The following is a 141,532-nucleotide window of genomic DNA, read 5'->3' as shown; positions in this document are numbered from 1 at the left end:
AGCGGAGGGGAGCTACCGACAGCCCCGACTCCTGGTCAGTGCAGAATAATAACCGCGGATCTAGTCCCCAACGGCTTCTATGCCCCAGGCGATCCCATCGATCGCCTTACTTAGGCCCTGTCACAGCTCTGCTTGGTAGGAGTTATTTACCCCGTTTTCAGTGAAGAGACTGAGACCCAGGGAGGTTAAATAATTTGGTCAAAGTCACACAGCTGGAAAAGAACCAAAGCCTGTTGGACTCTACAGCTGTGGTCTTATCACACGGCTCCTCTGCCCCTGCTCACTCACTCCTCTCTGGGAAACCCACGCCAACAGCATTAAATCCCGCCCTGGAGGGCTGGCACTGGGCACTGGGAGTCCTAGACTCGAGGCTGCAAGCTCCACAGCGCTGGCTTGTGACTGCCTTGCTCCCTTCCCAGGGCCCGGCACACAGTGGGTACTCGGTAAGTCTTGGCTGACTGAGAATTCTGTACGGGTTTCAATGACCAGTTCTTCTCACCATCGTCCTTTCCCCTGGAAGTTCCAGAAAGAAGTCCAGAGGAAAAGCGACTGGGGAGAAGGCTCCCCTCCCATGACTGGAAATTGTCTTGTTTTTCTAATTACCACCCAAGCTCGTGACCAGGGATGGGGTCAGGAGAGCAGGCTGTGCCTTTACCAGCCTGACCCTCTTCAACAGATGACATCTAAAAGGATGACAACCGCCAGGGAAATGTCAAGGACAGCCAGCGCTCTGTTGTTCGGGGTGCAGGGCAGGGCCTGTCTTCTTACAAGACTCAAGGAGCCCTCTGCCTCCAAGGCCTGACAGCGTCAGCGGTGGGGAACAGGGCTAGAGTTCTCGGAAACAGGCCAACCATGTTGCCTGTGAAATCGCCTCAGCAATGTTGAGCGTGCTCTTGATGAGGTAATTACTGACACAGGGTCTCTCCATCAGCAAAGCAAGAGACCCTGGCTGTGCTGTGTGTTACTGTGTGAGAGACACAAGGGCTGCAGGAGGGGGCGGGAGTGAGCTGGCAGGGTGCTCCCGGTGGAGGGACTGGCCTGGGCAAATGCATGGAGGCAGGACGGCACGATCCACACCAAGGGAGGCCGCAGCCTGACCTCAGAGGCACCATTTACATAGAACACACTGTGAAGGGGGCCCCTGGAGTTGTGCAATGGGTGGCACTGACTCAAGGAGGCTGGGACAGACTCTCCTGGCTGCAGCAGAGGACAGGGGGGGAAAATAGGAATGTAAGGATCCTCCCCGCTCCCTGCCCCCCCACCCCGGGGAAGGAGTCTTAATTTAGAACAGGATCTGCAACTCAGGCTGATGTAAGGAAATCACACCATCCAGTTTCCCAGGAAGGGCATCTCACCAAGGACTGTACCTGGGTTATTTCTCTGGCATTCTTCTCGGGCTCGTGCAACCTAAAAAGAAAGGAGACAGATAAAAATAGCCTCCTTATCTTAAGTGCTCATGCAAATTGATAAAAATAACATTTAGGTTCCACTTCCTATACGACGTGCACGAGTGATTCACAACAGAAAGACAACCACTTATCAAATGTATGGATAACAGGGTCAACCTCACTAAAAAGGAATTTTAAGCAATGCACTATTTTTATTTTTTAATCTACTTGATTGGCAAGGCTCTTTAGAAATTATAATACTTGGGGCCGGCAAGATGGCACAAGCGATTAAGTGTGTGTGCTCCGCTGCGGCGGCCTGGTGTTTGCCGGTTCCGATCCTGGGCGCACACCGATGCACCGCTTGGCAAGCTATGCTGTGGTGGCATCCCATATAAAGTGGAGGAAGATGGGCATGGATGTTAGCCCAGGCCAGTCTTCCTCAGCAAAAAGAGGAGGATGGGCAGATATTAGCTCAGGGCCGATCTTCCTCACCAAAAAAAAAAAAAAGAAATTATAATCTCGATGCTGGGGAAGGTGTGGGGAAACTGTCCCGTTCACACATCACTGGGAGGGGCACACCGGTACAGCCCTTTTTGCAAAATCAAGAGCTTGGAAGGTGTCCTCATCTTTTGACTCATAACTGCACAGTTTTTGGGCACCTGTCACAGAGCAGGATGGGGGCGGGAGGTTCACATCTTACAGCTCTGCCCATTGGAAGTTAGGATAGATTCATAAAGATTTGAAAGGTTTAGGAGATTTTTTTATTACAAATAATTACATTAAAATGGTAAGTGAAAAAGAAAAAGTCTCTGTGGAATGATCTCAATTATGAAAAATGTGTGGGTAACACTGGCAGGAATCACAGTAAAATGCTCACAGCAGTGGTCTTTGGGTGGTATTTTTTTTCCTCTTTTTAGTTTCCCATATTCTCCAAACGTTCTATATTATACATATCTAGGTGTTATAATTAAAGAAAAAGAAAAGAGAAGGACCACCTATCCTGGTTAATCAAAGAAGCCATTCACGCACTTGATTCTGTAATCGGAGGCCGTAGCGTGGCTTGCTGCAGGGTCACTGTCAAGGTGGCGAGCAAGCCACCCGCAGGAGCTGTGTGAATTCTCAGGCCGGCAACGCCAGGGATGTTAGTCTGGATAATGTCAGAGATGAGCAACCAGGCTTGGCAGCGGGTTATAAATGGATTTGGCATGAGTGCTTGGCTCAGAGAAGTTCTGGGGCATCACAGCCCCACGTGGCCACAGAAACAGCCCTCCAGAGCAGGGCCACCGTCTGGTAAGGGAGATCATGCAGATCTAGCCTCACCCCTCCTGCTTCCAACTCTCTGGGGGTCCCCACTGCCTCTAGGTCAAGTCTAACTTGTTAGCTCCCCTGCCCTCATTTACCCACTTCTTCACCCACCAAATATTTCGACAGGGCTACTTGACGCTACATACTTTACGCGTCAACAATGGCCCTGAGTGACCCCCTCGACCACTTTTTCTCTTGGTTAACTTTTGTGTATCCTTCAAGACATAACTCTGGTGTTGCCTCCCTGGGAAGGCTTCTCTGACAGTGCTGGGCTGGCTGGGCTGCCCCTCTGTGACAACTTCAAACCTCCTTGCATATTTTCCTATCTGGTTTATGTGCCTGTCCGTCTGTCTGCCTGCTATGCTTCCTCACCACTGGGTATAGGAGCTCAAAAGTGACTTGGAATGAATGCCAGTCAGACTGCCCCAGAGCCTTTGCACACTCATTTCTTCTTGCCTCATCTGCTTCACTCCTTCTCTTCCCTCAGATCCTGTTTCAAATAGTCTTTTCTTGGGGAAACCTTCACTGAACCCCCAAACTCCATTCTCAGAACACTCGGTTCCTCTCTTTCAGAGCAGTATTACAGACTGGAAGCAATTAGCCATTTTTTCATGTCTGTCTCTCCCCGGTCTTTCCTCTCTCAGAGAACGGCACTGCTCTCAGGCCTCCCTGAGCTCAGGCTGAGGAAGTGGGAACACACCCCGGTTCTCCTCTCTCCTCCTTCACAACCCACGTCTAATCCACCACAAGGCTGGCTGACTCTGCCTCCAAAATATATATCAAACCCACCCCTTCCGTCATTTCTGCCATCCCGGCTCCCTAGATTCCGAGGAGCCTTCTTCCTGCCGTCCCTGCTCTATTTCTGCCCTTCTGGGCCCCATTCCCCACATGCAAAAGGCATAAGTGACGTCACATCATTCTTCTGCTCAAAACCCTCAGCCCCTTCTCACACGGTGAAATCCATCTCTGTATCCTATGGTGAAGTCGGCATGATCGGCCCCTGCCCGACGCTCTAGTCTTCCACCTCTCTCTCCCTCCCTCACTCTATCTAGCTGCCCTGGCCTCCTCCATGTTCCATGAGCAGTGAGCATGTCCAGCTGCTCCTGCCCCAGCGTCTTGGCACCGGCCGTTCCCTCTGCCAGATATTCCCATGGCTGGAGCCTTCTCATCCTTCAGCTATCTTCTCAATGTCACCTCCTCAGACCAGCCTTCCCTGATCACCTACCACTCTCACCTCCCTGCTCTGCTCTATGCCCGGCTTTCTTTTATTTAGTCAGCACCTGCATTACATCATGTACTAACCTCCCAGTTTGCTTGCTAACCTGCCTCCCAATGGACCCTGAGCTCCATGCGGGCAGGGACCAGGTCCACCTCATTCACCACTGGAGTCCAGACACCTAGTAATGGGCTGGTGCATCGTTAGCATACCATAAGTATTTGTGGAATGAATGAATGAATGAACATCTCTCCCACTGGATCAAAAGTGCCACGAGATCAGGGCTAGGTCTTTGGTGCTTCCCTGTGCAATCCCCCAGCTTAGGCCCGGCACTGAGCAGGGCTCAATCCAGACGAATAAATGAAAGAATCAGGGAAGCCCTAAATATTCCAAGTATAAATGTGGGGAACGTCTGATAAGTGAGCAAATAGCAATCAAATGAACCCCAGTGCCCAGTTAAGGGAGCAAAGACACATTTTTCTCTTGCCTGAGCTGAGAAAGATTATAGACAATGTTCTGCCTGTGTGTTCCTAACCCAGGGAGTTAGAAAGAACCAGTCCCTCCACTGGCTCTGCAACCTGAAGGGCCCTTTGAGCTCAAAGCAGCAGCATCCCACCTTGGCACCCTCCCTGAGGGGCTCGGCTGTTACCCACGCCAACGTCCTCTGAAAAGTGTCTGATCCCAGCCAGCCGAGCTGAAGCCGGCTGCTGCATGGAAACCGCCATTCCCACTCACAAGCTATCACTTTGCTTTAGAGAGGTGAAAGGGAGCAAGTGATCTCACGGCTCCCCTGGTAGGCTCATGCTAGAAAAATACAAAACAGGCGGAAAACGGTTGGCTTCTCTGGGGGAGAAGAAATAGGCAGCAGGAGTCATCGGAGCAATGATGAAGAGCATCGGCTTCAGGGTCAGAGAAATCTGGCATAGAGTCATAATTCCAGCATTTAATGGCTGTGGGACCTCAGGAATGTCACACGACTTCTCTGAGCCTCAGTTTCCTCAACCATACATAAGGACAATAATACCCTTCTACAACAGGGGTTCTCAAAGTCTGGCTCAGGAACAGCAGCATCAGAACCACGCTGAGAACTTGTTAGAAATACAAATTCTGCATCAGAAACTCAGGGAGTAGGGCCCAGAAATCCATGTTTTAACAAGCCCTGCAGGAGACTGCTACACACGCTAGTTTGAGAACTGCTGTTCAATTAAATTGGGATAATAGTAAATCGTAGGGTTTTTGCGATAATTAAAATCACCAATGGGCTAATATAGGTAAAAGCATAGACCCAGGCCGGGAACACCGAGCACGCTCGATAAATGTTAGCTGCTGACACTGTTGTCATTATTATTGACACAGCCCTTTCCAGAAATTTATCGTCTAATTGGGGAGATAAGACAAGCAAAAAATAATGACAACAATAAAAGCAAAACCAAAAAGAGAGAGCCTTCCGTATTCGGGGCCGTGAAGGCACTGAGACAGAGAGTTTAGGGATTCAGAACAGGAAGAGACTGGGGCTGCTGCAGAGGTTTGGGGGCATTCATTCATTCATTCATTCAACAAACCTTTAATGAGCACCTATTCCATTCCAGGCATGGTGACAAGTTTAGCAACTACTAGCAGTGAACATGAGAGAAATGGTCCCTGCCCTGGAGAGGGAAGGGTTATAATATGGGGACAATGCAGAGACACCTTGAACACACCGGGCGTCAATGCAGGGGCACCAGGAGAGCTCACAGGAGGAGCTCCTGTCCCCTGGGGGAACTAATGTCCTGCTAAGCCCAGAAGGAAGAGCAGGAGGTAAGCAGCTGAAAGGAGAGGTGCCCACTCTAGCTCCCAGGTCGCACAACTCCAGGGGGCGCCATGCACTGAGACCAGTGACTGCCACCCCCTGGAGTTGTGGAGACCCTGGGTGGTACATGAACAGGGGTCGGGGGGCACACCTCAGGGAGAGAGGCCAGCGTGCAAGGGCTGGGAGGAGAGCGAGGACGCAGCATTTGGGAAGAAGTGAAGGGGGTGCAGTGTGCCTGAGCCACAGAATGCAAGGACCAGGGCGTGGCCGGAAGCAGAACTGTCCAAGTCAGCAGGGGCCAGACCACGAGGGGCTTGAGGGCCCCAGAAGGGCATCTGGACTATCGTGAGGGCCACGGGGAGCCACTGAGGGTTTTAAGGCAAAGGATGGAAGCCAAGTCTTGCCCTTGGAAAAGAGTGGACTTGGTGTACACACACACAGCCCCTCCACTTCCCCCAACCCTGGGATTGTCCTTGACTCTATGTCCATCATCAGCAAGTCCTCTTGGCTCTCCCTCCAAAATATAGCCAGAATCTGACCATTTCTCAGCCCATCCCACCACGCTGGTCCGGGCCACCATCATCTGCTTGGACCCTTACAGCAGCCTCCTCTGCCTCCACCCTCGCCTCCTAGAGCCTGGTCCCCACAGGGCAGTCAAGGTGATAATTGCAAAACAAAAGTCAGATCATCCCCCTCCTGTGGCTCCTCGTCCCACTGGGAGTGAAATCTGAGTCCACTCCAGATCCTCAGTTCCCGCTCTGCCTTTTACTTATTGGCCTTAGTACGGATGTTCGGATGTTCCTGTGTTTCCACGTAGGTACATTCATGTGATAATTATGGGGATCTGCCTCTACTCCGCTGGGGGTGAATACCAGGGCCCTTCCTAAAAGCTGAAAAAGTCTGGATTAGCAACACATTTGGCTGCATGGGCTTCAGCTGAGAGACAGTGGACTTACATCCTCCTGACATCATCTCCTGCCCTTCCCCTCGTTCCTTCTGCCCAAACCGCATAGGCCTTCTCTAGTCCTCTCGGCACATCCCGCTTCGGGCCTTTGCCACACCTGCCCTCTCGTCCAGCAAGCTCCCTGGCTTCGGGTCCCTGCCCACATCTCCTCTTCAGAGGAGGCCCCTTCCCCGGCCTAAGATAGCTCCCACCATGAATCTCCATCCCCTTGCAGCGTTTGTCACCGCCTGACATGACATTACGTATCATTTCACCCCCACACTTACTGCTCCTCTCACCAGCGTCTCAGCCCCATGAAGGCCTGGCCTGACTCTTGCTCACTGCTGTAACCCCAGCACCCAGCACAGAGCTGACGCATAGTAGGGACTCAGCAAAAATCACTGAAGACACGAACCAACAAACTAATGTACCGTCTGTCATGTCAAGTCACCGCTTAGCCTCTGAGGGCACAGATGCTTTCTGTCCTCCTCACCGGCATTCCCAGGCCACCAGTGCTAGCGGATCAGTAAATATCAGTAAATATTTACTGAACGAAGGAAAGAGCACAGTACACAAGTCGGATCTGGGGGCGGTGTGTGCAGGGCGCGTGGAGGCTTCCGCCACAGTCCAAACGGGACTTGATGAGGTCTGACTGTCTGTGGACAGCAGGCAGGAAATCAGGGCCTCCGTGCACTGAAATCCCCTCACTGGAGACAATAATTAAAGACGGACCTGGTGCGAGGAGCTTACAAAGGAAAGAAACAGAAAGGCTGAGGGCGCAGGAGTGAGGGTCAGTGGGTGGGGTTGTGCTTTGCAGTTTTCAGGGCAGTCAACCAAACCACAACTGCTGCAGCATCCTCGCCCAGCACGCACTTACCTTGTGGAAGAAGTGGAGCCCTTGGCTGAAAGAGAAAAGAAACAAAAGCCAGTCATTTAACCTAGAAACACGCTTTTCTTATGTAACTTTTTTTTTTTGCAAAGGTTTGCCTCCAGGGGCGTTGGGAGGAATTGTTGAAATCATATCCTCCAAACCACAGGAAACCCCCACGCCCACCGCAGTGGGGTGGTCCATTATCTTCCGTGAGGAAGACCAGTGAGCGGGGCCTTCCTGCTTTCCTGCCTCTGGGAGTTGCCAAAGGTCGGATCCAAAAGCAGCCTTCACCCTGGGAGGGGCCAACTGCCCTAACTCTCTCTAGGCCTCACTTCCTTTCACCACACACCTTACCTGAGACCCTCCAGCAAGCCCAGGTCCCAGCCAGGGCCCCTCACTGCCGGAGAACAGATTCCAGCAGGGCTGCGAGTTAGGGGAGCAGGTGTGAATCCCACTTCTGCCACCAACTCACTCACTGTGTGACCCTGGGTGAGTCGTCTTCCCTCTCTGAGCTTAGATTTCAGCTCTTTAACTCACAGGGTTGGGCTAGACATCCATTTATTTTCATGTCACCACTTTCCAAAAAAGGATCTTGAGGCAAAAATGGGGTCCATCTGGTTCAGAGATTTTAAACCTGTGATGTGGGGCAGCCTGCAGAGAAGCCACAAGGGTTCAGGCACCATTGGTTCCCATTTCACTGTAAAATTGTAATTAAAAAGCAACATGCACACCCCAATGTGCTCTGCACCGCATTTTAACAGGCTGGAGGCTGCCACAACGTAAGCATTCTCACGGCCAGGTTAATGCTTGCTGCCTGGGTAGGCACCTGATTATCAGGTGAGCAGGCACAAGCTGGGAAGGCTGCAGCTTAGCATCTAACATCCGGATGGAGGATGACGGGTGGCAAAGTGCTGGGATATGAGTTCTCAGGAAGTCCAACACGGGACACTGATCACCCCCATTTTACACCAAAGAGACTGGGTGAGCCCTTAAAGTCCCACAGCTGGTAAGTGGTGGAGCTGAAATCAGGACATGTCACTGTGAGTACTGAGGTAGAGGATGGGCAGACCTCTTCAGGGACCAATGCAGGGGTGTCTGATTAGGGTGGAGGATGCACAGAATGGTCTCAAATGTGGGCCCTGGAGACCCACTGCCCGGGTTGTAATCCTGGCCCCATCACTTACCAGTTGAGACGCCCCGAGTAAGTTTTATGACTTTCCCATGCCTCAGTTTCCTCATCTGCAAAATGGGTTTAGTAAAACCACTGCAGAGGTCTGTGATGAGAACAGTGCCTGGCATATCAGAAGAGCTCAGTGAGTGCTAATTGTCACTGTCATGGAACCTGGGCTTGAGAGCTGGGCTCTGCACACAAACAGACCTGCCACTCAGGGTCTGGGTGGCCGTCACCAGTGTCTGCAGCTCTCCAAACCCCTATTCCCCCTGTGGACACCCGGTCGCTGATGCCTAAGCCCACGGGAACGAGCTCATGTTCCCAGAGAGCCTGCACCGTGCCCAGGGATGGGCCTCTAAAGGGGTCTGCGGTCTTACTAACCTGGCCGCCATGAATGCCATCCGATGGGCTGGCCTGTCACCCTTGGTGGGCGGGGGACCCTGCCTCCCCAGCCAAGAAGGAGTCCTTGTGAGGCTCTCCAGGAACTTGAGGGAAACCACTGCATAGATATCCTAGTGGAACCTCTTTCCGGATTCCAGAGAGGCGAGGCCTGACTCCAGCCCTCTGGGACTGGAAGCTTGAGGCTTGGCCGGTACTCACAGCTGAGTCCTTCCAGCCAGCCCAGGCAGGAGGGGAACTTGGGGGGCAGAGGAGAGGGGGTGCACAAGGGATGAGTGACTGATGCACAACACGCCCATCCGAGCTCAGCCTGGGGTCTGAGCACAAAAGGCAGCTCAGGGCGGCACGCTACACTGCGCAGGCTGTGGCACACCGTGGGTCACAACCAGCATTTTAAGGAGAATTTAGTATAGAATATGATGAAAAGGAATATATCAGAGTTCTAATTTTATCTATACAGGTTGTGCGTGTTGGGTTGAGACATGAAACGTATGTATTTCTATCACTTGTAGTCAAAAAAGTTTCAGAAACACTGACTTAAAACTGTCTCCTCCAAGAGTGGGAAAGAGAACACGCATGATTTGAGGTTTGAGAACGTGTCAGGGCTGTTATTTCACATGAGCTTATCTGTGTCTCATAACTCTCCTCCCAGGTAGGCATAGCTATATATCCCCAATTTACAGATGAGGAAACTGAGGCCACACTGACTGTTTAGAGCATATAACAAGAGTTTGGAACCCTGGTTTGTTTGACTCCAAAGTCAGAGGCCTTGCCACAGTAGCAACCACACAAACACACACACACACACACACACACACACACGCGTGTGCACACACACAGGCACACAAGCAAGGGAACCATGTCCTGGATTTGACTTTATACCTTCCTGTTGTGGAGTACACGGCTGCACACCTCAGTCACCGTGAGGCGAGCTTTCCAGGGAGAGGGCTCGTGTCTCTGGGCTCACATGCAACACCGATGACAAGAGCTAACATTTCTTGAGCACTTGCTGCATGCCAGGCACTCTCCTAACACTTTACACATAGTCTCCCACGTAATCCTCCCAAGGGCCTTGGAGGTGGGTGGTGGTATTACCCCCACTCCCTTTCTGCCTCCTGCCTAGGGGCTGGGCATGTAACCTGGACAGGCACGAGGAACAGAAGTTTGCCAGGGGAGCTCCTGGGAAACATTACCGCCTCCCTGACACCCTTCTACTTGGCGGCTCCCTGCTTCCCACCTCAATAGTGATCCCGTGAGGATGTGAGGCCTGCAGCAGGGATGGCGATCTTGCACCCACGAGGGGAAGGCTGCGGGAGGGACCCACCCAGATGCCAGCCTGGCGAACGTGCTGCACCAGCCACAGCACTGCTACCTCTGGACGTCTTGTTACTGGAAGGAACTGGACATCCTTCCAGCTTAAGCTACGTGTAGCCCAAAGCACTCTTGTGGCCTCTCCCTCTGGAAGGACAGCCCAGGGGCAAACTCTTGGGGAGGAGGAGGGGAATCCACCCACCTTTCTTCTGTCTGATTCGGAGGAGGTAGAGGGCCGCGATCAGCAGGGCCACCAGCAAGGCGCACACCACGCCCACCACGATAAAGATACCGTTCAGACTGTGAGGCTTCTCTAGGGGTCAGAGGGAACAGAAGGTTCATGGACGCAAATTAAAAACAGTGAAATTTAAAACCCACCGCCCCTTTTCACCACTAGGCAGGCATCACTAACATCTGGCTGGGCCTTCTCAGAAGTTTCAAGCCACACGGGCACGTCATGGGTCTGCACACACTTCCGCAGAGGGGTCACCCACAGGCAGTGTAAAACCATGCCGAAGGGCCAGGAGGGAAAATGCTTGTTGCTGACAGCTATGGAGGAAGCCCAGTTACAGGATGTGGGCAGAAATCTCACTCCCAAAGAATGGAAACATGTTCCTCCTCATCTCAGTGAACCACAGAGCAGCCACCACGGCAGCACAGGTCCATCCAAAACTCTGAATCGCTACTGGGATGTCCCACAGCAGCTATGGGGAAGGGACAGTGAGGAATGGCAGACGTGCAGCTGGCTACAGGACTCTGCAGGGCTCGCAGGGGCTGTCCACTGACCTGTGCCTGGGACCTGGGCCGCTTACGCATCAGCATACGAGCTCTGAACCCACACACTTGAAATGGAGACAGGAACTTGGCTTGCCCCAGGGCACCGGCAGGGGATCCTATACTAGAGCATGCTGGGTAGTCAGGAGCAGGGTTCTGAGCCACAGACACATGGGTTCAAATCAATGCCTCTGGTTGTGTGACCTTAAGCAAGTCATTTAACCCTCCCTCCACACACCGGCTTCCTCTCGTGTTACTGAGCCAATAATCATCTCTACCTCATTGGAGAGCTCTGAGGATTAACTCACTAACTAACCAATCAACCAACTCACTCTTTTATCCTTTCTAGAAGTATTTCTTGAGCGTCTACTATGTGCCAGGTCCTGAAGCTATGGTGCTGAGCATGACAGTCATGGTCTCTAGCAGCTGAGACTCAAAGCTGAGGAGTCACAAGGCTCATCTCTTTCGACACTGCCATGAGCAAGCAGAGGCCCAGAGAGAGGCAACAACTTATCCAAGGCCACCCAGCAAGTCTGTGACAGAGCCAGCGTGGAAATCCTCACAGCCTGTCTCCCAGTGCAGTACTCATTTTATGAAAACCAGGCTTCGGTGACATGAAAGAGACACCTTGACAGGGCCCCAAGGCTTCTTTAGAGCTCCCCATTCCCTTGAAGGATGCATGAAGGAAAAAAAATGGTCTCTATTCTAACCCATTCAAAGAGTCTGCTACGTACAAGGCACAGCCATGCTAATGACAGGTACTGGAACATTCCACAGTGGCATCGAAACACCAACTAGGTACTGCCATTTTGAAGAAAGAAGAGGGACACATCAACAACAGGTTGGAAGGGGGCTGAGAAAATGGTACCCCAACACCCTTTACTCTCCTAGGAGAGTGGCAGTGTTATCATGGTCTTAATGGGCATGCACTTGGCCTAGAAATGCTCTCTGGGAAACTGTTGCACAGAAACAGCTGCACATGGAACTGAAGGTGCTCAAGGACGTTTACTGCAGCAGAGATTATACCTGAGATAAACCGTAAACGTCCTGAAGTCCCCGCCCCCATTCCTAGAGAGACAAGCTTGCAATGCTGGCCAGCGGGGCTAGGCAGAGGTTAGAGAGAGAAAGGAGGAGGGGGGTGGGCTGACGTGGGTGGTGACATAATGATTGTTAGGTGGAGAAAGCAAGAGGCAGGACGCCATGAACAGGATGACCTCCCTCCTTCCCTTCTTCTTTCTTTAATGTGTATTGATGTCAACAGATCTATAAAGATATGTACCAAACTCCTACCAGTGGTGACTCTTTGAGTATGTGATTTGCGGGAGGGGAGCTTACTTTAAAATTCTACTTTATATTCATAGACTTCTGGATTATTTTATAATAAACATAAATTACTACTTTTAACATTCAAAAAAAGATAAAATTTAAAAAGAGCCAGATCGGTAGGAGTGGAGACCTCACCAGGGGCTCCACCTGTGTCCTGCTCCTTCTGGTGGGCAGAGGCCTCCAGGGTCTGGTGTTTGGTGACCGCCGGCTGCCCGTCATGCTCCACCTGGCAGGTGAGCACCACATCCTCCCTGTGGGCAGATGAGTTCACCAGGAGCCAGCTCGTCCAGTTAAAGGTCCCATCCTTGTTCTCTATGAGTGTTGAGGCCGTTTCTGTTCGGGACACGTTTCCATTCTCCAACCAGGTCAGCTTTAGGTGCCGGGGGTAGAACTTGTTCACCTGGCAGGTGAAGTTCACCAGGTTCCCTGCAGTGGGCTGTTGGGAAACCTCCAAGGTGGGCGGAACTGAAACAGCACAGGACAGAGGCTCTGACCTTATGGAACAGACAGATCACAGAGGAGGGCTCCCTAACTTAGCTCCCATCACAGATGGGAATCACCAGGACAATGCTAGGCATGCAGCAGGCACTCAAACGCTGAGGGTGCTCTCTGCATATGAATGATCACAAAGCACAGTGCCAGGCACACAGTAGGTGCTCAGGGACTGGTAGCTCCTATTAGGGTCATAATGAGTGAAATCAAGAAGCACAGCCCCTGGCATACAGTGGGAGCATAATAACTGTAGCAAAATAAATGAAATCACCAAGCACGTAGGGGCTGGGCTTAGAGTAGGTGCTCAGTAACTGGAGCTGCTATTGGTAAAGTGGACGACACGACCCAGCACAGAGCTTGGCACATGGCAGGTGTTCACCTGGCAGCTGCCATTAGAACAGGTGAGTGACCAGCACATCCAGGTGCTTGGTGATTGGGAAGGATGGTCAGGAATTAGATTCCAGGAAATCCAGGCCTGGAGCAAACAGCAGGGGGAGGAGCGGGCTTGGGGGCTTGGGGGCAGGTGTGGGCTTGGGCTGGGGTGAGGGGCATCTACCTCGGATGGTCTCAGACAAGTTGGCCGTCCCACGAAGAGGAGGGCCCCCCTGCAGGGTGACGTGGGCCACCTCGCAGATGACCTGGGAGCGAACATCCCCCGGGGCCAGCACCACCTTGGCTGTGCTGGAGACGTTGTAGGAAACGCCGTCTCCTTCTGGGTCCACGTTGGTCTGGGAGGCTGGGAGCTCATTCCCATTTTTGAACCATTTCAGGGTGATGTTTCTGGGGGAGAAGCCGTGGGACTCGCAGGTGAAGCTCACTGTCTGCTCAGGTGGGGCCCTCGCTGTGGGGCCCGATACCACGGGTGGAGAGGGTTTGGCTACAAAAGGAGCATTTATAAACAATAAACATGATTGTGATTATCATCACTGACCATAAGCATGTGACACTGTTAAGAACATTCACATACATTATTTTTAATCCTTCTAACTGTGGTGGGAGGGCGGGTCATCATCCTCATCTTACAGAGGAGGACACGCAGGTTCCCAGGGGTGAACTCTGAGGAAGGGGCATGGCAGACATGCAATTCCAGGCCTGAGTTCAAAGTCCACCTTCTTTGCTCTGCCAGATGATTTCCCACAAGTCTGAGCACAGGAACAAAATTACTGATGGGTCTCACTCTGTATTAAGTGTTCCTAGCTGGCCTCCTCTGGAAACCCTACCAACTTCAGAGAAAGCGTTTACAGAAGTAAAGGCAGGGGAGCAGTGGCATAGCGGGACCACCAGGAAAGCTGGAGCCAGGCTGGCCAGCCGACGAGAGGTGTGGCCGTGGCACATCCAAGTTCCTCATCTGTGAAATGGGGCAGCAGGCATCTCTCCTTCCTGGGGTTGCAGTGAGGGCTAAATCAGGCAATGGAAGCATTTTTGCTTTGAATAAAACAGAAGATGCTTCAGAGAAATAAACAAACACAGATCTGTCTTTAACCCAGACTTAATTTATATCCAGAGCTCTCCCTGCAGGTATTTATGAATTTACTCCATAGTTTTCTTTCTTTCCACTAATATTCCAGTAGGGTCTAATCTGTGCCATTCCTGAATTTGAAAGGGAGGGGGCAAAAGGATGTTTTTCGGAATCTGAGTTCTTCTTTTGGGTCAGTTTTGGGTTGAAAATAAAGATCGCTGATGCTGAGAAAGCCAAAGGTGGTTAATTTCTTAATCATTATTAAATTAGCAGACACACAGACACAGGCCTTTGAAGTAGGCAGAAGCACCTCCTGTGTCCTGAAAACATAAAGAATAAGTGAATCAAAAGTGAGGGCAGTTTCTCCCCGTAGAAGGGTCCCATAGGGTGTCTCTAAATTGGTTTTTTTTTTTGGTGAGGAAGATCAGCCCTGAGCTAACATCCGTGCTAATCCTCCTCTTTTTGCTGAGGAAGACCGGCTCTGAGCTAACATCTATTGCCAATCTTCCTCCTTTTTTTCTTTCCCAAAGCCCCAGTAGATAGTTGTATGTCATAGTTGCACATCCTTCTAGTTGCTGTATGTGGGATGTGGCCTCAGCATGGCCGGAGAAGCGGTGCGTCGGTGCGCGCCTGGGATCTGAACCCGGGCCACCAGTAGTGGAGCGCACGCACTTAACTGCTAAGCCACCGGGCCGGCCCTCTAAATTGTTAATTATTACACAACGCCTTCTGTAACCATTGGCAGACAGCAAATATTACAAATATTTGTGTTTGTAAATATTTAACTTGCTTCCTAAAGCTCATCAAACATTTTGAGGACAGAGTAAGGAGGTGTCGCTTGAATAAGTCAAGTCAGAAAAACACCAGCAGCCCCAAGGCCCCTATAGGGACTGTGATCAGTCACCATCTATGGAGAACATTACGGGAGCCTGAAGCTGGGCTGATCCCTCCAGGCCCCTCAACTCCTTAGTCCTCCCACCAGCCCTGTGAGCGAGGCCCCGGTGTGGTTCCATTTACAGGATGAGGCTCAGGGAGGAACAGGGCTGGCCAAGGGCACATGGCATTGTAAGGGGCAGAGCTCATCTCCCTGAACACACAACTGATTCATTTTAGCATCTCTGTAACCTTAGCCTCAGTGTCTGTTTCTGTACAAAGTGGATCAAAACACCACCCTGTAGATGGGTGAGGATATGTGTAAACACAGAGCCTGGTATATAGTAGATGCTTAATAAATAACACCTGTTATTATTATCACAAGGCGTGGTCACTCCTCGTTCTGAAACTGTGTATTTGATTTAGGTCAAACGAAAGCTTAGGGGGGCGGCCCCGTGGCTTAGCGGTTAAGCGTGTGCGCTCCGCTACTGGCAGCCCGGGTTTGGATCCGGGTGCGCACAGATGCACCGCTTGTCTGGCCATGCTGAGGCAGCGTCCCACATACAGCAACTAGCAGGATGTGCAACTACGACATACAACTATCCACTGGGGCTTTGGGGAGAAAAAGGGAAAAAAAGGAGGAGGATTGGCAACAGATGTTAGCTCAGGGCTGATCTTCCTCACCAAAAAAAAAAAAAAAAAATCTTAGCAGACACCAAGAAAAGTCTTGAATCCTGCTCGTGCAGGTGCCATGAAAAACCCAGTAGAAACTCCCAAATTATGATTCTCTCCCTCTTTTTTTAATAATCTCCACAGGAAACAAGTTTGGCAAATTGGCTTTCAAAATACACGGGAGATCATGGGCGTTTCCCTGCCGACCCGCTCTTTACAGAAAGCTGACATTCTGAGAGCAGGGAGGACAGGTTTTGTCAGTGACATCTTGGTGTGCTGAGGCACGGAGGGCTCAGGGCTGAGCAGTGAGTGTTTGGGGGGATTCCAGCCTGTTAGTCACACAGGTGTTTAAAGATGGAAGGTTTCCCCAGCAACGAAGCTTGGCTCTGAACAGGGTGTCTGGGCTGCCCGTCTTGGGGTGGAGAGGGCAGGAAGCCACTCTCAGCCCCAGGTGCTCCTGGGAGGGTGTCCTGGACACTCCATTCGGGCTTATATTCTTGGGCTCCAAACAGCTGTCACTGACACCTACTATTCTGAAGCACCTACACCCCCAAAAGCTGTTCTTGCAGCCCCAGCAGCAAGAGGGAGCCACCTTTGTCAGGGAAGAAAATCACCAGGCTCCTGTATTCCTCACCACATCCTGCAGAGGTTGTGTGATCACCCACCTTCTACAGGTGAGGACACTGAGGCCCAGCAAAGGGAACTGGGTCACACCTTGAAGTAACACCTGGATTTGGAGGTGCGACTCTGTGCTGGGTGATTTAGGGAGAGCACCTCAGATCCTTGCAACTCTTGTAATAGGAGTCCGCGATTATCCCCATTTTACAGATGGGGAAATTGGGGCCGACAGAAATGAAGGGACTCTCTCCTCCCCCCACCGTGTCCCAGGGGAACCTCCTGTGGCCCCCAGGCTTTCACGTCCATCACAGAGCAAGTGTCCTCCTCCATGACCCCACTGACCACCACCCTCTCTTCCCTCTGGGATTCCTGACTTCAAGCAATTACAGGAGGAGTCGCCTCTGGAGTGCCCAGGCCTGGGGACCCTGCAGCGATAAAGGGAGGACACGGGCTCCTGACAGCTGGTCTAGAACATGAGCTCTTGCTCACGCAGGGCCCCAGCACTTCTGGGAAATGCCTCCCCCTCCTCCTCCTCAGTCTGCTGAGCCAGGGTCGGGCTGCATGGTGTTGCTGGAGTGCAGCGGCCCCTCTCCGCTCTGTCCACACCACCCTTCCCAGAACTGCTCCCGTGAAGTGCTCAGTGAAGGACAACGTCACAGCAATGGGGGAGACTCCTGAGTGCTGTGACGTGTGCTGAGTCCTGTGTTTTAGGAACAGGTTCCACACGTCATGAGACTTTGCAGGATCTGTCTGATCGGGGGTTGTAAGGGTAGCCCCGCCTCCCCCACAGGACTTTTTTCCTAATGCTTATTGCTGAAGAACAGAACATACAGATTTTGAAGGAGAGCCTTGGTGCTTTCTCCACACTTGGACAAGCACAGAGGGGGCTGCAGAGCAGGGGCTGTGAGTCAGGCTGTTAGGGGTCCAATCTTGGCTCCCCTGCCTGCTCACCAGTCAGGTCCCCTCTCTGAGCCTCAGTGTCCTCATCTGTAAAAGGGTGACAGATGGCCCCTCCCTCACAGCACTGGCTATAGGAGTAAATGCTGTGACGGAGACACAGGTATGGCATGCTGCCGCTCCCTGTCCCCTCCCACCTCCCTCCTTTCTCGTCCAGGGCATTGTGTGGGCAGCAGCCTGGGGAAGAGGAGTGAGCCCTCTACTAGGAGGCAGCAGATCTGAGCGGCAGTGGAGCCACTTACTAGCTGTGATTATCTAGGCAAGGGACCCACCATTGGGACCTTCAAGAATATCTGCAAAATCAGGATAAAGCCACGTTCCCTGCCTATGTCGAGGGGTTGTGACACTTAGTTGCTACCACATCTAGGAGGGAAATCTGGCAATATCCACACAAATTAAAATATACACACCCTCTGACCTAGCAATGCCACCTCCAGTGGCGTCTTCCACATGAGTGGGTGGTGCGTGGACAAGGTTACCCCCTGCAGTGCTGTTTTACTAGCCCAAGGCTGGGATAATAATAACTATATCCATGGAGAGAAGACTGTAAAATGAAGGATGCTCTCCATATGCTGGATTTTATGCAGCTGTGGAAACAGTGGGCAGCTCTAGGTGCTGACATGGAATGCTTGATTGGGGAGAATGTGGCTGAAGGTGGGGAGAAGTTCCCAATCTCATCGGGCCTCAGGGTCTAAACTCGAGGGGCATTCTGAACCTTTGGGAAACCAATGAAAAGCATAAGTCTGGCTTCTTGTTCAATGGTTTGGTGTAAGTTTTTCTTCAGTGCCTGATACGCGACAGGCTCTTCCAGGGAAAGAGTGCTCAACACCAGGGCAGGAAGGAGTCTGCCGGGAATCAGAGCTGGGTTCTCAACTGATCCCCTCACTCACTGGCCATGTGACCGTGGGCAAGACCCCTGTCACCTCTTGGCCTCAGGCTCCCCATCTGTACATGGGGCGTGGGGCTGGATGGGTCTAAAGGTCCATTGTGCACTGATGTTTCAGAATTCAGGATCCTGGGCCTCTGGCAGAAAACCCTAAATGAGCATTTTTGCTATTTCAGCAGGGAACCCCTAAGTCATCCACATGGGGAACCTCTTCCCTGGGTGAGGGACATTCTGAGATGGCCCAGCTCTGTCCAGAGCCTTCAGTGACTGTGTGAGGTGGTCCCTGAATCACATGAGAGTTTTCTGGACACACAGCAAACACGCAACCTGTGTGCGTCTCCTCCAGCCGGGCTGTCAGAGTAAACAGAGAGTCTGGGCCTCTTAGGGATTCCTCTCAGTGTGATGTTTCTGAGGATGAAATGAAGAAACACACGTTCTCCCTCCCTGCCCTGCCTGGATTTCTCCTCACAGGAAGGCAAGAGGACGTGAGCTTCCTGGGAGAAGAGCCTTTGCCTGCTGTGTCCACTGCTGCTTCCACAGCACAGAGCAGAGCCTGGCACACAGTAGGTGCTCAGTTAGTGCTGAGTAAAGGAAGACTCGGCCACATTGAGGGGCACTCTCTGGGGGCAGGGGCGAGGTCTGGCCTTGTGACTGGGCGAGTCACTCAGACTTTCAGTTCCCTCCTCCCTGGAACAAAGGGCTGGACGGGATTGGAAAAGGCAAGGGCTGTGGAGCCAGGCAGATGGGGGTTCAGGCATTTCCCCCCATTTACCAGCTGTGGGGCCTTGAGGAACTAGCACGACCTCTCCAGGCCTCAACTTCCCTGATCTGTGGAAGAGGTGACATCAGATCATGAACATAAGCACCCACTGCCACACCTGATGCTTGCTGTTGCTCAAAGAATGGGGGGCGTTATTATTGACTTGTTGTCACACACCAGGGGACGAAGGAGGCCCACGCTGTACTCACCACTCACAGTGAGCTGGGTGCCTGGTCCAGACTTAAACTCCACGTCATCAGGGCTCCCTTTCTGGAACTTCACACAGTAGTAGATACCAGTGTCTGCTGGGGTGATGTTACTGATGCGGATGGAATAGTCCGTGGTGTTTCTCTTTGTGGTGTCTCCAACATTTTCTACTCGGGGGAAGTGGCCTCCTTTGAAACTGTAGATTAACTCCCGGCCTGGCCCTGTCCCCCTGAACCACTGGACGGGCCCCACGGGGAGCAGGGAGGTCAGGGTGCAGCGCAGAGTGGCCTTCTCTCCGGCTGCAACAGACACTGACTTCTCAGGCTGAATCACCTGCAGCTCCTCACCTGCCACTCCTGGAGGGAAACACAAAGCAGTTGATTTCTTCATCTTTATGTGACCCTGTAGGTTTTCTCAAGTGTTTATCAACAGCTTTCATTGACTGAGTGCACACCTTGAGAGGGCCTTGAGATCAGTACACTGCATGTATCATTACATGTAACCCTCACAACAAGCCTGTAATGTAAGTAAGACTGTAGTATAAATGAGGAAACTGAGGCACAGAGAGGTTAAGTGATGTGGCAGAGAGCGGGTTTGAGCTCCTGAGCCCTCTCTGGGAGTGTCATGTCTGAGCTGGGCTCTGAATTCAACTCTGAATTTACCAGGAAGGAAGGGCACAGTGCTCCTGACAGAAGGAACAGCCTGGGCAAAGGCTCAGAGGTGGGTGGGAGCATGGTGTTGGGGGGGCTGTACAAGGAGTTTAGATTGTGTTTTGGGCCTGGCCCAGGAAGCAGGCCCCAAGGGGGGAGTGGTACTCAGCAGCTGGGTGTGGTCCAGGCTGTGGAGCAGTGAGGTAGAACTTGGCCTTGAGTCCTGGCTCAGGGCTTACTGCCGCGTGACCTTGGCCATCACTCAAGCTATTGAGAAGACCCTAGGCGTGTGCTCGACACTGCCAAGCACCACATGAATGCAAGTGCTGCCCTTACTTTGTGCAGGCCCCTTTACTGCCCTCTGAGCCTTAGTCTCCTCATCTGTCAGTTCTATGACCATTTTGATGGATCTCTGGCAGGACCAAAGCACAAGCCTGGGCCGGGACAGCGTCAAAAAGAAGGTCTGGTCTTTGGAGTGGTCTGACCTGGTTTGAAACCCAGCTCGCTTTTTATTCACATGTGACCTGGCTTATCCATCAGTTGTGAGTCTCACTTTCTTTATCTACAAGATGGGTAGACACCCCTAGCTCTCTGCTTGTTCTGAAAAGAAAACGCGATCGCACGTAGAAATCACTCAGCACCAAGCTGGGCACAGGGAAGCTACTGTCATTACACGACGAATAAAGGAGGGAGGGTCTGTTGCTCAGACTTCACTCCCACCCACCCTTGCTGATGTTCCTGCAGGCCGGCCCGTGCTTGACGCTGGGGAGTCTCAGGAGGTGGACCCAGGTCAGGCCTCAAGGGCTCTGGGCTGGGCAGCTGGAAGGATCCTGGAGGTCAGTGAGTGGAGGGGCCTAAGCCCCCAGTTGGAGAGCACTGGGGCACGTGAGACAGGGCTCCGGGTAGAGGAGATGGGGGAGAAGGGCAGGACACAGCCAGGAAGATGACCAGGCAGGTGACGTTGCCGTGAGATGTGCTGCAGGTGCTCAGAGCAGGGCGCAGCCAGGGTCCTGATTCTGATCAAACTTGGGGGAGAAAGGACAGATCATGACCTTGGAGAAACGCAGAGAGAGAGAGGCAAAGAACCACAGAGACAGGCAGAGGGAGAGGCAGACAGCAGAGACAACAAAGTGAGAGAGTGAGACGGAGTTGGGGAGAAAAGAGAATAAGAAAGACAGAGACACAGAGAGGTGGCAGCCTAGTGTAGGTGCAGACAGGCCATCTGGTCTCTGCCTGGGCGTTCCCCTGACCTGCCATGTGACATTGCCCTGTCCTGACCTAGGCCACCTGTGCCTTGCACATCAGACAGGGTTGCACCCAATGCCCTGAGCAGCCCCCTCCAGCTCGGCTGAGACCTTGTGAATCTGCCCACCAGCCCACGGCCTGGCACCACCCTTCTGGCAGGGGCCGGGCGCCCAAGGGAAGGGACGTCCACGGACTCCAGTCTGCCCTCACTGCGGGCAAGCCCAGAGCCTCAGGACAGGCCTCTCATCCACCTGCTCGTTGTCCCAGCCCTGCCTCCCAGGCCAGGGACCGCCCTCATGGTGCAGGGGAAGGGACCAGAGTCCACAGAGGGCAGGGGCGGGGGTGGAGCTAGTGGCCGGGTGTGTGAGGCACACGGAGTACCCACAGAGGCAGACAGCAACCCAGAGACATCAGAGGCAGCACCAGCAGTGCCAACAGCATCCAGCCAGGAACATTCCCAATGGGTCTGCATTCCAGCATTGGGACTGGACAAACTGGGAAATGCCGCCTGGAGGAAGCACAGGTGCTGGGTGAGAGCACGGGTTCCCCGGTAGCCTGCCCAGCACCCACCCCGCCGGGCCTCATTCCATCTTCCATAAAGGGGGCAGCAGCATCCACCCCTCAAGACAGTCATGAGGACAATGACAGTTGAACGTGAGTCCCTGCCGCACAGGTGCTGGTTAAATTTTAGCTTCTGTTCCCATTATTATTACAGATACATTATTCATATACTAGATTTTCTCTAGATTGTCATAGTCCCCCCAACCAGGATGCAGGATCCACAAAGAGCTGTTCGCAACCCCCTGCTTAGAACACTGTCTGGTACACACCGGGCCTCAGTAAATATATGCTGAATGAACACATTAATGAATGAATGAAGGAGGGAGGGATTTGTCCTGCTCCTGGGCAAATCCCCTCTCTGAGCCTCCTTCCTCATCTGTAGATGGAGCTGCTATAGGCATATCTAGGAGACGGTGCAAACCCGGAGCCTGGGACTGCGCCTGGCCCACAGACGCACGTGACGAATGGCAGTTATCATCATCTTATCAATAACACCACACCGGGCTGTGAGTCAGCGGTCGGCGAGAGGAGCCGCGAGCAGGAGGGGAGGCTGCGGAACCGGCGGGCGGTGTGGGAGCCGGCTATTCTCGGGGTGCAGCCGGAGGCCTGCAATCACACCCTGGGAGGCGAGCAGAAACTCTGGAGTTGTGTAGGGCTGGCTCTCCCCCCCTTTTTTTTAGCTCCTCTTGAGCTGTCTCCACCAACTGCAGCCAGATTTAGGCGGCTTAATTAATTAGCTAGTGTTTATAAAGCGTTTGAAGAATTTTAAAAGTGCGACATCAGTGCCAAATATTATTTTAATCTGTGTATGTGTGTGTTTTTTCAGCAGAGAGTTTTTTCCTCACTTGCTTGCTTTTCTTTTTCTCTGCAGGTTCTGTTCTGGGAACCGGGCTTGTTAAAACTCACTCCTGGGGTTCCGGGCCTGGGGTCACCATGCTGGCATCACTGACAAAACCATTCCCTGTTCTCTCCTGCCCGCCGGGCAGACAGAGCGACTGTCCAGGGGCCTGAACCATCCCCTGGAGAGGAGGGCGGCTAGGCGGGCGTTCCCACACGCTGCTGGTGGGAGTGGACACTGGTACACCCTTGCGGGAAGCAGGTTGGCAGGAGGTCCCACAGGTGTGAAAGCTGTTCACCAGCCTTTGCTGGGCTGTTCCATGAGGACATCACCCCAAATACAGAGTGGGGTTCCCACATCACGATCTTGAAAAACTTGGAAAAAAACCCAAACGGCAAATGATAAGGGATGGTTAAGTGAATTACGGCCTAGATGGAATTAAGGAAGCCCTAAAAAGCCATCACCATGAAAACTGCGGTAATCTGGAAATTTTCACATGGCATAATTTTAAATGACATTGTGATTATGCAAGTAAAATCTGTTCATTGCAAAGCATTGAGAGAAAACAAAAAAGTATAAAAACAAAATAATAATCTCATAGAATACCACCAAAGATAACTTCAATCAACAATTTGATGTAGTTAAAATATGAGTGAATAAAAACAATGTAAAAATCATACTCGGATACCTAAAGATGTGTGCAAACATTCTGCTTCATTCATTTAGGTGTTCTGATAAAAATAAAAAATTGGAAATGTCCTAATGTCCAAGAAAAGATGACTAGTTGATCCCATGATCAACTCACATGACGACCAAGTCTACAGCCATGAAAATGACATATAGAATTATAATTATTGATGCAGAAATATATTATGAGATCAGAGTCAGTTACTGGGTGATAGATTCAGTGTGATCCCAAACTTCTAGTTCTGGAGCAAATGTATATACGATATTAAGGATTAGCAGTGATTAATTGTGAGCTGATTTACAAGCAATTTTGCTTTTACATTTTCTGTTTGCATTACTTGTGCAATAAAAAAAGAACGAAAAACTATGCTTTCAGTATGATCGTGACTTTGTAAAACAAAATAAAACTATATATAAATAAAAACTGCAGGGTATTGAACAAAGCTATAAAACACAACTCTCCTTGGACCATGAATCTAAAACTGATGGGTTTTTCTTTTTTTCTTTCTATTTTGGGTATTTTTCAGATTTTCTAAACTGGATGAACATTAAAGAATATTTACAGTATCTCATTTGGTAATAAGAAAAAGCTATACATGTAACATGTATGTTACATACGTGTTTATCAATTGAATGAACCTTCCCTCCAGGAATTCTGCCTGTTTTGTTCACTGCTAATTTCCCAGCTCCTGACACAGTGCTTGGCACAGAGTGATGCTCGATAGATATTTGCAGATCGACTAACCAATCGAATGTCTAGAGAAAAGGTCTAGAATGATCATGACCATAATGTTGAGGTGTGTTATGTCTGGGAAATGGGACCCAGGGGCGGGGGCAGGCATGGGGGTGGACACGTTTTCTACCTTATGCTAAACAATATATTGAAGTCGCTCTCTCCCTCTCTCTCTCATTTTTTTTTTTGTGAGGAAGATTAGGCCTGAGCTAACATCTGTTGCCAATCCTCCTCTTTTTGCTGAGGAAGACTGGCCCTGGGCTAACATATGTGCCCATCTTCCTCTACTTTATATGGAATGCCGCTACAGCATGGCTTGACAAGCAATGCATAGGTCCATGCCCAGGATCCGAACCCTCGAATCCTGGGCCCCCGAAGCAGAGCACACGAACTTAACCACTACGCCACTGCGCTGGCCCCTCCTTTTTTTTTTTTTTTTTTGCAGTGAACATTTATTGCTTTTTGAAAAATAGTAAAGTAATGAAATAAAACCTGTGAGTAGTTTTCTAATGGGAGAAGTCAGCATAGTGGGTGGAACAGCCCCGTCCATTTGCTGGAAGAGGAACCCAGTGTGCACAGGGGTGGTCAGCCATGGATTACCGGAATCTACCGCGCACCAGGCCCTGAGCTGAGGGCTGCGGGACGGCTGTGTCCCTGGCTTCATGGAGTTTGCACACAAGCGGAGAAGACAGACTTTAAGAATGTAACTCCAATGATTACATTTGGAATGAACCCCAACCCCTCAGACAAGTGACTCCGCAGGCATCTCTGACCCCACCTCCCGCCCCCTCCCAGGGACCCGCTGCTCGCACCACCCCATCTCCTCTGTCTTCCAAGAACAGGCCAAGGAGGGGGAGAGATGCAGTAAGACGGGGCTGAGAACCGACCAACGGGCTTGGAAAAATATATTCAATGTTTTTTTTACAACGTTCACATGTGGCTTTTGAGATTGAGAAAGATGAAAACACTTTTCATCAGAAGTGAAAAAACAAGCATAGATGCTTCTCTAATAGAAAAAAAAATCAACTTAGAACCGAAACTTGCTGGGAGGGAAACAGGCGGCTGTGATCCCCGAGTGTGAATCCTCCAGAAGCCTGCCTCACCGGGGCGCAGAGGCAAAGCTGAAACGCACATTTCCTAAGAGCCGGCCTTGCTCAGACCGGCGCTCACTGCCACTCGCTTGGGGGCCTGCCTGTCCCCTGGAAGCAGCAAGCCACCAGGGCCGGGGCCTTGGGATGGGGTGAAGGCCACCCCTTAGATTTCCACAAACTCAAGGAGCCCAGGGCTGGGAGCCTACGGCTGGAGCTCTGGCCGTGCCCGGGGCTCAGCATCCCAAGACGGCTCGAATGACACCCCGGCTCCCACAGCAGGGGCAGCTCGGCGTGCCCCTCCCAGACCACGATCATTACTGGCCGTCCCCGGGGCTGCTGGTTTATCACCCCACGCACACAGCACCTCCTCAGGGGCCGCCTTTGGCATCTTCTGGGTTACCATTTGATGGCCGTGTGTTAGAGCACGTAGTGCAGGAGTGTGGCTGAAAGAGTACGCACACAGGAATGAAATAGAGCAGATGCGGGAGTGTGTACACACACGCACAAGTGTGCCGAGTGCAAGTATTCACACACACTTATGCAGGGGTGGACCAAGCAGGTGTGTTCGCCTGTGAGCATGTGCAAGAGATGATGCGTGTGTGCAGGAATGTGTGACAGCGCAGCTCAGGAGTGTGTCTGAATGGGGGCCAGGGAACAGGGGCACGAGCGGGTGTGAACTGTGCGCAGCAGAGAATGTGAATCGCGGGCGGCCTGGGTGTGTGCGAGCATGTCGGTGGCATGAGAGGGTGTGTCCGTGCCCGAGGGTGTGAACAGATGTCTGGGAGGGGTGTGAGCATGGAGGTGCATGTGAATGTGTGTGTGGGAAGGGGAGTACAGAAGGGGCAAGCACGTGAGTGGGATGTGTACACGAGTGTGTGTGTGTGAGGAGGGAGAGCACGTGTGTAGAGGGTGTGTGCGCAGGGAGGGCATGTGTGCAATGGGAGCAGTGTATGCATTAGTGTGCATGTGAGGGTGTGTGCCGGCATAAGTGCTGGGGAGCACTGTCTGTGTACCCCCCGTGTGTCCAAGCACCCGTGTCTGTGGGTGTGCCCAGCTGTGAACGTGCCCGGCACAAGGATGGTGAGAGAAGAAGGGGGGGAGAGACACTCCCCTCAAGTCTGCCATCTGCTCCGGGTGGGCACGGCCCCACGTGGCCCCGGCACAGGGCACTGCCCTTGACAGGAGACAACCTTCGCTGAGCACCCTTACTGTGTGCGAGCCCCAGGGCACGGCGGTGGAGGGGCCAGCCCGGAAGCGCCCGCTGGAGCTGACCAGGGCAGGGCGCCCGGGGCTCCCACAGCCACAGGCAGGCACTGATTCTCCTCTGGAGTCAGAATGATTCATTCATGCCCTCTCAAACCTCTCTCTGCTGCCAGGCCCTGTCCTAGATGCCACAGGACACAGAGCTGAGTAAGATGGGTCCCTGCCTTGGTGGGGCAGAGTCTGGGACACAGACAATGACCACATGCAGGGTGATCAGTGAGCAAGAAGAAGTTTGGGGATGGGGTCCTGCAAGAGGGGTGAGATCTGGGAAGACATCCTGGAGGTGGTGGCCCCTGAGCTGGGTCTTGAAGACTGACATAGGCTGGGGAGAAGGGAAGGCATTCTAGGAGGGGGGAACCACATAAGCAAAGGTGCAGAGGGGAGAAAAGGGCTCTGCGTAGTCCAGGGACCAGGGCAGAGTCCCTGGGACATGCTGGTTGGCTGTGAGCAAGCTGGGATAGGGCCAGCCTGGGACTAGGCTAACCTGGCACCTTAAAGGACGGCTTCATTTGCCATCCGAACAGCAGGCTGTCACCAGGAGCTATCTACCGGTACCACCGGATAAACCCATTGGGTGGAGACGCCCCAGGTGCTGCGGTAGAAACCACCATCTGCATTGAAGTGAGCACAAATGGGGACGCATGTGGTCTTGCAAAAAAAAGTGGGGGTGGGCCCAGCAGTCCAGGGTACTCTCCTCTGCCCTCACTCCAGGCAACTCTGAGAACTGGGCACTGGGCCATATCCCTGCAGGGAAAGGGTAGACCCTGGTAGACCCTCCAGGTAGCAGGTAAACTCCTAAAGTGCTTAGACAGCCCAAAGTCGGGCTCTGGGGCCACTTGTCCCTAGTGGGGTGACTAGGCAAAGTCACTTTTCTCCAAGCCTCCACTTTCTCACTGTAACGAGGGGGTACCACTGTCTCTCTCCCAAGGGCAGATGTTCAGAGGTTAGAAGAGCTGGACTGGGAACTGTACATTTCCTCAACTCCCCTCTCCCCATGTCCCACATCCCATCATCAGCATATCCTGCTGGCTCAACTTCCAAGATATGGCTAGACTCCGATCTCTTCCCACCACCTCTACTGCACTGCTGTCCCTCACCTGCATCCTTGTCTCAGCTTCCAAACTGGCCTCCCCGTCTCCACCTCACCTCTCTCCAACACACACTACCCCTGCAGCCAGAGGAGCCTCTAAAACCTAAGCCAGGTAACATCCTTCCGTTTCTCAAAACCCTCCTGCAGCCCCCACTGCACTCAGTGTGAGACTCAGAATCCTTCCAGTGGCCCCCAGGGCCCTACAGCCTTGGTCTCAGTCAGGCCAGATTCTCCACTCACCTCAGGGCCTTTGCACTTGCCATTGCCTCTACCTGGCACTCTCACCCCCCAGATATCCACACTGTGGCTCCCTCCTTAAGGGAGCCTATCTAGACGCTCTCCCTGGCCACATGTATAAACTGCTACCCCCCTCAATGCCCCTGGCTCTGCTTTATTCTACATATCACCCACCACCTGACACATTATGTAGGAATTTGTCAATTTCCTTAGTGTCCATCTCCCTCCCTAGACTTACTTACAAGCCTTTCAGAGCAGGGACTTAGTCTTGTTCCCTGCAGTACCTGCCAGGTTTATACCAGTGCCTGGCATTGGCTGAACCTATGTTCTGGTTTGGATTCTAACTCTGCCGTTCACGAGACCCCAGGAAAAGTCTTAACCCCTCTGGACCTCTGGTTTCTCATCTGTAGAATGCTGACGATGATAATAATAATAACACTAGGGTTGTTACAGGATGACAGGGGCTAATGTGTGTGAAGGGTTCAGCGCAGAGCCTGGGGCACGGCAAGCACTCAGCGCAGGGCAGCCATCACCTGCAGCGGATACGGAAGGATGAGGGGATGACAGCCGATCACAGCCTTAAGCCTGAGAAGCTAAGGATTCTCTGAGGCAGAGCCAGCTCTGCTCCAGCGTATCCAGGAGACCACTCGGAGCCGGACCTGCGAGCAGGCTGAGCACAGTGTTGGCAAGGAGGCCGGGAGGGCCAGAGGCCCTGTGAGTGTTTGCTGGGTGTAGACCGGGCCTGGAAGTGAAGAAGTGTTTGCAAAGTGGGAGGGAAGAACTATCAATATGTGTGTGCTGTAAGCACCCTTCATATTTACCAGGCCTGGGGACCAGATGAGGCTGGGAGAGCACGTAGGGACACTAACATCCACCATCCACTGTGCTTGGTGCCTCAACAACCTAAGAACCTTCTTCCCACCTTCCCATTTTGCAGATGGAGAAACTGAGGCCGGGCAGTGAGGTCTAGAGAGGCTGAGAACCCAGGTGGCGTCCTTCCAACCTCCAGGCACCACCCGTTCCTCTAGGACAGGCCCTCGGCTGCCTGCCATGCTCTCGTGGATACAATGTGTAGACGAAGCCAGATAATGGGAAGCCCTGATTTAACCGTCTCGACAGCCTAGGGAGGCGAGTGCTGTTGTCACCAGCCCCTTCCTACAGGTGAGGCAGCTGAGACCCTGAAGGCAGGGAGGGGACAGAGGCAGGTCTCAAACACAGACTTCTGCCATCGGAGCTCGTATGCGATCACTTCTCTCTGCGACAGGGTCCCCTCCAGCTCAGGCTGCTGGATTGTCAGGCTGCCAAGGATGCGCACACATTTTCCCAGCTGAGATAAAGCCCCCTGAAAAGCAACACGCATTTATTAAACGACATTTGCCAAGGCTTCGGCACACTCTGCTGCCGACAGCAGACAGTCTCCGGATGAGATTTCTCCCCAAGCTGACACTATTCATTGATGCCTGTTATAGCGCTTTTTGCAGCTTGCAAAAGCACGTTCCACAGCTCTTGATTCCCTTAACCCTACGTAGTCCCCGTGGGGGAGGAAACAGGGGTAGCATTTCCATTTTGCAGATGGGGAAACTGAGGCTCAGAGCAGGAAAAGACACTTGCTCTGGAGCACGCAGCCAGCAAGTGGCACAGCCTGGATTCAAACTCAGGAACATGCTCCAAAGCGGGTGCCCCCTCCACCGCCTCCCCTGCGAGAGAGGGGGTCTGGGGTGTCATCAAGACAAACAGTGAGCCGGGCATCCAGGCTGCAGCACCACAGCTGGAAGGGACCCACAGGAGAGCAGTCACGCTGAGCCTCCACTTCGCAGAAGGGGAAACTGAGGCCCAGAGGGGCAGCGTAGGGGGCTTCAGGTCTCCCGGCTGGTAAGCGATGGAGCAGGAACTCCACGTGCTCTTTAGAGCCCAAACGTAAAATGATGACCACACGACAACAGCAGTAATAGTAATGACGGCTAACGAGCATTGAGCACCGACACTACCAGGAGCACGACAGGCCTCACCAAACCTCTGCAGGGACCCAGCAAGACGGGGCTGTCAACACCCCCATTTCAGAGGACGAGACTGAGGCTCAGGGAGGTAGGGCCACTTGGCCAAGGTCACGGGGCTGCGGAGCGGTCTGACTCCACCTGTGTCCTCACCCATCACACCAGACGGCTGTGCAACGAAGGACCCTCTGGGGCAGGCTGACCCCCGAAGCGGGCCCTCCAAACCAAACCCCGGCCAAGACAGTGTAGCATTGTGTTACATTTCAGGGTTTGCTTGCTCATCTCGTTGTCTACACCAGGGCAAGCAGTTTTGTGGAGCCAGAATTTTAAGTATAAATTCCGGGGTGTCTTGGCCGCCTCCCCTACCCAGGCTGGCACTGATGTTTTTGTGCTTCCTGATATTTTAGGGAGCCCTGTGACAGTGCGATGGGCAGGGGTCTGCGGCGTGGTTGTGGCCCTGGTAGTTAGGACACAGCTCTGCTCTGGGCCCAGGGGTAGTGCCTGTGTGAGATCATGGCTCTGAGCCCCCTCCTAAAATGGGGATCTCAGTACCCACCTGCTCCTTCATTCAACCAATACATATCAACCTGACTGCTGTTGCCAGGCCCTGTGCTAAGGCCCCTGGAGGCCCAGCAGTGAATAAGACAGACAGAGTCCCCACTCTCATGTAACTTATATCCTAGTGGGGAAGACAGGGCTGAAATAATGAAGCCAATATAGAAATGGCCGGGAGTGCTGGGAAACAAACAGATTTGGCGCCATGATAGATAACAAGGGGAAATCTCTTTTAGAATGGAGTGGTTGGGAAAGGCATCTCCGAGGAGGTGAGACTGTAGCTGAAACCCGAAGGGAGTAAAGGCTCGGGAAGGTGTTCCAGTAGGAGAGGACAGCAAGTGCAAAGGCCCTGAGGTGGGAAGGAAGCTGGTGCATATGAGTGCCAGAGAGAAGGCCACTGTGGCTGAAGCCCATGGAGGAAGGAGAGTGTGGTGTAAGATGAGGCTGGAGAGAGAGACGTGGTCCAGAAAATGCCATGTATCATGGATCATGGTAAGCAGTCTGATTTTATTCTACAGGGTGTGGGAGCAACTGAGGAGTTTGGAGCAGGATCAAAGAGGACTGGATTCACTCTAGCTGCTATGGGTGAAGAGCCAAAAGGGGCAAGAGGGGGAGCAGTGAGGAGGATGCTGCAGCACTGAGGGGCCTGGGCTCAAATCCTAGCTCTGCATTTACACGCTGTGTGACCTCAGGCAAGTCACTTCACCTCTCTGAGTCTCAGTCTCTTCACCTGTCCAATGGGTATGATAACAGTTCCCATCTCACAGAACTGTGGTGAGAATGAAATGAGATAATGTGCAGAGTAATGATCCTATCACATGGCCCGACATGTTCAATGTCAGGTGCTCAAGGACCAAGATCCTACTTGGTCTGGCCCTGACCTCTCCTAACGCCCCCACCCGTCTCCCTTCACTCCAGCTGCATGGACCTCCTTGCTATTCCCAGAACACAGCAAGCTCATTCCAGCCTCAGGGCCTTTGCACTTGCTATTCCTCAGTGTGGTGTGCTCTTCCCCTGATAGTCCCACAGCTCCTCCCTCAGTTTTATTCAGGCCTCTGCTCCTGGGAGGCCCTCCTCTGTCCCCACTCCACCTTCCATCCCCTCGTCCTGCTTTAGTTTTCTTCACGGCACCTGTCTCCACCTGACGTAACGTTCCCTTGGGTCTGTCCTGTCTTCTCACTAAAGCGTCAGCTCTGTGAGAGCAGGAGTTTTTGTCTGTCTGGTTCACGGTCCTACCCCCAGCACCTAGAGCCACCCCTGGCATAGAGGAGATGCTCAAAAATATCTGTTGAATGAATATTTATAAATGACCATAATAAGGACAGCAAAGTGGTTAAGAGTAAACTGAGGCTTGGATCCGGCTTAACTCTCACTGGCCGTGTGGCCTTGGGAGGACCCAACTTGGCTTTGGGGAGCCTGGTTTCCTCATCCGCAAAATGGGGGTGAAGGACTCCACACTTTCTGGCTCATTAAGGATTAGACAACGGCGCACATCAGGAGATGCACATCAAAGAGTTGACCAATGAAACGATCCCAATGTCCAGCGTTTGCTTTACGATACTCGCCCAGCCCCTGCCCCCAGCAGGGTGAGGGGAAACAACAACGGCAGGTCAGCGCTGAAGCTGGGTTCGCCTGCCACCCCTTCTCATTTTGTGTATGTTTGAAATTTTCCAAAATAAAAAGACAAGGAAGAGACAGCACGGATTCAAGGCTCAGCTAAAGCCCAGCACGCAGTGCACTATTTCCTTCCACCACGGGCTTCCGTTTCTGGAGGACACTGTCAGCTTTGAAGAATGGGGGCAACAGAGCCGGCCTGGCATCGTCACCCCCCCCCCCACTCCGGCGTCCCTCCGGGTTGGAGGCTCCTCGCTCACTCTTTCAGTCTCTCTCCTGATCCGGCACCTGATCTCCCTCAGCTCCTAGCGCTAATCTGCAGCCATCTAACACCCTGCGCCCCCAAATGGATGTGCCAGGAAATCTTACAGACACAAAGAACCAATTTGTATCCTTTCTGACTTCCACCTCGCTGTTTTGCATCTCTCTGGACGGAGGGCCTGGCAAGACACCTGGCAGGGAAGTCCACCCTGCGGAGGGCTCCCGCAGAAGAGCTGTCCCAGGAACGCCCCGAGTTAACAGGAACACAGTTCCAGCTGTGAAAACAGACGCTTCCTTCTCCAGCATGGGACGGAAACACATCTTGGGAACACCCGTCACCTCTGCCACCGGGGAGAATACACTGATTGATGGAAATACGAGAGGAGCACCAAGAGAGAAGGATGCCAGCACTGCTGGGCCTCAGTTTCCCTATCTGCCAAACAAGGCTAACTGATGTCTAGTTAGCATGGGCTCTGCAGTCAGGCTGATCTGGGTCATCATTCTGACTCTGCCACTTATTGTGTGGCCTTGGGCTAGTCGCTCTGCCTCTCTTGTTTTCCCACTGGTCAAATGGATTTGATAATAACTGTGCACATCACCCAGGGTAACTGTGAGTACTACCGGGAGACACACACCAAGTGCTGAGCCCAGTAAGTGGCCGGAAATGATGGTTCCCATTATTATTACTTTAGTATTTTCCCACGGAATGTGGGATCCTGTCAGATTTTTAGCTTTAATGATGGAAACTTACTGTACAGCCCACTTTTTAAAAGCCTTGGCCTGGACGACAGAGGGCTTGGCGTCCCACCCAGGCCTGGCCACGGGTCTGTGTGTGAGCCTGCCAGTCCCTTCCCTTCTCGGGGCTGCAGCTTTCTCCGTGGCACAATGAGGCACTAGACGGATGGCTCTCAGGCCCCCTCGGGCTCTCCGGGGCTGGGAATCACAATTCCAGACCTGTGCATCCGGACAGAGACACCTAGAGGCAGGCTGTGCCCGGGCGCTCAGTCTCGGTAACTGACAATTCAATCACACTCGCTCGGTTTCCACTCAGCCTGTCCATCCCCCATAACAGCCACAGGAGAAACATCAGGCAGGATGACTTTCACTCCCTTAAGAGCTTTCGTTGCTTTGTGAGGACCCACTACGTGCTGTGCAGGGAGCTGTGCTAGGTGCTTTCCAGAAGTCAGTCCCCTTTCATGGGTGAGGAGATCCAAGCAGACAAAGCAAGGATGCTGACAACAGCGGCTGACAGGCACCAAGCATCCACCACAGCCAGGCTGGCTTCACACATTACACACGCACTGACTGACTTCATCCTCCAAACAGAGCTGTTGATGTCATCTCTCTCTTCCAGACAGGGAAACCAAGGCACAGGCTCAGTAAACTGTCCAAGTCTGTAGTGGAGCTGGGATTCGCACCCTGGGGCCTGGCTCCACGCCTGCGACTCAGCACTCGGCTGTCTGTGTCTCCACATGCAGAGGCTACACGATCCCAAGGTTGCAGAATCACCATGCCAACCAGGTGTGAGCGTTGCAGGTGTGTGCATACGGTGACACAACAAGGAGAAAGCAGTAAGCAGCCTCAGCAGGGCAGATAAAATCCTGAGGGCAGGGTTCAGAGGAGGAAGAGACCCCTTGGAATATGAGGCAGCACAAACTGGACCATGAAGGACGAGTAGCATTTGGACATACGAAGACAAGGAGATACAGGGAAGGGCCTCTCTGATGGCAGGAACAGCATAGGCAAAGGTACAGAGATGAGAGAGTTTAGCTGAGGGCATGGGCTTGTACAAACGCATTTCCCAAACTGGGTTAGGCCGCGTGTTAATGGGTATTATATAAACGAAACGCCTCTCGTTCATGTTTGGGGAACCTGGAGTAAAATAGGTTCCAACTTGGGATTCTAAACTGCGGGACTTCTCAGGGTCTTTTAGGTGCTAATGGGCTCGAGCAGCCGGGAAAGCTTCGGCCTGTAAGGAGCAAGCCTGGTGATCTTGCAGCGTCTCAACAGGTCAGCTCTTCAGAGAACACGTGGCTGAGAAATAAGGCCTGTCAGGGAGGAAGCCCAGGCCCTGCTGCAGTTTGGCGTTTTTTTAAAAGAACACTTGGACCCACTCAACAGTTTTGAGCAGGGAGGTGACATGATCTGAGCTGTGTTGACAGGCCAGAAATCTGAGCACATTTCAAACGAGAGGGGGGGACCTGCCTGCAGTCCAAGACGACAAATAAGAAAATAACCTGTCGCACGGAGCCATTGGAAGCCGCGAGCGAGCGCGTGTGGGATCCGCACAACAGTTTTAGACTCCTTCCTCTCACACGCCCCCTCTCCATCTGTCGCAAAGGGCACCAGGAAGATGCAAGGAGGAACATTCCAGCTCTGGGGGCTCCAGAGCTCGGCAGCCCAGATGGGGGGCTCTGACGGGAGCCACGTCGCTCCCATGAGCTGTCACTTGTGAGGGCCAACGGGCTGTCAGGGTTTCCACCCTCAGCGCCCTCTCAGAGACACAACTGTGACTCAGTCAAAAACTTCTGCCCCGGAAGGTGTCCTTCCACACACCTCCACCTGAGCCCAGAGGGCGCGCCTCCTGCTCCCTCCAGCTTGGCTTACCGAATTCTGATTAAGTCAGTGAAACTTGTTCCTCAGGCTACGCAGCCAGGAGGCCGGGATTCCAAATCCAGGCTCCCTACCACTTACTCCTTGGACAAGTGACTTCCTCCGTTTTGGACTCCATTATCCTCGTCTGCAAAATGGGGAAATAACAGCCAACCCATGCTTTGCTTGGCTGACTAATGAGATCACACAGGCAGACGCTCAGCACACAGCCTGGAACACGGCCAACACTCAACCATCACTGGTTCTCCCCACTTCTCGCAACACGTGGTTCACATCAGGACGTCATACGTGCTGAATGACTGCAAGTAAGGGAATGAGTCAGGTCCACGGGGCTGGGAAAGGAAAAGTTAATGGCCAGAAAATATCCAGAGTACACCAGGGCTTTACAGGACCTTCTAACAGCCCAAGCCCATTGGGGCCAAAGCCCTCCTCCCCCTTCCTCTTCTTGTGAAAGAGGAAGCGAGATTAACTTCGCCACTCAGCAAAGTACAGAGAAGCCACCAGCATCCACCCGCTACCAAAGGGTCAGGCCCACCAGAGGGCCCAGCTATCCCCCGAAGCCTGAAACCCAACGTGGCCTGGCCTTCTCCAGGCCGAGCAAGGAGTGAACGGGAGCTCATCTGAGGTCTGCCCAGCAGGTGACCCCCAGGTCCCAAGACCTAGGTGGGGCCAAGCCAGAAGCCCACAGGGTCAGTGGCAGGCGCTGCTGTTGCAGAATCAGGGTGCCCAGGTGTCCCCAAGCCCCAGATCCTTGCCTTTCTCCTAGTCTCAGAATCTCCCTCAGCAAAGCTGTTTTAGGAAACAGACCTCTCGTTGGCTCCAAGAACACAGGTTGGTGACTTCACGTGCATCTTTTTAGAATTTCCCTTTGGCAGCATTTGTGCTGAAAGGAATCTTTAGAAACTTCTTCCCCTGCCTCCCCAACCAAGATAATTTACATGACTAGCCCCTCCAGATCCCGATCATGTGAAGCCACAGCGATCATGTGACACCTCCCAGGCTGACAGTTCTGCCTGAGACACTAGTAGTCATTCAATCCTAGCTGCCTTCTGAAGCCTGACATTTGAGTTTCTCACTCGAACAAATTCATTTTCTTACAAAATTGGACAACTGACTCCTTCTACCTCCCTGCCCTTCTGTCCTGACTCTCTTCTGCTTTGTCATAAATTTCATGCCTGGAGCAATTGAGGGAGGGGCCTGAAGCCCCATCCTTCAGCCAAACCAGTGAACTCCATGCCAGGGCCCAGAGTGTGACCAGAACCCCGTAGAACGAGAGCGAAGGATGCTGGGAGATTTGAGCTATGACGGTGACACCCCATCCCTTCCCCACCACCCTCAACCAAGAAATTTATTCTCACCTTCTAAGATTTATTTATTTCAAAGTTAATCTTGGCCCCTCTGCTGCTCCCACTTTTTCAGGCTATTGATGCTGAATGGATTGGAACGGAAGTTTTATGGCCTAATCTTTACCATTTTATAGATTGTTTTTATAGGTAAAAGGGGGAGATTTGCTCACAAGAAGGGTGTTGGTGTTCCCAGCCAGTGCCCAGGAGAGGCAGGCTGCCCATCTGAACACTTGTTAATCAGCGTCACAGCTCATTTGCCAGGGACTGAACCACAGGGTCCTGGGTGGAGAAGGGTCTGGAATAGACATTTAGAAATTAACTTGGGCCCAGTTCCCCGCTTCAGGAAAATTAAGCACTTCTGCGAGACGCTCGTGCGTTTGCAGGCCAGGAGGATGGCAGGGCAGGAACCGGGCTTTGCAGGGTGTAAATGGCCGGCTCAGGCAGGAAGCAGCAGATCAGAGATGCCACTCACCAGAGAGACATGAAATATATCAGTGTTTACCTCCACCCAGCCCAGCAAGAACCCAACTGGCACTGAAAGCCCCGGGGGGTGGGGGGGATGCCTACATGGATTCCCGAGGTTCGGGGGAAACTGCAGGGCAGAGAGAAGCTGCTGTCCACCCCCACTTCTCCCTCCACCCACTCTTTGCTAGCTCTCCCTTTCTCGGTGCTATCAGATGGTTACCAGTCTCTAGGCAAATGCAGAAGGGGGGAGGATACTGAGCTCATCTTTACCTCCCTCCTCGAGGGAGGTGCAGAGACCCCTCTGCTGGCAACACAGCTTCAAAAAATAAGATCCCCATTCTTCTTCTCCACCCCAACTCTTGAACAACGTTTCTCTGCCCCCCACGCCCTCCCAGGAGACCGTGGTTTTGCAAAACCCCTTTAAGAAGCAGTACTCCTGAACGGTGACCTCACCCCTTGGCGAACACATACGGTAGCCTTCAGAGCCCGCCTGCTGGAGACAGCCAGGTGTTTGATGTAGGCCAACGAAAAGCCACGTTCAGAGCCACAGGTAACAGCCCCACAGAGCACCTGAACTGCAGGGAGCTGCCAGGGAAGGCAGGAGGAAGTGGGGGGGCCAGGAGAGCCACAAGAAGCAAGACCATCCAGCCAGAGGCTTTGGTAACCACAGGGACAATCCACTGTGTTTTCACATCAGGATCTGCTGCTTGCAGCAGCTCACCCCAGGGTTACCGGGCCTCCCTTCCTCGCTTTCTCCTCTATACACAGGCTAACACTGTTTTACTCTGCGCACCAGAGAGAGAGAGCTCACTCCTCCCTAATTGCAACAGCCTGTTTCTGTTCCATCCCAGGCAGAGCCAGAGGACCTCTGCCCCACTCCCTGTCTCTGACCCTGAAGTCAAACGTGTGGAAAACACAGGTCCAGAGAAAGAGCTTCTAGAGAAGCCAGGGCTCCTGGCTCTGAAAGCAGCTGACAGCCTGCCTCTCCCATCAGATTGGGCAGGGGCCGGGTGAATCAACTCATCTGGGTATGTCCCAGTGCGTGGCACAGTGCCGTACAGTCAGAGTCCAGAGAGACTGGGTTTTATCCTTGGCTGTGTGACCTTGGGCAAGTCGCTGGCCCTCTCTGGGCCTCAGTTTCCGCATCTGTAACCCTGATCACAGGCATTTTCCCCCCTATTACTGCTCTACATAGCCGAGCGGCTCCCAGTGGCGGTCTGAGAGGCCTGAGCCCGCAGTTTGGGGATGGCAGCGGTGGGGGTGGGGGGTGCTTACCTGTCCGGGCGCAGGACGCGGCGAGCAGCAGGCAGAGCAGCGGCCCGAGGCGGCCGGGGGCCGGGCCGGCGGGCTCCATGGGCCGCGGCTGCGGAGCGAGGAGGGAGAGCGGCCGTGAGTGCGCGCTCGGGCGGGCGCAGGCTGGAGCGGGGAAATGACTAAGACACCCCCCCCGCTCCCCCCCCCCACCCCTCCCGGCCGGGCTTCCCCCTCCCCGGAACGGGCGCCTGGAGCGGCTTAGGAGCTGCCGTCACCGCCGCGATTTTCGGAGACCCCCCTCCCCGGGAGAGATCGAGAGACAGAGAGGGGGAGAGACCCCGAGCGCGCGAGAAATAAAGCCAGAGAGAGGCGGCAGGAGAGAGAAACAGACCCAAGGGAGCCAGGCAGAGAGCCAGAGACACGGAGAGGCGCGAGGGGGAGAGAGGGAGAGAAAGGAGCGCGCGGCGGCGCGCCGAGCGAGACCGCCAGCGCGGGAGAGGAGGACCGCCGGAGGGCGAGGGGCAGCACGGCCCCGTCCGGCGCGAGCCGCCCCCGCCGCTGCCCACCTGCCCCGCCCGGGCTCCTCGCGGCGCCGGCGCTCGGCTCGCTCCCGGCCCGCGGTCCCGGCCGCGGCCCCCGCCCTCCCGGCAGCCCGGCCCCCTCCCGCCCCCCTCCCTCCGCCCCCCGCGCGCCCGGGGGCTGCGGGGCTCGGCCGCCGGCAGCTTCTCGGCTTGCGCCCGCCAGCAGCGCCCCCTCGCCCGCGCCGCGGCCCCGGCACCCCGGGAGGCGGCCCCGCGAGCCCCCCGCCGGCGCAGCCGCTCGGGCTCGGGACTGGACGAGCCCCCGGCGCCAACAGCGTGCCAGTGCAGAAGCCCGCGCCGCTGCCCCCGGCCCCGCGCCGTCCCCTCTCCTCCCCCTCCCACTGCCGGCCGGGCTCGGACCTGCGCCGCCTGCGAGGGCTGGAAGGCTGTGGAAGCGCCGCCGCGGGCTGCCCAGAGGCCGGGCCCCCCGCTCCACTGAGCGCAAACTTGTTTTCCTAAGGTCAGCGCCGCGAGCTGGCGACACCGTCCTCTTAAGGTGGACTGGGGAAGTTGCGGCCGACCTGCCCTCGCCTCCGGACTCCGGCCGGGGTTTGTCCCTGCGTCCCGCTGGGGAGAGGCGGGGAGGGAGTGGGGGAGTGGAGGGGGACACGGGGTGGGGTCTGCCTTTGGCCCCTCGCCAAGCGGCCCTGCCCCTGTGCCCCAAAGCTGAAGGGCCCTCTTGGGGGTGGGCGCCGGCCAGAGGGGCCCAATTCTTTCAGAGCTCGGCCCGAGGTGAAGGAAAAGCAGGAAGTAAGTGAATGTAGGGGGAAGGGGGAGAGGAAGGAGAGAGTGATGGTACAAAAATAGCGTGTGTGTAGGAAGGACTTCAGCACCGCCTGGAAAAGAGGCGCAGGGAGGAGAGGGAGCGAGAAGGGGGGCTGCGGCCTGGAAACCAGAGGGGAAGGGTCTGGGTCCGGGCCTCGCTGGGGAGGTGGGCGCTCTCCCCCAGTTGCCTCTCTGTCAGGCATGGCCCATTCAGGGGGTGCGGAAGGCTCAGGCAGGGTTGGGGGCGGGGAGAAGGGGGCTTGACTTGAAGGCCTGGGCTCCAGGAAAATGACAGGCAGTGAGGAAGACGAGGGGAAGAGGAGAGCAGGGGCCTGGAGAGGGGCGATAGCCTAGGTGAAAGAAGCCCATGCTCCTTTCTCTCCCTCTCTTTTTCCGTGAGGAAAGGCTGTGTTCCCAGGAGCAGCCAGGTCAGGGATAGGGAGTGAGCATGCTGGTCATCTGGCAAAAGAAGGCTCTGGGCTGTGGGAGGGAAAGGAATCCAAGACCCTGTGCTAACTGGAGGGTTTGGGGCTCGGAAGTAAGCAATACCCAATTTTGCTTCACAAGGCCATTAAGAGGATATGAATGAAGCAGGGTGGGAGAAGGGCCAGCCTTGTACATCTAGAGGGTGTCTGGGCCCAGAGAGGGAGTGGACTTGCCTAAGGCCACGCAGCAAGGCCTAGGATAGAAACAAGACTTGATTCCTGATTTCTAGGCTAAAAACCTTTGCAAAGTCACACCCCATCCCTAGCCCTGCCTCCCTGTCAAATGCCTGCTTCTGGTGTTGGGCTAAGACAGGGAGGCAGGCAGGGTGCAGCTGTTGAGAGTGTGGAGCAGACTCCCTGGGTTCAGATCCTGCCAGCCACCTCTTATGAGCTGTGTCGACTTGAGAAAAGAACTTATTTCGGTGCCTCAGCTTTCGCATCTGAAATGAGGCCAATGTGAATATCAACCTAAAAAGGCTGGTGTGAGAATTAGATGACTTAATATTTGTACAACATTTTAAAAAGTGCCTAGCATGTCCCAGGGGCTACGTAAGCATTTGATAAATAAGGAAAGTGTTCAGCAACAGTCCTCGGAACCCATAGAGTTCTGGGCAGTGTTTGAAGGGCGAGGGGATTTTCTTTTCTTTGGGCGTGGGAGACACAGCAGTGACCCACACAAGGCCCCGTCCACGAGGAATTTATATTCTAGTGGGGAGACAGATAAGTACAGTAGTAGAAATAATTAATGAGCAACAGAAGATTGAGCTTAGAGAGTGAGAAGGGTACGCTGATTTAAATAAGGGTAAGGCCTCCCTGGGAAGCTGAGAACTGAATCACAAGAAGGGGCAGCAAGGTGAGGATGTGGGGATTTGCTGTTCCCAGAAAAAGGGAGCAGCACGTATAAAGGCCCTGGGGCCAGCTTGGCTGGAGAGGAATGAGCGAAGGATTGGGGAGAGTGGTCAGGCTGGGTGGCCTTGCAGACCTTGGTAAAGAGCCTGTGTTTATTCTGCAGACAGGAAATCACTGGAGGGTTTAAGCAGGGGAGCCCCATGGTCTGATTGGTGTGTTTAAAAGGCCACTGTGGCTGAGAGTAGAGGGGAGCATGGAATCAGGGTACCAGTGAGGAGTTTGTTCTGGGGTCCTCCTAGTATCTCAGGTTGGGGGAGGGAGTCTCCAACTCTTCAGGCCACATCTGGCTGAGACCGTGAAGGTGACCAGCTGAGGCTCCTGGGAAAATCCATCACACGAATCCATCTGGGGTGGGAGTGGGGGCAGGGGCTACTGATGACCACCAGAGATGAGGTAGACTCCTGGCCTGGGCTTCCAGAAAGCTCTGCCATTCGCTGTTCCCCAGGACACGCGCACGTGCACGCACACACACACACACACACACCCTGCCTGGGATTAGGAAGCTGCAGATTAGGCCAGGATAATAATCGCACCACCTGCTATGTATATACAGCACCTTTGGCAAAGGCGCCCAGGACGGCTGCCCAGCACAGGGACCATTTTCATCCTCACCTCTGCCCCAGGAGGCGGCCTGGGCCCTTTCCTCCTGATCCAGCCTCCACATAAAAATCACCCTTGGCCGACCGTCAGGGCTGGGAGCTCATTGAGACCAATGGGCAGCTGAGCATCTGAGGTCGGGAGACCTGAGGTCACAGAGAGATTATGGCAGGTAGTTGAGGTGAATCAGCCACCTCCCTAGGAGTCGTCCTGGGCTCCCCTGGATTAAAACTGATCTGCCTTCGTACATGTACCATCCATTCATGCACTCACTCAGCAATATTTATTAAGCATCTACTATGTGCCAGCCTCTGTGCTAGGCACCGGGGATGCAGGAGGTGGGAAAAAACAGACAAAAACTCCTGCCCCCAAGGAGCTGACACTCTAGTGGGGCAAACAAACAAACGGTATGTGAAATATTTAGTCTCTGTGATGGGGATAAGGCTACAGGGGGAGAGAAAGCAGGAAGGCACCCAGGGCCAACAAGGGGGGCGGGTCAGGGAGGCCTCAGAGGAGGTGATATTTGAGCAAAGACCTGCGAGATGGAGATGGGAAGCACGGGCGGCGGCTCCATCCCTGCATTGCTCCTGACACTTCTCTGTCACTCCCCCCCTGCAGCCTGTCCCCTGGGCTCCACCTTCTCATCACATGCAAGACCAAACCACTTCCCGGTGCCTGCTCTGCTGCTTCCACCCTGTCTGCGCCTCCACCATCTCCCACCGGCACCCTCTTTCCACCCTTGTCCTCCTCTTCCCCCATCCATTCTCCACTCAGCAGCCAGAGGGATCCCTTGATAGAGGTCAGATCATGTCCCTCCCCTGCTGTCCAGGGTCCGCTGCAGAGAAGACTTGAATGAGCGCAAAGGGCTTCCAAGCCAAGACTCTGCACAATTTGACTTGTGCGATTTGGGGAAAATTGATTTTATGAGCCTCAGTCTCTCCATCTGTGCAATAGGAATAAGCAGGTCCACCTCGAGACGAGGGGTCGGTGGTGGCACAGATGGGAAAGCCACCACGGGGGAGCATACCTGGAGTTAGCCTCTGCAGGTGGGTGGTGGCGCCCCTGTGTGTGCCAGGCCCTTCCACATGGATAGCCTCCTTGAAGGTGGTCCCGGAGGTGAGGAAACAAGCCAGGGACAGAAAGCGACTGGGCCAGGGTCACTGTGCCTGGGCCTGCAGGAACCCACGGGGACCCAGCTCTGCCTGGCGCCAGCCCGGCCGGGCTCCCTCCTCGCTTCCCATAACCCTGGGCTGGCGTCAGCCCGCAGGCCCGCCGGGCCGCCTTTGTGTGGGGCCTGTCAGGACTGGAGCTGCCAACGACCTATTTTTCTGGGCAAGAGGAGCCTTTTGGAGTTAGAGGCCTCAGCTGTGGAGCCAGAACAATAAAAATAAAAACAGCAGGGATTCCTGGACCAGGGAACCAACTGCCCCAGAGAGGGGCTGCTGACAGCCTGTTGAGAGGGCGGTGGGGGGCAGGAGCTGGGAGCGCCCTTAAGGCGCCCCTGCTCTCTTCTCTGACCTGTACTGGGCTGTCCCCAAGGCTCACGGCAGCCATTTTATAGCCGCGGAAACTGAAGTTCAGAGGGACGGAGTGACTTGCCCGGGACACACAGCTGGTGAGTGGCGGAGCCAGTGAGGATTCAAACTCGGTTCTCCAAATAATGATAAGTTCCCGTTTGTTCAGCATCTGCTATGCTTTACAGGCATGTTCTTGTGACATTCACACCACACCTGGGAGACGGTGCTGGTGATTCCTTCACTTTACAGACAGGAAAGCTGCCTTAGGGAGGTCTCTGCTCACAGGTCACCTCCTCCTCCGAGAGGCCTTGCCACCCCGTTAAAATAGTCACCTCCCCCCACCCCGATGCGCTCTCCTCCTCTCCCTACTTTATCATGTCTTCATAGCACGCATCACGGCCTGCCAGTGTTGTGTGTCTTTATGGCGTTTTGTGCATCTTAACTAGCCACAGCTCAGTCCAGCCCAGTGGCCCAGTGCCTGGCTCTTGAAACACATCCTCTGTCTCAAACCCCAGTGCTGCCTCAGACTGGCCGTGGGGCAAGTTACTTTGCCCATCTGTGCCTCACTTGCCCAGATTCGGGGACTGATGGAACCATACCTTAAAAGTTTTCTCGTAAGGGTTAAATGAGTTAATATAGGAAAAGATGTTGGCTATTGCCGTTGTTTTCTTGCAGCACTGTTTCTTGAAGGCCTGCAAGGAAACAAGAAAGCATTGTTTTCTTGCAGGCCTTCGACAATAAACAGCAGGTTGTCAATAAATATGTATTCAATTAAAGAAGTACCTGCCCAAGATCACACGGTGAGGAATCGGGAGAGCCTGGATTTGAAGGCAGGTCTCTGCGCCTGTGCTCTCCACTCCACCCCACCCCACTGTCTGATCACCTCTCCACAGCCCGCCACCTTTCCCCCACAGCTGCACAGCAGTCAGAGCTGTGGTTCTCCAGCTGAGCAGGCATCAGCATCACCTGGAAGGACTGTTAAACACGGATCCCACGGGCCCAAGCCCAGAGTGTCTGATTCAGTGGGTCTCAGGGGAGGTCTGAGAATTTGCATGTCTCACAAGGTCCCAGGTGATGCTGAGCTGCTGGTCGGGGACCACATTTTGAGAGCCACTGAATAGACGGGTGGGAATGTTTCGTGAGCCCAGTCCCAGCTTTCCTGTTGGTCTGTCTGTGTTCCGTCTGTCCCTCTGTTTCGTGTCCTCCCCACCCAGGAGAAAGCACAGGGGCAATAGCGGTGGCTCACAGACTGCAGCCAGGGCCCGGAAGCTGAGAGACTGTGACAGATCACGGAGCCAGGGCCTGGGGGAGCCGTGCTGTAATTAGAGCTTTCCAGGGGAAGTCAGCGACTAAGCAACTTGGCAGGCAGGCAGGCAGCTCGCCTGAGCGCGTCAGGGGTGAGACCCACTGTCAGGCCCTAAACACAGTTCTCGGGCTCTGGGAATCTGGCTCTGCCTGAGCAGAGCCCAGCTGTGTGGAGCCGAGCCTCCTCCCACAGCTCTGGGTAGGGGTCTCCTGCAGGCTGGTGATGCAAGGGCTGGCGGCGGGACAGAGAGCTGACTGCCTCAGCATACACTGCAGACTTGAGTCCAAGTGCTGATTCTGCCCCATATTAACACTAATCACGGCTAAGATGTCGGAGCGCTCACTAAGCCCAGGCACGCAGGATTTCAGCGGATCCCCTCCTGCTCCTCACTCCCTCTCTTACATGGACACAGTTCTTATCCCCATTTCACAGATGAGAAAACTGAGGCACAGAGAGGTTAAGGGGCTTGTGCAAAAGCACACAGCTTGTGAGCTGTAGAGTTAGGCTCTGAATCCAGCAGTTCTCCTTCCCCAGCCCTTGCTCCCAACCTCTGCATATTCTGACTTCCACTCTGCTATGAGCCTGGTGGCCCCGCAGTGCCCTCTCTGGGTCTCCCTCACCACCAAGGGGCTGGCTTGAGGATTCCCAGGCCCTCTGTGGTGCCCAGCACCGGGCCTGTTTTGCGATGTAGGCAGGCAGGTGTCTGGTGAATGACTAACGAACGAACACGGGAGTCTCTCTGCCCAGTTGTGACGGGACAGTACGGCTCAGCCGCCAAGAGACGTGCGGTCATCTCCAGGCTCTGCCCCTCACCAGCTGGGTGATCTTGGGGGAGTCTCAGCCTCAAAGTCCTCATCTGAAAACAGGTTGAGGGCAGGACTGATGGATAGAAAGGACGGGCAGGGAGAGAGAGACAGACAGACAGATGGACAGCATCTGCCAGTAGCAGCTGAGACCATGTCCGGCATCTGCCTCTGTCCGCTCTTCTCCATCTCGGTTCCACTCTTGTGCAGTTGCTCAGACAAAATACCTTGGTGCCCTCCTTGAGCCCTCGCTTTCTCTTCCTCCCCACTCACAGTCCTGCTGGCCAATCCTCTTGGGTGTACCTTCAAAACACACCCAGAATCTGACCACTGCTCACCCCTGTGTCACCCTCTGGCCCCACCCACCTCCATCTCTGGCCTGGATGAGTGCAGTCACCTCCTCACTGGTTTCCTGCTTCCACACTGGACTCCCATCTTGTCCCTCCTTCAGTCAAAACCTCCCAATAGCCTTCCCTCTCATCTCTTGGAATAAAACCCCAGGTTCTCAATGTGGCGCACAAGGCCCCATGTGATCCCAGCCATTATCTCTCCGTCTGGATCCCTCCACTCCAGCCATACTCATCTTCTCTGAATTCCCTGAACATGCCCAGCAGGCACCAACCTCAGGCCCTTTGCACTTGCTGCTCCCTGTGCCCAGAACCCTTTCTCCTCAGCTAGCTGCCTGGCTTGCTCTGTCTCTTCCTTTGGTTCTCTGTTCAAATGTCCTGTCCTTGGAGAAGTCTGTCCCCACCACCCTATCTAAAAGTGTCCCATCATTTCTTCTCCCCCCCTCCCTTTATTTTCTTGATAGCATGTAAACATTATATACTTCTTGGTTGCTGTGGCTCTTCCCCACTCAAATTCGAGCCCCACACGGGGTCTTGGTGTTCCTTCTCCATCACCGGGAGCTGCGCCTGCAGAGCGAGGGCCTCAGTAGACAGCTGCTGACAGACCGAAAGGAGCCGAGCAGCTCTGTCCGTGAGGCGCTGGCAGCTCAGCTGAGGGGTGCAGGCTCCCCTGCCCCACTGGCCCAGCTTGGCCTGGGTTTCCTCGAGGAACAGATGTCCTGGTTGAACTCGGGTTTCCTTCCCAGGCAGAGAGGCCAGGAGTCCAGTTGGCCTCATTCCTGTTCCAGAGAGGAAGTATCCGTCCCCGGGCAGGAACCAGCTGGCTCCCAGGGAAAGCTGAGGCAACATACGCCACTTTCTCTGCTCCCAGCTTCTGACGGGCCAGAACTGTGGCCTTGGGGCAACGGATGGCCACTGCCACTGGAGCAAGGAGGAAGATGGGACGGGAACCCCCCCAGAGCCCATTTCCAGAGCTCTTTGGCCTGTTGTCTCATGGGAGGCTCGCAGCCATGCTGTGTGAGGCCAGGCGTGGAGGTCAGCCTCGCCTGGCTGGAGTTGTTCCACTCACTCCTACGCATTTGTACAGATGAGCAATGAGAGGGTCCGTGAGAGGCAGAGACTGCCTGGGTCAGTGGCAAACGAGGTCTTGTGATACCAAATCCCTCACTCAGCATCCTTATCCCCAATTTTCCCTCCTCCCTGTCCCCCCACATGCCTGGGCACTGGTTGGCTCATCCCTGAAATTCCACCACTAGAGTTTCCTCTCTCCCTGTCTCATTCCCTGTCCAGAAAGAAAGTAGTGACTGTCCTGGGGAACAGAGAAGAAGACTGAGGCACAGAGAGGGAAATGGGGGCCCAAAGTGGGGATTTTGGCAGAAGGGTGCCCATAGTAAGGCCCTCTTGGTTTTTAGTAAAGTCTAAAACCAAGAATTCCTGGAGGCTGGAGGAGAGGAGAACGTGACAGAGAAGCTGAGGGTCCCAGACTGGTGCGGGTCGCTGCCCTCCCCCAGCGGGACTGGGTGGCGGGGGCAAGGCCTCAGGGGCAGGCCTCCTGCTAGCCCCAGAGAGCCAGACCTGTTCCAAGGCCTCTGCATCACCACAGCCCCGCAGCCTCACAGTGCTGCTGAACCAGCCGGCTCCCGTGGGGCGTGGGACAAGGGGCACGGCCTTCACTCAGTCAACAGATATTGATTGACCACCTGCTGTGGGCCAGGGGCTGTGCTGGTGCTGGGGGCATTCACATTCTAGAGGGAGAGATGGAAAAATGAACACATGAGATATGAAATACACTGTATACTAGGTAGGCAGTGACAGCTGGTGACAAAAAGGAAGCAGGGTGAGGGACGGAGATTGATGGTGGTCAAGGGGCACTGCTAGTCTATGCAGGGTGGCAGTGAGGGTCTGGCTCAGGAAACGGAGTTTCCTGAAGGAAGTGAGAGGGAGAGCCGCAGGAATACAGGCGAAAGGAACAGCCAGTGCCAAGGCCCTGGGGTGGTGTGTTCAAGGTCATGGGGGCAGCTGGGAGACTAGAGCAGAGTGAGTGAGAGAAGTGTCAGGCGACAAGGTTGAGAGGAAGCGGGGCCCAGTCCTCACAGCCTCACAGGCCAAGGCAAGGCCTTTGGCTTTTACTTAGAGCAAGATGGGGCCCAGGAGCTACAGGGAAAGCAGTGTAGACAGATTCCTGGAAGACACCTCAGATTTTCCGGGACTCTCTAAGACTCTGGAACTGAGCCAACTGTGGAGAGGAAGGAGCCCCAGAATGAACAAGGTTGGGCTTGCTTCCCGTCATCCGGATGGGATAGGATCACAGAGCAGATGAGTTGAACGTAATCCAGGGCTTCTCAAACTGTAACCTTGTTTAACGCAGATTCTGACTCAGGAGGTCCGGGGTGGGGCCTGAGATTCTGCATTTCTAACAAACTCCCAGCTGAAACTGAAGCTGCTGGTCCACGGACCACACTTTGAGTAGCAGGGTGCCGTGTCCTGCCTGCTGCTCAGTTTCAAGCCTAAATCCTTGGGAGTGTCAGCAGAGGCTCTTGACAAATTTTGCAGCCCCTCCCACTCAGCTGAGGGCCTGAACCTTGCAACTGTTGCCTACAAGACCAGAGTGGGTCTTTTTCCCCTCCCCCACCCCCTCCATGCAAGCCCCCCTTTCCCTGCATGTCGTGGGAGCATCGGGGCGGAGCAATGGGCTCAGAGCCAGCCTGCTACAGGTGGCGTGACTTTGGGTAAGACTTTGCCCTCCACCTCGGTCAGTTTCTCATTTGTAAAAAGGAAAAAATATGATAGCCTTTTACAGGGCTATTTTGAAGATTCAAAGAAATAATATGTATCAAAAGTCTGGCACACAGGAGGTACTCAATAAATGTTACATCACTCTCCCTCCAATCTCGCTTGTCCTTTAAGGTAGCGATCTATGTATTTCTGTATTTCTATCTCATTATTTCAAGTTTTTCTATTTTTCTGTATGTTCTATGAAGTACATTAGTCCAAAAAACACATAATACATTTGTAAATAAACAAATAAACATACATTGGGAGTGCATGTTTAAAATGTTTTTGCTGATAGGAAATATGATAAAAAATTTTTGAAGACCACTGTTTTGAAGTCCAGTGGAATTAATAGAAATGGATGGAGACTATTAGAGCTGGAAGGGATTTGAAAGGCCTTCAGTTCCCCCTGCACTCCTCCCATCTGATATACAAACTTCTCTGTTATACTTGATTGCCTCTAGCAATGGGGAGCTCACTACGTTTCTGGGCAATCTATTTTGTACAGCTCTGGGAAGTTTCCAGAACTCAATGCTTACATGTGTTCCAGCTGTTTCTGAGCTTTCCTGGCTTAACTGAACTGCTCCCTCCCACTCCACTGTCACAGCTCTGGGATCTCCCAAGGGCCCAAAGCCAGGCTGTGTGCATAGCAGGCCTCTAATAATGTCCCATGAATGAGTGGGGGTGGGAGAGGGATGAGATGGGCATGGCAAGGGTGACTTTCCCACCAATTTTCACCTGGAGGGTGGGGTGCAGTAACAACTCGGTGCTGTGGCCCCCTGGGAGCGTGTCGAGTGTAGTTAATATACATCTGTTTGTCTGGCTTTGTTTGCATGTGTGCGTGCACTTCTCTGTGCAGCTTTGTCTCTATGGATGCGTGTGTGTGTGTGTGTTTGTGTGTGTGTGTTGTACTGCAAATATCCATGTGTGTGTGCATGCCTTTCTCTGTGTCTTTGTGTGTCTGCGTGTCTGGGGCATGTCACTGTGGGGTTGTGTGTCTGCCTCTATGTGTTTGCTTGCATGTGTGTAAGTGCATGCTGTCTGCAGATATCCACGTGTGCTATGCATGTCTCTCCCTGTGTCTTTGTGTATCAGTGTGCCTGGGGCCTCTCTTTGTGTGTTTCACTGTGTGCATGTGTATGAGCTTGTGTGTGTGAGTGTCCTCTCCCCTGCTCAGCCCCAGCTCAGAGACCGGGGGTGGCTACCTGCAGGCTGGTGGACTTACGGGCGGCTGACTGGCAGGCAGCGAGGGTTTCACACCCCCCTTCTCCCGCTCGGCTGTGCTAATCACTGGGTTACATGCAGATGGCAAATGTGCGGCTGCCAGGCTCGGAGGAGGGACCGTGGAGGGGTGTGCCGATGAGCAGACACCGAGGAACAAGAAGACAATTTAAAGGCAGAAAGGGGAAAACCAGCCTGCTTGGTTTTGGTGTTGGGGGTGTGGGGTTTTCTCTCGAGGCATGAATTTTATTAAGAGCACGTGATGGCTGTGATGTTTTCCTTCCTCTGATCGAGCTAGAGTCTTAGAATCACGGGATTCTAGAATCTTAGACTTTTACATCTATAGAATTCTAGAATCTCAGCCTTGTGCAACTCTAGACTCTTAGAACCGTATTCAAGGATTCTAATCTTCCTGGGATCGGAGCATCTTCAAACTCAGTTCTTCTCTTCCTCTGCCTTCTCTTGCCTTTCTTTGCATAGAATCATGGCCAGGGAATGACCTTGAAAGTTCATTCAGCCCACCCCCCTGGCTCCAGTGGGCAGGGCAGTGGAGGGACACACCCAGTCAGCTGGGACATTCTTGGGGATGTGGAACTGGCCTCTTCCCTTGCCGAGGACGTGTCTCCTGAGTGGTCTGGGCTCTCCTGTTACCTCCGTCGCCTTCTGCCTGCCCGCACTGCGTTCCCCTCAAAGACAAAGGCGCCTATGTTCCCAGGACGTGTTTGCAGCCCTTCAGGAGCTGGTTTAACAGGCTGCAGGTGTGAGGAGAGCCAAGGGGCGGGGCTCCTCTGAGCTTAGCGGTGGAGGCTCAGGAACCCAGCTGGGGTGGGGCAGTGGCTAACCAGGCAGCCACATTCCCCAGGACATCCACTGGGGTGTCTCCTGCCCTTCATTGCTTCTCAGGATGGCAGCTTAAAAGGCCAGACTAGGTCTTATCCCAGGGATGCTGGGAGCCATGGACTGTCCCTGAGGGAGGTCGCTCCACTATACTTTGAATTCCTCTAGGACTCACCCAAACTCTTCAGCGTGGCAGCTTTTCAGGCCCTTATACTAGCCATTCCATCCCTCCCTCCCACATGTGTCCAGCCACACTGAACTCCCCACTCACCTTGAATCTCTTTTACTTCTTCATGCCTCTAAATCTTTGTGTGGGTTCTTTCCTCTCTCCTTCTACTTCATGGAGCAAACTCATTCATCCACGGAGTGCAAGCTCCTGCAATTATAAATGCCGTGAAAGAAAGAGTCTGACTTAATTAATGTTTTAATGTAGATTCCCAGAATCTACAACAATGTTCGGCACATAGCAGGTATTCAATACATGTTTGTTGAATGACTAACTGATTGAATGTATCCTTCAAAATCAGCTCATTTCTTCTCTGGACCCTCTATGACAAGTGTTTCCCTGGGGCCTGCACCAGCCCTAGGATCACCTGCAGCCCAGAACTTACCATACTAGGCTGTGAATCTTTGCTTACTTTGTCTTCTTTACTGGGTGGGGAACTCCTTGAAGCTGGGACCATGTTTGGTCAATCTTTCTACCTGCAGCATCCAGTTCAGAGCCTGGCACCCAGTAGGTGCCCTGTAAATGCAGAGCAGTTGCCAGAAGTCCAGCTTGGCAACTTGAAATCCCCTGTTGGTCCCAACTGCCAGCGCTGGTCCAAGCTGTTGGCAGCATCTGCTTCAAAGTCTCATTTGCAATTACACGTTCCCAAGCTCTTGCCACTTAATATTTAATAACCAGGCGGCTGGCTTTCTCTGGCAGCCACTTAAGCCCCTGATTGCCTCTTGTCTGAACTTGGCCCTGGGTGAGGCAAGGACCACACTGGGGTGAAGTATAAAGCCCATATTCTGAGCCTGGGGCCAGCATAAGGCTGGAGCCTCAGGGACAGGAGGAAGGAGTGCCCGCTGGCTTGAGGCTCCTGGAGGACCTTACCAGACAAGGTGGGCTGGGTGTTGGCTCCAGCTGGCTCCACGTCTCCTCCCTGCCACGTAAGGCTGTGCCTATTCATGCCCTTGTGGGCTGCGGAGGAGGAGAGAGGAAAGATGTCAATGGAATCTTCCTTGACTCACATCCGAGCTAGGAGAGGAGGGAGAAAGGGGGATTCCGCCTCAGCCGTGTCCCGGCAGGAAAGGTGGGTCTATCCCGTGTGGCTCGGCCCCCAGGAGCCTGGGCCAGTTCACGTGGGAGCCCATGGTGCCACGGAATGTGTGCTGGCAGCCACGCCGGCCTCTTCTGGCTTAGAGCTGGGGAGTACTTCCAAGTTGACTATGGAAGGAGATGAGGCAATTGTGGTGACCTGACCCTCGGGTTGCCCCAGCTGCTACCCGGCTCTGGGAAATCCCAGGGTGGGGTCTAGGTACATTCTACAGGCCAACCTCTGCAGGATCGCCAGGGTGAGAGGGTGAGGGGCAGTCATGGGAAGGTTCAGGAAGAGGGAACAGCAAGGGGAAAGACTCTGAGTTTGGACTGTCGGCACTGCTGAAGCCTCAGAGACCAGGGAAGGGTCAGGAAATGGCAGTCAGAGGCAATTTCTCAGCGGATGCTGGGGAAGGTGCTGATGGAATTCACGCCTGAGGATTGTAGACCTGTCAGATCCCAGAGGGAATTTCCCAGGGTCAGAGACTTCTTTTCCGGGTCTCGCTCTGCCCGTAACAAGCCCAGTGACATCAGGCAAGTCGCTGCCCGGCGTTCATGCTGTCACTGCTCACATTGGACAGGGTGACTCTGTGACCCCTTCCAGCATGGAGAGTCCTCCATTCTCCCGTGAGAGGTCATCTGGATCAACCCAGGAGACTGAGAGCAGAAACACCACTTGTGTGATCTGTAGGGCGGGGCCCTTTAGAAGGCTGGGGTATTTATCCAGCACTTCCTATGTGCAAGGTGTGTGCTAAATAAGCCCTTCACCCACATACCTAATCACATTTAATCTCTGCCATCTCTGTCCCCTCTCCTTCCCTTCCATCTTTATCCATTCGTGGAGCCTGTTGACGGGACCTTTAAAACCCAGTTCCAGTCATTTGCTCCTTTCCACCTCCCCCAGTGCCGTCCTCACCGACCACCATCTGCTCCCACCTGACGGCTGCACCAGCCTCCTCTCAGCTCTCCTGCTCCCACCCTGGCCCCTGCAGTCCATCCCCAACTGGCAGCCAGGAGCCCTTTGAACAGTATACATCGGGTCATGGCCCTTCCCTGCTGTTGAACCTCCAGGGGCTGCCATGCTGTTTAAAATCAAACCCAAATCCTACAGCCAAAGCTGCTTTAGATGCCTGGTCCTTCCGTCCTCTCCATCCTGAGGTTGTACCATCCTTGCTGCCCACTCTGCTTCAGCCACACTAGCCTCCTTCCCATCCTCGACGTGCTGGTCAAGTCTAACCCGGGCCTCTGTGCCGGCTGTTCCCTCTTCCTGAGACCTTCCCACGACTGCTGGCCCCAGAGGCGTCAGGGATGTGCTTCTTGATTCTGACCCCAGGGTCTCCTGCCTTGAGGCTGGGGGCTAAGAGTCTAGGATGAAGCCCACCTTCACCCACACCCCTCTGCCCAAAGGCCACCCCCTGCAGCTCCTGTCTGGGCTGCTGAGCCCCCTGGAAGCCCCCAGTCTGGTTGCTGGTCAGCGATCTCAGTCCCCGCCCACCCTGTGGGTTTCCAGTGCTCCTTCCCTCTGCCGCAGTGGCAGTCGCCAGGCGTTGCTACACAAGTTAATGGAATAACAAGACGCTTTACCCATTATCTGATGCAAATATCTTTTGTTGCCAGCGCCAGCTTTACAGCTCTGATCTCCTGCGACCTAGCCCACGGGCCTCCTGCTCCTGGCTCCAGCCAGGCCAGGGGGCATCCCCTAGAAGTCCCTGCAGTGCTCGGGCCCAGCAAGGAGGGGGCCGGGAGGCACCAGCCCTTGTTCCAGCTACCTTACGGCGAAGCCTGCTGTGCGCAGGCCTTTCGCTTAATCTTCACATAATTACCTGCAATTCTGACCCGCATTGTGCAGACTTGGAGATAGAAGTCTGGTTGCTCTCAAACGCGGGTCGGTCCAGCTAGGGTTTGGGCATGCACCCCAGGGCTTGACCCCATCCCCCACTCATTCCTTAGGACTTTATCCCTGTGATCCCTTAAACCCTATTTCTCTCTTAGTCACATGTTAGCATCTCTCTTTACAGATGAGGAGGAGGAGGTGACGGGCTCACAGCCGCACTGTTGGTAAGGGGGACTCTATGCTCTTGCTGGGGAGCCCAGGAAGGTGGATGTGTGAGTGTGAGGGTATCGTGGGGGATAGGAGAGCTCCCAAAGCTTTCCCCTTGGAAGCTTCCATCTGTGACCCCACTCTGCCCAAACCCGCCTGGCCTAGTTCACATTAAGTGCCTCCAGCATGGACAGGACAGCTGGAAGTTGCTAGGGTCACCCAGACAGAAGATGGATCTTCTCCAAAAGATTGTGTGAACCTCAGAGGATGGACAGCAGGACAAATAGCACTTGCCCTTCCCCACCCATCTCCCCTCCCACCGTTCTCCCCCTCCCCTCCCCAGTTCAGGATGTGGGGAGGAGAGACTGATGTGACAGTATTATGGAGAGAGGTCTGGTCAGGAGGTGGGACACCTGGTGTGGGCAAAGTCTGGGAGGCTAGAACTTGAGGGGCCTCCCCTCTTGCTGTGCCTCTCGGTGGGTGACCTCACCTGTCCTCAGCCTTGAAGCTGTGCCCACTCTCATGATTCCCACCCCGTATCTCCAGCTTCTTCCTGGATACCCCTGCTGGCTGCCCACAGGCCCTCAGACTCAAAGCGCCTGTAGAGAAACTCAGCATCTCCCCCACTTGCTCTCTTCCTCCTGGGTGCCTTTGCCCTCCCAGTTTCCAGAATTTTCTCACACCCCTTTGCCTGCCTCCCTCTCCCTCCGTCTCCAGAGACCCCCTGCCCCAGTCCTGTCTGGTCTGTCTCACAGGCCTTTCTCCTGTCAGTCCCGTCTACCACGCTCACTGTTGCTGCCCCAGCTCAGCCCCAGCTGCCCCGTGAACCATGGATCTTCCTGCCTCCAGTCTCTCCGCCTTCAATCCAGCCTTCCATGCCACAGGCCTGGCTTTCTGAGTGCTAAGACTGTGTCCTCCACCCTTCAGTGGCACCTCTGCTATCCTCAGGGTGCTGTCCAACTCCTTAGCCAGGACCTCAAGGCCTTCCTAAGCCACATGGCGTTCTTTGAATATGCCTCCAGGTGTCTGTACAAGAGCACTGTTCTCGCCAGTCTGCTCAGCAAACTCCTGCCCATCTGTCAAAGCCCATCTCTCAAGCGCCTGCTCTGAGACGGCTTTTCCAACAAGCTCTCGCTCTGGGTGAGGGGTCCCTTTCCTGTGCTCCCCCAGCCCATGCATGCCCTTCCCCTAATGAATGTCCCCATGAAGTTGGTGACCTGTGCATGCTTCTTCCTTTCCTGCTAGACTGTGGGCTCCAGGATGGGGCTGCGGTGGGTGCAGTGGGCAGTTGGAGACAGGACACTGACGTTAGCTTAGCAGTAAGAGGGCAGGCTCCGGAGCCTCCACCTGAGTGGTCCTGGGTTTCAGTCCTGGCTCTGCCACTCTCTAGCTGTGCAACCCTGTACAAGGGAACTTAAGCTCCCCGTGCCTCAGTTTCCCCATCTGTAAAATGGGCAAAACATTCCTATTACCTCCTCTGTGGGGTTGTTTTGAGGATGAGACGAGCACGAAGCACGTGGAAGAGGACCTAGCACATAGCGGATGCTCAATAAACAGTCGTTCTTACTCTCACCTCCAGATCCCACAAAGGCAGCTCTTCTGAAGGTCTAGTCACCCAACAAGTAAACAGCTGGTTCTGTCTGTCAGAATTGTCTCTACGCCAGTGGTTCTCAAACTCAGGTAAGCATCAGAATTAACCAAGATCATGTGAAAAGGTCTGGGGTGGCCTGGGAATGAGCTTTCTAGCCAAGCTCCCTGCATCCCATTCTGATGCAGGTGATCCAAGGCCGGAATCAGACCCTTTGCTCTGGGAGACAGTGAAGCAGGGCTTTGCCATGGACACGTGACTCCAGTGACCAGCCCCCTGCCCCCCATCTGCTGTCCTAGCGAGGAAGGTTTAGGATGTGGCAAAGCAGTCAAGGCCCTGCATCTAGGGCCAGGAGGCCTGGGTTCACTCCTGGCTCCCCTCTTCTGGGCACATGGCCTCCCCTCTCTGTGCCCCATTCCCCTCCTGAGAAGTGGGATCCTGTAAATTCCCACCTCCCTGTTGTGAGGGTTGGAGGTGCCCCCAGAGTGAGACCCAGTGGGCGCTCAGCAAGCAAGGGTGCTGATACCTTCCCCCGCCCTGCAGCCGTTTGTCTTCTGAGCCCTGCTCTCTCCGAGTGTTTTATTTCTGGTGATGGATTCCAGCTCATGTTCGGGGCCTGCACCTGCATACAAATGCCGAGAGGACGGGCAGCCCTGGGATCTGTCCTCGCCTGCTCTCTGCCAAGCACCAGGCTGTGAGTTCCCAGCAGGCCCGGAAGTCCCGGGGCCTCCTGGGAGCCCGGGACCACCATGCCCCATCGCAGCCGGAAGCAGCCAGGCTGCCTACCCCTTTGAGAACGGCTGTCTCTGTGAGACGGTGACTGCTGGGAGGTCTTCAGGGGACTTGGGAGCTGCTGGGACAATCGGTCGCTGTTCGGGGGAGTGAGGTTGGCAGGGCCTTGCCCCTCGGCACTGAGCCCCTTCCAAGCCCCTGCCAAGCCCAGGCTCGGCTTTCCACTGCCTGCCAGTTCCCGGGCACTCGGGGAGGGGCTGAGAGGGAGGCACTGCCCCAGTCTCCAGTCTTAGCTGTGGTCGAGGAGGAGGCCTGAGCAGGTCTGTGGAGCAGTGGACATGCTCTGCCCAGGCCTTGCTGTCTGCCAGACTGAGGGCAGAATGCTCAGAACCAGCCCCCACGGGCTGCCAGGGGTCTGCACAGGCCACAAGGATGCAGAAAGCCTGTGTGCTTGTGTTGCCCTAGTCACGTGCCTTGGCTGGGGAAACAGCAGTGAACAGAACAAAGTCTCTGCTCTTGTGCAACCTACGTTCTCGTGCAGGGAGATGGCATCAAAGCTGGGGACAGTGCAGGGCAGAAAAATAAAGCAGCACGAGGGAACACAGGGTGATGGTGCAGGAGATATTTTTGCCAGGATGATGGTTTCTCTGAAAAGGTGATATTTGAGCCAAGACCTGAAGGGTGCAGGAATGAGAGAGACACGTGGATAGCTGGAGGAAAAGTGTTCAGGCAGAGGGAACAGCATACGCAAAGCTGGCAAGCAGGGAGAGGACCTGGCGTGTTTGAGAAGAGGCTGGAGGCCAGTGCGGTGAGAGTGGAGGATGGAGAGGGAGGGGTAAGTGACGAGGCCAGAGGGGTGAAACTCCTCACAACCACCTGGGCAGTGGTCCCACCACCATCTCCCTCTTACAGACCAGGAGACTGAGCTCAGAAAGGTTAGACAACTTGCCTGAGGCCACACAGCTGGTAAACAGAGGCACCTGGACAGACACCCACTCATTCTGATGCAGAGCCTCTTATCGCCGTGTTATAAGATGCTCAGTTATGAGGTACAGGGGGCACCTTGTAAACAGTAACCCTGGGCTCCCTGGGTGCTGGTTTGTTTTCCCTTTCGCATTCAGCAGGGCTGCGTGCTGGGTGTCCAGGAGCTGGGCCGTCTCTAAGGACCTTCCTGGAGACCTGGAGTCTGACAGGCCTGCTCTGCACTCACCAGTCCCTGGGCTTTCCTGGGCCTTGGCTTGCTCATCTGTAGACTGGGGCTAATTCCCCGTCCCTCAGAGGGCGGATGAGCTCAGGCCCTGGTGGGTGATTAGAAAACATTGACACCTCAGCCCTCCAGCCTCTAAAGCTGTGCTCCTCACCTCTGTGCAGCCTTCCCTGGGCCCGTGTTCAGGAGGAAGCACCCCACCCTGGGATGCTGAGTCTGCAGGCCTGGAGGCTTAAACGGGCTTGCCAGGGGATTCTGAAGCAGGGGCCTGGAGGACCACCCTGGGGCAAAGCTGCTGTAAACCCTTGCACAAATGGGAGACATGGCGGCCCCCTCCTGTCCCCTCCCAGGGCTCCCTCTGCTTTCCCTTTGTGGCATCCATCATGCTTGTAATTACTTGTTTAGCATCTGTCTGCCTCTCTGGGCTGCGTGCTCATTCTCGGCTGGCCTCGCTCATGGCTGGGTCCCCAGCACGAGCAGCCTGCCTGGGGCGTAATAATTGTTGGGAAAACAAACAAACAGACGCGCGGCTGCTGAATGAGTGCACGGACGGTCTCCGGAGCAGCTGGACTCAGTGTCCTCCCGAGGCCTGGCTTCTCACCCAGGCTCTGTAGCCACACTCTCCTCGTGTGTTCTTGGGCCAGTTACAGTGTCCTCTGGAAAGTTAGACTGGTTAGTGAGGAGGGGCAGGGCGCAGAGGATCCTGGAGGAACACGTGGGAGCGGATTCTAGGGAGGGGGAACTGCGTGAGCAAAGACAAAGGGGCGTAAAGTACACGGCCTGTTCAGGGGACGCCGGATGCCCATGGACCAGTGCTGTCCTACAGTGTGGTGTGCGGGTGTGCTACTGTGTGTGTGAGTGCTGTGTATCTCTGTGCGTGTGAATGTGTGTCTGGGAATGTACATGAGTGTGGTGTATGTCTCAGTGTGTGAGGGAGGCACAGGGAGGGGACAGCCCCCGCCTGATGCCCCTCAGGAGGAGGGTGGCAGGCAGTTCCCACCCACTTCTGGGGACCAAATGGAGGGGGCCATGCTGTGGAGCAGAGGCACAGGGCAGGCCTCTTTGGGGAGCCTTTCGGGCGGTGCTGGGGGCCTCGAAGGTCAGGCTGATGAGCCCAGACTTCGTTCCGGAGGCCCGAGGAGCCCAGCAAGGCCTCAAGGAGGGGAAACGCACCATCAGAGAGGCAGAGAAGTTCCTCGGCTGCAGGCGCTGTGGTGGCAGCTGCAGAGCGCTGGGCGCTGCAGATGGAGTAATCGCCCAGCCCTCACGCTCACTTCTCCTTCCCTACCTCGGAGAGGAACCCCAGCGCCAGTGTTTCTCAACTGGGTCAGGGGGCTGTGGGGCAGCCTAGCTAGCTGGCTGGTTGTGTGTGGGCGTGTGCGCAGGCGTGCCTTTGAGGGTGACAGAGAGGACCCCGCGCCTCTGCCAGAGGGGATTCTATCATGGAAATCGTTTGGTGGCCCTCGGGTGGCACGGGGTCGCACGGCAAGCTGGCACTAGAATATTTTGAGCTTGCGGTAATAAAAGCAAATGGCAATTTGGCGTGTCTTCAGGCTTGAAAGCTGCAGCGCGACGTTCAGTCATTGGCGGCCGTTATTACCCGCTGCTAATGGGGCTGCTGCTCCCAGGCCAGGGAGGGACAGAGGGCTCAGAGAGGTTAAGTGACTTGCCCAGCGTCACAGGGCGGTAATGGGAGGGCAAAGTGCAAAGCGCAGAGTTTGGCCTCTCCCCCTCCCCCAAGGCCGGGCTGCTCCCCGGAATGGATCATCTCTGAGCGGTTCCTAAGCGCTGGTTTCCATGGCAGCAGGGCCATTCCTGCACAGTGGAGCTCCCCATCTTCCCTGGGCTCTGCTGCTGTGGGGCTGCAGGGGCGGGAGATGCTCCGGCTTGGGGGACAGCGGGTGTGAGGTGGCGAGGAGCGGGACAGGCCATCGGGACGGTCCTGGGGCCTCCAGCCCTCAGAGAAGGGGCACTCTGTTTCAATTCTCCCATTTTGGCTCTGGTGTTGGGTTCACTTCCAGGCAGAGGGTGGGGAAGGAGCTGGGAGAAAGAAATATGAAAACACCAGAAACAGAAATTACACGAAAGGAAATTATACCAGAAAATAAATTATTACAAAAACCAAGACAGAAGAAAAAATGAAGAAGCACACACTATTTTCCAGACAGATTTCATTTCATCCTTACAACCTCGGGAGGTGGGATCTGTTTACTCCCATTTTACAGATGAGGAAACCGAGGGCAAATACAGTGTTTCTCAAAGTGCTTCCCAAGAGCCAGCCTGTCTCCCCTGGGAGGCGGGGGGCAAGGTGCTGGTTAAAATGCAGGTTCCCTGACCCGACCCTGCACCTACAGAATCAGAATCTCTGGGTTGGAGCCCGGAATCTGCATTTGTGAGCTCCCCAGGAGAATTTTCTAGAGAGTAAAGTTTGAGAGTGTCCACTGTTGGGATGGCCGTCCTGCGTTCTGTTTAAGTTTATGCAGCATGTAAACGCAGAGCCAGGATTTAGGACCCAGAAGCCGAGCGAGAAAGAGGGAAAGTGACAAAGAGAAGCTTTGCAAAGCAAGACAGATATGCCTCAGAAGAGAAGGCTTAAAGTGAGAGAGAGAAACGGGCAGAAAGAGACACATGGGGAGAAGTCCGCAGAACTAAGGGAAGGAGCAATTTGGTAGCACCAGAGCGAGCTTTGTTGGCTGTGGGCTGTCTGCCTCTCTAAACACAGCCCCCACTTGATCCTCACAATAGGCTGATGAGGTAGACCCTATCACTCCCATTTCCTGGATGTGGAAACTGAGGCATGAGCCAGGCTTTGAACCCCGGTCGTGGCTTTGGAAGAGATCATGGCTCTAACCACCAGGCTAGGCTGCCTCTTAAGTGGAAAGCTATTATGAAGAGAGGAGAAGCCAGGCGGAGAGTCTGGCTTCAGCTCTGAGGGGCAGCGGAGCTCACCGCCATCCCCAGAGTGGACCCTGACAGCCCCAAGATGGGGTCTGGGCCAGCTGTGAGCGGGCTGAGGCCCAGGCCGCTGGAAGCTGCAGGCTGGTGGCCTTCCTGCTTCCACTCCCCCACTAGGTGGACCAAGCAGAGGCTCAGAACTGGGCTCAAAGCTGGGCTCCACTGCTTATTCCCTGTGTGACCCTGGGCAAGCTACTGGGCCTTTCTGTGCCTCGGTTTCCTCATCCGCAAATTGGAGATACCAGATTCTAGTAAGACCCATCTCTGCCTGGACTGGGACAAGGGACAGGGAGAGGCTCCCAGCGAGTCCTGTTCATCTCTGAGCCCAGGGAAAACCTACCGAACACAGAATCCTTGGTGGAGCAGAAACAATGACTCCATGCCCGCCCCGCCTGCTGCTACAGGCCCCCAGCCCTGTGAGCCTCGCCAGGTCTTATCGGGAGCCCCCAACCCGCCACGGCTCTGACGGGCATCCCAGTGCCCACTGGGCCCCTGCCGGGTATCTTCTGGGATCCTTGGGGAGGGACCTAGCTGGGGCCTGGGAGCCCGGGGATGCCCCACTCACTCGGCGGGGGGAATGAGTCCTCCCATTTTACAGATGAGGAAACTGAGGCTCAGAGAAGTAATGCGGCTTGCCCCAGGCCACACACCTGGGAAATGGTACAAGCAGGATACACACCCGTCTCTAGCTGTGCTCTGGTTGCCTCCAATGAGCATTTATTGAGCCACTGCTGTATACCAGGCATGGGTGATACGTGTGGGCGTGGTCATTCCCTGCATCCCTCTCACAGGCTGGGGACAAGCAGAAGAGGAAGGAGGCCTCTCCCCTGGTGTGACAGGTGCTGCAGCAGGTGACACTTACCAAACACGCCAGGCACACGCCCAAACATGCCACGTGTGGACTCATTCCCCTCTCCACAGGCGGGGAGCATAACTTGGGTGGAGATGAGCAGCCATTCTTGGTCCAGCCTCTGTTCTGAAATGTGGATGGTCTTGGGTCAGTGGGAATGGGGTGGAGAGGTTAGGAAATGAACCTTGTGACCACTGGGGCTTTCTCTGGTGGTGGCTGGCGGTGTTTTATGTCAGCGCAGACCCACTGAAATCTCCCAAGTTCATTACCCTGTGATTGCACTCTGCTGCATTTTACATAGTGGATCTTTGCGATGCCGCTTGCTACATCCCAGCAGCTGGGCAGTGAGTCCTTCCCTCCCCTGGGGGAGCTGGGTACCCACCACGCCCACTTACTTGCTGTGTGGACTTGAGTAAGTCCTTTACCTTCTCTGAGCCTCAATTTCCTCATTGGCAAAATAGAGTAAATGTGGAGGGATGATGATGACGATGAAATGAGATCACTGTTGCTATTTGTATTCGTTCAACAGTTGCTTTTACTGAGCACCTACTATGGGCCAGGCAGTGTGGTAGGCTCGGCATATGGTGAAGAAAACAGACAAGACTCCAGTGCTGATGGAGCTGACGTCATCACAGGGGCTGCCAGGCACTAAGCAAATAAGTAAAATACACAGCCTACCGGATGGTGATAAGAGCTCAGAAAGAGTAATAATTAAACCAAGAAACGGGAATAGGGAGCGAGGTGGGGAGGGTGCAATTTTAAACAGGAAGCTCAGGGAAGGCCTCTCTAGAAAAGGATTTGGCAAGGTGATGGGGCGACGTGGATACCTTAGAGAAGAGCGTTGCAGGAGGAAGGGCCACGAGCGTGTTCCACGAAGGCGTGGCTGGAACCGCGTGAGCAAGGGGTGCCCTGCTGGGGGTGAGGTCAGAGGGTAGCAGGGGGCAGCAGGGCAGGGCCTTGCAGGCCACTGCAAGGACTTTGGCTTTTCTCTGCACACAATGGGGAGCAACAGAAGTGCTCTGAGCAGAGGAGGGCGTGACCTCACTTCATTTGATTAACGGAGCGTAACCTGGGTGACAAGACGGGATTGCAGCCACTGCCGCCTCCTCCGCTCTGCGCGAGAACATGTGGAGGGGCTCCCAGGCTCTCCGCTCACTCTGCCCTCCAGCCCTACTGGGCCCACCGGCCATATCTTACTCCTCCAGGAAGCCAATCGGGAAGCAGGATCAGGGGACAGGTCTTCACACCGAAGTTCCAGAAGCAAATCCTCCCTGCTGAGAATCCCTGTACCTCAGTGTTCTTCATCTGTAAAATGGGGGTAATGATAGCAGACCATTAAAAACCCACCCTCATGTAGTAAGTGGAATCCCAAAGATCCACTATGTAAAATGCAGCAGAGTAATGAACATGGGAGCTCTCAGTGGGTCTGTGCTGACATGAAACACTGCCCACCACTGGAGGAAGGCCCAGTGGTCACAGGGTGTCATGTCCCTGACTTGTATGAACTCATTTAATCGTCCCAACACCCTCTAGTGTGGTTACTATTATTATCCTCCCACTTTATAGATGAGAACACTGAGGCTCAGATGATAAGCTAAGTAGCCCAAAGTAGCTAATACGTAGCCAGAGCTGGGATTTGAACCCAGGTGCTCTGGTTACAGAGCTCTGGTTATTAACTACTACTTACGCCGCTTGGACAGCCCGCTCCAGCCCCAGCCCAGGTGCCGTGCGGACGTTATCCTAGGAGTCTTGGGCTAACTTCCTGGAGTCTGTCTCCAGCAGGCAGGACGGGTGCAGGAGGTGACCCTTCCTGAGACAAGACTTCACGCTGCGAGAGGGAAGCTGTACCCCAGAAGCATATTGGGCATCCCGCACTCACCTCCACACTGAGTGAGGAGTCTGCCCGCACAGCAGAAGCCTTCAGAATGCTCTTCCCTGGTGTTGGCTCACCCCTCCCGTGGCCCACACCCACTGGGCTGGGGATCCCTGAGAGAAGCAGTCAGTCACCTCCCCTGCCCTGCTCTGCCCAGGCTCCGCCTCCCACATGGAGTCTGGGGCTGCGAGGGGCCGGAGAGAGCTGACTCGGGGGGGTGTGTGTAGGACACGTCCTGGCTAACGTCTGCCCTCCCTCTGGAAGCCTTCCCCAACCCACAGCTGTCTTTATTTAGCTCCTTTTCACTTGGTGGGTATTGGCTGAGGACCTACTGTGCACCATGTGGTGTCACAATCAGAACCTCACTTAAGCCTCACAACGATTTTGCGCATCTGGTCATTTTGCAAAGTCAATCAATCAATATTTATTGAGCACTTACTATGTGTCTGGCACTAAACTAGTAGCAGGCACACAGTGGAGAGGAAGAGGACAGATAAGGACTCGGCTGTTAACTCCCCTAACTCGGGGAGCTTAGGGTCCAGGGGGAGCAGACAGACAGATGAGGACAGAGGCAATTGTGGGCGGAGAAGGACAGAGAGAAACGCAGGGGGCCATGCAAGCAGGGAATAGGAGCTCAACAAATATTTGTGGTTGAATGAAAGGCTCTGAGACTCTCACAGAATCACGGCTCTCGAGTGGCTCCCCAAAGTGCCACCCCACTATATTAATCAAGGTAGGACAGCTGCTGTAACAGACACCCCCCAAATCTCAGTGGTTCAGCACAAGAATGTTTATTTCTCCCTCAAGTCACAGTCCTCTGTGGGTCAACTCCTCAGTCATTCAGAGAGCCAGGCCCTTCCAGCCAGTGGCTCTGACATCCTTTGGGGCCTGGGATTCTTTTCTGGATCTCCTGCATCCCCCAGCGGAGGATAAGAAAGGGTAGGGCATGGAGGACTGTGTGGGAGGTTTTCTGGGCAGCTTAGAAGGGACTCCTGGCCCACTCCCCTGGTCTATTTGGGGATCCAGGTGGTGACCTAGGAGCGCAGGAGGGAGGGTGTCAGCACCCAGAAATTCCTCTAGGTATTTTCAGTGGGGGAGAGAGAGTTTTCCTGAACAATGAGGATGCTTGGGAAGGGGGCATGAGTTTGAGTAGCCATAGACTTCTAACCAAGTGGTGTCCACTCCAGTTTGCTAGTCAGGATCCTTTCAGTTTCAATTGACAAAAACCCGACTCAAACTCACTTAAGAGAAAAAGAGAATATCTGGGTTCTGGCCAGGGAAGGCAGTTTTGGGGGTGGCTGGACAGAGGGACTCAACAAAGGCATGTTTTCTGCTTCGCTTCACCCTATCAGCGGGCTCTCAGCATGTGGTGGGGAAATGGCCGCCAACAGCTAGGCCCAGACTCACGTGCCCCAGGATCAGCAACCCGGCAGGAGAGAGGGTTTCTGTCTCCTGTATGTCATATAGCCCATATATGTGGGTGTCCATACACCAATCCCGGAAAATCACTTTGGTCTTGCCTGGGACCCTGACCACCCTTGTTTGGGTGGTCTTGATGGAAGCCTGTGAAGCCCATACAGTGTGGGGGAGGAGCCATTTTCCCAAAAAGGGACCCAGACAGATAATACCAGGAAGTCCACTACAGGGAACCTGACTAGAACTTTCCAAGAATGTTGGGCCTATCACACAGTCCTAGATTGGTGTGGCTAATAGATATCTTTATTAATAGCCAATTTCTGGGAGCTGGGTGTGGACGATATAATTTTGTGGTATCAACATAACTTTTCTTTCTCCCCCGCTTAAGTTCAAAAGACCAAGGACTCAAGAGATGACGAACAAATGTTGGTTTATGGATAACGCCGTTTAGAGTACAAGGCTTGGGTGTGCAGGCAGATGGACTGCTAGCATGGACCCTCAGCCTGGACAGCCTTCCCTCTCCAGGCACAGGCAGATGGACGAGCACCGACCACTGTCCTCAGACCCCTGGGGCAGAGCATGTCTTCACAGGCGGGCTGACGGGGAGCTCAGCGCTTCCTCTCTACTCATGTCAGTCAGCCCAGGACTGTTGCTCTGATGGTGGAGGCCCCCATCCCTTCCCAGCAGTGCACTGAGGGTTGCAGGGGGGTGGTGGGGGGCAATGAGGTCAGGCCTGAGACCCTGGGAGGACCAGCCAGTGTCCCTGGATTAGGGGAGCTCCTGCTTCCTGAGGAAGCAGATGAAATTTGTGAGGAGCAGGGAGTCAGAAAAAGAGGCACGTCTGTTTTCCTTTCTTTTGGGAAAATGGCTATTCATATGATACAATCCACTGTGAAATTTTAAAAGAAAAAAACAAAGCAGAGAAGAATTATAAAAATGCAAGCCACCTTCAATTCCACCATCAAGTGTTAACTATTGTTACATGTCGGTGTCTATCCCTCGGGCCTTTGTGAGTATGTGTGTTTAAACAAAATTAGAATCATGCTTTCTGCATAATTTCCTATCCTGCTTTCTTTAGCATTCTATATAAAGCCTTTCAGCATGTCCACGAGGCCGTAGGCAGCATGAGGGCAGGGGCGGGAACTGTGTCTGCTTGTTGACTTCCGTGTCCCCGGGGCCTAGCAAGTGTGCCATGCTCAAAAGATATTGTCGAAAATAACAATAATAAGCAGTAATATTTATTAGGTGACTTCTGGGCATTACGATGCATCATCTAATTGGGTCCTCACAATGGGCCTATGCAGTGGGTGCTTCTACGAACCACATCTTATTACAGATGAGGAAACTGAGGCCGGGGAGGGGGAAGTCACTCTCCAAGGTCACACGTCCTTGCTGCGTCTCTGCGTGAACATCCCTGCACGTGCATTTTCCCCGCTCGACGCATTTTCTTGCCACGTTCCACTTCTACCCAGAGACCGAGGAGGCAGCTCTGGACCCTCCATTTGGAAAGAAGTTCTGGCCCACCCCGGGCGGGGCCCTGAGGGCTGCGCTGGGCCTTGCTGCCCAGCATTTGGTCAGTGCCCACTTGTCCAGCCTTAGCCTCCCTGGATCCAGGATGGCCTCGAGTGCGTCCTTCCTTGGGGCATGTTGTCCTGCCCCTGTCCCAGGCTGCACGTGCCAGCGCGTCTGCCCGCCCTCCTAGACATCAGGGTCTTCCGTTACGTCCACTTATATCTTTAGAACTTCATTAGGCAGGTGTTGTTGAGGTCCCGCCCACGTCCCTTTGGCTTTTCTTTCCTATTTCGGGGCACTGGCGCTGCATCCAGCAGCCAGCCCCTGAGTCTGTGGTCTGTGTGTGGGGCGCTGGAGCCTGCTCTGCTCCGGAGCCGGCCTGGCAGATCAGAAGTGCAGGGAACCGATGCTGCTGGGAGCAGGTCTCAGCTCATTGATATAGGATTTAGTACATGACTCAGCACTGACACACTGCAGCTCCCTCGCCCTCAGGGGGCACCGGTTCCCAGACCTCCCCAGCAGGGCACAGCCCTGGTAGCTTGATAATGAGCGCTCACTGGCTTCCTTCCCTCCTTGTCTCACTTCCCAGCTCCCATCAGTGCTTCCCGGGATGCCTCCCACAGAATCCTTGGCTCAGGGTCTGCTTCTCAGGGATCCCAAACTAAGACTTCTACCCGCCTCCTCTTCCCTGTAGCCACCACCCTCTTCAGGCCTCTCCCACCTGCATTGCCCACAGGCTCTCTCCCCTCCAATCATTCCCCACAATTGTGCCCAAAGTCACCTTTTTAAAATATGTTTTGTCCACCCCCACTACTGTGCTGATTTCCCCTTGTCTCCAAGCGAGGTCCTCAGCACGGCACTCCAGGCTCTGTGTGTTTCTACTCCATCAACCTTTCCAGCCGCCTCTGGCATCACAGCCTCGCCCCGTGCTTGAGCCCTACTAACCTGTCTCTCATGTCTCTGCCTTTGCACCTGCTGTTCCGCCTGCCTGGCATGCCATTTCCTATCTTGCTCACTCAGAAAACTTCTACTCATCCAGCAAGACGCATCTCAGAAGTCACTTCCTCTCCGAAGCCTTCCTAGACCTCCCTGGCTGCTGACCACCCCTCTCTTCTTCCGCGCCCCCTTTGTGCATTACTCACCCCTTTTATCCCAGACTTGTCTCACCTTGTTGTAATTATCTGTTTGTATGTCTGTCTCCCCCACAGGACTGTGGACTCCTTGAAGGCAGGCCCAGGCCTCCTCGCCCCAGTGCCCAGCACTGTCCCTGGGACAAATCAGGCCTCCAACGAATACAGGTCTCCTTCGCTAGCCAAGCTATTGCTCCTATCTACTCAAAGCTTAGGAACCAAATAGGCATCATGGCATCCCTCGCGATTCTGAACCCATTGTCCACCATCCTGCAACCTGAACTTAGGAGTGGTGTGGATTTGTGTGGCAAGAGGTACTTGTGTATGAATGAATTAATTACTTGATGCGTTAAGAGAGTCCAAAGCTGAGAACGCTCATCCACTCTGGGCACAGACCTGCGTGAAGTTGGTGGAGAGGAGGGAAGGAGGGAACACAGAGATGCCAAGCCAGAGCCAAGAAAGTTGTTTTGCTTTGGAATATATTATTTTTGTAGGTTGCTATAGTTACCGCTGTGAAATTAAAAATTAAAACCTTGTGAAAGAGAGAGGGTTGACTGAGATGAGGCAGTTCCTTGACAGGCTGAGTTATTTATCTTTTCCCCATGTAACATCTGGTTATGTGCTTGCAAATTTATTTTTAATTCAGAACTCTAAAAAGGATTTCGAGGTGGTGCGAGGTGCCCGGATGAATGGTTTAGGAGGGGATGGTGAAGCAAGTAGTATCCCCGGGTTGCTGGTGACCCCCTGCTTGTACCCTGGCCCTTGTTCCTGCTTTGCACACAACCTCCAGGAACCAGGGGGTGGTTCGAAGGCGTTCCAGACCCCTGCCAATCAAAAGGCAGCTGTAACCATGGTTCCCAGATGCAGAGCCAGGATGGGGGCCGCTCTCTCTGTGTTCCTGTGGTTCTCTGAGCACGAGGACCAGCACGGCTGGGGGTGGAGGGAGACTTTGAATTTCTCTTTCTCCGGCCTGTCTCTGAACCTCTGTGACCCTGTGTGTCTCCCGGGATCTTCCTGGACCCCTTCATCTGACACCCAGAAAAGCAATGCCTGGTTTCATGGAGACAACACCAGCTGGAGTTAGGAGATATGGTACCGGGGTCCAGCCCAGCCATTGCTGGCTGTGTGGCCTTGGGAAACTCCTTTCCCTCTCTGGTGCCTGTTCTCCCAATTCTTCAGGGAGGGGTGGGAGTCTCGGATAACCCTCAGGCCCCTATTCTAGGAGTCTGAGTGAGTCTCGGGAGTTGTCAGGCATCGTTGGTGCCTATGCTTGTGCTTCTGCCTGACTGTCGCTGATGCAGGTTGGGAACCCGGGGCGGGCTGTCCTGTGGGCTCCCTTTCCTTCCCAACCGTTTTCCTGCCTCAGACTTTTGCACCTACTGTGCCCTCTGCCTGGAGCTCTCTATCGCCAGAAGTTCACAAGGCTCCCTTCCCCACCCCACCCAGGTCTCTGCTCAGATGTCATCTCCTCAGCAAGGCCCTCCCTCACCAGCCGATCCGAAGTGTCCCTGCTGCCCCACTCTTTTCCTGCACCCATCACGCCCTGGGGTAGAGTGTACTTTTTGTTTGTCTGTCTGTTGTCTGTCTTACCTTCCAGGATGTAGACTCCACGAGGGCAGGGACTTCATCTGTCTTGGTCACAGTGGGCCTGGCACAGGGTAGGACCAGATGAATGAATGAATGAGTGAGTGGGTGAAGAAAATATTTATTGGTCCCTACTAAATGCCAGACTAGGTTAGGGCCAATTAGGAGATGTTAGGACTCAGGGGAAATGAACAAGACAAAAAACCCACAGGCTAGGAAAAATGAATGTCAAAGTTAACTTTGAAGGAGGAAATTCCCTCAAAATGGTTGGCATGTGTGTATGCATCTGCATGCGTGTGTGTATGTGTGTGTGTGTGTGTGCGCGCATGGCACAGGGGAATTCTTTTCTGCTATGGTAAAAATGATCATACAGGGTGGGTGATAGAAAATAATTGTATATATAAAGCCTAAGTTCTCTTATAATAACAAAAGTACTAATAACGACCATAAATTGAGCCCTTATTACTAGGAACACAATGCTTTAGATATATGAACTCTGATCCTTACAGAAGCCCCCCTGTCAGAGCAGAGACCTGTCCATTGTCTTCACTGCTGTATCCCAGGGCCCGGCACATGTTAGGGGTCCAATACACATTCATGGAATGAATGAATCTCCGTTTTGTATTCTAGGTGCCTGATCAGAAAGGGTGAGTGACTTGTCCAAGGATACACAGCTAGCAAGTGACAGAGCTACAATTTAAGCCAGGTCTGTTTGGCTCTGTCCATATTGAAAAAGGAAATCTTCCTATCTGGAGGCTTCTTTGAGTCACTGCCTCCCACCCATCCCCCTGAAGAAACGAATCCCCCCTCACCCCTCACTGACCCTCACAACTTGTGTAATACCCTGCTTAGCTCAAAGTCAGAGCTAAGTAGAAATCAGGCCAAAAGGTATTAGCCATTAAGATTGCAAACCCCGGCTGGCCCTGGTGTCTTTGAAGCATCCTGGCTCAATGTCATCCTCCACCGTGCCTGATGGGGCTGGAGTGGGAGGACCAGGGAACATTTTGTGGGCAGACAGATTCCAAACTTCTTGACAGGTCTGGACTCATTACCCAGGCTCCCCCCGTGGGTGAGCTCCAAAAGCATGGCTGAAGCCCTGGGCCCGCGTGTTCAGCAGGGATGAATAATTAAAGAACCATCAGGCGCCAACAGCTTGACGAGGGGGTTGTTGTGTAGCTGGCAAAACTGTGCCCCAGCCTATTCTGTTTTTGGGTTGAGGCCGTTGTTTTCTGACGGCTGTTTCAGTGGCGCCAGGAGCAGCAGATCCAGAAGGCAGAGGGGCCTGATTGGATTGCTCTAGTGGACGGAGGGCGCACCTGGTTTGCAGCCAGACCAACCTAGGTGCAAACCCTTGTTGCCTCCTGGACATGGCAGGGTGACCTGGCAGGGGAATCTCGTCTTAGGTCCCATTTGGTGCCTTTGTTTCTTCTGTAAGATGGGAAAATGGCCTCTACTTTGCAGGGTCATTGAGCAGATGGAGTTACGTAGTGTAAACTGTAAAGTGCCTTGTACAGGCGAGGGTGGTGCCAAGAAGAATACATCTGCTCGCCTGCTTATTGTCTGCGTCCTCCGCTAGGATGTGAGCTCCGAGGCAGGGATTCTGCTGGCTTCGCTCACCTGTGAGCACCTGGAGCTCAGCATGCCCTCAATAAATATTTGTTTAATAGTTGAATGAATGATGGGTGCACGTGGTCACTGTGCCAAATCACACGTGGTGCCTGGAGGCTCGATTCGGAACCTGGAATTTTCACAGTAGGTGGGTTCAGGGCAAGACCCCCCACTCCATTCCTCACAATTCTCAGGTGGGTTCACATCACTTGGGCTGGTGGCTGGTGACACTGAGGCCTGAGGGGCAACTGCTCAGGGGACTTTTCTGAGCCCTGATCCAGGCAGAGGCCTAATGCAGTGCGTTTTGGGAGAGACAGGAGGGGAGAAAGTGTGACCCCTGGGAGGCAGTATGATTCCACAGAGGGAGCACGGGCTGGGGTCCCATCTTGTCTCCACCATTAGGAAAGTTAGGAATGTACTCGGCTGCATATAACAGAAACCCTGCTCTTGAGGCATACCTGGTTGGTGCTTATTGTCCTATATGGCAAGAAGTCCAGGGTAGTTCAATGGGACCAATATGGCTCCCACTGATGCCACTGGGGATCCAAGCTCTGCTTGCCAATGTCTTTGACATCTTTAGCTGGTAGCCCCTAGTCTTCATTACTGGTGCCTCATGGTTGCAAGATGACTGCCAAGTCTCAGGCATTGCCTTTTTGTTCCATATAGGAAGAAGGGGAAGGGATAAGTGCAAAGGAAAGGGCTTGCTAACTGTGCAGAAATTCTGTCTCTCGAACTTCTAACTAAATCTCATTAGCCAGATCAGTGTCACATGCTACTCCTAGCCAAAGAGGAAGCTGGGAAAATTAGTTTTCTGGTTTTTTTGTAGCTAGTATGAGTGTAGAAGGCAGCTGCCCACACACAGTTTCAACAGCCTTAGGACGGTTCCCCAAGCCCTGAAGTTCCCTTCCCTCATGCTCACTGATGCTTGAACTTCTTGAAGGTGAGTCCTCTCCCCCGTGACGGAGTAACGATCAAGATGTGGTGTAACCAGACTACTGGGCCCTAATCCTTGCTCCCCCACGTACCAACTGTGTGGTCTCAGGCAGGTTCTGGTAACCTTGATGTGCCTCAGTTTCCTCTTCTTTAAAGTGGAGATCATGGACCTTCCCCATGGGCCTGTTTTAGGCGGATGAAATTAGTTCATTCCTGTGAAGGACTTAGAATTGTGCCTGCTCTATAGTGGGCATGCAAACAAAGGTAGCTCTTACATTATTGTTGTTATTATTTTTATCACTGTGGTTCCTAGGATCAGGCTTTGATGCCAGTGAAAACAATAAGGCCCCAAATGTCTGAGAGGTGGTCCCAGCTCTGCCCCGACCAGCTGTGTAACTTTGGATAAGCCGCTGCCCCTCTCTGGGCTGCTGTCCCCTCGGTACATGAGGGTTTGGAACCCGATGGTCTGTACAGGCCTCCCCTGCTGGGCCTCAGACAGAATCCTAGCTGACGTCACCGCTCAGCAGCTTGTGATCACGGCTTCACTGAGGTGGGTCTTACTATGGAGGGCAGCTGGTCCTGGGGAGGGAAATGTTGGCAAATTTGGGGTCTCTCCTAGGTTTGCTGATTCCAGGCCCCTCCCTCCCAGGTGTGGTGTGTGGTGCTGGGCAGTGGCTGGCGGGGCCTCCCTCTGTCTCTGGGAGGCCTGAGCTACCCTCCCTGACCCACCCCCAACCTCAAACTTCTCTCCTCTTGCCACACTCGCTCTTGGCTCCTGCTGCTCTCCTTTCCTTCTCTAAATAGTACTTCCTCTTGCTGACTTCCCAGCAGTCAACAACTGTCCTCTGAAGCCAACTCCCTGCACGGGGAGGCCCTGCATTGGGGACGGGGCTCTGAGGAGGTTCCCCGGGCCCCTCCGGGACCTGGTGTGTGTTTTTTTCTGGGAAGGGGGCTGAGAAGCACCTCTGCTCTCCCGAGGGAATTGGTCCCTCTACTGGCTGGTGACCTCAGCGAGCTCCTACTCCTCTCCAGGCCTCAGTTTCCCCATCTGTGAAATGTGGCAGCTGAATGTCATAGCTTTGAGAGGCCTGAGCAGACTGGATTTTGAGGGCAGGGAGCATTTCTGAGCCTCTGAGGTGGAGGGCCCGCAGTGGCATCGGCTGCAGTCAGTACATCGGTCCCACAGACTCTTGATGTGGTGTTGAGACTATTGTGGGATGGCGTCAGACTTGACAAGGCCCCGGTGCCCCCAGCCCCCACCTCCTTGGGCAGGCAGCTTCTCTTTGACCTATTTCTTGTATTGGCATCTACTGAAGTTTTGATTGGAAGATAGGACTCCAAAGTTAAAATTAAAAGTTTGAAAGTAATTGCTAACACTTTATAGACTTACCACGTGCTGGGCACTCTGCTAAATGTTTCATATGCATTAATTTGTGTAGTCTCACAGCAGTACAATGAGATAGGTCCTATTACTAGCTCTGTTTTAAAGGCAAGGACATGGAGCAAAGAGAAGTTTAGTACCTTGCCCAAGGTCACACAGCAAGTGGGATTTGAACACAGGCTGCCTGGCTCTTCACTACCGTTTTCTCCCAGAAAGCCACTGGCGTAGCTAATCCCATCTGCCTCCTCATCTGGTGTCAGAATCCCTGCTACAACATTCCCCCAAATTCATTGCCTGACCTCTGCTTGCATACCTGCAGGGATGGGGAGCTCACTCTCTCCCTGGGGATCTGCGGTCACCTGTACCAGTTTGAAAACTCTTCCCCAAGTTTGTGAACTCCTTAATGAGTCCTCAGGGCTCCAAATGGTTTCCTGGGAAACAGAGCAGCTTGCTCAGCCTCCAGGGACCTGGTGTGGTCTGGATTACAGATGGAGAAATTTAGAAGGAGCCAACAAGCCTCATGTTTTGGGACCATGGGAGAGGATGCAGGGTGGATATCACAGTGGTGGCTCAGAACATGCGCTCTGGAATAATTTCCCTCCCTGAGCCTTAATCTCATCTCTGTGAAACGGCACTTACAATACCCCCTTCTTCATAGGGTTGGCGTGAGGATTAAACAAGACAATCTACAACATAAGTGTCTGGTGCATAGGTAGCGTTAAAACAATGTTAGCGAGTGTCTCAGCAATCATCACCACCTGCGAAGTCCATCTTCTCGGTCATCTTTAGGAATGACTTGATCAGTGGCTCGATCATAGAAGTAATGAGATCAGAAACTTGACTCTTGGGTCCAAACAGTCCTCTTTGGTGTATAGAAGAAATTGTGTCCCAGGGAAGGGGAGGGTCTTGCTTAAAGCTCGAGGCTAGTCAGTGGCAGAAAAAACAGAGTTCCATGGTGCTCTCATCGTTCCTAAGTGAGAGGTGATTGGTCAGGCCCACTTGACTCTCTTGGAAATGTGAGGTCAAAGGTCAGAAGCAGGCCCGTGGGAGACTGGAGCTGGCTTACGGGCACTTGGCTCTGGGAGGAGCAGGGAGTGACCTCTAGGAACACAGCATAGGTGGGACGGCCAGATGTTCAATCCAGGCACCTGGATGTGTTGTCTGACTAGGGGTTTCTATGCTGTGTCTGGGTGTGAGACACAGTTTGGAGGGGTGTGGCCTAGGCTGGGCAGTAATTGGAGACTTTCTGGACTGTTTTTAGGTGGTTTGGGGACACAAGAGGCAGGACGCCTGAGTGATCCAGTGGAGAAAGCAAAGACTCAGGAAGCACACGTTGGCTTGAATCCCAGCTACTCCACCAACTTGCTGTGCGAGTGACCACTCTGAGCCTCAGTTTCTTCATCTAGAAGATGGAAATGGGGTTATTGAAAGGATTAAATGTGACAATGGCAGCTGAGTAGCTAGAAAAGCTGCCAACCCAGAATTTGTCTTAGCCATATTTAAAAATGAGGAGATTTGACATCTGAATCCAGTTTGCCTCTATCTCTCAAAAAATCAGAAAGATCTAGCCACCTTGAACTGCTTTCTCAAGAGGCCAAGCTGAGCGTCTCTGATCCCCTAGAACTAGGAGGAGGAGCGTGTGCTCTCTGATCTGTCAATCCACCCCATGCCCATAAGGTCAGCTGGTCCTGCCCTAGCAAACCTGCCCCAGGCAGCGGAGGCGACTGCCCCACTCCAGGAGGAGGGATCCCTGGGGGAGAACTCCCCACCCCGGGAAGTGTTTGCTCCTGGCTGCTACAGGAGGAATATTTCCTTTCATAATGTGGCTAATCATTTTCCCCTCCAGGCAGGAGCGGAGGCTCTCCCAAGCTCCCGTAGCTGCGGTGCCCTGTGGGCTCTTAATCAATGATACATGGTAATTAATAATAGATCCTCCTGCTCCAGCTCCGTCACTCTCAGCTCCCCACTCCCTCTGACAAGCTGGCGTCTTCTGGGCCAGATGAGGCAGAAATCAAAGGCCTGAAATTGGAGCTGAAAACTTTTCCTCCAATCGCGTGTGGGAGGGAATCCAGAGAGCTTAAATCCCTGTTGGTCCAGCGCTGGGTGAGGTTCTCATTTTACCTTCACTATGACTCCACTGAGTGATGGGTCCTGCTTTAGGGATGGAGCAACAGGTCGGGGGCATCCTTCATCCTCGTGGTTCTCACGCTGTAGTCAGGCATTGCTGTGATCTAGTAGGTCTGCAGTGGGACCTGAGAATCAACATTTCTAACACATTCCCAGTGATGCTGCTGTGGCTGGTCCAGGGACTACACTTTAGGAACTATTGATTTATTGAACTAATACTCATGCAGGGCAAGTTTCTTGGTGCCAGGCACGGGGAGTACAGGATGAATAATGCAGATGCGGCACCTGTGTTCTCACAGGTGGGTAGAATCCACCTGGAGCATCACGTGGTGGGTAGGGAAGTAGGTTCTTGAATCAGACAGACTTGATTCAAGACCTAGCTCTGTTGGTTACACTCTCTGATTCTGAGCAACTTACCTGGCTTTTTGGAGCCTCAGTCTCTGCAGCTGTCGAATGGGAATAATTATGTTTCCTGCCTCAGGTGGTTGGTGTGAGGGTTAAATGAGGAAAGGAACGTAAAAATATGTGCTCAGAAATGTTGGTTATAATAACAAGCTACCATTAATAATTATGTTGTTATTATTGTTGTTGGGTCATTGTCCAAGGTTGCGTTACTAGATCCTGAGGAAGTTGAGATTCATTGATTTATTCATTAATTCATTCAATACTTGTGTCTTGAACACCAAGTATGTACCAGATGTTGGAAACAGAGGGGACCCAAAGGCAAGTGCCCTCCTCTCACGGAGTGCACTTTCTTGCATAAGCAAATACTTATATCAAAGTCAGAGAGGTGAAAGTGTCATGAAGAGAAACCAAGTGGGGCGGGGGAGAGATGTTGGGTTGGGAGATATGGACAGGTGGTGCTCTTTTGGGTATAGTGGTCAGCTGAGGCCCCTCTGAAAAGGTGACCTTGGAGCAGAAGCTGACTGGGGAGTTACAGCAAGTTGATGGATGTCTACAGGGAGGGTGTCCCAGGTAGAGGACACAGCATGTATAAAGGCCAAGTGAGGACCAAGGTCTGCTCATGAACACCACTGGGAAATCTCATAGCATGGAGTCCAGAACTTCTGGATCTTTGTGCTTTGTTGGCCCCTAGCAGCCTACATCTGCCTTCCCTTCATCCTCTACCTCCCCACCACAGATGCCATGCTCTTATACCCTAGGCTATGCACTTAGACCCTAGGCTGCATAGCCTACTCACAAGCATCACTGTGCTTTGGAGTTGGCTGGTCTCCTTATGACGTTGCACAGGTCATTTCTTTTTCCAGTTTCTACCTGACTTGCAACGTGGGGCCAACCATCTTACCTACACCTCTGGGTAAGGTGAGGTTCAGAAGGGCTCCCGGCTGTGAAAATGCTTTGCAAGCTGGACGCTTAGTAGGTGTTCCATGAACGGGGGTCATCATTATTCCCTCCTCTCCCCTCTCCCTTCCCTACTTAGCTCAGGAGACCCAGGAATCCAGGGGGGGAGCTCCGACCCAGAATTCTCCCTTAGCCAGGGAGTGTCTCATTTGCATAGATTTGCATAAGGCCTGGAATGGCGTGTACCTTTTCTTGCCTTTAGTTCCTGTGAGCTCATGTCACCATTTAAAAATAGGGTGTTGATCTTCCTCTTTTCCAACCACTTCCTTCGCCTGTTGCAAGAATTTCAAGCTATTAATCAAATATGCCAGGTTTGGAAACTGTTTTTATTTTGGCCCAGTGCAGAAGGGGGTCCCCGGCTCTAGAAAGCCCTTGATTATCTGCTTTGCTGGAGAGGAGACAACAGCAATGATCTCACACAGTGGAGGGTCCTGGAAGCTTTAAAAAGAAAAGTCAATTTTATTCTTTCTGCTTACAAAAGTAGAACATATAGGCAAAATGGGAAAATATAGAACAGTAGGAAAAATTTCCCGAAAAAGTACCCATAATAACCCCAACCAGGGACAATTGCTAACATATCAGTATATTTCTTCCTTGGTTTATTTTTTGCCCTGCAATTTTTATATAATTGAGATCATACCACATATATAAATGTTGTAGCTGGCTTTCTCATTAACGAATATCATGAATATTTCCCTTTGCTGTTACAAACTTTGTAAACAAAATTTTTCATGTCCATGTAATATTGCATCAGACAGTTTCTTAATCCCTCCCCTGGTGTAGGACATTTAGATTTGCCTAGTGTTTTGGCTATTGGATATGTGGCTGTGATGAAAATGCTCACGTTCTTGGCTTTTTCTCCTCTTATTTTGGGTTATTTTCTCAAAAGAGATCCCAGAAGGGAGATGACTGGGATGGAAGGGGGTGATAAGTTTAAGACTCCGGATAGATTTTGCTGAACCCCAATGGTATCTGGATTCAAGAATGTTCTTTTGTGTTGGCGTTGCCCAAGGCCTCTGAAATCAGCTCCAAAGCAACCCCAGGACGCCCTGTGATGGGAGTAGATGAGGCGGTGGCTGCCTTCCTCAGCCTGCTGCTCCGCGGCTCCTGGCGCCCCACTCAAAGCAGGGAACACTCGGCCCTTTGCTGGAGTAGATGCAAAGGCTTGGCTGATCCGCTTTCTCACAAACATCCCTGGGGCAGAATGTGTTTGAGAGAGTATGTGGGATTCAACGAAGCTTGAGCTGTGTCTCCAAGGCTGTGTCTCTATGCTCTCGCAAGTGCTAGTTGGCAAAAAATGACTTGGCTTTGGGTCACTTAGGAATGCCTTTGGCTTAAACAAATGTGAACTTCTAATTTTTTACTTAAGCTAGCAGTCCCAGCTATGCACAGTTGCCCAAGGATGCTGTCTAGGCTTCAGGCTTCATCTTTCTGTTCTGCTGTCTTTGGCACGGTGGCATTTGTTTTCACAGTTGTTGTCTCATGGCTCCAAGATGGCTGCCACACCTCTGGGTATCAAATCCTTATTCTAGGTTTGAAGAAGAAGAAATGGTAATGGGGCAAAGGGACATGCCAGCCAGGTCTGTTCTTGATATCAGAAAAGCAAAACTTTCCTAGAAGCCCCTCCAGCAGATTTGTTGCTTGCATCTCATTAGCCAGAACCAAGTCATACAGCCACTCCGGAACCAATTGTTAGTGAAGAGGAATAAAGTTACATGGTCTTTGGACCAATCAAGATTTACCCCCAGGGCTCAGGTAGGGGCCTACCCTCCTTAAGATCAGTGGATCATCAGTGCCATAGGGACAAATCAAAGTTTTCTTAGCAGGGAAAAATGGGGTGGGGGTTACTAGGGAGAGGACATTGCCACAGGCTTTGTGGAACACATTATGATTTCATTCCTGGGGTGGGCTCTCTTTGGCCGATGCTCATTCCTCTTGCCCAGTGATTGGCTCAGGGTTGAGTACTTGGGCTAAATAGGGCCAGGATATCCAGTCCATAATGGGGAGAACAGAAGGCTCCTCTTCCTCTGCGCAGTGAGCTACTCAGATGTGATGCCCAGATCTGCTGCAACCATTTTGTTGCCATGAGGGAACCCAGACTGAGGATGAAGCTGACAAATGCATAGAGGAGGGAATAGAGACCCAAGGAGGATTCCCAAGAAATGGAGCCAAGGCCTTGATCTCATTATACCTGAGGCCTGCATGACTTCTAGACTTCTCAGTCACAAAAACTAACGTACTCTCCTTCTTATATAAACTAGCTCGACTGAGGTTTCTGATGCAACTAAAAGAACTGTAACTGATAGAGATGCAAACCGGAACTTTGAAAAAAAAAAAGGGCTGCATGGTTAATAAGTTTGAAGAACCGATTAAGCAAAGTCTGACAAACTCTTTTTTGCTTGGGTAGATTCTTTTATAAGCTAATATGTAATGTGAAGCTTCAACAGGGAGACCTCATGTTGCATTTCCAGAACATATTGTCCCCAGAATCCTTTTATCATGGGACATGGGACATCATTGGGAAATGCTGTTGAGCCTCACCCCTACCCTCTAAACTTTGGCTTTTAACCTGAGATGGGCCATAACAGTTAATGTGGACAGAGTTGGGAGGAGAGTCGAGAGAGGGTAGAGTTTCGGTTCCCCAAATTTTTCCCCCGAATGGTCTGTGAGTTTCCTCCTGTGAGAGGCCCAACGTCCAACAGTCCAGACACAAAAGCTGATTGAAATTTGGTGCAAAGGAAATTCTGAGAAGTGTATGTAGCCTAGAGAGCCTCAGCTGGGCAGGAGAGGTGGAGGTGACGGGGTTATTCTTGTCCTGGGTGGCGCTGCATGTCTCTCCCAGTAGCTTTGGGTGGACGCCTTCTCTCCAGACCACAGGTGTCTCCTCTGAATTGTGGGGGTGGGGCCGGGTCATCAGGGATGTTCTCTCAGGGCTAGGTGTAGGATAAGCCTTTGTGAGCACTTCCCCAGTGCCAAGCCCTCTGTGTGTCCTGGAGAAAGACAGATGAATAAGACACCTCACCCTGCCCTCCAGGAAGCCGTGTGTATGTGCGTGCGCGTGTGCACGCGAGCGCCAGGGAGGCAGCCTGTCGGGGGTGGGGGGGGGTGGGGGGGGGTGGGGGGGGAGGGATTGCATATAATTAACAGGCAATTGAGGATGAAAAAAGAGGTTTTAACCTGTCTGTTCACCTCTTTCCAATCACTGTTAGTCCCAGAATGCTGATATCCTGAGCCGTGTCCAGGCTCAGTGGGAAAGCACGCCCTGATCGTTTAGTGATGTTTGCCATGAACAGTGGTGGGCGGCACACCTCAGTATTTGTCTGGTCCTTGTAATACAATGTGCATGGAATAAGGAGGAGTGAGCACAGGGGGCTGTGGGAGCCAGAAGGAGACCCAGCCTGGGGGTGGTTAAGGAAGGCCTTCTGGATAAGAGGCCGTTGACATTGGAGGTGATGGATGAACGGGACTTTGCCAGGTAGAGAAAGGTGGGAAGGGAATTCCACGCTATTGTTATCTTTTCCTGCTCTGAGTGGGGTGGATGGAAGAGGGTGGGCTGGATGCAGAGGCACCAGCAAGAAGCCCATCACAGCCAGTTGGGAGGAGGGCGGGGGCCAGACTGGCCAGGGCTGTGGAGAAGGAGAGGGAGGGCTGGGGATAGAGCATGAGTCGGGCTGTCTTGGGGAGGTTGCCTCCTTCTCCAGGAGGGTTCAGGGGAGAGGTGGGGCCACCTGGCGCTGAAGGACCAGCTTCTCCAATGAGTCTGCTGCTGACCTGTGCTAATTCTGAGTAAACAAACAACTCAGGCTTGCAGCTGTGGAGCTGGGGCTGGGTGGAGCAGACCTGAGCCTGCTGCCCCTGCCACCCCAGGCTGCCTGGGGGGCCAGGAGCCCGCCCTGCCCAGCTCCGGGGACGGTCCTAGGCAACTGGCCGCCCAACAAGATCAGTGAGACTCCCCTGGCAGGAGGGGCCAGGTGGGCAGCTACGCCCCTGCTTGTCTGGGTTGAGATCCCTGAAGAAGCCAGGGAGCTGATCAGCCCTAGCAACAGCAACGATGACAACTCCAACCCTCCAGGCATCAGCCCGCCTTCAAAATGCACCCTGAACCCAAAACCTCGCATTGTCCCCACTGCCATCACCTGCATTCCAGGTGCCACAAGCTCTCCTGGATCATCACAGTAGATTCCCCACTGGCCTCCCTGCGTCCACCTGGCCCCTCCAGTCCGCTCTCCACACAGTAGCCAGAGGACCCTGTAAAGACAGAAGTCAGTTCCCGTCACTCCCCTGATCCACATCCTCCAGTGGATCCCATTTCATTCACAGTTGAAGTAAAAATCCCTGCATGATCATCTGCTTCCCTCCCAGTAGCCCCCACCTCCCATTTACCTCTCTGACCTTATTTCCCATGGTTCTCCATCACTGGGCTCTGGCCACCCTGGCCTTCTGGCTTTTCCACTAACTGGCTGTGAGCACTCATGCCCCAGGACCTTTGTACCAGCTGTCCATTCTGCCTGGAATGCTCTACCAGAAAATCACCAGCTGCCCTCCGTTACCTCCTTTAGCTCTTTGCTCAAATGTCCCCTTCTCATTGAGGCCTCCCTGACCACGCTATCTAAAATCGCCTCTCCCATCCCCTACTCTTCCTGACCCCCTCCTGTTGGGGAGTGCTTTTTATCCACAGGACACATCACCACCTAACACGCTATATGTCTTACTTATTTATTTGTCTGACTCTCTCCTCAGGTGTGTGCTCCTAAGGGCAGGAACCTCTGTCCTTTTGATCATTGCTGAGGTCCCAGTACCAAGAACGCTGTCTGGTGCATGTTAGGGGCTCAATGTATATTTGTTAAATGAGTGATGGAATGATACCACTGAGCATCGTGTGTCTGGACTGGGCTTCACCTTAGCAGATCTAGGAAGCCTGCGCTATAAATTTTTATTCTCATTTTCTCTTTTCAGTTTGGAGAATTTCTCTTGACCCATCATCGAGTTCACTTTCCTCTCCTGGGTCCAGTCTGCTGATAATCTCATCCAAAGAATTCTTCCTCTCTGATCATATTTTTCTTTCTAGCATGGTTCTGACAATTCCAGTCAGCTGTATTTTTTTTATATATATATAATTTCCTTCTCACTTCCTAAATTCCCTATCTGTTTATGCATGTTCTCCACCTTTTCCACTAGATCCTTTAATTGATTTATTATCATTATTTGCAAGTCCTTGTTTGCTCATAGGTGATCGTTTACTGAGTACTATATGTTGGGCATGGGGCTGATGACTTTTATCTTTTCTGCAAGTTGATTCAGATGAGAAACCTGAGGCTCAATAACAGGAGGTGACTTGCCCCACGGTCCCCTGGCCAGGAAGCAAGGGCACTGGGGTGCCAACCCGACTGGCTGCAGGGTTTTGTTCTAACCAACTCTGTTAGTCCACCTTCAGCTGTGAGCTCTCCCGGAGACCTGGACTCAGCTCACCAATTTATCCACAAAGCAGGATCCAGGTGGCCTGTCCCCAGGGCACCTCAGTGTGGCCAGGTCTCTGAAGAGTGGAGCCAGTTCAGATCAGGCCCCTCTGCTTGGCCTCCAGACCCCCACCATCTGGCCCCGTCTACCTTCCCCTCCCATCCCCAGGGCTTCCCAGCAGGGTGCCCAGCTGGTCCCCTCCTCTGCCAGAATCACTCACCACCCTTTTCTCAGGCTCCTCCCTCCACCCGGAACCTCGTTCTTCTGTCTCTCTCATTCATTGATTCACTCATTTAACATTCATTTAATCAGTAAATTTAATTCAGTATATTGAACTCAGTAAAAGAGACATGACAGAAGGTTGCAGCTTCTGGAGCCTGACAACCAGGTTTGAATTCTGATCTTTCTACTTACCAGCTGTGTGATTTCAGCCATTCATCTCTCTGTGCCTCGGTTTCCCCATCTGTAAAGTGGGGATAATGGGAGGACCTGTCTCAGAAAACCAATGTGAGGACTCAGCGAGTTGGGCCATGTCTGAGTGCAGACCAGGGCTGACACTCAGCCAGCTCTCAGTAAGTGTCAGCTGTCACTAAGAGTGAATGCTGTGACGTGGGGAAACAGAGGTGGCTCAGACATGGCTCTACCCTCTGAGATCTCCCAATCCCGAGGGGCATCCTGTAAACCCGCTCCCTGTGGCCGGGGCTGAGATGGTGACAGGACAGGCCCCAGGCAGCCCAGAGGAGGCATCCCCTCTTTGCTTGCATGCCCAGCCGCTTGGCCACTCAGAGGGACAGAGTCACTGGGCTGTGAAAAGTCCAGCTGGCCAGGCTGTGGCGGGAGCCCCCTCCTGCCAGTCCTTCCCCGGCCCCCATCCCAGCCAGCACGTTTGCTCTCATTGGCCAGAGAGGAGACTAAGCTCTGCACAGATACTCGGACAGGACACGCACTCAGACAGACACACACACACAGCAGAGCCCTAATGTGACAGCTCACACGTCGCTCTCAGCAGGCGCCAGGTACTGTTCCAAGCATTCCACACATATTAATTTATTTGATCCTCACAACAACCTTATGAGGTACGTCTTACTAACATCCCCATTTTACCAATGGGGAAAGTGAGGCAGGGAGGGGTTAGGTCATTTGCCCAAGGTCATACCAAGTAAGTGGCAGAAGCTAGATTCCAAGCCAGGGGGTCACACTACAGAGGCAGACCTCTGAGCCATTGCACATACCTGGACATACACATGCAGTGACACACTCTCATTTTCAGATGTGCAGACGCAGATCTGTGCCCCCTCACAGACAGGGAGCCCTTCAGGATGCACGCCCACTCACAAGGACCAGACAAGCGTGTCCACACTCAGATGTGGAGCACTGAGTAAACCACCGTTTAACTCGAGACGCCCCACCCAGCCGCGCAGGAGCATGTGCACTCATGCAGACACACTCGGAGGAACATGCGTGCTGTGCGCACATGTGCCCCCCTCAACACACGCAGAAACGGGAACAACCATCACCTGGGTTCTTGTAGAAATCTGCCTCTCAGCTGACTTCTACAGGCTCCTCTGCTCTCTCCACGGGAGCTGCAGCCCTGGGGGGTGGTGGGGCTTCACCCCGTGATTCCCCAGCCTGGTGCAGTGCCTGGCGCCTAACACGTGCTCAGCACCTACGGCTTCCTTCCCTACGATGAGTGTCAGGCCCTCTGGGGTTAAGAGCCCTGGCTTTACAGTCAGCTAGGCCCAAAAGATTGCTCTCAGCTGCTCTCCTACTTGTGCGGCAAGTGCCTTCACTTTTCTGAGCCTCCCTCCCCCTAGAGCAGGGGCCCTAGCCACAGTGGCCTCCTGGCGAGTGCTTTAGCACACCCAGGACGCTCCCGCCTCAGGGCCTTTGCACCTGCCTTGCCTGCATGGATCCACATAGCTTGCTCCCTCACTCACCTCCTTCAGGTCGTTCATAAATGTCACCGTCCCAGGGAGGGTTTGGTTTCTCTCCTTCAATTGCAACCCCTCCTCCACTCGCATCCCCTTCTCTCCCTGCTCCTGCCCGTCCCTCTTTTACATTTATCCATAGCGTTCTTCCCCCACAGACAAATTATTTACTTGTTAATTGCTTCTCTCCCCAACTAAAGTGCCAGGTCCAGGACAGTGGGACAGTTTCTCCTGAGCCCAGCACAGCGCCTGGTGGAGAGCAGCAGCTCAGTGGCTCTCTGGGGAGTGGAGGAGGAGACTCACTGTGAAACGGGGTGGTTGTAACAATCTCCCCAGGGGTTGTGGGGAGGGTTGGTGAAAAAATCACGCGTGGACACTTCCTACCTGGGACACAGCATCGCTATCTCTGAGCTCTTTGTGAAAATCATGTAGGTACCACGTGACTGTTCTCCACTGGAGGTCTCAGGCACACCTAGTGTGTCAGGTAAACCATGAAGGGTCTTTGCCAGCCATGCCCGCAGCCCATCTGCCCTCTCTCCTTCTCGGTTCATGCTGTGTGCCCTGTGGGCATCCTTCTAGGCCTTTCCTGTATACTCACGTCTATGTGGATATAACCAAACGTGGGTGTCACAGGCATGTATGGTGCATCAACGGGGTCATCCTCCATCCGTTCAGCGACTGCTTTTGAGCACCTGCCGGCTGCCAGGTATTGTCTGGGGCCTCCGAACGTGAGGTTCCTGCCCTCTGCAGTCGACATGCTGATAGACTAGACAGCAGACAAGTATAAAGGATTATTTCAGGTGGTGATCGATGCTGCGAAGAGACGTAAATTCAGGGAAAGGGGTAAAGAATGATAGGAGTGGAGCTGGGGGCTCCCAGTCTGGGTGGTCAGGGAGCACCTCTGAGGAGGGGACATTTGACCTGAGAGTGGAGGATGAGCGGAACAAGCCCTGTAGAAATCTGGGGCAGAGGCTTCCTGGCGGAGGAGACAGCAGGTGCCAAGGACCTGTGGCTGGCATGAAATTAGTGGGATGGAAAAAGAGCAAGGAGGCCGTTGGGGCTGGAGGGAGAGGAGGGGTGGGATATGGGTCAGAGAGGTCCGGGGGTGCAGAGTGCGTGGGGCAGAGGGGGCTGCAGTGAGCGGGTCCTGTCGTGGGAGCCACGGGAAGATGTTGAGCGGAAGAGAGGCTTGATCTACCGTGGATTTTGTGTGTGGTATGTGCAATTGTTTTATTGTGATAAAATACACATAACATAAAATTTATCATTTTAACTATTTTTCTCCTTGTTTTAAAAATCCAGTTTTACTGAAGCAGAATTTGGTGGGTTGGTGCCCTGAAGTCTGAATTTTTAACTAGTATCCAAATGATTCATAAGTATAATAAGATTTTAAGAACCTAGAGCGTAACCAAAAGATTGGACCACTCTCTTTTTCCTCGTGTTCTTTTTTTTCCCTTGGCATCGATAATTGTTCTTGTTTTTTTTAAGTTTATTTTTTATTGAGGTGACATTGGTGTATAACATTATACAAACTGCAGGTGTATAAGATTTTGATATTATATTTTGATTTCTGTGTAGATTGTATCACATTCACCACCCAACGACTAATTACGATCCATCGCTATACTCATTTTAACCATTTTTAAGTGTAAGGTTGGTGGCTTTAAATACATTCACATGGTTGTGCAACCATCGCCACCATCCATCTCCATAACTCTATTCATCTTGAAAACCTGAAACTGCACCCATTAAACAATAACTCTCCATTCTTCCATCCCCCAGCCCCTGGCAACCACCATTCTACTTTCTGTTACTGTGGATTTGACGACTCTAGATAGCTCATATAAGTGGAATCAGACAGTAATTGTCTTTTTGTGACTACGTTATCACTTAGCACAATGTCCTCAGGGTTCATCCATGTGGTAACATGCGTCAGAATTTCCTTCCTTTTCAAGGGTGAATAATATTCCACGGTGTGTATCTGTTCATCCATCAGTGGCCTCTTGGGTTGCTTCTATCGCTCGGCTGTTGTGAATAATGCTGCAATGAACATGGTTTACAAACGTCTGTCCAAGTCCCTGCTTTCAGTTCTTTTGGATTTATACCCAGAAGTGGAATTGCCGGCTCCTACGGTCACTCTTGGACCTGGCGTTTTACGTAACAGAATCCCGGGGCTGCTGGGGGAGAGGGGCCCCAGGGAAGGGGAGAAGCAGGGAGAGCAGCAGGCGGGGGGGCTGCCACACAGCACTTTGCCTCACTCACACTGTCCTACGGGGGATCCCTCTGGGGTGGCACACAGCGGCCCACGTGTCTCTAATGATTCAGGGCCCTGTTGCGTCCATCCTTTAAGTCGCCTCTCCCCAGCTCGGGGAGTCAGGTGGGACAAGGCTTATGATCCCCGCTGGACAGACGAGGGTGAGGCTCAGAGAAGGAGGGCTTCTCAGCCAGCTGCCCTGAACCCGGGGCCTGCCTGGGTCTGACGTGGGGGGGGCACCACAGCACTGCGAGCCCCCCCTCCAGTTCCCCGCTCCTGTCAGGCAGGGCTGGGCAGCCGGAGAGCTCATAGACAGAGGGGCTCTGCCCATATGTGCCAAGACACTGACGAATCTGAAATCCGACCCAGGGCGTCCCGGGACCGGAGAACGATGGGAGGCAGACCCTGATTAGCCGCCTGCCGGCCAGGAAATCCATTCTGCTCACGCGCAGCTTAGGTGGCTTACCGCTGGGGACCCCCTGCTGCCCTGCATCAAGGCTGGGGTGTCTCTGGGCAAGGTCAGCAGCCCTGAGACCAGTCACTGATGGCAATGCACGCCTTCCTGTGCCTTCTGAGGCCCCATCAGCCCAGACCATGGGAGGGCACACCCCCAGCCACAGTCCACCTTACGATATCTGCTCAGGAAGATGAATGAGGGCAGCCAGCATCCATGGAGCTCCTGGGTCAGGTCCTCTATGCACACCTCCCACTCCATCCTGACACCCCAGGGAGGAGGGTACCAGCAAATGCGCTGCAGGTGACTTGCCCAGGTCTCGCTGAGAGAAAGTGCTAGAGGTAGGCTCCCCGCAGGTCGCCTGACTCTAAGCTCTGGTTGTCCCCACACCCACCACGACCTCCCCTTTGCTTCCTTAGGGCAGTGGGAGTTCTGACAGAGCCCCTGGAAGAAGTCCCTTCTGACCCGGGCCGGAGTCTGTCCTGAGTGAGGGCACGGTCTCAGTGGCCTTCCTTTCCTGGGGACATGTTTCCCTCCTCTCCTATTTTTTTACTTTTTGGCATTTTTACTTTTTTGAAGGTTTAGGGGATGAAAGGAGGAGATTCTGCTTCCATGGGCCAGGGCTCCCTGGGCAAATGGAGACAGGGGCCAGGCCTGACCTGGAGCTCTCGCCCTCCCCCTCTGGCTTCCCTCCCTCCTCTAGGTATCTGGGTCCCTTGATTTCTCTAACCATTTGGCCCCTCCCTCCATTTTTCCTCCTACCCTTTCCTCCCTCTGTGCCTCCCTCCTTCTCTTCCTCCCTTTCCTCTCCCTCCTTCCTTCCATCACTCCCTTCTTCTCTCTCCCTCTCCCTCTCTCTCTTTCCTAGTGGTCTTCCTTCCCTCCCTCACATCTTACTTCACCATAGTCACATGGACTTCCTTGCTTTCCTCAAACACACCAGGTATGATCCTGCCTCAGGGCCTTTGCACTTGCTGTTCCCTATGCATAGAACTCTCTGCCCTGGTTTCATTCCTGCACCTCCTTAAGATTTTTGCTCAAATGTCACCTTTTCAGTGAAGACTTTCCTGACACTCTGGTTAAAACTGCAAACCAGCTCCACCTCTCCCTGGCCTCCCCACCCCCTCCCTTCCCTGCTTTGTTGTTCTCCACAGCACTCAGGAGCACTAATCACCTGCTGACCATTCTGTTATAATTTATTTGCTCATTTACCTTTCTCTTCCCTCTAGATCATACACCTCATGAGGGCAGGCATTTCTGTGTTTTGTTTGCTGCTGTGTCTCCAGTACCTGGAACAGCGCCTGGCACAGTGTAAGAGCTCACCAAAGATGCACTGAGTACACGAATTCATGGACCATCTTTCTCCACCACTGCTCCCACCACTCTGGTCCAGCCTGCAGTCACCTCTCCCCTGGATGCTGCCACAGCCCCCACTCTGGTCTCCCCATGTCCAGTGTTGCCCCATCCAGGCAGTTTCCTCCCAGCAGTGAGCTTATTAAAATGCAGTTCTGACCAGGTCATCTCCTGATGGAAACCCTTCAGCGGGTCCCATCTCATATGTAATGAAACCCACAGTCCATAACTTGGCTTGCAGGGCCCTGCCTGATCTCACCCTGTCCCTCTCCTGTCCCTCTTCCTCTGCTGCAGCCACACTGTCCTCCTTAGTGCTCCTTGGACACATGGAGCCCTGCTCCGACCTCAGGGCCTTTGCACCCACTGTTCCTGCTGGCTGGAATGCTCTTCTCTATACCCTTCCATGGCTGCCTCCAACACACTCATCTCGGGCTAATATTGCCTCCTCAGAGAAGCCTTCCCTGACTACCCTAACCCATTTCTCTACCAAGTCACTCTTATTTTGTTTTATTGTCTCCACGGCAAGTCTCATAATTCAAAATTGTTTTGTTTGTGTTTGTTTATTTTCTCCCCAACTAGACTGTGAACTTCCTGAAAGCAAGTCCTCACTAGCTCGCTCCTTGCAGCTCAAAGGGGATACCTGGCACACAGTAGGCGCTCAATGCTTGAGTGGATGAATGAAGACCTCAAAGCACTTGTAGGCATTTCCCCCGTGACTCCTCCCCTGTCCTCATAAGCTGGGGATTGTGATGCCCATTTGACAGATGACAAGACTGAGTCTCAGAGAGGTCGGGCAATGTGCCTGGGTCACACAGCTGGTGAAGAGTGCCTGTCTGTATGTCCCTTTGTGTGTCTGTGTGTGCATCTGCTTGTGTCTCTGGATGTCTGCATGTGTCTCGGCGCTCGAGCGTCCCTCTGGATCTCCGTGTGTCTGTGTCTGTCTGTGTGTGTCTGTGTGTTCTTGAGCCCATGTGTCCACCCCTCCAGCTCTGTCGGCTCTCCATGCCCCCACTTGGTGGCCCATCTCACTTCCCAGTGGGTCCCGGGCCCCTTCAGGGTGCCGGCAGCTCTGCAGTCTCCCAGCTTTGATTTCCGTGATCCCCTTGGCACCTGGGAGCTGGAGCAGAGCAGAGGGACAGGCAGTCACCATGCATCCTCGGGGCCTCATGGACCCCAACCCTTGGACCCCCACCGCCCCCTAGGATTGGCTCCCGACTTAAAATTGCCAATCCCAGATTGAGCTGCCAGGAGCTCGCAAAGCGCTGGTTCCCATGGCAACGTGGAAGCCAGGCCGTGCTCATAAAACAGGTCATAAAGCAGAGGGAATGGGAGGAGGAGTGGGGGCTGCAGGGCTGCGGGAGGGGTCCACTCCCCGGGGTGGGTGCTGGGGCCTCTTCCCTCAGAGACCTCGCCCTCTACCTGGTGGGCGAGCAGACCCAGGTCCTGTCTCTGCCCCCATGTTGAGCAGCCTTGGGAGAGCTCCTTTGTCTCCTGAGCCTCAGTTTCCTTCTCCACGAATGGGAGTTACGGCCCTACAGCACTGTCCCCAGGCACCGTGTTGCCTGGATTCAGGCCCAGTAAGACTTTGAGCCCTGATTGAGCTCTCTGAGCCTCAGTTTCCCCATCAGTAAACAGCGAGCTAAGGGGAAACAGCATGACAAGTGGAAAGAACCCAGCTTGAGAGAGCACTGGGTTCAAACCCAGCTCCATCTGCAAGCTCTGTGACCTTGGGCAAGTGGCTTAAGTCTCTGAGCCAAACTTGTTCACCTCTAAAATGGAGACAAAAATGTCGTAGGGTTTTTGTGAGAATTAAATCAAAGTTTGTAAAACACTTAGCATGGTGCCTGGTCCAGACTGGCTGTGGCTGTTAGTAATAACAGTGGTTATTCTGTGCCAACTACTTGTCTGAATGCTTGGTGCATAGTAATTTATTTCATCCTTACAAGTTATAATTGTTCTCATTTTACAGATGAGGACACCGAGGCACGAGAGGTTAAGTGACTCACCTCAAGTCACAGGGCTCCCAGAAATAGAACTCCAGTTTAGATCTGGAATTTGGGCACTTTCAGCCACAATTCGATATTGCCCCTCACCCCAGTCAGGGCTCCTCTCGGCCCTCGCTGCAGAGCCAATGAGGATGGTGGGAAAAGGCAGCGTGCAGCTGAGCCAGACTGCTCAGCCCGGGGACCTCCACGGTGTGGACCACGCAGAGGGCTTGGTGAGCATGGGTGTGGCCCTCCGGAAGGACATGGGGAGCCAAGCTGCCAGAAATGTGGAAGACTATCTCCTTCAACACCCCTACTCCCATTGCTCAGATGGAGAAATGGAGGCCCAGCGAGGGCTAGTGACTTGTGCAAGGTCACATAGCAAGACGGCAGCTGCTAGGATTCAAACTCAGGTCCCCTTTCCCTGAAGCCAGTGATATTCTTAATAAACCCTCTTGCTGCTCGAACACCCCAGGCCATTGGGTATTTGGGCAGAAGAAAGCGAAACAATAGCAATGGTTGCAATAGTAGTTCCGGGGTGTTGAGTCTTAGGGGTACCAGGGGTAGTGCTAAGCCCTCCACACGCACCCTATTCCATCCTTGCAGCAGCCCTGTAAGACATAAGCTACACATTATTAGCGTCACCCCCAGTTTAGGGAAGAGGAAATAAAGGATCAGAGAGGTGCTGCGATTTGCCCCAGGTCTCAGGGCTGGACATGGGGAGAGCAGAGATGTGACCCAGCCCTGCCGATTCCAGAGTGTGTCCCGGAGCCCACGCCCTCGGTCCTGGGATCCTCCTGGAGTGTGAGTCTCGGGGGCGCCCACTGGGGTGGCCTTGTGCTGGCCACAGCCAGGGCCCCGGGCGGAGTCGTTGACAGTAGGAGCAGGGAGGACAACCAGCATTTACCTGCTTGTTGTTTTTTAAAAAATTCCCTTATTTATTCATTCGTTCACTTGACTGATATTTGTTAAGGGCCTATTCTGTGCAGGCAAGGTTCTAGGCGTCGGGGATGCGGCTGTGAACACAACAGGCCGTCCCTGGCCTCACAGACCTCGTGTCCGAGCGGCGAGAGGCAGACAATAAACAGAGAGACAGTGAAGCTGTGTGTCAGGTGGCGATAAGTGCTGTGGAGAAAAACAAATCGGGAGCGGGGACGGCGCACGACGGCGAGGTCAGAGAAGGCTTCCCCGAGGTGGTGACATTTGAAAGGCCATCTGAAGGAGGTGAGGGTACCACCCGAGTGGGGAAATCCAGAGCAGTGTTTCTGGCAGAGGAAACAGCCGGAGCCACGGCCTTGCCGGGTGGGAACGTGTCTGGCATGCTGGAGGAACAGAGGGCAGGCCCGTGCGGCTGGAACAGCCAAGCGAGGGGCGGTGTTGGCCGGGAGGAGGTGGCGAGGTCAGTGGGAGTCGGGACCTAGTGGGGCCCAGTAGGATTTCCTTTGGAGTGAGATGGGAATCGTTGGAGGTTCTGAGCGGAGGAGCGGAATAATCTGATTGAGTTTTTAAGAGGATCCTTCTGGCTGCTGGGGTGAGGAGGTGCTGCGGGGAGCAAGGGCGGCAACAGACTAGAAAGTTACTGTGGAATGTGGCTGTCAGGCGACGGGGCTGGGGCCGCGGAGTGGAGGACGGGCTGAGGAAGGGGCACCTTTGGACACATGTTAAAGGTTCAGCCACAGGCTCGGGGTGGGAGAGCCCGGATCCCGGCTGACTCGGGGCCGTCTGGCTTGAGCAAGAATGCAGCTGTCATTCTCAGAGGTGGGGGCGGCTGCGGGAAACGCAGTCCTTGCACAGGCTCTGCACATCTCAGTTCATCAAGCCTCACTTTAACCAGAGGTTGTCACAGTTGAGAGAGCACCAGAGTCTCCTGAGAGACTTCTTAAAACCGGAATGCTGGGCCCCAAGGCCAGAGTTTCCCTTCAGCGGATGTGGGGCTGCCCGAGAATTTGCATTTCTAATCAGTTCCCTGGCAACACTGCTGCTGCCTGTCCCAGGACCTCACCTTAGAAACACATGATGACGTGATGGCTACAGCTGAGAAAATGGAGGCTCAGGGAGGTGAGGTGACCGCCCAGTCCACACGGCTGCAAGGCGACTGGTCGGAAAGCTAGCAACTGAGCCGCGGCCTCTTGGGTCCTTGGCCAGCTTCTGGTCCCCGATGGGGAGAGAAGGGAGCCCCTGAGAGTCTGGGCCCAAGACCCCCCCCCCCGAAACACACACATTCAAGGCCGAGGCCTAAGGAAAGGACCCAGGGATCCTCTGGTCTAGAGATTGTTGAGAACTTTCTGTTAAGATGCCAGAATACGGGGTGGGGAGCAAGGCTGGGGTGCCATGTCCGTTCTCTCCGGTTCCTCGCCCCTGGGTATGTCCTGCCTGGCTTCGCTGAGCCCCGAGCCGGGTAGGAATCTGGTGAGATTCGCTGCACAGCACGGCGTCCTCCTTCCTTTGTCTCGCCGTCCTTCACCCTTTCACATCCTGCAGTCGTCAGGAGTGCTGTCCAGTGTCTATTTCTGCTTCTCCTCACGTGAGGCCCACGGAGGGATTGTACTTTCCTGACCCTTGACGTCCCTGACCCATGGGACTTGATAGAGCCAAAGATCTGTGTGCAAAAGGAAGGCAGGCCTCTTCCCGGTGGAAGCCTTGAGAGCTGCCGAGCACTTGCCATCTCCCCCCTGCTGGAGAGACTGGTGGGTTCTTTACTGGGGGGCTCGCCAGCCTGGGTGCCTGAGTGAGGACGACATGGAGCGGAGGCCCAGCCAACTGGGAGGGACATGCAACACGAGTAAGAAACAAAGCTTTGTCTTTTTAAGCCAGGGGTTGACAAACTTTCTCAGCCAGATAATGAATATTTCAGGCTCGTGGTGGCCACTCAATTCGGCCTGTGCAGCAAGGAGGCAGCCAGGGACAACGTGTCAGCAAATGCTCGTGGCTGTGTTCCGAGGAAGGTTTATTTACAAAAGCAAGTGGCCAGCTTGTAGGCCCTAAATTTTCTACCCCATTTGAAACCTTGAGAATTGGGGGTTGTTTGTTTCTGCATCATGACCCAGCCATACTGACTACCGCACATTCATTAGTGACCTTGCAACAGAACCCGCCATGCCTATGTGAGTGTAGGGTGGTAAACAGGGGAGGTGCACCTGATTTTGGCTGGGGATCTTGTGGTCTTCCTCCAGGATCCTCTTCCCACCCTTCTCCCTGCTCTCTGTCCTGGGAGGTTGGCCTGCAGGGACCGTGTCAATGACCTCCTTTGTCCTCTGGCCTCCAGTTGGATCTGGCCTGTAGGGAGCCCTGGCCAGACCTGGGAGGGAGGATGGTGAGATTGGGGTATTTATTCCCCAGCTCCCTCCCTGCAGGGTCATCTCAGACGGGCTGTGTCCCCCAACTGAAGGCCACAGCTGCTGTTGGAGGTTTTCTGTCTTCTGATGACAGCAGCTTCTCTCTCCTCTCACCCTTCTGGCTGATAATAGCTCCACTCGCACCAGCCCTGGGGTGCTGCCTTATCCTTTGTGGGTTCCTCTACCCTGCCCATCGCTTTGTAAATAATCCCTCTATTAAACTTGAATCAAATGACCCAACTGGACAGTGCCATCTGCTCCTGCTGGGACCCCCACTGGACCACTTTGAGGCACACATGTCTGGGCTCCAGTTCTGATGAGGTCACTGCCTTGGGTGAATCATTTCATCTCTCTGAGCCCTCTGGGTTTTCTCTTCCGCAAAATGGAGCAAAAATAACCTTCAGAAGAGGAGGAGGGGTTTCATAAACTGTGATGTCTGTGCAGTGTCAGGAGGCATCACAATTAGTGTTAGGAAAGAGGGGAGGGAGGAGGAATCCTCACAACAGCTTGCAGAGAGCGGGGCTATCAGCCTGTTATCCATTTGGGAACCCAGGCCAAGGCTGGGTGGGGTGGCGTGCTCGGGGGCTGTGAAAGGGTCTGCGCTCTGGACAGAGGCCAGTGCAGCCATCTCTGGTTCAGTCCCTTCTGGGGATATTGCGGGAAAAGCGTCCCTCAAAGCAGAGGACAAGGCCTCAGCTAGGCCCAAGCTCAACTGTGGGCTTGGCCACTCCTTGCTGTGTGACCTTGGGCAAATGACACCATTTCTCTGCTCCTCAGCTAAAAATGGGGATAAAAATACCTACCTCATGTGGGGATTAGAACATAAGCTCTAGGAAGAAAGGCTTCCCTCCTCTCTTTCTGATGGCTGTACGCCTGGTCTGACACAGAGTAGATGCTAGTGTTTAGTGGATGAGTGAGTGAGAGAATGAATGCCTTTACGTAGGGCACTTGGCACCTGCCATCGTAAGTGCCTGGGAATGGTCGCTTCAAGTCAACAATCATTATTACCTGAGTTTTGTCTTTGCCGGCTTCACAAGAGGCAGGGTGCTGGTGGGTGACGGCGTGGGCCCCGGAGCCGGCCTGCCTGCGCTCAGGTCCTGCTTCCACGGCTTTCAGCTCTGCGGCCTTTGGCGCCTCGTTGAACCTTCCTCACGGAGAAGATGGGATTCGAAGTGATACCTGCCTCCTAGCATTGCTGAGGACCGCGTGAATCGTGACGTGCACCTGGCTCAGGGTCAGTGCTAATGAGTGGTAGCCGTCACTCTTCACTCTTCTGTGGGGGCCAGGTTCTGTGAGCACAAGTTTGCTGGAATTACCCCTGGCTTGGGGACAGGAGACCTGGGCAGCTTGCTGGGTCACACTGGATTGTCACTGCCCTCCCAGAGCCGCGGCTCTCCCGTCTGTGACGTGGGAGGTGGGGGCTGAGGTGTGGGTCTCTGAGGTCCCCTGTGGCTTGTGGCTGCACCTAAGCCACTGTCTTGGGCAGGGCTATGTGCACCATGCCCTCCGCAGGGCCCAGGAGAGGGGCGTCTGGATGTGAATGTCCCCCGGGCAGGGCAGGGATCAGAGCCCTTCTGACACACCTGGGCCAGCAGTGAGAGTAATGATTTCTCAAACAATACTACTCGTGGTATCCCTGTCCTTGTTATTATCATTGCAAAGCTGCGAGGTTGGAGGAAGGCCTCACTCGAGTGGGGGTCCCTGCCCTTTCCGGGCCCCTCATCCTCTGTGCCCCACACCCCCACCTCCGCCCGGTACTGGAGCCCGGCTGCTGGGTGCAGAGGGAGGCGACAGCCCCTTGGCACCAGAAGCTGGAGAGGCGTTCCTCACAAGTGCCACCGAGGCTTCTTTTTTTAACTACCACAAGCTGACTAATGCCCCAGAGTGTCAGTCCCTCCTGCTCTGGGTGGCAGTGCAGGTGCCCTGGAGAACAGGGATGTGAGGTGGGGGACCGTGGGGGGAGAGCTGCCAGGATGCCTGGGACCCCTCTAAATCCCCGGAGCCTGAACCCAGCCACTGGACATGCATCCCCGAGCCCCTGTCCCTCTGTCTGGGCTCCTGTCTTCCGAGCCCCACGCCCCTCTGACTCTCCACCCCCTTTTGAGTTCTCAGACCCCTCTCTGAATGTCAGCCTCCCTGCTGAGTCTCCACATCCTTTTCTGGATAGCATCCTGTCTGCTCTCGGGGCATCTGCCCCCTCTCTGCCCTCCTCCCCCCTCCCCACAGCAGACCCTCGGTATGTACCGGCAGGGTTGGCCGCAGGAGACTCAGCCCTACCCTGGGAGCCAGGAACCCTGGCTCAAGACTCCGTTCGGCGGCCCGTAACTCTTAGGGGATTGTGCAGCTCTTGTCCCCATTCGGGTCTCAGTTTGCCCATCTGTGCAATGACAGGGCTGGACCAGAGGAGAGAAAAGGCCCCTTCCCACAACGAGCGGGGAAGTTCCTTAGAAATCCCAGACCCTCCCGCTGGGTGGGATTCGAGCACCCAGCAGCCTTTCCTCTGTGGTGGTGGCACCCTCACCAGAGTTCATTTCCCCTGAGGAGCAAGGGCTCTCAGCAGCTGTCTCCTTGGTATATTTTTGGATTTGCTTTACTATTGCAAGAGTAGTTCTAACTTCCCCTTCCCAAAATCAGCAGGGCCTGGTTCTTGTCACATTTCCCACTTGCACAATCTACAGCTTGTGCAGGGCATGTGTCTCTTGACACTGGCCAAGCCCCCTCCCCATTGTCCCCCTAGCCAGGGGACTTATCACACTGAGGGCACACCTTGCTACGTGAACTCATTTTGATGGGCTGGTGCAGGGTTTGGGGACTCTCTGGCTCCAGGACCAAGTCTGGTTTTCGTGGCAGCCCTGAAGATGTCCCACTCAGATCTCCTGCTGCAGGGAGCATGTTTGACTGACAGACCCAGTGCTGCCCCTTGGGACACACACCACCTTGTTCATGCTGAGCGCCTGCTTCCCGGGGGCTGCTCTCAGCCAATGGCTGTGCACCATGGAGTATAACACAGGCTCGTTCTGGAGAGACGCAGAACTCCTCCAATGAGTGACTTTGGCTCAAGGACTCCCCATGGGCATGGCTGAACCTTTCTTGGAGCCGTACTGCAGTCCAAGACTCTTCCCGCCCAATGTGCCTTCTCTCCCCCACGCATCCTCAACTGTCACACCCGCATCATTACCGTCTGCAGACGCTCCCTGTCTTCTCCAGCTCCCTCTCTCCAAACCTCTTACCTGTCGAATCCAATCTTGGCTTCCGGGTCTCGTGGACCACGCTAACACGGTTACCACCTGGTGGGCTGTTGAAGTTATGTTACTCACAGCAAATGATAACAGTAACAACTCATATTTAATGAGCCCATATTGTGGGCCAGGCAATATTTTATCTAATCCTTACTGCAACCTCGTGAGGGAGGAATTCTAGCCATCCCGTTTTACGAGGAAACTGAAGCTCAGAGAAGGAAGTAACTGACTCGAAGGCACAGCTAGAAAATGACTGTAGAATCTCCAAAATTTTTTGTTAACATCTGTCTCCCCCTCTATACTATGTAAGCCAGTGACTACAGATACTAAGCCACTTTTTGTTCATTGTGGTTTTCCCCTCCTCAGAGCCTCACATAGTCCTGGCATATAGAAGGTTCTCAATAAATATTTGCTGCAAGTGCAAATGAATAAATGAGCAGCAAAAGAGCTGTGAACAATGGCCGAGTGGCTTATCGACATTGCAAAAGGGCTGTCCTCAGGCTATAAAAAGAAGCAGCTTTTGTTTGAAAGTCTTCAGCCCCAGTTAAACATGGGAGTGTGAGTTTGAGTTTCTATATTTATTAAAACATATTTAGCTTCTCTTTCTTTCTCTTTCATTCCCATTCTCTCCATACTTAGGAGACAGAGCAGAGCAATGCATCTGGTAGGACCCATGGCTCTGCCACTCATAGCTTTCTGGGCCTTGGTTTCCTCATCAATAAAATGGGCGCAGTCATGTCTACCTCATCAAGGGCCTAGCAGAGAGAAGATGGAGTGGGCGCACAGTAGGTCCTGTTCTCCTGTTAGCCCACAGAGGGGACGCCCAGCCCTGGTGCCAAGCCTGAGCTGAGTGGGAAGGTGTGGTGGCTGCCGTGGCTGGAACATCAGTTCCCAGAGGGGCTCAGGAAGTACCGTGCCGGCAGCTGGCTCCCTTCCCTGGCTGTGTGGTGGCATCCCGCCAGCCTTTGCGAGCCTGTGGGCGCGTCTCAGGGCCCTGGCTGTCCCAGTTTCTGCTGACAGCACAGGGACCAAGCGTGAGTCACTGCATCAACACCAGGTTTCCACAGCTGCCCTTGGGCCAACAAAGCCCCACTGGATTAGTAACTGGATCACAGGCGCCGCCCCTGAGAGTGTCAGGGGCTCAGGAACTCAGGCTGGCGTCCCTGCTGCAGAGACCTTGGTGCCAGCTCTTCCCGCCTCCTTGGGCCTTGCTTCATAGATGGGGAAACTGAGGCCCCAGGCCGGGAGGGGATTTGCCCAGCGTCACTGGAACTTGGTGGCAGAATAGGGACTAGAACCTACATTTCCTAGCTCCCACCTCCAGAGTTCGTTCATTCATTCAATCATTCATTCGTATTCTGTGTCCTACCACTAAAAATGCTCTCTCAATTCTGCCCACTCGTCCCCCTACCACTGTCACCCCCGGTGGCCGAGCCACTGATAGCTCTCACCTGGATGGCTGCAGCAGCATCTATCGAGTCATTTTTCACACAGAAGCCAGGAGGGGCTTTTTAAAAATGAAAATTGGATCATGTTACCCCCCTGTGTACTCCTATAGCTTCCCAGCTCACTCAGAATAAAAATCCAAGGGCACAACCATGGAGACACCAGGCCTACGGATCTGGCTTCTGCCCCTCTGGATCCTTCCTCTTACCCGACTTCCTCTCATGTATGTGGTTCTAATCACCTCGGTGTCATCAGTGTATCTGGAAGATTCTGTGTCGGTCCCACCTCTGGGCCTTCCTGTGTGCTGTTCCCTCTGACCGGAACACTTGTTCCCCAGGTCCCCATGGCTTGTTCCTTCTATCCTTCCTGTCTCATCACAAATAGCCCTCCTCATGGAGCCTGGCCAAAACAGCTCTTCCTCCCCTCTGCACTCTGCCCGTCACCCTGCCTTGTCTCCCACAGCACGTAGTCCATCACAATTATTGCGTCAGTTCACTTGTTTACTCGTTTATCGGCCGTAGCCCCCGCGAAAGTGGATGCTTCCTGAAGGTAGGGGTCTTATTCTCCACTGTGGCCCCAGCGCCTAAGAGTCTCTGACACAGAGTAGGTGCTCAACAAATATTTCTTGAACGGATGAATGGATGAATGAATGAATGAATGAATGAAAAGGAAGACTGAGTAATGGGGTTGGTGGATGGGGAAAGAGAAGAACTGATCTTGGGGAAAAATTACCAAAGAAAAAGTCTATTTATATTTCCTCACTCCCTTAATCCCATTTTATCTGTGAGTAGTACCCTCCTCTTTTCTTGCAGGCCTCCTTCTGGACTCCTAGTGGCCCCCTTTCTGCTGCTTGCTCTCTCTTGCTACTGTCCCACCCCTATTCTCAGGAAAATTAATTCACACTCAGGTGTGATAACAGAGCACTCTCATTCAAAGGAAGTTTTTATTTTAGCTGCCATAAAAGGTTGAAGCCAAAGAAATGAATCGCTAATGGTGGAATCTCTGTCACTAGTGAGAGTGGGGGACTGTCCTGACTGCCTGAGATCATATTCAGTATGCAGCTATCTGTCTGTCTCAGGTAAGGGCTGGGCACTCACCCCCAAGTCAGGATAGACTAAACAGCCTTCTGGATTTTGCTGGTCTCTGTCACCTCTCTTCCCTCCCTTGCCCACCACTTTCCCAAGATAAATCAACCAGGTCAGTCAACACGTTTTGATAAAAAAGAAACAAGTTAGTCTTTTGACTCGACAAAGTGGGCCTTTCTCAAGGCAGAGGGGCTGGGGCAGTCAGGAGCATGTGGAATAAGCGCTGCTGTGCCAAGACAAGGCCTCTTTTGTATTCAGGGACAAAGATAGAATGTCCTGGCAAGATGGGGCCAGGGCCTTTCCAACGCCAGCTCCAGCAGCCCGGATTGGCTGGCGGTCAGACAAGTCCACCCCGTGACCGGGCAGCCAGGCTCCTAGCCACCAGCCACCTCCACCCCTCCCTTCGGCAAACAATTGTGGGGGGGGGGGGAATGAGATAAATCATGAAACCAGACTGTCTGCCCTGTCCTGGCCACCTGGTACTTGCGGAGCTGGGAATTCTCAAATCCTACAGACCTGAAACTTGCGGGGTCGAGAGGCCTGGAGGCTTCCATAGCCTCTGGAGATGAACAGACTGCTTGGATTTGGTTCCTTGGACAAGTCACCTCACCTTTCTGAGCCTCTGTTTCCCCATCTGCAAAGTGGGACAATAGTAGTTCACCTCCAGCTGTTCTGTAGGGTCAGAGATGGCATCTCTGAAGAACAAGGCACATGCCTGGCACAGAGAGGGCATTAGGATGCACAGCACTTTGTAGTTTATATATCACTTTACATCTATTGTCTCATCGTATTCTCAGAACACCACCTGCATCCAGGAGGCAGAATAATCATCCCCATTGACTGAAGAGGAAACTGAGGCTTGAAGGAAATTTGGAGAATCTGAGCTACTGGGGAGCTGAGGCATTCTGGAAGGGCACCAGCAAGATTCTGAGTAGCACAGGTAGATCCTGAGACAGTAAAAGAATCTCTAAGGCAGAAATATTGAGAGAGCCAGAGACTAATGCTGAGTCATACCTCGGGGCCTTTGTACGTGCTGTGCCCTCCACTTTCCTTCTTTTTTTTTTGTTGAGATAATGCTGCCTTGTCTTTTTAGACTCAACTCAGGCTAGGGAAGGAGGAAATTCACTTTTCATTGGGAAACCTTTTGTACTGTTTAAAATTTTTGCTATGTGGAAAAAATTTTAAATGGAAACATTTTGTTGAATGTGTTTATTCATTCAATAAATATTTATTGAGCACCTACCATTCATCAGACATCATTAAACAAGACAGAAGAGATCCTGGCCCCGGGGGCTGACATTCTAGCTCAGGGGCTCTCAGTCTTGGCTGCACATTGAAATCACTTGGGGAGCTTTAAAAATTCCTGATCCCTGTTCCCCACCCCAGTGACCCTGATTCACCTGGTCTGTAGTGGGGGACTGGGATTTTAAACAGCTCCCCAGGTGACTCCAGTGCGCAGGGGTGGTTGGAGAACCCCAAGTTTGGGGGGGGAGACGAATGAACCAATCTCTAAAATGGGTATCAGGCAGTAGTACGTACTGTGACTATGAGCTTCGCAGGGAAGAGGGCCCAGCGTGATGGGGGTGCTATTGAAGACAGCTTGGTCGGAGTGGGCTGCTCAGAGAGGTGACACTGGATCTGCAGGAGGGACCCAAAGGAAGTGAGGGAATGAATCATGGGAAAGCTGGGGGTGTGGGTGGGAGTGGGGAGGGGAGCGGCCAGGGTAAGATTCTAGATGAACTGATGATCCTTGGCCAAGAGAAGTTCTGAAACTATTGCTCGCACGGGTCCTTAAGCTCCAGCAGCCTGGTTCCCCCTGGCCTGAAGGAGTTAATGCTGCTTCAAGGTCCTGACTCTCTTCCTCCTTCCTGCTCTATCTTCCTGGCAGATCCTCTTACTCCTGGCCCTAGTAACCCGAGTAGAAGGTGGCAAGAAAGGCCTGATCCAAACGTTGGGATTGTCTTCAGCTGTCCCAGTGTGCTCAAAATGGGATCAGAACTCAGAACCAGCCTCTTCCTCCTCCTCCCTCATCACTCCCCACCCCACCCCAGCTCATAGAAGCTTGAGGCTTGGGGGAGAAGGGGAGGGAGAGGTAGCCACCAGGGATCAAGGAGCCCCACCCCGGGCCTCAGGGAAGATGTACCCCCTATGAGGCTGGGCAGCTGGGTCCGTCTGACCTAGGTCCCGGGGGGACCCCCAGAGCTGGGGTGTGCTCTGGCCTCCCAGATCAGAAGCAGGCTGGGCATGGCCAGATGTGGGGGGAGGTGGCCTGGTCTGTAACTAGGCCATGAGCACCTGTCAGCATGACTGGGCTCTCAGCGTGCTTGTCCAGCGAAATTTACAGGCTTAGAATCTCAGATCCCTCGGTATTAGGGTAATAACTTAGAAATTTACATCAGAGTGTTGCGTTAGAATTGTGTTCAAATAATACAGAAATGTCATATGGTCTTAGCAGCTTAGATTAGAATGTTGTGTTACAATGTCTTATAATATTGCAGCAGGACGTTATGTAACGTTATGTGTTAGAATAGCATGTTGCTTTAGAGTGTTAGAATGTGGGTTAGAACTGTGCTAAAATGTTGAATTAGAATATTAATTATAACGCTCTGTGTCAGAATGGAGTACTTATTCAAACACTGTGTTATAATAGTATATTAGAGCGTTACATTAAAATATTGAGTTGGAATGTTTTGTTAGCATGTTTTCTTGGGATGGCATGTTGAATCTTAGAATCAAAAGCCAGCTCATGGGGGCTGGCCCAGTGGCGTAGTGGTTAAGTTCGTGTGCTCCACTTCGGCAGCCTGGGGTTCACAGGTTCGGATCCCGGGTGTGCACCGACGCACCGCTTGTCAGGCCGTGCTGTGGTGGCATCCCATATAAAGTAGAGGAAGATGGGCATGGATGTTAGCCCAGGGCCAATCTTCCTCAGCAAACAGAGGAGGATTGGCATTGGATGTGAGCTCAGGGCTGATCTTCCTCTCTCTCTCTCTCACACACACACACACACACACACACACACACACAAAGCCAGCTCCTGGAATTGTGGGGAGCTTCAATATGGTGCAGAACGACTCCTGGCCTGTGAATCTCGGGAGGGCTGGATTTGGGTTCAGCTCTTACACTGACTCTTTCCCCAACTCTTCCCTCTTGGGGCCTCAGTTTCCTCATTTAAGGCAAGGGCTGTTGGACAGGGTGGTCTTGAGAGCCTCTCTCACATGGCTCTGAGTACACATGGCTCTGAGTGCTGGACTGTCACCCTTTGCCTCCTCCCAGGCAGGAAGTGAGAATTTTCGCTAACAATGGGGTTGATCTTATCGGGAATGAATGACTTTCTGGGAGTAAACAGCTTCCTCGCTGACAGGAAAAGTAAGTGAATCAAGTGACTGACCGGAGTGAGAGAAACTCCAGCGGCCAAAACACGGGGCCTCCAGACAACTGCTCATTGCCTCTCTAAAGGCACAACGGCCCCTTCCCCAAACTGGGGATGAACCAGGGTCTCCTGTCTTCCCCCAGGAATACTCCTTACTCCTCCATATCCTCCCAGCCCTCTCCAGCCTCCATGGCTGCGCACAGTCCTGGGATCCCCACCATTGACTGAAGGGAGGAACTGACGAGTTCTGAGCCCTCCTCCCCACCACTGGGCCTTGGTCAGACCCCCATCATCTCACAGTTCTGCTCTCGTCCCCATGTGGGTCAAGGCCCTTCAGATGTAGGCCTCGAAAAGGTGGTTTGAGCAAAAGTATCCCAGGCCTCCTGAACCGCAACCCTCACTGCTCCGTACACCCCAGAAGAAAAAACAAGTGATGCCAAGGTGACCTGGGAAAATCCACATGCTCACATGGGCTCTGATTGTTCCACACATCTTCAGGGTTTTCATGCACCCTCACCCATAGACCCCAGTGGTCCGTGATCTAAGACAGTGAAGGGGTCATGAGCACGGTCCTGCAGACCAGCTAATGACCACGAGTACTCTTGTGCAAGCCACTTCCCCCTCTGATCCTGTGCCCTCAACTGCAGAGTGGGATGAGGTTTTGACCTTATCTGGCATGGTGGGCATAAACTTGAGATAACATCTGCACAGCATTTAGCTCAGCACCTATCAAGTGTCAGGTGCACTGTGCTGGTCGAGGTTGTGGTTGTACAGACTTGGGCGCACACCATACCCTGCTCTGGGCCCCCGCACCCCTGCATGCTCCAGTTTGGAGAGTAACGTCCAAACCCCATGGTCTTCCTGAGGTGAAAGGGGAAATCGATAGGAGAAAGGGAGCCAGGACTCTTTGTGCTTGGAAGAAGGCTTCCCCAGGAAGCTGGCGGTGAGCATGATAGTGTTTGCTGAAACAAGTCTCTTAATACCTGCAAGGGCATCTGATAGGGCGGACAAGGCCTTAAAACCTGGAGTCAAGAGGCTGGGTAAGGCTCTAGCCCCACATTGCTTCACCGGCTGACCTCTTCCCACGTCAGGGCTTCTGTTATCTTATCTGTCAAATGCTGCTTAAGAAGGCGCTTCTTCCACAGGGCCATTGTGAGAGGCAAATGAGATAATAGAACTCAAAAGGGCTTGTGTGGTGAGGGGATGGAAAGCAAAAAGCATCATGCAGAAACAGAAAGGAAAGGAAAAAGTGAAAGAGAAAGGGGAGAGGGGGTGATAACTCAGAGGAATTGCATGTGGTAGGCAGTCCCTGGGCAGTCCTCAGGGCAACTTACAGAAATAGCGTGTGATGTGCAGTCAGCAGACTTGAGCCTGAATGCCAGCTCTGCCATTAACTTGCTGTATGACCTTTGGTGGACCCTGCCCTCTCTGGGCCTCCGTGTCCACATAGGTAACACCGGCCAGTCAGACTAGGTGACCTCCAATGGTGCACCTCCCTTGGGCCCTTGGATTCCCTGATGTGCAGCCACAAGCCCTTGGCTCCTGGAAGTGCTTGGCTGGGGAGACTTGAGTTGCCCACAGTTCCTAAGCACCTTCATTTCCATCCACATGATTGACTCAAGGATGGCAAAGGAAGGATCCCAAACTCCTGGAGAGGGGCAGCTGGGAAAGCTAAGGACAGTCAGTGGCCAGTTCCCCTGCCTGAGGCTTTGTGACAATACCCAGATCCTATTTGTCTATTTTCCCTGTGGTCACCTGCTGAGGACAGTGGGAACTGAGCAAATGTGTGGTGGGCACAGTGCCTGGCACTGGGGCAAAGCAGTGAGCAATACAGATCCAGTTCTCGCTCCCATGGAACTAACATTCAAGGGAGTAGGATGGACAATATGTTAGAGCTCTGCTGTTTGGGGCATATATGTTTATTATTGTTATATTTTCTTATTAATTGACACTGTCATCAATATATAAGGCCCTCTTTGTCTCTTGTAACAGTGTTTGGTTTAAAGTCTATTTTGTCTGATATTAGTACAGCCACCCCGGCACTCTTTTGGTTACTATTTGCATAGAATATATTTTTCCATCCTTTCACTTTCAACCTATTTGTGTCTCTGGATCTAAAGTGAGTCTTTTGTAGACAGCATATAGTTTGGTATAGTTTTTTTAATCCATTCTGTCAATTTCTGCTTTTTGATTGGATAGTTTAGTCCATTTACATTTAAACAAATTACTGATAAGGAATAACTTACTTTTGCCATTTTATTTGTTTTCTGTATGTCTTATAGTTTTTTTGTGTGTGTGTGTGAGATAGACTGGCCATGGGCTAACATCCATTGCCAATCCTCCTGTTTTTTGCTGAGGAAGATTAGCTCTGAGCTAACATCTGTGCTCATCTTCCTCTATTTTGTATATGGGACGCTGCCACAGCATGGCTTGATGAGCGGTGTGTAAGTCTGCACCCGGGATTCGAACCTGTGAACCCTGGGCTGCTGAAGCGGAGTGCACAAACTTAACCACTATGCCACCGAGCTGGCTGCTGTCTTATATTTTTTTTTTTGTTCCTCATTTCCTCCATTACTGCCTTCTTTTATGTTTAGTTGATTTTTTGTAGTGACATGTTTTGATTCCCCTCTCATTTTCTTTCGTGTATATTCTATAGACATTTAGGATATCTATAGAAATATGTTCTATATATAATTAAAATTCTTATAAAATATAGATTTTTAATGGTTATCACAGTGATTACATATAACATCCTAAAGTTATAACAATCCATTTTGAATTGAATTAAATTCATTTTAATTTTATACAAAAATTCTATTCCTACACAGCTCTACCCCTCCTCTTACTTTATGTTATTGATGTCACAAATTACATCTTTATACATTGTGTACCTACTGGCATAGATTTATAACTATTTTTCATTCTTTGTCTTTTAAATCTTGTAAACAATAAAAAGAAGAATTACAAACCAAAATTACAATATTTGCTTTTATATTTGCCCATGTATTTACTTGTTCCAGAAATCTTTATTTCTTCATATAGCTTTGAGTTATCGTCTAGCATCTTTTTATTTCAACCTGAAGGACTCCCTGTAGCATTTCTCATAGGGCAGGTCTAGTGGTAATGCACTCCCTTAGCTTTTGTTTATCTTTAAATGTCTTAATTTCTCCCTCACTTTTGAAGGATAGTTTTTATGGATAGAGAATTTTTGACTGAAAGTTCTTTTTTCTTTCTTGGCTAATAATCATATTGAGGATCCTTTGTATGTGATGAGTCACTTCTCTCTTGCTGCTTTCAAGATTCTCTCTTTGGCTTTTGATAGATTGATTATAATGCAACTCAGTGTGGGTCAGTTTGAGTTTATCTTGCTTGGAATTCATCCAGCTTCTTAGATTTGTAAACATGTGTATTTCATCAAATTTGGGAAGTTTTAGCTATTATTTCTTCAAATACTCTCTTTGCCCTTTTCTCTCTCTCCTCTCCTTCTGGGACTCCCATAATATGTATGGGGCTCCTTTTGATACTGCCCCACAAGTCCTTTAGGCTGTTCACTTTTCTTTTTTCTTTCTGCTCTTCAGACCCGATAATTTCAATTATCCTATCTTCATGTTCACTGATTCTTTTTTCAGCCTGCTCTAATCTGTGGTTGAGCCCCTCTAGTGAATTTTTCACTTCAGTTATTCTATTTTTTTTTAGTTCCAGAATTTTGGTTTGGTTCCTTTTTATAATTTCTACCTCTTTGTTGATATTCTCATTTTGTTTCTGTATCATTTCCCTAGTTTCCTTTAGTTCTTTGTCTGTGTTTTCCTTTAGCTCTTTGAGCATATTTCAGACAGTTGTTGTAAAGTTTTTGTGCAGTGAGTCCAATGTCTGGCCTTCCCCAAGGATCATTTCTATCAATTCATTTTGTTCCTTTGAATGAGCCATGTTTTGTTTTTCTTTCTTATGATTTATTTGTTGAAAATTGGACCTTTGAATAAACAGCCATCCTCCCCCATCTTTGTAGCCTGGCTTTGTGTTGGAGTAGTCCTCCCAAGGTGAGAGCTTAAGGTCTTCTCTGAGCACACGTCTTGCTTGAGCCTGTGTGTGACTTTCTCAATTCCCCCATATACACAGCTGCTTTGAATGTCTTAATTTCCTGAAGAGTCTCACCTCAGCACCCCAGATTCTTTTTGGGGCCACAGTCAGTCTATTGTATGTGTCCACCCATACCATTTTGCCCCACGCATCTGGGGGTCTACAGTCTCCCTGTAGCTTTCATGAGCAGTGCCTGATGCTTGTCCCCACCTGAGATCCAACTTAGGTGGAACAGGGAGCAGTCCTCCAGGCAGCCCTCAGATAGATTAGAGTGTTGCAAACAAGGTTTGCTATGCAACCTCTAATTTGAGGTAGGGACCTGGCAACCGGCTGCTGCCTCCTCCAGACCAAGACTGCTGTGCCAGGGACAGGATGGGACGAGGGCCAGTAAAATTGCCACAGAACTTTTTCTGCTGTTTTGAAGGTTGCCTTTTCTTGACTGGATGCTCACTTGGTTGCTGTAGACCCTTGACTTTTCCAAAGCTCCTAAAATAGTTCAGCCCAGTTCCTAGGGTTTTGGGGTTTTGGGTTTTTTTTGTTGGTTTTTTGATGCTTCTGTGGGAGGGACGAGAGCTTGGAGCTTCCTAGTCTGCCATTTTGCTGCCTCTGATGGACAATACGTTAGAAACACTCAGATATCTAACTGCACAGTACAGGGAAATGAACAGCATCACTGATGTGAATGAATGCAGGTCAGAAGCTACTGTGGATAATTGGGATCAGGAAAGGCCTTGGGAAAGGGATGATTTTTGAACTGAAGGAGCAGAAGGAAGAAGCCAGTAAAGGAAACGAGAAAAGGGCAAGAACAAAGACCCCGAGGTGGAAAAGAACCTGGTCTGTCCTGGGCCTTTTTGGAAAGCTGATGTGGCTAGAGCCTGGGGAGGCCTGGGGACCAGAGCAAACAGGACCTGGAGGCCAGGATGAGCAGTTTGGGCTTTAGTCTAGCTGTGGTGAGAACCCATGGAGGGTTTGAAGAACTAAAGAGAACTTGTGATTTTTGTTTGACATGACAAGGCTGCTGTGCAGATAAGGCCTAGAGCGGAGACCACTGAGGAGGCTGGTACAGATGCCCTGGTGAGAGAAGAAGTCAGACTCTGGGAATTAGAGGCTAATTGGCAGGAGTCACAGGAGGCTGAAAGTTGTGCGGGAACAGCCTGGCAGCCTCCCTGAAGGCTTTCAGAGGTGGACCAGGGAACAGCCCTGGCCAAGTCAAGCCAAGTCAAGCCAAGTCTAGGGCAGGGGCAAAGGGTCACTGCTTTTGCCCCCGTGGACTTCTTTTGAAGTTCTGTGCTCTGTCTCTCCCAGCTGTGCCTTTCTCCAGGGAGAAGAAGACAAGCTGTGCCCCTAGGGTTTGCAAAACCGGCGTCTGAAAGGTCCGTGTTTTTCAAAAGGGAACTACACCATCGAGAAGATGGGGAAGCTGGAGCCCAAGAGAGGGGACGTGACTGCAGCCTCACAGTGAGTCGGCCCCCTTCAGTGGGAATGAGTCAGGGAGTGCGTAGCTCAGTTCCTGCTGATGTGGAGGTGTCAGCATTCTCAGAGTGTCTGAGGTTAGACACGAAGATTCCAGAGTCGGGCTGGCCTGGCCAGAGTCCTGACCCTCTGACTCACAGTGTGACCCTGTGCAGGCTGCTGCCTCTCTCTGAGCCGCAGTTTCCCCAGCTGTACCACTGTGGTGATAATAGTCCCCACAGCATTGGGTTATCGTGAACTATGTGAGATAACGTGTGCAAAGCACTTAGCGGGTGCCCAGCTCATAGTAAGTGTTCAATAATTGGTCTTTGCAATGGCATTGCTAATTACTGTGATAACTGTAATGATTAGTGAGGGATCCTGCCAACAGTTTTAGGCACCCAGCAGAACCACAGAATCTAGCTTGGTTCAGTTTGGGAGAACGTCAGAGGGAGTGGTCCCTTCTTCTTGTTTCCTCTGTCTTGGCCACAGAGCTCACCTGCTCTCAGGCTCTGCAGCCCATCTCCTGTTCAAAGTGAAATGTCATGGGTCAAAGGGAAGGAAAGAGAACCTGCAGAGGGAAGGATGATGAGCAATTACGTCTGTGCCTCACAGACGGGAGGCATTTGAGCTGGACCTTGAGGTGGGGTTGGAGCTGTGCATGCCAAAATGACAGGGTGGCATTCCAGGGGAAGGGAGGAGCCTCGGCCAAAGTTTAGAGGTAGAAAAATGTTTTCCATTCCTTTTGGGGAGGCAGTGAAGAGAATGGCTCATTTTGGTCATAGTGGAGAGTTTGTGATGTGCGGGCAAATACAAGGAAACACAGTTGCTAGATCATGGGTGCTGGGGTAGAGGAATTTGGTCTTCACCTGGAAGTGATGGGGAGCTGCGACTCTTTCTGAGGAAGGGAGGACCATCTTTAGAGCTGGGCTTTGTTGGCCAGAGGCCAGAGGTCCTGATCCCTGTCTGGAGCCATTACAGTGGTCTAGGCCAGCAATGCTGAGGCCCAACCTTGGGCAATGGGAGTGTGGATGGAGGGAGATTCCAGATGAGGTGGTAGAATCTACTAGAAGTGGCAGGGGTGAGAGAGGACCCAAGGCTGACTCCCAGATTGCCAGCTCGTGCAACTTGATGGTTGAGATGAAGGCAAAGGACGGAAGAGGTTTGGGGAGGAAGATGGTGGCAGCAGCTCTGACACCCCTTGTGAGGAGCCTGGGGGCCCTCTGCATGGGCAGCTGGCTCTATAGGTCTGGACTCAGAGGTCTCAGGATTGGGGACGGGTATTTGACAATGGTTATGCCCTGAGTTTGGCTGGTTTGTTGAGGGACCCAGGCAGGGGAGAGGAGGGTCGAGCAGGGACGCTGGCCTCTGCCGTCCCCTTGGCCCAGGTGTGGCCCAGCCTGGCCCTGGCACAGGCTTGTCTCTTTTCTCTGTTGCCATCCGCCCCTTCTCCTCTTACACTTCCTTTCCGGCCCTCACTTAGCTGCATCATTTCAGGGAACTTGGAAACCAGGCCTTGTGTCTTTAACTTACAAAATTATACACTCCAATGAGCTGGAAAGGGGCTTTTGGAATAATTCTATTGAAAATATGTGGGTTTTCGCCTTGAAATGATCTTCCTGAAATTATCCCCTTTCTCTCTTTATAAATATTAAAATGAAGGAATTAGAGCTTAGTGCTTTAAATCCCTATTCAGGGACTTTCTCATCTGCCTCCCAGGAAAGCGACCAGTCACTTCTGAGGAAGAGGAGGAGGAGGCTGGCTCGGTTCTCTGTAACATGACACCCTCGTCCTCCTGCCAATCCGCCTTCTGGAGCACCCCTGACCTGTCCCTCCTGGCCCCTCTACAGCTAAGCTGAGATTTGCTGGAATATTATGTGTCAGTGTGAGGGTGTGAGAGAGAAGGGGCAGGCTCAGGAGGGGTGGGGAGAGGGAAGGTGAGGAAGGCTGGAGAGACAGAGACAGAGAGAGAGAGAGAGAGAGAGAAGAAGGAAGAGGGAGAGACAGTGAGAGCGAGAGAGACAGAAAGAGAGTGTGAGAGAGAGAAAGCAGAGAGGGAGAGAAGAGAGACAGAGTGAGAACAAGAGAGAAACAGCTCTGGGGGGAAAGAGAGAGACGTATAAAAACACAGAGATGGGCTGGGGAAAAAGAGAGACACAGCTAGAGCCCAAGGATAAAGGCGACATAGAACACAGAGAGAGAAGGCAGCACACAGATGCAGAGAGGAAGGGGAGACAGGAAGGGAGAAACTGGGAGGGTTAGAGGAGACCACAGGGATCCAGAGGCAGAAAACCGTGCAGATGACACAGACTGACAGGTGGGGTAGCAAAGAGCCATAGGAAAGAGACACAGAGAGACAGCGACACACGGGGTGACCGGAGGAGCCCCTGCCACCCTCAGGCTGAAGGCCGACTTGTGCTGGGGACGAACGCGTGACTCCTGTGCAGGATGGCGTCCGAGGGAGGGAAGCTCCTCACTCCCAGCCTGGCCCCACTGGCGCCTGCCCCAGTCCCATGACTCAGGTTAAGCACTGCCGACCTTTGATACACAGGGGACAAGTCGGGGCAGAGGGGAGAGGTTAATGGGAGACTGGCTTAGGAGGCAGATGGACCCGAGTTCAAGCATCAGCTCTGCCAATCACTGCTGTGTCATCTTAGACACGTTATCCAGTCTTTGGAGTCTTGGTTTTCTCATCTGAAAAATGGGGATAATGATTCCTACATAGTAGAGTTGTTGTGCTGCTGGCATGAGGTAGCACCTGTGAGGGGCTTGGCACGGCACCTGGTGATGGGATGCACTCCACCTCACATGAGTCGGTTAATGTCACCCATCCTGGAGTCCGGGGCTCAACTCCAACCCTTATGTGACCTCAGAACTGACCAATGCTGACTCTGGAGACCTGGGGGTAAAACCCATAGCCCACAGGCACCTCAAAACGGGAAATTCGAGGGAGGAAGGGAACAGGAAATTATCGTGGCTGGGAGAGTTCCCGAGAAGGCTTTCCCAGGCAGCTGTGGTGGGTGCAAGAGGTGAGGGGGGTTGGGTGCACTTAATGGGTCTCCACTCCAGGAGTAAGGGGACCTGGTCAGGAGGGAAGTGCACTGTCCCGTGGCTCCCTGAGTGCCCTTGAGCCCTCCAGGGCTTCTGCCTGCCCGTCTGATGGAGAGGGTATGAGACTTCAGGTTCTATTAGGGCCTTTGAGGCCCTAACATCCAGGAGTTCTCGAAGTCTATGATTGTAAGCAGCCTGACTTGGGGTTGGGGTGGGGAGGGTGTCCCCTGTCCCCCGCCCCCCCCCCCCCGGCCCCAAACCTCCGCAGGAACAGAGGCCGCTGCCTTCTGAGAGATCTGTCACAAAGCGCGGTGGTCGGTTACCGGTTTCCACACAAGCCAAGCCCTTGATCTGCCGTGTTTGAGGAAACCCTTTGTTCCTTTCAAGTCTCTATTCTCTCAGCCGGGGCTGGTGCAGAGACTGCAGCACTGAGTTTTCTCTTTCTTCCTTTCCTTTTTGGATTTTTAAAAATAACTGGTTTGTGCGTTCAGGCAGTGTTCCAGAATTGGGTTCCCAGGCTGGGGTTCAGGGCCAGGGAGTCCAGCAGCCTCTTACTCCTGGGAAGGCCTGGGAGGAGGGAAAGCCGAAAGGCTGGGGGTGGGGGAGGACATTAAACCTGTGCCCAAGGGAGAGACTCAGGCTCAGGAGCCAGTGCTGTGAGTTGGGGCTGGAGAGCAGAGACATGAGATGGAGGGTCCTAATCCTGGCTGCAGCACCCCTAAGCTGCAGACCCTGGTGAACTCCCCTCCCCTTCTGGACCTCAGTTTTGTTAAGTGTAAGAGTAGAGGCCAGAGCAGAAATTCCTGCCTCTCTCGTTGCTGGGTCCATGCCAGACATTGCTAATTGATCGCCCTTCCCCCACAGAGCTTGGATGAGCCCAGAGAATCCTTCCCAGCACAGCCTCTGGGTGCCTACTATCAACCAGATTTGCAGTGCAAAATGAGACCTACCAACCATCCTCAGACAAGATCATCTCCAAGGGGCCAGCGTGAAGTGGGGACTCAATAAATATTTTGGATGAATGGACTTTTTTTTTTAGTCTTTACTACATGCCAGGCATTGTTCTAAGTACTTTCTAAGCAGTGAACAAAACAGAGGTGCTGACCTCAATTTAACGTGTGGGGGAGGCAGGGAATAAGCAAATAAGCAAAGAAAGATATCAGATGTTAGGTGGTGATCAGCGCTACCAAACAAATGAACCAGAATAAAACAGTAGAGAGTGGCAGCGTTTGGGCGTGGGTGTGGGGTACATTGTGGATAAGGTCATCCATCAGAGAAGGTTTTCTGAGGAGATGATCCTGGAGCAGAGAACTCAACCAAGTGAGAGAATCTCTTAAGACCCCATCAGTCTACGACTTTGAGTCTAAACTCATTTGACACTAAGATTCTATTTTCTGTTGTGTAAGATTCTAGAATCCCATGAATCTAGGAACCAATAACAAAAATTACGGATTTTTACTGCTCTCACATTCCATGATAATGATTCTAGAATTCTGTAACTCTGAAATTCTAGGATTCACTGAAGCATCTTTTTACTTGAATAGACCAGGATTCATTGCCCACCCTCTGCTTGCTACCCCTAGGAAATGGAGCTGAAAATAGAAACTGTCAAAACAACAAGCCATTCCAGCTCTAAGTGCCGTAGTAAACAAATGGTCCAATGTTGCTCTGATGGTTTAATTGCAGCAGTTCCAGACAAGCCCATTCATGAAGGATCTTTGGTTGATGGAGACGAGTGAGCCCCCAGGGGAAGGGGTGGCTTGTGGCTAGCCCTGGGGAGAGATCCTTACCAGGTGAGGCTGATGATCTGGGGGGCCGGCTGGATTTCAGCAGCCAAAGCCCTAGTTGGCTGGACCAGACTCCCTTTGCCTTTGGGGATCAAGATGGTAGATATTTTAACTTGAAGGGTAAAGAAAGGGGCCTCTCTGAGGAGGTGGCATTAGAACTGGACCTGAAGACTAAGAAGATGCCAGGTTTACAGACAGCCAAGGGAAGCAAGTCCCAGTCAGAGGGAACAGAAGATTCAAAGGTCCTGAGGTGAGAAAGAGAGCTTGGCTGGTTCCCAAAGCAGTTGGAGTGTAGGAAAATGAGATAAGAAGGGCAGGAAGGGGCTGGATCCTATAGGGGTTTGTAGGCTAGGGTTAGGAATCTGGAACCTACTGGAAGGTTTTAAACAGAGGAGTGATATAATGTAATTCCATATTTAAAAGATCCCTGAGTGCTCTGAGTAGAATGGACTATTGTGGGCAAGAGTGGAAGCTGGAAGACCAGTAAGAGACTGTGGTATTTGTCCCAACGAGAAATGATGGGGGCTTGGAGTTAGACAGTGGCAATACATCTGTTTGTTCATTTATCCCTTCTTTCTTCTCTCCCTCTTCCCTCCATCCATCCATCCATCCATCCATTTATTAACCAACTTATGTGTCTATCGGGAGTCCAGCACAACGCTGGGATTACAAGGATGAATTAAACATGGTAACCAACTATAAGGAGCTCACGAAATGGCAGGGTACATGGCATTGCAAGATAATGGTCTGAATGCTCTGGTGAAGGAATGCACAACGTGCTGCGACAGCTCATGGGAGGTAATTCACTGAGCCGGCAGAGTTGGAGAAGGCCTCCTGGAGGAGATGTTGGTGTTTGAGTTGGGCCTTTTGAAGGACATGGAGGAGCTAGACAGGCAGGAGGAGAGTGTTCTTGGCAGGGGGACAGCTTGAGTAAAGGCAAGGAGGTAGCATGAACGAGCGTGGCATGTCTCAGAAAGGTGTAGATGTCGGGGTTGGCGGGATCAACAGGTGTGTGGAGGGCCACTGTGGGAGAGGAGGTGGGTCAACTTGGGGAGAGGTGGAATATATGCTTGTGACTGGGCCCGCCCCTTCCTTCTCAGCTCTGCCTGCCCCAACCAGAGCTGAGCAATTCAATTAAGTACCAGCTCTTAAACTAGATGCAGCTGTTTAGCAGATGTTGCCTTCCACCCCAGATGGAGGTGCATCTTGGCGACGGGCACAGCATTTCCAGGGCGTCTAATTTGTGAGGCTATGGAGGGGAAAGAAATGCAAGATGCTGCCATTATTATTTAATGACCATCATTCCTTACACCCTCTCTCCCCCTAGTGCCACTACCACATGTCAAACACGCCTGTTGGCTTCAGACTGGAGACAGAAAGGGTGGGCTGGCAGGTGGGCTGGGGAGTTTGACTCGCTGGTTCTCACTCAGAAAACAAGAAAGGCGAATGAAAAAGTTGTCAATCTGCAGAACCCTCAAGAAGTTTAATGACAGTGGAAAATGACTTATGCCCCCATTTTTCATGAAAGGGGCACAGATAGTAATTGCTATCTGTTGAGCCAGGTGCCATGCCAGGTGCATCCCATACTTTGTCTCTGGTTCTCTAATCCTCCCACCAGCCATGCATGGGCTGACCTCAGGGCCTTTGCTCTTGCTTTCTCCTCTGGCTGGAAATGCTCTTCCTCCAGATGCCCGCAGGGCTAACACCCCAGGTCCTTCAGGCCTCCCATTGTGTCACCTCTTCAGAGAGGCCTCCAGTTACCACCCAACATAAAATAGCATGCTTCTCCATCATTCTCTACCCCTCACCTTGCTTTATTTTCCTTCATCCTCCAATATGTGTATATTTGTTCAGTGTCTATTTCTCTCCTCCAGAGTTCAGGCTCCCAAGGGCAAGAATTTTAGTCTGTTTATTCATTGTGGCCTCCCCAGCACTCAAAAGAATGCTTGACACAAGACAGAACTCTGTAAATATTTGTTCAATGGGTGGATGAATGATCAATGGATCTCATTGAATGTATGAGGAGAGTGTTGGGGAGATAAAATCACTTTCCCCAGGGTTACCCAGCGGCGAGGGGTGAGCTGGGATTTGAATTAGGGTCTGTCTGATTATAAAGATCTGCCCCTTTCATTAAGCACCTCTCTTCTTTTCCTTCTCCACAGCACTCATCACCATTTACTGACTATGCCTGTTTGTGTGTTTGGTGTCTGTCTCCCCCACCAGAATGGCAGCTCCACTGAGAGCAGATTTCATCTGTTTTGCTCACTGCTGAATCCCCAGCACCCAAACAGTGCACGGCACCCAGGAAGCACTTCATAAGTATGTGCTGAGTGAAGGGGGGAAGCGCTGGGAGATGGGAGCCTGGGATTCTGGTGGGAGGGTGGGGAGCTCCTGACCCCTCCCACATACATACTTCTTTAACCTTGGAAGCAACTCTGCAAGGTAGGTTTTTTCCATGCCATTTTACAGATGGGGAAATTGAGGCTCAACCAGACAAAGGATTTGCCTTGCCAAGGTCACCTGGCTGGTGAGTAGAGAGCTTGAGTTTGAACCCAGGCCTCCAGAGCTCATTTGTCATGTAAAAGAGACCCCCATTTAACACCTGCTGTCTCGGTCCCCCCGGAAGGCACCAGCTGCCTGGCCAGAAGCTCCGCTCACAACCTTCCAGGGCCTGGGATTCCCCCTCAAGGTCAGCAGTGTCAGGGCCAATGGGAAACTCACCTTTCACTGACAACTCCCCAGTTTCATCCATTTAAGTGATAACTTTAATGTTATTTTAACCTAAATCCCCCGTTGACTTCAATGAAAGCTTTGAATCCACGAGGAAGGTCAGACAGCGTTTTTAGAGGTAGCACAGGCACCCAATGGAAATCACATTAGCATACTCATTATCATCAGGGCCCTTTGAATGTATCTTTTAGCTGTTCCCTTAAAGTGATGCTGGGACAATGGATCCTTTCTGTTCATGAATTCCTGGGCCTGGGCCTGAAGTGGGGCTATGGTCAGCTCCTGTGAGCTTCTCTGCACCTTCTAAATGGTGACAGCGAACCCATGTGTCATAGGATAGCGGAAAGAGTATCATCCACCAGGCACCCTGTGGTGAATGGAGCACATCGTCTGGGTTTGGAAGAAGTAACTCTTCAAGTCCCTTAGGCGGTTGCTGTGGGACCCCAGGGATGGGCTCAGGTGACAAAAGGTGGTGTCAACCTGCCTTCCAAGGAGGCCCTATTAATAGGAGGCCTCTTGGTGCCGCAAAGAATCAAGGATGGTTCTGGGTTGACAAGATGGTTGCTCAACTCTGGAAAGTGCCAGAGTTACCTAGGGAGCGTTTATCAACACTCAGTGCGCAGCACCCCTACACCAGACCATTTGGTTCCAAATCTTGGGGAGTGGGGGGCCAACTGGCATCAAAGGTTTTTAAATGTCCCCAGACGACTCCAGAGCATCAAGAGGCAGCTGGTAAGCAGAACTGAACTGCTCCCTCCTCAAACCAGAAGGAGGGGAAAAGAGAAGTTGTGGGGTGGGTGATGGTGGGAGGGCATGAGGAAGTCCTCTGGGGATGTGCGGGGGAGAAGGAACCTCAGAGAAAACACTTCTTTTTTCTTTTAAAGGAAATTTTCAAAACACAGAAAAATGGAGAGAATAGTACAATGACCCATTATCTGTCACTAGCCTCACCAGTTATCTACACTGAGTCCTTCCTGGGGGGGGCGGGGGGGGTTGTAAGGTGTGTGCCCAGTGAGGTGACGCACCCCAGCTTCCCGGAACCGCCTGTAAAGCCAGCCCTGCTCACAGTGATCCTGCGACAGCGGATCCTTGGCGGGAACACAGAGTCCAGCACCAAGCTCTCAGGGTGGGGTGGGCTTTGTCAGAAGAGCCAACAGCCGAGACACAAAGACTTTTGTGTTAAGGGAAAAAAAGTTATGTTTAAAAAGAAATCCCCGCCTGTTTGGACTAATTCCTCCTTGGTTCTCATGTTTGGGGACAGGGCCTTGGGGCTGACCCCTAAAAGGATCAAGGAAGCAAGGGGACAGGCGTGGGAACACCCCAAGGGTGGCAGCTGGGCCGGGATGTCTCGGGAAGTCCTCTTATGTGTGCTTCTTTGCCCATCTGGCAGAGATTCACTGGGCACCTTCTCCATGCCGGACGCTGTGTTCTAGGCCGTGGGGACACAGAGGTAACACCATGGCTGAAGATGCTTCCCCACGTGAGTTGAACTCCAGAGCAGGGGCCGGACAATAAACAGTAAGATACATAGCATGTCAGAGCGAGTCACGTGCTACAGAGGAAAATAAAGCAGGGGAAGGAGACTGGGGTGGGCGGCAATTGTTAATAAGGTGCCCAGGGAACGCCCTTCTGCCTAGGTGACCCAAAGAAGGTGAGGGAGGAGCCATGCGGGAGGAGCACTCCAGGCCGAGGGAACAGCACACGCAGAGGCCCCAGGGTAGGAGCGCTCCCTCCAGGAACAGCGAGCATCTTGTGTGGCTGGAGTGGAGGAGAGTGGGGCACAGGGCTGGCAGGTGAGATCAGGGAGGCGGGTCTGTTGGGAAAACTGGTGAGGCTAGGCGTGCAAGACATGAAGCCCTTTGTAAAGACCTTTGCTTTTCCTGAGTGAGAAGGGGAGCGATTGGTGAGTTTTTAACAAGAAGAGTGAAAGATCTGGCTTTTGTTTTAACGGGATCTCTCTGGCTGCTGAGTGGGGAACAAGCGTAGAAGGCAAGGACAGAACAGGGGGTGGTGCAGTCATCCCAGGGGACAGAGGATGGCAGCTCAGACCAGGGTGGTCCCGCCGGGTATGGTCAGGAGTGGCCAGTTTATGGATGCGTTTGGAAGGTAGAGCCAAGAGGATTTGTTGACAAAGGAATGTTGGAGCATGAGACGAGGAGAGCTGTCAGGGATGACACCTGTTTGATCTCAGCAACTAGAATTGCGTGGTTGGCACTTCCTGGAATGGAAATCCGGCAGGAGCGGTGGGTTTTGGAGGGATGGTTGGGAGCTCTGTTTTGGACAGATCTGAGATGCCTGGACAACACAAAATGCAGATGTGGAGTCATCTGCTGGACACATGAGTCTGGGTGCAGAGCATAAGAGCATGATCGTAGATGGAGATGTGGACCAAGGACTGGCCTGGGGTCCCCGTGTAGCAGGAACTGGGCCGGGCTGTTTCTCTGGGCCTTGGGCCAGTGTCAGGCCTGGGGGTCATGGGGGGATGTTCTATATTCCTCCTCTCCATTTGCCTCTTCCAATTCTTAGCATTTACCTGAAGGTTAAAGGTGAAGGCTGAGCTAGCCTGATTTTAGTTGAAAAGAGCAGAAACTCTCAGGTTAACTTCAGCCATTGAGTTGGGAGTTGTTGTAAAGATACATGCGGGGATTAGAGGGCAGGAATTGTGACCACGCCTCACAAAATGTGGTTTAGCCACTGGGAACTCATTCAGGACCCAGTGCTCCAGGGACTGAGTTAGTTCGTGACCCCTCCACAGCAAGGGTCTGCTGGTCTTCACCACCTCTTCCTCTCTGCTCCCTTTCTCTCTCCCAGGGTTTTGGCTTACTCATTGCCCCTGTACCATCACATTGTCTTTGCATTATCTGATCTTGTTGGGTCTTTTAGCTTTTATGCATTGTCCCAACTCTCTGCAATTCAGATCCAAATGGGAGCCAGGATTGGTGCTGATTGATTTAGTTAATTGCACTCAGCCCTGCTGGGTGGAGCTTTTGCATCAGGCTATATCATTGGCTGTTGGCTAGCCTATAGTTTGGCAGCCTTTGGGTCAGGTGACTTCTGCTCCAATCAGCTGTTGTGGTAGTTGCGGAGACGCTATGGGTACAGAATATAAGGTCCACAATAGTAACGGCAACAGTAATTATAACATCACTGGCACATGGATTAAGGTGGAGTCTGGGTCAGACAGCCTGGGTTTGGGTTTAAACCCGGCCTCCTCCACTTACTGTGACCTTGGGCTGCTCATTCAACCTAACTGTACCTCCACCTCTCCATCTACAAGTGGAGAATAATAATGTCAACTACATCTTCGGGTTGTGCTGAGGAGTATATAATCTGATCAATGAAACACTTACAGTACAGTATTTAATTAGAGCTCAAGAAAAGTTAATTATTGTTGTCATTATTACCGGTTGGACAGTATCTGCACTAAGTGAGGTGCTTTAAAGGCATGTTCTCATTCAATTCTCCACGAAATCCCAATGAGATAGGCTCCCTTTCCGGTCCCACCTTATACATGTGAAAATGGAGGTACAGAGAAGTCATGTGACTTGTCCAAGGGCCCCTCAAACACACCTCTGTCTGGCTCCAGAACCGTTGCCCTGAGTCACTGTACCCCGTGACAGGCACCTATGTGTAAATGCCCACTCTGGGCCACTTCTCTGTGAGGTCGTGGGCAGGAACTCCCCGGCAGGTGCAGCACTCTCCCTGCCCCTGCCCCCCCAGCTCTCCCTGCCCTCCAAGGGGACGAATGTCTAGTCCCCTAAATGCAGTGGGCTGAAGTGGGTTCTGCGTGCCTCACCAGCTCTGGTCTGCAAAGACCATTCCTATCCCTCATCCTGTGTGGTCCTCAGCACCTGGGTAAGTTAGCAGAGCAGGGGTTATTGCTCCCATTTGACAGATGCAGGAACTGAGACTCACCAAAGGGATGGAACCAGGATGTGAATCCAGGTTTGCTGTCCCATAACCTCCTCCACTCCCCCGCAGGGTAAAACTGAACCCGAGGGGATCTGGGAGCCACCCAATGTTCTCAAGCGGGGTGAAGTCAAGGCAAGAAGAACCTGGGGTCAGAACACAGAACCTCAGAGCTGGAAGGCGCCTCATTTAACTGGGCCCAGAGAAGCCGGGCGGTCACTGGGCCTGTCCCCTGACCACTGTTTAGCAGCACAGCCAGTTCTGCAAAGTCTCCTACTCAGGGGCTGGGCTTCCTTCAGGGTGTAAGGGAAATGGAATGCATGAAGTCCTGGTGCCAGTTTAATTTCATGAAATATGCTGGGGCTTGGTGCAGGCTTCTGGACCAGAGGATGGCAGGGAGGAGGGGCACCTACAGGCTCATGTTTGCCTCTTCTAACACCCACGTGCCAAGCATGGCCCTTGCCCATGCTCCAGGGTGGTTACCAGTCAGTGGTCCCCGGGCTTCACATGTGTGGGGGCTTCAGCACATCCCTGGAATCTGACAGACAAGGATCTGAATCTCCAACCTGCACCTACTCATGTGTGGCCTGGGGAAAGTCACTTAACCTCACTGGGCTTCTGTTTCCTCTATGTGATCCTCTCTTATCGGGTTACTGTGAAGATCGAGTAAGATACGTTCATATCGTGCTTGTGCCTGGTGTGTGGCAGATGCTATTACTGTTGTTTCAGGCCTTACAAATCCCATGGCCCTCACACAAAAAACTTCAGCCACTTGCCGTTGGCATGGGAATGATGAAAAGATTTACCTTTTACGAACATAAAACATAATTAAAAAGGAAAGATTATTTTGGTGACAATGTGGGGGATGCACTAGGAGGGAAAAGATTGGAAATGAAACATGTCCATTAGGAATGTGTTTGGCTGTTGGTACAAAAAATCCAACGGTGGAACAGATTTCTAGTTGTTCCTCAATATCCACTCTCCCCTTCTTCCTTAGTCAATAGAATCCCTAATTTTCGGCTGGGCACATGACAGCCTGGGATGAAGACTACAGTTCCCTGCTTCCCTTCCATATCCTAGGTATGGCCATGTGAGTTCTTGCCAATGAGAAACGTTTTGTGTGACTTCTAGAAAATGTCTTAAAAGAGAAAGTATATATGTCATTCCTCTCTTCTTTGCCAGCTGGAATTTGAAATATGATGACTGGAGCTCAAGCAGCCATCTTGGACCATGTGGTGAATTAAAGATAGCTGCTGATTCTTTGACTGTCCTTCCTTCGAGAGGAAGAGTCTATTTGGAAGAGTTTGTTATCCCTCCACTTGCATCTGGGCTGGCCTGTGACTTCTTGGGTCAACAGAGTATAGTGGAAATGATGCTCTGCCAATTCTAGGCCTAGCCCTTAAGAGCACTGGCAGCTTCTGCTATGGCCTCTTGGATTCATGAACTGCCATGGAAAAATGTCAAACCACTCCGCTGGAGAGACCACCCGGAGAGGCCCTGAGGCTCCATGGAAGGGGAGAGGGACCCAGCTGAGCTAAGTGTTTCAGTCATCCCCACCAAAGCCCTAGGCACCCCAGTAAAACCATCTTGACCCTCCAGATGAGCCCAACCATCAGCTGAATACGACTGAGCGACTGGTTGACACCCATGGATCAGAAAGATCGATCAGCTGAGCCCTGCCCAAATTTCTGACCTACAAAACTGTAGAAAATAATAAAATGGAGGTTGTTTTGGGGTAGTTTGTTAAGTAGCAATAAATAACCTGAACAGACCGTAAGGAGGAAGCTGTTTGCTGAGGATGATGCAACAATTACAGCAGCCCTGGTCTGGCCACCTCCAGATTTCTTGTTACACAAGAAAAGTAAACCCTATCTGTTTAAGCCTTGATGATACCTTAGGCTATGGCTCAGGGCCTCAGTTTCCCCACCTTGTTAAGTGGAGCATTAGCTTCTGTCCTATTAGCTTCTAAAGTGCCTGAGAGGATAAAGTAAGAATCAAGAAGAGAAGGCCATTTTCATGTAATATAAACAGTGCTTTAGACCTACAAGTGACATGCTCAAACAGTTATAATATATTTAATGTGTTCATAATGGGTGTGAACTTGTCATGAACCAATTGCAGTGGATTTTGGAATCAGACACGGCGTCAGACGTGTTAGGGCTGGAGGCTCAGTTCTGCTACTTTCTAACATGATGAATTGGGCCAGTCACGAAATCTCTCCGAGCCTTAGTTTCCTCATCAATAAAACGCAGACGATGCTATTTCCCTTGTACAGCCTGTGTGAGGATTAAATTAAATGAGATTAATCCATCTATTTGATAAATATTGACTATCTTTGGTGCGCTAGGCTAGACCCGCTCCTGATATTGGTGGAGCCTGGGCCCCACTCACCCCCAAAATCTAAATATTTAAACGTTATAAATCAAGCTAATACACTGTTTTTAAAATGTCCTATCCTTCTCCGCCATGAATGTCACTTCGTAACAACCTGGAAGGCCAGGTTGCATTTGGAAACCTCAGACTCCTCAGACGTCTGCACTGAAACGTAGAGTGGAGGGGGGAGAGCTGGCCCCCATCCCCTGGCCTCTAGTCTGCCCCCTTCCCTTTTCATCCCCAGCTCCACCCTGCACCGTGCAGACCCACATGCATGTGTGTAGACACCCCAGGCTGCCTGTCCACGCTCCCTTCACCCCCATGCTCCACACTGCCCTTTGGCTAAACCCTGGGCCTAGGGTTCTGCCTCCAGAGAACAAACTGGAAAGAGGCCTGCACAGGCCCTGGAAGCAGGCTTGGGACCTTTGGGCAGGGAACTCAGGGATTCTGGAAAAACGGAGTATGTCTACAAAGGGGGCGCAGGCTTGGGTGGGTATGTTGCCTTGGCCCCATGGGGACATATGCAGCTGGAGGATGGCCAGAGAGAGGCCTTTTAAAACATGAGGACCAGGGTAGGGTCCCTCTTGCCTGGGTCTAAGGGGGGCATACATCAGTGAATGAAGCAGACACCTTCCCTGACCTTAGAATGGTGGGGACGCATTCCTTCAGTCTGGGCCTCAGCCTCACTCCTATTTGTAAGATGAGGGCTTAGCTGATCTGATGTCTCCAAGTTTGTGCTGGAGACCAAGGTCTAGGGACTTGGTGAATGTCAACATGAATCTCCTAGAGGCCAGGAGATCAGGTGGGAGGGGGCATGTTTAAGACCTGAGTGAGCCAGCCCTGAAGGCCTAGTGGTTAGGTTTGGTGCTCTCACCGCTTCAGCGGCCTGGGTTTGTTTCCCAGTTGCAGAATCACACTACCCACCTGTCAGTTGCCATGCTGTGGTAGTGGCTCACAAAGAAGAACTAGAACGACTTATAACCAGGATACAGCCACATACTGGGGCTTTAGGGAGGAAAAAAAAAAGGGGCAGGGGAAAGATTGGCAACAGATGTTAGCTCAGGGAGACTCTCTCCCTGCAAAAAAAAAAAAAAAGAAAAAGGCCTGAGTGATCAACTTCCTCCTCCAGCCCAAGCCTGGCAGAGCAGGAAGGGCCTCTGCCACCTAGTCCAACCCGTTCATCCATACAACACCTCCTGCAGCCATCACAGCAACATGATTTCCCGTCACACCTGGAATAAGATCCCAGCTCCTTGCCAAGACCTGCAAAGCCTGCTCCGCCTGGCGGCTGGCCATCTGCAATCTCCTCTCCCACCTCTTGCTGTTGCTTACTCAGCTCCAGACCCCTGGACCTTCCTTACATTTCTGAAATATACCAAGTCCATTCCTCTCCCCGCAAAGCCTTTGCCCTTGCTGTTCCCTCTGCCCGGAGCACCCAGCTCTTTGCATGGCTGGTTCCTCTCATCATTCAGGCAGCTTAGATGGCCCCATGACACAGAGACGTTCCCTGACACCCTTTTGAGAATAGCTCTCCTCTAGCCCCAGCGCTCTCTTGATAATGCCACATTTTAGGTCCTACCTAGCACAGCGGGAAGTGGTAGAATGGAATGATTAACGGGCCAACTGTCTGCGTCCAAATCTGGTTTCCACTATCTACCGGACACTTGAGTAAATTGTTCAACCCGTTTTCCCATGAATATATTATTCAACTTCTCATTTTCCTTGAATTGATGATTCAACCTCCGTTTTCCCATTTGTGAAAGGGATAGATAATTTATCTATCTCATAGGTTTGTTGTGAGATTAGACGAGGTAACACACATATTTACAGCATTTAGAACAGAGCCTGGCATAAGCAGTATATTTGTGCTTGCTATTATATTAACACTCGTTGTTATTTGAAATTATCTTGTCTGTTTATTTCTTTACTCGTTTATTGTCTTCCTTCTCTCTCTGAAACGCTAACTCCCCACTGCAGTCTCCTTGCCTGCCCTGCTCCCCGCCGCCTCCCACAGGGCCTGGATAAACAAATTCCAACAAGGACCTGGCACTGGGCTGAGCTCTTAGATACAACACTCCCTGTGCAGATGGGGAAACTGAGGCAGGGGTGGAGTAGCTCGGAGCGGAGCGAGGGCCTGCGGGGACCAGCCCTCCGTGGTGCAGAGTGCTCTCCCAGACCGGCCCAGAGACGCGCTCGGAGCGCTGCTCCCGCCGGTTTCCGCGGCGCCGGCGTTTTTGTCCCCAGCGCGTTTGTCTTTCAAGGCCCCACAGAAGCGACGGCGGAAAAGCGGCCCGCAGCCCGCGTCAGCTGCGGCTCCGTCGTCTCGGTCCCCGGGGGGCGAACAAAGGCAATAGCATGAAAACAGGAACTCCGTTTGCTGGAAGGACCCGTTTGGGGGTGTCCGGTGCGCTCCAGCGCCCCACAGCTGTGCGCCCCTCCTCGCGCGGGGACGGGAGCGGGTTGGGCGGACGGCGGGTGGGTAGAGGGCGCTGCCCACCGAGGGCCCGCAGACCGACCCTTCCCCGGCCGGCGGAAACCGCCGTCTGGACGGCGCGCGCTTCTGCCGACTCATCTGGGCTGTTCGCGGAGGCGTGGGAGCAGGGCGACGCCGCCGGGCACCCCGCGCCTCGGACACCGGCCCCGCGGCGCGGGAGCAGCGCAGCGGAGTGGAAGGAGCCGGGCAGCGGCGGCTCCAGGTCTCGGCCCCCAGCCCGCTCCTCCGCAGGGCGGGCCTCGGTCTCCTCACCTGTCCGACCCTGGCGCGAGAATGTCACAAGGCCATCTCCAGGGGACAGCAGCTTCCCTGAGGTGTGCGCGCCTGGCACGCAGAAGGGGCTCAGAGAATATGGGCTCCGTTGCCCCTTTCCAACGCTTTTTCTCAGCCACCCTCTCTTTTGAAATCACCCCACCCCCCACGCCCCATCAGCCCTTGGAGGCAGGATAAGTTAAGCGTTGAGAGCAGGGGCTCAGGAGCCAGGGAAACCTGGATTCAAAACCTGCTCCACTACTTGCCAGTTGTGTTGCTGAGATCAAGTTACTCTGTTTCTTAAGGCCTCAGCTTTCTCATCTGTAAAATGGGACTGAAACAGTCTATAAGGTGCTTAGTTCAATCAACGTCACAAATCAGGTGCTTAATTCATTCTTATGATCATCACTTCCAGTTTACAGATGCAGAACATGTTCAAAGTAGGAAGGAGATTTTTCAAGGTCGCACAGGGGGTCAGTGGCAGACCCCCCGGGTCTCCTGAGTATAAAGATTGTTAGTCTTCATCAGCCTGAAGGGGGAGTTCCCCAAATGGTTTTATAGAGGCGGGTAGAGGTGAGGGGCAAGGAGCTTCGCGTCATCTCTCTGTTCTTCCCCTCACCCCGCCCCGCGGAAGATGCACTGGCTGGCCCTGGGAAGGGAAAAGGTATGGCCGGCTGCTCCAGTGCCTGGAATGGGGTTCTGGGATGAATTTTATTATTATTATTATTTTTACTTATTTATTTATTTTTAAATACGGAAAGCCAGAGCCCTTTCTGTAGGAGCCAGCCTGCTCTTCAGGGCCAACCGTGATCTCTCCGCAGTTCCCAGCCGAGAAGGAGGCCTCACGCTGCCCTCCAGTGGCGGGCGAGGTTGTGCCGCTCCCGTGAAGCTGACAAACAAGTGAACCAGAGAAACAAGCTTCGCTTGGCACGTGGTGGAGGCTGTCTGGAAGAGGGAGGGAGAAAATGCAGCCTGGTTCCCCCACAGCTATTTGTGGTCAGGATAGATCTCGGGAATCTTGGGAATAGAGAATAATAGACTGAATTTGAAAGGCACAGGAGTGTTTTTCATTCTTCTGCTTATTTTTGAATAGATAACACATTTACATGATTCAAAAGAAAAGAATAGAGTGAAAAGAAGTCTCTCTTCCACTCTGTTCCCCAGCCACCCAGTTCCCCTTCCTAGAGGCAGCCATTGTCATATGCTTCTTGTGTATCCTCCATCAGAAAGTCTATGCAAATACAAATATTTTACAGGATCAGTAGCTTTCTCTATATACTCTTCTGCATCTTGCTGCTTCACTTAAAAATGTGTCATGGAATTTGTTCCATATTGATTCACACATGGCTGCCTCATGCTTTTGAACAGCTGCATAATATTCCACTGTATGGATCTCTTGTAATTATTTGATCAGTCTTCTATTGATGAGCCATTAACATTGTAACATTGTAATTGTAATCACCATGTTACAACAAATAACCTTGTACATATGCTGGGGTTTGAGTGAATCACTTAGCTATTGCTGTAAGACAAACAAAAAGCTTTAAACAAAAAGCTTTTGTTATTGCTCATGTGGATCACTGGTGGCCCTGCTGATCTGGGCCAGGCTGGGCTAATTTTGCCTTGGATCCTTGTGTCTGGGATCAGAGGGCGAGTCTGCTGGGGGCTGGCTTGTCTAGGAAGAATGGGCTCAACCACGCGTCTGGCAGTTGGCTGGCTATCAGCTGGCTAAGAAGGGGCCCTGGGCCATGTGTCTCTCATCATCCCGCAACATGCAAGACCTCTGGAGTCTCTATGAGCGGCATCACGTTCCATCACATTCTATTGGTCCAAGAAAATCACAGGCTAGCACAGATTCAAGAGGTGGGGAGATGGAAACCAGCCCTCCAAAGGAGGAATGGCAAAGTCACATTGCAAAGGGTATGACACAGGGGATATAGACTATTGTGGTCATGAAAAAATGTATTTAAATAATGTTTTTATTTTATAATAGTTAGATTTACAGAAAAGTTGCAAAGATAGTACAGAGAGTTTCTGTGGACCCCACACCCAGTTTCCCCTCTTGTTAGCATCTTGTATTACTGTGGTGAATTTGTCACAACTAAAGAACCCATAGTGATACATACTATTAGCTAAACTCCATACTTTGTTCAGATATCATTCGTTTATCTTAACAACTTTTTTCTGTTCCTGGATCCCATCCAGAATCCCATATTACATTTAAACATCATACCTCCTTAGGCTCCTCTGGGCTGTGACAGTTTCTCACTTTCCTTGTTTTTGATGACCTTGACAGATGACCAGCACTCCTCAAATGGTCAGGTTTTTTGTGGAATGTCCCCCAATTTGAATTCGCTGGGTGTTTTTCCCATGATTAGACTGTTTTTCTCATGAGAGTGACTGTGACATTTTGCATCGCATTATATCAAATGAACATGCCATCAACATCACTTAACATTAATGATCTTAACCTTATCACCTAACTGAGGCACGGTTTGCCAGGCTTCTCCACTAGAATATTACTCTTTTCTTCTCCCTTTCCATATTGTTCTCTGTAAAACGAAGTCACTATGCGTTGCCCACACTTAGAGTTATTCTCCACCTCCTTGAGGGGGCATATGTTATTTGGAATTCTTCTGTTATTTGCTTATTCCACCATTTATTATATCGATATAGACTCATGGATATATTTATTTTATATTGTGCATCATCATCTAATACTATGTTATGTATTTTGTTGCTCAAATTGTTTCAGGTTTGGCTATGGAGACAAATGTTGGCTCCTGTGTCCCTTTGATGTACCCTCATCATTTTCTTTTTTTTGAGCACTTCCTTGCTTTCTGGCTCTATAAGAGCCTCCAAGCTCATCTAGTATATTTTCTGCTCCAGCCCTAGAATCAAACAGAGACTGGATCCTTTATGGGAGAATAGTATTAGAAACCAAGATCTGTGCTTGTTGCTACTGGGTGCCACTCTCAGTGGGCAGAGATAGGAAATATATGTATGTATACTAGCCTGTGTATACACATAACTGTAATTATTTCTATATCTATCCATTAGCATCTATATTAAGCTAAACACAAGTTCATGCTAATATCTCCAACTTGAATCCATTCACATTGTTCATTCTATCCTTTTCTCCTGGCTTATCTATAACCCCTCGCTTGAATGGTGAGAAATCTGCCTCCCACCATCTGCCATCCATTTACTTAATTATTCAATTCTAGTGCACATGTTACGGGAGTTTCAGAATTGTCAACCCATATGCCCATGCGATGTAACTTTACCAACTAGAGTACAGTGCTCATGGACAGTTCTTTTGGTTTTTAGTCTTATTATTTCCAGCTATTTCTAAACTTATTTAGGTCAGCACATGTATTCCCCACACCCTTAAGTGAGACTGTGTTATACATTTGTAATATAGTTAGATTCTTTTATAAAATTTGCATTTAGTAAGAGTCACTCTTTGGCTGTAAAGTTCTATGAGTTTTGACAAATGGATAGTCATGGATCCACTACCACAATGCCATGCAGAATAGTTTCATGGCTCTAAAATATCCGCTGTGCTTCACCTGGGCAACCTTCTCCCTCTCTCCAAACCCCTGGCAGCCACTGATCTGTTTTTCATCTCTATAGTTTTACCTTTTTCTAAGTCATATAAATGGAATCAAACAATATGTAACCTTTGAGACTGGCTTCTTTCGCTTAGCAATACGCATTTAAGATTCATCCATACTGTTGTGTGGATTAACAGCTTGGTCCTTTTGATCACTGAATAGTATCCTATAGTATGGATATACCACTGTTTATCCACTCACCTACTGAAGGACATCTTAGCTGCTTCCAGCTTTATTAGGAATATAAAGCTGCTATAAATATTTGTGTGCAGGCTTTTGTGTGAACATATTTCTAACCAATTGGATAAATACCTAGGAACACAATTGCTGAGTCATATGATAAATCTATGATCAGCTTTGTAAGAAACTGCCAAACTGTCTTCCAAAGTAACCGTACCATTTTTCATTCCCACCAGCAATGAATAAGAGTTCCTGTTCTTCTGCAACTTCATCAGCACTTGGTAGTGCCAGTTTTTTGAAATTTGGCCATTTTAATAGGTATGTAGTAGTGTTTTAATTTGCATTTTATTTTAATTTGTGTTTCCCTAATGACAAATGGTGCTGAGAATCTTTTCATATACTTATTTACCATCTGGATATCTTCTTTGGTGAGGTGTCTGTTCATACCTTCTGACCATTTTTAAATTGGGTTGTTTTGTTATTGTTGAGTTTTAGAAAAGTTTTTTGCATATTCGGGATATGATCTTTTATCAGATGTGTGATTTGCAAATACTTACTCCCATTCTGTGGCCTTTTTTTTCATCCTCTTAACACTGTCTTTTACAGAGCAAAAATTTAATAAAGTCCAACTTATCAATTTTTTCTTTCATGGATTGCATTTTTGGTATTGTATCTAAAAACTCATCACCAAACCCAAAGTCAAGGAGATTTTTCTAGAGTTTTATTGTTTTGTGCTTTACATTTAGGTCTATGATCTATTTTGAGTTCATTTTAGTTACTTTTCATGTAAGGTGTGAGGTCTATGTCTAGGATCTTTTCTTTTTCTTTTTTGCATATGGACATCTAATTGTTCTAGCACTAGTTGTTAAAAGACTGCTTTTTCCTCTATGTAATTTCAATCTTTTAAAATTTATTAAGACCTGTTTTGTGTCCTAATATATAGTATCCTGGAGAATGTTTTTCCATTAGAATCTTTAACATATTAGTTATAGTTATTATAAATTCTCTGTCTGATAATTCCAACATCAGGGTTATATCTGAATCTGCCTCTGATGATTGTATTGTCTCTTCAGTCTATATATTTTTTTTGGCGTTTGGCTGAATAATGGACCTTGAGATGAGAAGATCATCCTGGATTGTCCAGGTGGGCTCTAAATACAACCACATGAATCCTTATAAGAGGGAGACAGGGGGAGATTGACACACAGAAGAGAAGAAGGTGATGTGCCCGCGGAGACCGAGAGTAGAGTGATTCAACCACAAGCCGAGGAATCCTGGCAGCTGCCAGAAGCTGGAAGAGGTGAGGAACAGATGCTCCCCTAGAACCTCAGAGGGAGTGCGGCCCTGCCGACATTTTGATTCCAGCCCGGGAATACTGATTTTGGATTTCTGGCCTCTGGAGCAGTGAGAATAAATTTCTATTGTTTTAAGCCACCAAGCTTATGGCAGTTTTTTACAGCAGCCTCAGGAAACTAATACAGCGTGGCTTGTAAATTTTTGTTGAAAGCTGGACATGATGTGTAGGATGATAAGTCCTGAGGTAAATAGGCCTTTAGTGTGGGAATTGATGTTAACCTTGCTAGGAATTGGGCTGCATCTGATGCTTGCTATAGCTCAATCACCCGGGGCTTCCTGTTCCTCTGTGTCCTGTTCTCTCCTCCCTTTTGGCTCAGAAGCTTCCCTTTGTCCAGCTCCTTGGGAGAGTCTGTCTTGAGCTCTTCCAGCTGTCATCTCTGTTATTATACTGGAGCCTTATTGGTGCGAAGGTAGAGTGGGGTGGAGGGAGGGCATAGTCTTCTAGTTAAGTCTCAGTCTTTTCCTGGGCTTACATCTTGTCTCAGAGGTGTGGCCTTTGGAAGTATTTCTGTTCCTGTTCTAGGAATGGAGCTCCTCCCCTCCCCCACTTCTGGTCCCTTCCCCAGGTACAACTTCTTAGCCTCTTTCCTCTGCCATCTATGGCTTTTGTATGTATTTTTTTCCCTAGATGAGACAGGAAGTCTGGAGAGGGCTGGACTGGTGCAGAGTTCCTTTTGTCTTAGCTGGGATAAAGTCTCAGAATGGCCCTCTGGCAAAATCCTCTCCACTGGAGATTAGGGAGAAGAGTCTGGGAGGCTTCACCATGGCTGCTCCACCTCTCCCTGCCAGAGCCACGTGGGGAGCTCTCTCAGAACCTCCCCACTGGAACGAGGTGAGGTTGCTGGAGGAAGAATCTGCAAACGTATGAGGCATGCATTCCCCATGACTAGGATCCCCAGGAGCTTCTGGCTCATACGTTAGCCCACACTCAGCCTTCAGCACTTCATCAGAATTAGTCCTCAAGTGTCCCCCCGACTTAGGGAATTGCTACAGGTAAGCCAGTCTTGGGCACCATATCTCTTTGGATGCACCTGACTCCCCAGATTTTGGGGTGACAGTTTGCCTTGCAACCTCTGTTCTGTGAGGGATTCCAGAAAAGTCATTGATTTTTAGCTTCTCCAACTTTTTCTTGTCATAAGGACAGGAGTAACAACCTTCGAGCTCTTTCCATGTCAGAGTTGAAACCAGAAGGCCCTGTTGTGGCCAGTTTCGTAGCATCGAACTACAGCCAGTGAAAGACATTAAGGGTCATGAAGTCAAAGGACTATAATCTTCTCGGAATCACAAAGACTTTGACACATAGACTCAGAGTTTTCAACTGGGGAATCAAAAATTCTAAGAATAAAAATTGCCCAGATTGAAACTCTCCATGGCTCTCCCCAGCTTACAGGATGACATCACATGATGTCTTTTTCATTGTCTGGCCCGTTCCACCTCTCCAGCCTCATTTCTCACCACCTATGTCACCCCCACCCCCATCCTGTCCCCACTGCCCCTCCCCCTAGAAAACAAGCTCCGTGTCACACTCAGGGTTCCGCCATGTCCTAAACGAATTGAGATCCCCTGATGCACCTTGAACATTGCCTAGAACATGGCAAACCTCCACGAACGTTTGTTGATCTAATTAATGAATAAAATTATAAAGCTCTTATCGTAGCGTGTAGCACATAGAAGCATCAACAGTGGCCAATCTCTGTCGTGCACCTGATTTGTGCCCGAAACTCTTCTGAGCACTTCACAGGTATTGATTTATTTTATTTTCATAACATTATGTGGTAGGTACTATTATTATTCCCCTTGAAAGATGAGGAAACTGAAGCACAGTGAGGTTGGCCTGTTGCCCCAGGTTACCCAGATGGTAAGGGTCAGAGCTGGGATTCAAACTCAGGAAACTTCATCGATGGGTTGCAATTAGTATGAAGCTCCCACTGTTTGCCAGGCACTGTGCTAGTGCTAGATGCATTCCATCCATTATCTCTAATTTCATGATAACCCCCATTTAATACATGAAGAAATGGAGGCCCAGAGAGATTAGGTGATTTGCCCAGGGTCACATAGCTAGGAAAAGCTAGACTAAAGATCAAACTAGATCTTCCTGCTGTAAATCCCACACTCTCTCCTATTTTCAGCATGGCTTCTGGGCTGTCACTTAAGGAAAGGAAGCCGTCAAATTCCTACTCTTCCTTCAAGACACAGTTCAACGGTCCTTTCTGCTGTGACACTTTTGCTGACCTCTTCCTCACCTGACCCCAGTGCCCCGGTCAGTCCCTTCCTCCTTGAGCCTCCACACCCCCCACCCCTGCCCTTCACACAATGGTCTAGTGGTTAAAAATATAGCCCTGTGCTCACGTGGTCTTTGGTTCAAATCATGGCTCCGCTAGGGATCCTTGACTAACCCTGTATGTGATCATTTGAGGACGATTATTTTCTCATCTGCAAAATGGTGCTGAGAAAAGCACCTCCCTCACAGGGTGGGGTGAAATATGCACCAATCCTACCCCAGGGCTGTGAAGCCTTTACCCCGCAGTGCTGTAATTGTCTGTTTCAGTGTTGGTCTCTATCACCGACTCGAGGGCAGGAACTAGTTCTGACTATCTCTGTGCCCCTAGCACCCATCATGGCTGAGAACAAGTATTAAATAAATGCGAAGCAAATGAATGAAAAAGAAATAACTGAATCTTAGAATCCATTTGTGTGTGTGTGTGTGTGTGTGAGGAGGATCAGCCCTGAGATAACATCCATGCCAATCCTCCACTTTTTGCTGAGGAAGACTGGCCCTGGGCTAACATCTCTGCCCATCTTCCTCTACTTTATATGGGACGCCGTCACAGCATGGCCTGACAAGCGGTGCGTCCGTGCGCGCCTGGGATCGGAACCCAGGCCGCCAGCAGTGGAGCGTGCGCACTTAACCGCCACACCACCGGGCCGGCCCCGAATCTTAGAATCCTGGTCTCACAATTTCATACATAAAATCTAAGAATCTTGCCTCAGGTAACTGCAAAGTTGGAAGGATCTTAGAGACCAATGTCCCAGGGATTTTGATCTTTTTGACTACCACCCACAGTTAGTAACGTACTTTATGTTGCCATCCAGTGCAAACACACACACACACACACACACACACACACACGCTGAAAGTTTCAAGAAATGGTACTTTCCCTTACTGTGTGGGATAAACTCAGATATTTCTTTCCTCATCTCTTCTCTTCTCTTCTCTTCTTTCCTCTCTTTTCCAATTTTAACAGGGGCGGCTTTAGGTCCACTAAATTGATTCGTGACCATGACTGCGTTGTGGCCTCTGGTTTGGAAAACACTTCTCCAGTCCAGCTGCTCAGCCTGCGCCTTCCTCCAGCGTCCCTGACCTGAGCCTGTACTTTCAACCCCTGGAAAGGGATGTGCCCCTCAGAAGGTGAGAGTTTCATTGTGGGACAGCAGGAATTGTTAGAAAGTCAGTTCTCTGAAGTCAAAACGAGCCTGCGGTAACTTCCCGGTTGGTGCCGTCTGGCTTGCTGGTCTCTCTGGCTGTGGCTTCTCGAGCAGGTCACTTCCTCTCGCTGGGGTCACTTTCTTCCCCTGCCCCCACACATGCGCTCCACCTAAGTGCATTGTGCCTAAAAGCCCATCATCAAAGCCAGTCTTTGGGATTAAGACCTTGATCTCCACCCACCATCTCCCATTGTTGTGTTTGTGGGGGTCACTGGAGCCAGTCCATCCGTAGTGGCTGAGTCTTCAGCTCCTGTACAGAGAAGTGTTGGGACTGCTGGGGTATCAGAGTCTGAGGGGTGGTGGGAGGGTGCTGCTGGTGATGTCAGAGACATGGATGCCACAGAGAGGCCCTGCAGGGTCCTGGGTCCTGCCACACAGCAACCTGAGGTGGCTCCTACCCCCCGCATCAGACCTGCTCCCTCTGGGGTAGTTTGCCTCCCTTCACCTCAGAAAGGCAAGGGCAGGTGGCAGCACAGACCACATAATTAGCAGAACCTGGTGCAAACTGAGAACGCAGGGCCCTTGTTCAAAAATCAGGAAGTGTTTCAAGACAGTGAGAGCGGAGCAGTAAATCAAGCTTGAGCCTTTCTGAGTGTGGGCCCCGGGCAGCTTCAGGGTCAGATACCCATGATCCTGACCCTGGCCCTGTGCCCGGGAGGCAGGCTCAGTGGCCGTGTGTGAGTGAGGTCTGGGACCCCCGAGTGCAGGAGAAGAAACCAGGCCCGTGAATATTCGGGGAAAAGGGTCCTTAGAGATCTCCTGGCCCAAACCCTCCATGTCCAGTTGTAGAATCTGAGGCCCAGAGAGATGGCCCAAGGTCACACTGCAAATTGGTGGCAGAGCCAGATCACAGCCCTGGACCCTCCCTCTGTTTCCTCTCCATTCCTTCTGGAGTTGGTCTCATCCTACACAGTGTCTTTAGAAACCGTTCACATGATGACAATTTGCAAATGTCTATTCCCCCTCCCCACCACCCACCTCTCTCCCCGACGTTCCAGACTCCTGTGTCCAGCTGTCCACAGCTGCAGGGGCCTCAGGCTTCCTCTCCTCCCCCTGCTTCCTCCCTGACCCTCCCACCCACTCCCCCACAGCCACCAGAGTGAGTTACTAATTTATAAATTTATCCTGTCACACCTCTGCTCTCAGCCCACCGATGCATTGCACACACGTTACAATTCAACCTCTTTACCATGGCCTACAAGACCAGGCCCTGTGGTTTCTCCCATGATTGTCTGCCCCGCTCCCCTCTGCTCCCACACAGTGACCTTGCTGGTGCTCAGACGCCCCAGCTCATGCCTACTCTGCGTGCCGCCTTCCTTCTCTGGAGCTCTTCCCCCAGATCTCCCCGTGGCTCCCTCCTCCCTTCATTCAGGGCTTAGCTCACGTGCCCCTTCCCCCAGAGGTCTTCCTATGCACCCTGTCCCAAATGCACCCCAGCACTCTCTCTCCCCTGCCTTCTGTATTTTCCTTCATGCAGTTAACCCTCCCTGAAATGACATTGCACATTTGTCCCTTTATTTTCAGCCTCCCGTCTAGAATGTAGCTTCCTCGAGGGTGGAGACCTCTCTTGCTCACTGCTCAGTTGCTCAGTGCCTTGAATGGTGCCTAGCACATAACTGGCGCTCTATCAAGAGCTGTTGTAGGAGTGAAGAAACTGATAATGAAATGAATTCATTGAGCAAACGTGTTCAGAGGCTACTCTGTGTCAGGCGCTGTGCTGGGCCCTGAGGACTCAGACATGGAGCAAATGGACAGGAACGGCTCCCTGCTCTTCAGGAGTTGGGTCATCATCTTGGGAAGAGATAGGTCTTTGTTTGGGGAGCAGCAGAGTGACAGGAGTGGCCTAAGCTGGTGTAAGCCTGTCTATGATGATGGGGTGAGGGTGAAAGATAATGGCTCCCTGCAGTAAAGGGTTGGATATAGGGAGCATTGATGTCCCCTTTTTGTGGAGCTAGGTTCTCTCTGTCCCTCTCTGTTCCTTCAGTCCCTGACACCAGGGCTGGGGCCCATACTCATAATGAGGGCTCTTGGGGCCCTAGACCCCATAATAGGCAGAGCTTACAGACTGGGTGAGACCCACTTCCTGCTGGCACTGGACTCGGGAAGAAGACTGGCTTGGCTGCACCCAGAGGAGACTGAGCCTTGCCTAGTGGGCATGGGGCTCAGCCTGAGGGAGACTGTGGGCACCTGGGCCCTCCTACCACCCCAAGAGGACTCCAATCTCCCCACTTCTCCCTGAGCCTTCCAGCCTCACAGAGCAGGGCGCCCATATCTACCCAGCCCCAATAGCCCCACCCTGGTGTGGCCACTCTCCTCCTTTCCTGCAGATGGGGGCACTTAAGCCAAAGTGTGGATGCAGGGGTCCTTGAACGCAGGGTCACTGCCTCCAGGGAGTCTCCTGTGCTTTCTCATTGGTAGTGCTTCCTCCTTTTCCTTACTCCAATAGCACAAACCCTCTCCTGTTTATTTATCCAAGGATCCATCCATCCATCCAACAAACATTCAAAGAGCACCTACTATGCTCCTGGCACTAACTCACAGTACTGAACGAGAACATGGTCCTTGCCCTCGCAGAGCTTACAGTCTAATGAGGGGAAGAGTCATATTGCAACCACAGGCATGCACTGCATAATGATGTTTCCATCAATGATGGACAGTGTATACGATGGTTGTCCCATAAGCTTATAACGGAGCTGGAAAGTTCCTATCACCTGGTGCCGTCATAGCCATAGTAACATCGTAGTGCAACACATAACTCATGTGTTTGTGGTGATGCTGGTGAAAACAAACCTCCTACTCTGCCAGCTGTGTAAAAGTATAGCACATACAATTATGTACAGTACATACTACTTGATAATGATAATAAATGACTATGTTACTGATTTATGCATTTACTATGCTATACTTTTTATCATTATTTTAGAGTGTACTTTTTCTACTTACAAAAAGAAAAGGTTACTGTAAAACAGAGTGCCACCTTATGCTGCCAGCAGCCTCACACATCTCGTGTTTACTGCGTCTCTTGATTGCATCATTTTCTCTTGTGCTTGCTTTACTCTTGTGTTGTTTTGTTTATCATGGCCTCTAAGAGTCCACAAAATCCACTGCTATTGTTGCCAGGAAGAGGCCACATTGATGACTGACCTGGAAACAAAATTAAAAGGGATTAAGGACAGCGAAGATGGAAAATCAGTGATGGTTGTTGCTCACCAGTCAGGCACGTCCCATCCCACCAGAGCTACGACCTTCAAGAACAAGAACAAAGTGACGAGACCTGTTAAAGGATCTGCTTCATCGAAGGCAGTGAGACTAACAAAAATTCGAGAAGGGCCCATATCAGACATGGAGAAACGTCTAGGGACCTGGATTGAAGACCAGTCACAGAAGCGTATCTCTCTCAGCACAGTGACAATCACAGCCAAGTGAAAAAGTTTGTTGGTGATGTTGAAAGATAAGGCTGGACCCGACTATCATGTTGAATTTACTGCTAGCTCTGGCTGGTTTAAATGATTCAAGAATCATTATTCATGACATAATGTGAAAGTGAGTGGTGAGTCTGCGAGTGCTGATGTGAAGGCAGCTGAAGAATTTTTGAAAATTCTAGATCAGCCTGACTGTGGAGGAAAATTACTTGCCAGAGCAAATATTCGATATGGATGAAACTTCCCTATTCTGGGAAGGGATACCCAAAAGGACTTTCATCCATAAGGAGGCCAAGTCAATACCAGGCTTCAAAACTTTTAAGGGCAGGATAACAGTCTTGCTTGGGGGCAATGTTGCAGCTACGAATTGAAACCCTTTGTGATCTGGCACAGTGAGAACCCAGGGCCTTCAAGCATATCAGTAAACACACACTGCCAGTGTAACTGTACTACAGGAGCAGTAAGAAGGCATGGACGAACCAGTTCCTCTTCCAAGATGCCCTCCTGAATTGCTATCAATGAAATGGAGAAGTACTGTTTGGAGAATAGCATACCTTTCAAGATTTTGCTTATTGTTGATAATGCTCCCAGCCATCCTCCTCTGATTGGTGATCTTCATCCCAATATCAAAGCGGTGTTTCTCCCTCTAAACACCACCTCTTTGATCCAACCAATGGATCAAGGAGTTATAGCAGCTTTTAAGGCCTACTACCTGGGTGATATTGATGGTCCTGACCTTGTCTAGGCCTAGGCTAATGTGTGTGTTTGTGACTTCGTTTTAACAAAAAAGTTAAAAAGTAAAAAAAAAAAAAATTTTTTTAAATAGGTAAAAACTTATAGAATAAGGATATAAAGAACAAAAATATTTTTGTACAGCTGTACAATGTGTTTGTGTTTTAAGCTAAGTGTTGATACAAAGAGTCAAAAAGTTAAAAAATTAAAGAGTTTATAAAGTAAAAAATGTTACAGTAAGCTAGGTTAATTATTGAAGAAAGAAAAATGTTTTATATAAATCTAGTGTAGCCTAGTGTACAGCGTTTACGAAGTCTACAGCAGTGTACAGTAATGTCCTAGGGCTTCACATTCACTCTCCACTCACTGACTCACCCAGAGCAACTTCTGTCCTGCAGGCTCCATTCATGGTAAGTGCCATATATCAGTGTACCATTTTATTATACTGTACCTTTTCTGTGTTTAGATATGTTTAGGTACACAAATACTTACCATTGTGTTACAATTGCCCACAGTATTCAGTACCGTAACATGCTGTGCAAGTTTGTAGCCTAGGGGCAATAGGCTGTACCATAGAGCCCAGGTATGTAGTAGGCTGTACCATCTAGGTCTGTGTAAGTACACTGTAATTTTCACACAATGATGAAATTGCCTAATGACACATTTCTCAGAACGTGTCCCTAACATTAAGTGACACATGACTGTAATTGCAAATTAAAAATTAAATACAGCTGGGATGAATGCTATGCAAGGGAAGTACCTGAACCTATTGTGGGGGGCGTCAGGGTAGGGAAGGCTTTCCTGAGGAAGGAACTGTCACCCAAGACCGTGCTGTCCAATACTGCAGCCACTGGCCACATGTAGTTACTGAGCACTTGAAATGTGGCTGGTGCCACAGAGGAACTAAATTTTTTTTTTTTTTTTTTTTTTTTTTTGTGAGGAGATCAGCCCTGAGCTAACATCCGCCAATCCTCCTCTTTTTTTTTTTTTGCTGAGGAAGACGGCCCTGGGCTAACATCGGTGCCTATCTTCCTCCACTTTATATGGGACGCCGCCACAGCATGGCTCACCAAGCAGTACTTCGGTGCGCGCCCGGGATCCGAACCAGCGAACCCCGGGCCGCCGCAGCGGAGCGCGCGCACTTAACCGCTTGCGCCACCGGGCCGGCCCCAGGAACTAAATTTTTAATTGTACTTAATCTTAATTTATTGACATTTAAATTTAAAAACTGAAGCAGTGTAACATAGATATATAGCTTTCGTTAAACACAACTTTATGGTTTTGGTAGGACTGCATTTCACTTGGTTGAAGATTTCAAACACTAAGGGAAAAAATAATGTAAAACAGCACAATATTTTTTATATTGTTTACTGTTGAAGTGCTATGATTTCAGGTGTTGGATTAAATAAAATATATTAGTTCAAATTAACTTCACCTGTTTCTTTTTACTTTTTCAATGTGGGTACTGGAAAATCTAAACTCCCTCCGTGGCTCACACTGTATTTCCATGGACAGAGCTGAGCTAAGAGCAGAAGGGTGTGGGAGGAGTTAACACATGGCAGCAGCGTGAAGGGTACGGGGGGCAGGTCACATTTCTTAGGGTGGAAACTCACATTTATTTGGCTCCTGTTTTATGCTCAGGACTTTAGACTTTATACGCACAAGACCCAGTCACGGTAGACGTCACCAGCCTGTAGTGACAGATGAGGAAACTGAGGCTTGGTCTTGACAAGGTCCGGTGGCTGATGGGACCGCTTCATTGAACTGTCTGCACTTTGCAGGGGGCCAACCTGACCTGGTTCGTTGGTCTCTGAGCGCTGCTTTCACCTCTGCTCTGTCAACTTTCTCCTTCCTGCCTCTCTCTGGTCTCTCAGGCAGAGCCCGTGTTTCTGGACACCTGCAGAAAGGGACCATGGATGAATCGTTTCATCAAACTTTTCTGAAAAAGCTATTCTGTGTCAGGCCCTGTTTAAAGCCCCGTCCAAGCTAGGCTGGTTCCCAGTGTCGACATCACGTCCAGTGTAGTGTCAACATCACACCCTCCTTCCCTCACCACAGCCAGTGCTGCCCCCAAGTCTCCACCGAGGGATCTGGAAGGGGTGGAGAGGAAGTGTTCTTCTGTTCCCCCTCCCTTCCCTGAATTGGGTCGCAGGTGTGGATCCTTTGGCGGGCCATGTGTGTGTGTGCATGTGTGTGTGTGCATATGTGTGCATGTGTGCATGCACTTGTGTGTGTGTTGTAGGGGGTGCCAGCTGCACAGCTCCCTCGGGTATGATCTGATCCAGCTCCACAGCTCCGGCCCCTGGAGTCCATGCTGCCATCTTGAGTGGGCTGTCGACAGGATGCTCTCAGCTGGGCCACCCTCCACCCTGGGGTCTCACTGAGGACCTCGCTCCCTGCCACTCTGCATGGGGGAAGTTCAGGCTGCTCCCTGCCACCCCATCCCTCTGCCCTGCCCTCTCTCTTCAGTTCCTTTCTCTTGTGCTTGGGGCAGCAAGTCCACTGTCTTCCTCAGAAGACACCTGGGGAGGAGAAGCCAGCCTCCTCCTCCTGCAGGCACCCCGATCTCTAGGATTTATCATCTCGGGGTGCCTTGCTTGGCTGAGGCAGCAGTGGGGGTTGTGAGGGGAGAAATTCTGTAGCAGTCTCCCCTAGGCAGACTAGTCCCCCCACAGTTAGCTGAGTGTACAGAGCATGGGGGAGATAGGATGACTGGGGGTGCAGGCCGGACTTTGCTGCTTTTTATCAGCCCTGAAAACACACCTGGCCCCAAAGGTTCATTCATTATGACTCAGTACCTACTCTGTGCCCAGACAGTGCTGGGTGCTGGTTACAGCAGCAAACGAAAGACAGCAATCCTCATGGCCAGTAGTTTTTCACGGGGAAACAGATCATAACATATAGGTGTATACGTCAGGTCTGGCCATTGGGGAAGCCAATGAGCAGAGCAGAGTAAGGGGATGGTGAGGGAGCAAGGGGAGAGGCCAGGGCAATGGCTGCTGCATTTATCATTCATCTTCCCCTAACTCGGAGCCTGGTGGATGATTCTGGGCAACAGGAGAAGCCCCGGCTGACGCTGTGGGAGCCTAGTAAAGTGGTGGGGTAGGGACTTGGTTTCCAAGTCTATGCTCTTTTTGTTTTATTTGGTCATACTTGTCCAGGCCCACTTCACCATCCCTTCCTGGACCCATCTCATCCTCTCTGTGGTCCCAGAAGCCATCCCTGGGCCTGGGCCAGAGCAGGCTCTCCATCAGTCTGTTCAGCATGGAGGAGGCTCACCACATCAGAGGGAGCTCTGTGGCTCAGTGCTGTGAGTGGAGCCCAGCGCCTTCCCACTCTGGCTTGTGGGGCATCAGAGATAGTCAGCACCCAGCCCAAAGGCAGCAGACGCCTCCCAGGCTGGATACCTCAGGCCTGAAGATTTGGGGTTTAGAAGGAGGCTTGGGTTACAGTGACCACCTCTCACTTTGGCTCCAACCACTGCTCCAGGCCTGGGGGTGGATGGGTGGCCAGGAAGCACGTGGCCCTCCCCAGGCTGTCAGGAGACCAGGCAGTGGATCCTGGGATCATGTAGAGCCTCATCTGGGGGTTGGTGCCCCGCACAGATCAGAGACTCTGTGACCCTCTAGCCATGAGTGCCATACCTGGGAAGGCCCTGGGCTCCCTCCTGCCCACCCTTCTGCTGGGACTCGCAGGTGAGTCTGAGTCTTGCCCACATAGACCCTCAGAGCAGGCAGGAGGCCCTCGGAGATTACAATCCAGCCACCTTGTGTTGCAGGTGGGAGACCGAGGCCCAGAGGACCTAGCTGAGCTGTGTGCCTGCCTGCCAGGGGGCTGTTTTGCATCTTTTCCCCATGTGGACCTTGTGAGAAATGGAGATGATGGGATCTTGGGGGTCAAGAGGAGGACGATGTGAACACGATGATGAGGGGCCAGGAGGAGGTCAGGGAGTGAAAGAGGAGCCCACCTCCTACCCAGTCTCCCTGACATCAGCTCTGGTCTGGGTGGCTACCAGATCTACGTCAGAAAGGGCATGAGGGTGGGAAGACAGAGGGAGAAAGGAACCCCCTGAGTGATGACCCTAAGTCAGGTAGACCTGCTTAACGTCCCTTCTTAGCCACTGACAGGTCACGGTGTGACGTTGTGCAAGTCCCTAAACCTCTCTGAGTCTCTGTTTCTTCTTCTGGAAAGTGGAGACAATAGTACCAGCCTCCCACGGTGAAGATGCAGATGAAAATGAGCACCCACACCTTAAAGTGTTTTATAAATCACAGGGTGCTGTGTGGGGGTGGGGTGACGATTACCAGAGGAGAGGAGAGCATGATGCAGAAGGCACCAGAGCTCTGTGCTAAGAAGACATGCTCCCAAGCCTCCAGAGCTGCCCTCATCACCCGTCACCCTGTGTTGTCAATGCTGGTTCGTTTCCCCACACACCTGACCAGATGTTCCTCGAGGGCAGGGGTCCCATCTGACACATCTCTGTGTCTCCAGCACCCAACTCCCATACTGGCTCAGAGCAGGTGCTCAGGAGATGCAGTGAAGACTTGGAGAGGTCCCTGCTGTCAGGTCTCTGTCCTGAGGGGGAGGGAAGAGGCTAGTCCTGCAGTTGTCCTGGGATGACTCCAGGAGACAGATCCTAGGTGAGCATCAGAAGTGCTTTGTCATAGTCCCAGCTTTGTGAGGATGGAGGAAGCTGCCTCAGGTGGAGAGCTCCCTGTCACTGGAGGTGAGCAAGCAAGAGGATGGAGGCCCAATGAGGTGTTGATGGAAAGGACCTGATTAGGAAGGACAACCATCTGGGCCTGCAGTGATTCTTGACTTCACACTTACATCCAAAATGGAAACCTTGATTCCTCACCACACCTGTCTCATCCCAAGTGGGTCCAGTTTTCTCCATCTCGAAAACTAGAACCACCATCCACCCAGATGCTCAAGAGAAGAACCTAAGAATTATTTACCCATAATTCATTCTGTCCCTCATCCCACATCCAGTCCATCACGAAGTCCCATTGGCTGTATCTTCCAAATGTGTCTAGGGTCCCTCCATGTCTCACCACC

General features: G+C 52.1%; 1 protein-coding gene and 3 long non-coding RNA genes across 14 annotated transcripts in view; 2 read left to right on the top strand and 2 right to left on the bottom strand.

Annotated features, from left to right (window-relative positions):
• The window catches only part of SIRPA (signal regulatory protein alpha), a 42,156-nt gene extending 3,623 nt beyond the window's left edge, over positions 1-38,533 (bottom strand). The window contains exons 1-8 of one of the 2 annotated variants that reach the window (XM_058563059.1): positions 38,481-38,533; positions 37,936-38,023; positions 19,420-19,773; positions 13,542-13,862; positions 12,629-12,958; positions 10,596-10,706; positions 7,519-7,543; positions 1,368-1,407 (exon numbers count right to left, since the gene is read on the bottom strand). In XM_058563059.1, the coding sequence (XP_058419042.1) occupies positions 1,368-1,407; positions 7,519-7,543; positions 10,596-10,706; positions 12,629-12,958; positions 13,542-13,862; positions 19,420-19,773; positions 37,936-38,014 (1,260 nt within the window). In that variant the 5' untranslated portion in view covers positions 38,015-38,023; positions 38,481-38,533. The remainder of the gene's footprint in view (positions 1-1,367; positions 1,408-7,518; positions 7,544-10,595; positions 10,707-12,628; positions 12,959-13,541; positions 13,863-19,419; positions 19,774-37,935; positions 38,024-38,480) is intronic. The other variant, XM_058563060.1, reaches the window with a different exon arrangement.
• Positions 38,534-70,693: 32,160 nt separating this feature from the next.
• Positions 70,694-120,296, top strand: LOC131418596 (uncharacterized). 10 transcript variants are annotated; one of them, XR_009222930.1, is made up of 8 exons: positions 70,694-70,790; positions 71,097-71,333; positions 106,942-107,094; positions 114,089-114,245; positions 114,396-114,453; positions 114,553-116,171; positions 119,560-119,642; positions 119,745-120,296. It is a non-coding gene; the product is annotated as an uncharacterized LOC131418596 (long non-coding RNA). The 10 variants fall into 10 exon arrangements; XR_009222931.1 differs by lacking the exons at positions 70,694-70,790; positions 71,097-71,333; positions 106,942-107,094 and adding exons at positions 107,688-107,809; positions 109,962-110,117; positions 112,580-112,724; XR_009222936.1 differs by lacking the exon at positions 71,097-71,333 and having other exon boundaries at positions 114,150-114,245.
• Positions 110,124-111,165, top strand: LOC131418597 (uncharacterized). The gene is made up of 2 exons (XR_009222938.1): positions 110,124-110,325; positions 111,004-111,165. It is a non-coding gene; the product is annotated as an uncharacterized LOC131418597 (long non-coding RNA).
• Positions 120,297-120,610: 314 nt separating the features above from the next.
• Positions 120,611-123,851, bottom strand: LOC131418598 (uncharacterized). The gene is made up of 2 exons (XR_009222939.1): positions 123,682-123,851; positions 120,611-120,838 (listed from the first exon to the last, which is right to left on the bottom strand). It is a non-coding gene; the product is annotated as an uncharacterized LOC131418598 (long non-coding RNA).
• Between the last annotated feature and the right edge of the window lie 17,681 nt (positions 123,852-141,532).

The sequence above is a fragment of the Diceros bicornis genome, chromosome 19 (assembly GCF_020826845.1).
Source record: "Diceros bicornis minor isolate mBicDic1 chromosome 19, mDicBic1.mat.cur, whole genome shotgun sequence".
NCBI classification, from domain to species: domain Eukaryota; kingdom Metazoa; phylum Chordata; class Mammalia; order Perissodactyla; family Rhinocerotidae; genus Diceros; species Diceros bicornis.
The sequence above is the reverse complement of the archived record's forward strand: the minus strand, read 5'-3'. Positions and strand labels throughout refer to the sequence as shown.